The sequence below is a fragment of the Numenius arquata genome, chromosome 10 (assembly GCF_964106895.1).
Source record: "Numenius arquata chromosome 10, bNumArq3.hap1.1, whole genome shotgun sequence".
In the NCBI taxonomy this organism is placed as follows: domain Eukaryota; kingdom Metazoa; phylum Chordata; class Aves; order Charadriiformes; family Scolopacidae; genus Numenius; species Numenius arquata.
The window spans coordinates 32,186,039-32,330,217 of NC_133585.1; positions in this window are offsets into that span (position 1 = coordinate 32,186,039).

A 144,179-nucleotide genomic window follows, 5' to 3' on the forward strand; every position below is an offset into this window, starting at 1 on the left:
TTAACACAAACTAAGTAAATAAAAAACAGTCCAATATCATACAAATGGCAAAAGAGAATCTTGTAGTTCATAACAGAAAATATTTGTAAAAATAGAATAGAGGAGAAGTGAGCTCACATCAGTAACAGTGGATTTGCCAAGTTGTTTTTTTCCAGCCTGACAACAGAATGTTTATTAAATATTTTAGCCAATAAATGATATTTCCTCACAAACAATCCTTGCCTTCTGCCAACACACATGTACAGTGTTGTGACTGTTTGCACACATACTCAACTACCCATAGTTGTAATTTACTTTGATATTTGCCAGTTTAGTTTTTGACTGCAGCTGGTAATTTAGAGTATTAGTTGTTTTTATTTAACTTCATGAACAGTCACTCTACTAAATCAGGTCTGTCTACTTTATTCACAAGTCATTTTAGTGACTATTCAATAAATATGCTACTGCTCAAAAACCAACAAACAACAGAGAATCAAGAGTGGATCACAATAGGAAGAAATAAGTGTGCCAGACACATTTTGAAGGACAGGTTGTCTCACTGTCTTCCACTTTTGATGTTCAACCAACCCTATTCTTCCCAATTATGCAGTGCCAACTGTCAACCGTTGCTAACCTGCGCAGCAAATGACTCCGTGCGTAATTAATGGAAGTTGCCTGCTTAACTGCAGTGAAGATTTGATTTGAAATACTTGCAGGGAATGTTGAAAGTTAAGATGTTCTGGAAGGATTTCTTGTTTAGGCACACTCATTTAATGACATCATCAAGCTACTTTCACAGAACAAAGGTCCCAGGTGAGAGCAGCCAGTTCCCTAAACAAGGTGGGATCAAGTGAGATGATACAGGTGTTAGGTTGCCACACACACACACACACACACACACTTCAACCCACTTTCCTTCAAAGAGGAGTAGGAGCTCAGGTTTACAGATAGCACAAATCCATGTAGCAACACTGATTCTAATTGATTATCTCACCTGAATTTCTCTGAAAGATCATTCTTTCCACACCATTACTAATATAAAATTATAATTTTATATATATATTATAAATATAAAATTTTCTGCTGTTGACAAAGGACAACTTCAGAAATACAATAAAGGATATTTTAGCTGATGTGATTTCATTACTGAGAAATATGGCAAATATGAAAAGTTGAAGTAGTAGCTGAAATGTAAGATCTGCAGGTATTTCCTCTGTCTCTTCCTTGACTAAAAATAAAATCATATTAGAAAATTGTATTCTGGGTACTATTCCTCTCCTGAGTACCCGCTTAAGGTGGCAGAAAAATCCAGGCCAGCAGGTTATGCCCGGTGTGAACCAGATTAGTTTAGCTGTTGTTCTACATTACCTGCAGTTCTTTTAAGCCTTGCAAGTTTGGTACAGACCATGTTTCTTCCTGAGAGAATAGCTTAGAAAGCTAGTTAAAGGGTACACTATTAAAAGAGGATAGATGAATTCCTACAGCATTTTGTGTGAGTGTTGGCATGTTTAGTTTGTGTTTGATGATCAGTTACACATACATGGGAACAATTTTGCTGTTAATTTATCCAAAGCAGTAGTCTGTGTACAAGTACACACTAAATTTGCATGCCATGCCTCAGTGTTTCAAATATGGATCTCATTCGCTAATACAGAGATCATGTTCATTAGAATGTAATTACAGGATGAAAACCTTCTACTCAGAGGAACACCACGAACTCTTGTTCCTTGCCTTCATTTTACTATAGCAGAGGAAAAAAAAAAAAAAAAAGAGAGACATTGAGGTCTCAAATACATCAATTACATTTGTCTCATTAGGTCTGGGAAAACTATCTGCTGTGCCTGCAAAAGTTGGGAAGGAAGATGCCAGAACTAGTATGAGCAATGTGCAAAGAAGAAAGGTAACATAACTGACAAGCACATGGGTAGAAGCCTTTAATGGACTGAGTCAACATCAAGCTGCTGTACATAGCTTGGCATTTCTCTGGACTACTCTGCTTGTAGCCCAAAGGACAGAAAAACGCCCATGCACTGTTCTGGTTGGAGGGTTGTGCAATATGTCAATGCTAATGTTGGTGGAGAAAGAGCAAGAAAGAGAGGACCAGGCCCATATACAGAAATAACACGAGAGAGAGGAATGGTAAAGTTTTGTTCACGCTCCTATCAGTCAGGCCTCAGAGTAGGAGGCATGTGGGACGAAATGCTGTAGATTGAGGCAACAGAAACACTATTACTAGAAATTGGTACAACTCGTATAGGAGTTCAAAAGAGGTTTTCGGCAGAGTAATGAAATAGAAGACCAGGTAGAGGCTCAGTTATTCCTTTTACAAGCTATTGTTAAATTTCTTCCTCTATCACTAAAGCAATTATCACATCTAAGACATCACAAGTAGAAAGAAATAAGAAATACCCAGTTAGAAGAAGTAATCATGTTTAGGAGTAGGTAAGCTCCTCCCACGTTACTGTGTTTTATACCATCATTATATCATTTTTTTCATTTCTTCTCTTTCCCATCAATCATTTCAAACCTGTCATTTAAAAGTGTGTAAATCTTTTTACAGAAACAATCAGTCTTTCTCACATCCTGGTTAAGTTGCTCATTTGCATAGCACACTGATTTATTAGTTAAATACATGCTTTAATGACTTGCCTTGTTTCTAAATTTATAAGCCTGGGTTGATGGAGGTCTTTCTGTGTTAATGTTTTCTGGAACTTATTGCCACAGAACAGTGGGCATTAATCAATACAGTTTGCTTAGTTACACAGACTCCCAGTTGTCCCAGTGCCAGGGCAGGCAGGGACTTTTTAGCATCAGCCTTAACTGCCTGCTGCAGAGCAGCACCCGGGACGAGCCGGGACCCCCCCATCTCCACACATTCAAAGTGAACAATATGTTAATAAAGCAGCACAATACAGACAGACACGCAAGCCTGAAAGGAACAGAAGCGGGTAAGAGTCACAGCCTGTTTCTCCACACGCCAGGCGGGTGGCTCTCACTCTGTAATTCTAATTTAAACCATGACTTTTTATCTTCAAACCAGGGTTGTGGAGGCAGAGGGTAAAGCCCCCCCCCCCCCCATCTCATACTCTGGGACGATCTTAGTGCTAAACCTGCTTCCACAGCACTGTATGAGCAGCTCTCTGAACCGTATCAGCATTTTGCATGCATTGTAAACTTGGGAAAAAGAAAAATAACTTAATTTAAAATGTGCTGCAGTTTGTGCCACTGTTGCTAATGTCACCCTGAAAATAATTCCTACCCTCAACACATACTTCAAATGTTTACAGTTTATCTGTGAGACTCAAGATTTTCATTACTCAAAAAGCGTTGTTTCTTTACAAATGCATGGAAATTCAAACTTTCCCAGTTATTTTGTTACTGCAATAGATTTGAAAACCAAGGAGGACCGGTATGAAGTTAAATTTAAGATTAGTTTGCTATCTTGTGCAGAGAGATAGAACCAGGTGAGCAATGCTGAATACAACAATAAAAAAATTAATTTTGCTTTACAATTTGCAATTCAATCATTTTCCACTTCATCAAAGAAAAATTGCAGAGTTTCATTGCGGTACTACTATTATAGTGATTACTGATCAGGCACTGACACAGGATCTATTCTGAAACCTGCAGTACACCATAGAAGCCTTTCTAGAAAGGGATGAGCTGCAGTTCAGGCATATAATCCATGTTACGGAAAACATCAGCAGTGAAATATAAACAAACAAGCCCCTCCAAAACATACGGTCACCAAGCATAAGACTGCCCAGGGGACTGGGATAAATAGAAGCCACCTCAAAGAGCTTCAAGTTTTCCTAGCAGTTATTACACCACCAGACACTAATCTGTCAGCAAGGGACTATCAGAGCTCCATCAACCTTCCTCTTCCTCCTTTCCCCACTCATATACACCAAACAAATCCTCCAGTAGGTTTTGCTTCTCAGAATTCCCCATTCTTTAAAAAAAAAATAAACAGAAAACTGCAGTAGCAACAGTGCCATTAAATTCACAAGAAAGTACTAATTTCTATTATTTAAGGGAATGGGGTCTATAGCTGTTTACTCTAAAACTTGTCAGTAAACTATGAATGATTCTACAGTCATGTTTCCTAAAACTTACAGTTTATTTTTTGATGTCTCTCCTAGAAAAATATAATAATACTGAATATACCTGTTATGTTTTCCTGCTGAGTCTCAAAACAGAAAGACATCCAGAAAAAAAAAAAATAAAAATCAAGTGATTGACTTGGAAGAGAAACATTTTGAACTCCAAAATGGACTAACAGTTACCGCTAACATTTATAGTCTTCTAACAATCAACAGAAAGGGATTCACTGCTGGAACCATGAAAAACTATGGTATTTTAATCACTACAGAGTAATAAATGCATGTAAGTATATAACCAAACTTTGCTCATTTGCAAATTGGAGAGTAGCAGAGAAAGATGAATGGTGGGTTTGCTTCTGCTTCTTATTAGAATCTTTTTTTGTGCCAGTGCGTCAAAGGCAAAGTAACTAAAATCCAGTAGATATGGATCTCCAGGGAGCACAACAAGTCAGGGATTTTCTGATGAAAGTTTTTTCCATAAAAATTGGATTGCCTGAAGGAATGTATGAACCAGTTTAGATGAGAAGACCATTTCTGGCTCAAAGAGGGAAAGGGGGAGAAAAAGCCCATTTTCTCTTACCTCCAAATAAGTAAGATCTTTAAAAATTAGAGCACTTAACTGGAACACAGAACGCCTCATCCAACTTTTTCCCAGAAACTCATCCTAGCCACTGAGCTACAAAGTAAGCTTGACAGTTTTGAGGGGAAAATAAAATTAAAACAAAGAGCAGAAAAGAAAGTAGAGTAATACAAGAAAACCAACCAGCTGGTGGTCATTGTGCTCACCTTAGATGTGAAAAATGAAGTCTACAGTCTGCCTAATCAAGCCAGAGTCAGTCCTTTAAAGTTCAAGCATATACTTTGCTAGCTCAGCTAATTGATATCCTATAAAAATAAGAACTGGTCTCTTGCTTTTCATTAAAAGTTTGAGACTTCCTCTGTGCATAACAACAACATATTGAGAAGTGTCAGCAGACAGCAGTACCTAAAGATCCACTTTACTGATATGAGGTGCGAGACCAGTCATACTAGTGATGGCACTAGCCCTGCAAAATGTATTTACAATTCATATTAGAGTGGCAATGTGGCTACAACAGACTTTAAGGTTGATTTTGTGCAAGTCAAAGCCACTGTTGCTGTAATTTTGCTTCGTGAGAGGATGGAGAGGAAGGGACTGATGTGCCAGGGTAAACAGCCACACTGCTCAGAGCACCCCACCAGTTTCCCCTGCTGAATCCCAGGTCAATGTTAGGAAAAAAAACCCACCTGATTTCCCTACTCCCAGGTGCTTGCTTGCTCTTCTCTCACTAAGCACAAAGCATCTCTATGTGATGGTCTTCTAAAACACTGCAGCTTTCATTTAATTTTTCGCACCAAGCTATGGCCACCTCCGTGTTGGCGTAACTGGAGAACAACATTAGCGCAGCAAGCGGAGATGCTTGGAATTTAAATAGGCTCAGCCAAAATCAGAGTATCATCCTATTTCCTTAACTGGTCTAATTAGAGTATAGAATTCAATTTGGAGAGTACATTTTTAATAAACGCACCCTAAGGAACATTACATTCTTCTGGAAAGTGTTCTGGATGTACAACTACACTTTCGAGATCTGTGAAACAGGAACATATATGCCTTATTTCTTAAATGGTGTTACATAAAGCTTCTTTCCTCTCCTTTTTACCTCTAGATTAAAAACATTTCTGAGATGAACCAGGATGTGTATAAAGCTGTCACTTCTATAGCCAATATCACATTAAACCTCACCTAGTGAAATAATTAGCTAGGGCGGGGGGGACAGGACAGGGACTTTGGGGTGTACTTGTTGCTTTGGTTGAGGTTTTTTGTTGTTTTTGTTTGGTTGGTTTTTTTTTTTTGTTTTGGTGGGGGTTTTTTGTTTGGTTGGTTTTTTTTTTTGTTTTGGTGGGGGTTTTTTGTTTGTTTTTGTTTTTTTTGTTTGGTTGGTTGGTTTTTTTTTTTTTAAAGCATGTTGACCTGGATCAGCTTATTTGAAAGAGAATATAAGTCACCAATGATACTAGAGTAGCCTCTCTGAATCCTACTGAATAAAGAGCTAGGCCTCAAATAGCTCGCAATGGTTAAGAGGTGTCAGTGTCTGTGAAAAGACAGAATGACTGATGATGACAATTCAGAATTAATTGAAATTTGGGGACAGATACACACGACATGCCCCATACAGCACTAATGTCAGCAGAGTGTCCCCTTTCCCTTGTTGTGCCCTATAAACAAGATTTACAGTTGTGCATACACTTTCCAAAATCTTCAGAACAAACATCCAGCTGAGCAGATTTTAATTGAAAAGACGAATAAAGTATTTTGTATAAATTTTCTTCTCTTTTCACTCTACCCCCAACAGCTCAACCAACCAAAAGACTAAAGCACCACCCTTTATTAGGGCACTTGCTGACATGAAGTAAATTGTCATGCTTAATGACAAAATCCATCGGGAACCAAAATCACTACATGGGATAAATCCCTGTACAAAGAAGCTTTAGCTGAAGGCCAAAGAAGCTCGCATTACTCTCCTTATTAAACTACTAATGTTAAAATCTTTAAAATGTGTCAGCACAGTGGTATATTATACACTTTTCCTTGCAAGAACTTCATCAAGCTGAGTTTCTCCAACACTGGAGTAGTACTTTGGTACTGCTTATCTTTTTAAATGAAGTATACACTGACAAAATGTAGCATTTCAACATCCAGACTCTTTAATTTTAAGTAGATGTTTATGTTTCATCAGATTGAAGTCGAAGCTGAAATGCACACATTTACTTTAAGTCATCTCATTTTAGTAAGAATATCTAAAAATTCTTAGGATTGTTGGGTGTGGGGACTATTAGTTTGGAAAAAAATAAAAGCTTAGGTATTTTCCATTTCAGTTTCTCCTTCATTTTCCTCAGGAGTGGATGTATACAGTACATTCAACAACAGGCTCTGTATCAAGAGTATGAGGGAAGATGCAGTAACATTCGCATAAATGGGGTCAGAATTTCACCTTTAATCGTTAGTCATTTTAAAAAAAACAAAACATGCCCAAAAACCAAGACATTTTTTCCTCCCCTCTTTTGCTGTCTTACTATGAAATGATCCAATTCATTAATATTTCTGACTCTAGGTAAAATCCTTGTCAAACACCGAAGGGAGTCATGAAATTACTCCTTGTAAAATGTCCTTTTCACCTGCTTTAAATTCTTTTGGCATTTACGAGTGTATAAATGTTCTTCATTATCCACCATACAATAGTATGAAGCTACTGAAATGATATTTTTGATAAAAGGTACCAGGTTTAAACCGAAGAGGAGCATTTTGAAAGAGAAGTTTGGTTTTGCAGTTCTACTGGTAAAGCAGATGCACAAGTAGCAGGACTAAGGGAAGACTTTGATCTCACCTACCTTTCATGTATAATTGACAGTTGTAATTTGGACTCAGGGATGATAGAAAGGCAGCTGAGAAATTCTTTGAGATGCCTGTGTACAGAGAAGCAACATATGCTTGATGCAAGCTGAAAGGAAAATACAAAGCCCGAAGAATCAGCATTGCCGAGCGCTACACAGCGCAGCAGCCATACATGAAAGGGCAGCCCACGCAGACCTCGCCAGTGCGACCGTCCTTTGGTCAGGCTCTTGGTTAGTGTGTTCACCCACGCTAGGTAAAGATAACCTGAGTTTTAGGCTGAGAAACACCCAGATGTGGAGGAATGGTGACAAGTTTCTTTGCAGAAGGCAGGGACAGAGCAGAGAGGGTACAGAAGGAGAAGGCTATATCCAAGGTAATATCAACTGAATAACCCTAACATGCATTCCTGGTTGTGAGTTTTTCTACAAGGTAAGGAGAAAAGAGAGAAATTTTAATCTAGCAGACCTTATTTTCCAACTCAGGGCATTTTCCCCAAAGCAGCAGTTCTGCTTCAGTTCACTCTTGACTTTGTTACCACAAGCGGCGAGAGGCCTGGTCAGCTGGCCAAGCAAAGGGCTGGAGCACGGGGCATGACAAGATGGCGGCCCAGAAGGATCTTCTGCCTTTGGCCCATCCCCATTGGCTTCCTCAGCCCTCCCTGGGCACACCAGCCTGCTCCTGCCAACCCACCCCTCCAGAACACCACAGGGGCAGCAATGGCAGATCCGCTCGGCAGGCCTCTGATCTATCAGGGAACTTTGAAAGTTTTTTTGACACTTTGAAGTTTTGGTGAAAGGGGCTAAAACCCAACCATAATACTTCAATGTAGAACTGGAGAAAAGAGTTAAAAATTCATTTACGTGAAGACAAGTTAACACTGTAATTAAGTTTTAGAGTGAGCACAGACACAACATTTCCACAATAGGATCGCTTCAGTACATCAAAGATAGCATGAATCAGGACTTCACAACACAGATGGGTCCAATTTGCTGCTTCTCAATTTGCATAGTGTTTTTTTGTCTCACAATAAAAATCTTCAATGCAAGAGTTATTCCTATCATTACTAATTTCTGTTAAACCACACTGCTGATCTGTACTGTTTTTCAAGTACCATCTTAGGTAAATAGATGTTATTATTACAGGCTGTCAAAAATAGAATTTTCATCTCCCGTTAAGTACTGGCAAAGAACACTCGGGAACAAAAGAGTGTCTAAATCCTGAAATTACTTGCAAAGGAACAGCCAAACCCTTTAAGGTGGAGAAAGGTTGCCCTTCAAACCAGGGTCCTGTGCCTACTCCTGAGGGAGCAGGAAAGGCAACGAGAAAGTACCCATTTGCTTCACCTTTCCTTGCACTTTAAGGAAGATGTTACAAAAAGCTCAAGCACGTTTAACATGATTTAAGAAAAGGCACGTCTTTGGAAAAAAAAAAAAATTAAAGTGAGAACTAAGTTGAAAGAAGATCAGTAAAAAAAACTTTTAAAGCTAAACAAAGAGAAGAATATGCATTAAAAATGTCAGACTCCATAACAGCTGAAGACCGTCTACTGCATCTATACTGCTAAAATAGACACACCGGAATGACATTTTGAATGTTACCACGTTGCTGGCTCAGTTTACAATGTCCATTAATGCGACATCAGCCCACGCAGTATCTTCTGAAGTGCTGTAAGCAGATTCATGAAACTTTTCTTATCCTCAGGAAAGTCAGGTGTTGAGATATACACAGCAGAGGAATTTGCTCTAGTTCCAAAGCAGTTTTAAATTGCAAAATCCACAACATATACCATAAATCTGTAAAACAGATGGCCATAAATCCCTAATGAAACACTGCCAATGTAAATATTGTAAAAAGGATAAATAGCACTTAATTACCGCATTGGCAGGGAAGTTGGTTTTTTTCCTCATCTTCATTCTGCTTTTCACCAGTCTCCCAGGCTCTCTCAAGCACACAGTATGCACAGCACAGATCAGTGGTGGCTCCGTACTCTTCCACTGCATGGCTTGTACTTTCCTATGCCTTTACTTCCCACATTTGGTGGTATTTTTGGTGGGTTTTTTTGGTTTGTTTTTTTTTTTTTTTAGGTAAAAATCCAAAGGCACACACACAAAACACGCCATTGTTGCTCTGAGCGTTTGTAGAGGGCATAGCTATACATATAGAAGTAGACAGACAAGATGAAAAACTAATAGGTACAAGGTTAAAAAAAACCAAAACACATAAACAAGCAAAAGCAAGTAGTGATGTCTATCCCAGGTCTTTTTGCAAGTGGGCAGGGATGACTGCAAGAATAGATTTATTTATTCTTAAAGCCTTTTGGCTTCTGCATTGGGAAACTGAAGGAAAAGAACTACTAGCTAAAAACACGACTAGAATGACCCTCTTGAAAAGCTTTCAGCTCTTTTCCAGGCTGTTCACATGCTCTGCTGCTGAAGACAGTTACGTGTTGCCTTTGACGTCAGCTAGGCTGTCGTGTTTGGTTCTGGCCCAGAGTTATGGTGCTTTAACACAGACCCCCACACCCCTTCTCACTATTCCTTAATGGCTGGCTAACCAAATAAGAAACACAACTGATCACCTCTTCTCAGGCGAGGGGAACACTAAAAAAAAAAAATAAATCCATAACAGATTAATTTCTCAAATAAGAAACCCTACATTAATATCTTTGATCATTGGGTTTTCCATTTATCTCTCGCTCTTGCACAGACAGGATAAATCTTTAGCTATGAACTAGGAATTCTCCCTTGTAATCTCAAGAAGCCAGAGATGCTACCTTGCCCAATATGCAGGCAATTTCCAAATTCTCAGTCAAGTGATGAGTCCACAACTTCAATCCAGTAAATTGGCCGTCAGCAAACACCTGGCAGTGTATTCACATTGCAACATTTTGTTGTAATGAACTTCTTTCCTCATGCCATATACTATGAAACCAGTTTATTTTAACATCTGTGATTTATTTTAATACACACGCCTACCATACAAAGCTTCCCTTATTTCTACTGATGCTTTTAAAAAGTCACTTTTTTTTTAAAAAGAATAAACTTCTCAATACCATAGTAACAGAATGGATGATTTTTCTGCATTTAATCTGTATTTTAAGCCACCTACAGCTATTTTAAAGTACTGTAAAACACAAGACACCTTGTGAATGCAGTATTAAGCAGCTTGCTCGTGTATAGTGGACATATCACTTAGTATTTTTCACATACCATTATGTATTGCCTTCAGTGATTTCACATAAATGTGAATATTGCTTTAGTTATGGTTGCCATGTGTGAATGAGCAACATTGGCGTTCCTACACCTTTGAGTGAAAATTTCAATTCACTTAATTAAACTGAGAGAGAATTGTGTTTTGAGGACTAAGCATGGCTGTAAGGTCTCAATTCGCAGCAGATTCAAACAAATGTAGATAGCCCTTGTGCTTTCTAACTTTCCCTCTGAAGCTTCCAGAATGCTTGACCTGGCAACATGGGCAAAAAAACCCCCTGAAAATAATTTTAAAAGTGGAAGGTTGGTGATCTTGCTGAGCCCACAGTTGTTTGCTCAGACTTTCACTTGGCTGAAGCTTGTATCTAAAACACCAGGGAACCAACAGATTCACTTAGCCAACAGACAGATTTCCATCATTGCTAAGTGAGAATGTGAGTGACGAAGCTGACTCTCAGAGCATTAAAGTCACAGAATTCAAGGGTCAAAGTACAAAAAAACATATACGTAATTGTAGAATTGCACTCTATGCTTTCATGAGAAAACACAGAGAACAAGGGGTGGTTAACAGCACAAGTAACAGGGAGAGGGTTTTTCCTTCAGGGGATGGTTATATTCCAAACTTGGCAGTCATAAAAATATGTCACAAATAAAGCAGACAAGGCCTCCTGGTACCACTAATACCATTCACTTTGCATTGGTACCACTGCGTACAAGTGCAGCTACTGAATCCCCATGCTCACAGTGCCCTTTAACATCTCAAGTCTAAGCTCTGCTTCCCTACTCTATAGAACAGCTTAGATCAAAGACACAAAGAGCACTGAAAAACATTAAAATCAATTAACTCAAACTTCAAAGCCACCTGATTTGTTGGTAAATTATTTGGTCAATGATTGATTTGATGTACTTTGCTGTAAAGTGTGGCAGAATGAAAGAACACAGACATTAAGCCACAATTACTAGAATTAAGTAAAAAAAATCCTAGAATACAGTGTTAAAAGATTAAAGGGTAAAGAAACATGATTTCTCTGTTGTGAAGAGAATATGACTGAAATGGAAGCAAGCAGAAAAGAGTGAGAGAGACACAGTGAAATTCAGAAAATTAGTCTCACAGAGAGGTGATTTACTTCTCATTGCTATAATGATACCAAATTCTTTTTCAGACACATTAAATATACAAGGCTGTTAGTGTTACTCATCAAGAGTGAAACGAGTAACATTACTACTTATTAATCTTAATGTTCTTGATAGGTTTCAAGCTCTGGAAGTGGTGATTAAGCTTTTTCACTGAGGACGGTAGAAGACCACTGAAAACTTTGTCCCAGGAATACTTTCAGGCCAGCAAGTTCTGCACTTTTTTTTTTTAACCAACAGAAGAAAGCAGGGAGAAACTTTATCTGCCATTTTAAGTAATAAAATGTCTCCCAGCAGAGCAATGCTTTCATCATCTGGCACTCATGTCCTTAATGAACACACAGTCAATATTGCCACAGTTCTCCAGTGCACACCTTTATGGTTTGTTAGATCTGGTAGCTATTAGTACCGCTGTCCTCTAGCTATATTTCTCTCTGATCTCCCAAGTTAAGCATGTGTAGGTTGGGTGCGAGTTTTAAAGAAAGTGTTCCTAATTGCCTCCAGTTGCTTCTGGGCTTGGCCTTACTGATTCAAACTCTTTTTAAAGAGTTGTCTTCAGTAGAAGATAAATTCGCCATTTTCACCTCGGGATAACAAAGATGTAAGATAAATCAAGGAAAGGTAGAAAGAGTACATTGTGAAGGAAAGAGAGCCACCTAACAAAAAAAGCCTTCAATCTTACCTTAAGGTAAATTAGATGAGGTCAGCTTTATACCTTGCTCTCCCACTGGGAGGGATTTTTGTTTCCTGATTTTTCTAGATGTAAAACTAAAGTCTCTTATCTTCTTTGTACACTTACTTTGCCTTAGGAAAGATAACATATCCTGCTCATGTTAAAATTAAGGAAAAAGTTACTGGGCAGATTTTTTTAAGGAGTAAGGACTCTGAGCTAATAGCGAAGCAATACTTTACTGAAATACAAAGGACATTTGATGTTGAAGACACCCTTAATCTTGATCCTTTGAATAAGGACACCCTAAAACTTGACAAAATGATACCACAGCAATTCTCCCAAATATCCACAATCCTAAATCCTGAACTGAGAATGAATCCCCTACAAAAAACTTACTAGGAATAAAAATTGATAGAAATCCTATCTAAACCTTCATAACGTTAGCTAACATAGCTTGCCTCTAGTAAATTAGTGGCCAATTCGGGTACCCTTCCCTCCCCTCAAGAACTTTTAAGAATGATGGGGCACTTCTAACAGCCTCGGCAGCCCACACATATTTTGCCAGTGGGTAGAGATACAGAAGGGGAAGGACGCTGGAACAGAGCCCAAACTTCCACTCCCACCAACTTCTCTGAGGAGGAGTTCCTGCCCTGCACTGCTGCTGTGACCTGTTAAATACCTTCCTTTTATCCTGAATGTAACTACATTCAGGTGCTAGTACTTACACTTACATGAATTGACATTAAATAAGGATGCTTGCAGAAAATTTGCTCTATTGCTTAAAGTATAAAGTTGGATAAAACTGGGGAGCAAGATAACACACCTGCACGTTTAAAAAAAAAACAAAAAACAAAACACACCACCAAAAGACAACCAACCAAAACCCAACACAAAACCCACCCTTCCTTCACCTTCTCCATTAAAAGCTTATATTATTACACATCAGCATTGTGAATCTGAATTTGGTAGGAAAAAAACCCTAACACCTACGTTGTATTTCTTTCCATTTTGCCCTGTTATGCCTTGCATATCAGAATTTGTAATACCTGTAAAAATACAAAACGCATGAGGTTGTTTTTAATTAAAAACAACACTGCTGACAGAAATAGTCATTTCCTAATTAAGGTGTGTTTTAGGAAGTGACTGAGCTATAAACTGTCTTTTCACGTGTTAAATGGACATCCTAACTCTAATCACTTGCAATTAACTCAATCAATCAGGAAGAAGGTATTTTTGGAAACTACCGTCATGGATACAATCAATCTAATGGCTCCATTTCAGTAAGAAGTTGCAGTGATCCCACAGACACAGATGAGCAAGAACAATACAAGAATTAAACAATGCATTTGTGCAATATTAAGCTAATTTCAAGCAGCCGCCAAAAAGTAGTCGAGAGAACAATACAACCTTTCATTACACTGTTTTCAAAACCACGTAGAGTTTGGTCAGCCTATGAAACATGGCAAGAATCGTATCACAGGGGAGTACACTGCTGGAAATTCCCAAAACATCTTTGGCTCATCTCCTCCAATCAGCAAGATCGGCGGAACGGAGAGTGAACCACAGGGAGAGTCACTGCTCTCCTTCCGGCAGGAGGCAGATTGCACAAGGAACAGAGATTCTCACCTAAATTTTTTGCACAACTTTGGGATTATTCTTTTTTAATGGAGTATATTTATTGTCCCTTCTACCAGCCACATGCAGCAGTGTCAGAAACAAGAAAAAAATGCTGGTCTAGTTTTACATTAGATGCAAGCCATATCAACATTATTCAGTTTTAACTGTTTGGCTTGGTGGGGTTTTTTGGTGTTGTTTTTTTTGTTTGGTTGTGGGTTTGGTTTTGGGGGTTTTGTTTGTTTGTTTGTTTTTTGGTTTTGTTTGTTTGTGGGTTTGTTTTTTTTTTTACATTAGGGAATTCCCAAGATCTGTCCCATTTCTGTAATGAAAAGAGATACTTAACTAATTGTACCTTGCTGTTTGTACAAATAAACTCGCCTTTTATGACCACAACATATATTCAAGTATTCAAGGAAGAGAAACGCAGATTGAATTGATACTGGTGCTAACATCAAAGTTGTTTCCGTGGTTTCTTAGGACTCACGGGCAACCTTCATGCATGCCAAAAATAACCATGACATGTAGCTAAACTGTAGCCAGCCCTCAAACAATCGCCAAGTTCATTTTTCTCCAGCGTAATTTAACACAAGCTTATAAAACAAAGACATAGCCCGTTGTTCCACGACTTGTATTTGACCACATCAATAACTGAAAGAATCAAAGTGCTTACTCTCCAAAACGAATACTATCTTGGTATTTAAACATCACCACTGGGCTACAGAGTAAAAAAACACTAAGATAAAAAAAATTTACAAGTATTTCACATGACAATTGTTCCAGACTTTCCACAGGCTCATACAGGAACTAGGTCGCATTTTGCTGATATTATAAGGGCTCCGATAATGAAACAAATGACAATATACTTCAAGAACTTCCTCAATGCATACTTTTGAAAAAAAGGATATATTGTCTGCTGCAACTGTCTGACCTTTTCTGTATCAATGATGAATCCATCTGGCTGAAGTAAGACTTCTATACATAACAGGAAAGTCGCATTCAGGGCGCATTATGGTAATACTATGCAGCATGCAACAAGATGCAGGAAGGCATAAGCAGAGGAAAAATGGAGGTAATACTTTTCTTCCTTCTGCAAATTTCATGTTTAAGTTCTTCAGCAAGAAAATAACCATCAGAAGCAATAAAAGCTTACCTAACTAAACCAAAAGCTTTATGCAGTGTTTAAGAAAAAACAGTTTGTTGGAAACCTAGTCGGGACAAATATATTTTATGGATAAAGAGTAAGATTCAGTATTCTTAGCATACAAGCGAAAAGAGAAGATGGTGTAAGATGAAGCTGCTTTCAGGCACTGGGCCATGCCTTCAGTGCAGTTTAACCATTTCTACAAACGATGGTTAAAAGGTGCCTTCATCTTATGCTTTCACAGGGACACTCAGGAACAAGTCCTCATGGCCACACTTTTCACCAGGGAAGGCAGCACAGGGCTGGGGCAGAGGCTACCATGGGGTGGAAGGTGGGGGGGGAGATAGAAGACGCTGCGTGTGGCAAGTCCATCCTGTCTCAGTTCAGGCTTTCCACCCTGAGCTTGACCTAGAACACCACCAAGCATGGCACACAGCAAATGAGAGACAAAGACAGGAGAGACCTCCACTGATGCCAAAGTTTAGGTCATTTACAGTTTGGTTTATTCACAAATCTGGGAAACCAAGCAGAATCTGTTTCTTGAGAAATTTGTCATTTTATGAGGGGATTGGGTTTTGGGTGTATAAAACATAACCATAAACTGCAAGTAAAAGAAATACGGGGTTTTTCCATTTATGTTACACAGTACTTAACGCACAGCGGATCACTGAATATTGACTGTTCATGAAATAAGGATGTATTCAAAACTGAAACAAAGAAATTGGGAAGGGTAATAAGCTTTAACAGTTTTAAGTGAAAAAAGCTAAGTGAAACCACCGCACATATATTAGAGATTCCCATCAAAGAATTACTGAGTCTATGGAGAATGGGAAACTTCGAAATGCTTCAGAGTATTAGAGAAGACACAGATAACTTGGAACCAAATGGCAGCTGTTGGTTACCAAGACAAATTCGATTGCATCCCATCTAGTGTATTTGCTGAATACAAAATTAGCCTGTTCTCCAGTAAACAAAGCAGAATTTGCCTTCCACCTGCTTCACACACAAAAAAGGGAAACAAGAACTACCTTCAGTGTTGAGCTGTACACTGCAGAAACCCTTAGTCTGCTTAAGATTCCAAATTAGATACCCAGCGACTATATAAAAATAATTGCATTTATAGGTTTCTTACTCAGTGTAGTCCAACACATTAGTAATTTAGCAACCTGTAAAAGTGAAAAATGCATTAAAAGCATTTTAAAGTAGTTCTAAATAGATGGTTTGTGGAACTCGTAATCCAAATGTATAAGACGTTTTATTTAAATATGTATCTAGAAACAGGGTTTATTTTTCTGAAAAGTGACAGAAGTATTTGCTTTAGAAATTGAAGGGGAGGGGGTACAAGGAGGTGGGGGACAAACTGGGCACCTGGATAAGCAAATGTCTCATTTAACCCAGTTAAGTACAAAGTAATTTAGTTAATTGTGGGAATTCAGCACAGACTGTGTAGGTTTTTTTAAAAGACTAGAAACTAACACAATTCAGTATTTCTACGTATTCCAAATAAAAGGTCAGCAACTACCAGAGTCAGACACTGGTCCATAGGTGATGTGCTGATTACTATTCACTTTCTTACACGTTATATACCTTTATTGTTCTTGAGATACTTAAAGTACATTTTATGGCTGCATTTTATGTTGCAGGTAATGCTATATAATGGTACTTAATGTAGTCATAAACCACAGGATATTCAATTTATACTTTCTAGATTATTAAAAACGTTTACACAAAATTTTGTATTTTCCATTTTTATTGGGTTCCTATGGAACATTAGGAAAAAAATACTCAGTGCTACGACTATCTTTCATAGACCCAACGCACAGATTTATTTCTCCCTGAGGTCCAACTACCAGAGCCAAAACAGAACATCCACATCCTCACTGCTTGCACTACCCTTTACCAATGCTCCAGCAAAACCATGTTTCTCCAATCCTCACCCACCCAAATTCAGAGACAGGTGCCCTAATCCAGTTGAGTTTACTCAAATGCCTCGAAAACATCCTCATCGACAAACTGATGAAGTACCGACTAGATAAATGGACAGGGAGGGCAAATGAATATTGGCTGAACTGTCCTCTGCTCAGCAGTGGGAAGGCACATCTGGAGTGCTGGCACCAGTGCTGGGCATCCCAGTTCAAAAGAGAGATGGATACAACTGAGAGGGACCAACAAGACAGGCCAGCAAGACAATTAAAGGCTTGGAGCATCTGACGTATGAGAAGAGGCTGAGAGACCTGGGACTGGCTGCCCAGGGAAAAGCAGGTTTGGAGAAGATATTATCACAGTGCATAAACACATAATGGGGATGAGCAAAGACAACAGAGGAAGACTCTTCTCAGCAGGGCACAGTGACAGGGTAGGAGGTAAAAATTTAATTATAGCAAGTCCTACTTAAACATTGTAATAAAAATTATGAATATAAAAAGTGATTGGGTTTGTTTGGTTGTTGTTTTGTTTGAGTTTGACCACCCCAACAGTTAAAAAAAAATCCAACAAATGCTGAAGAAGGTTTCCCAGAGAGGCTGTAGAGTCTCTATCTGTGAGGAGCTCCAAAATTTGGAGTAGATGATGTCCAGAGATACCTTTAGACCTCAACCACTCTCTGGAAGGTGCCATTAAGTGCGCTGTGTAAGTAGATGTGATCTAGTACACTGGTACAGATAACAAGGCTCATACCCCAAAACACATTGGTACAGGGAAAGAAGGAAAAACACTACTACTTTGTATGTAGGCACTCATCTTCCAGGGCACTGGCTCCAGAATATGCTTGAAACTGCTACTCAGAGCAGCTGCCTGGAGTCAGAAGTGGACTTGAACACTTAGCTATCCATTTATGATGGATATTTTACTTGATTAAAAAAACAAACAAAAAAACCACCTACACTGTGCATTTGCCTTCTCCAGCTCATGGACCCATGGGTATGTGCGTATTGCTTCAAACGGAGGGTGAGGATCAAGGGAAAGATCCTGCTATTCAGCAGATGGTGGGAAGCACGAGCAGGTGGGAGATGAGCTGCAGCACACAGGGTGATTTTGGCAGGTGGCGGGCAAGCTGAGCAAGCAGAGCTCCCTCACACCACTCAGGAGAAATCTAGAGAGCGCCTAGATAAAACAGCATGCAATATTTTAAGTGGGGGAGTTAACCAAGGAAAAGGTGGGGAGAGGGACCACGCACGTTGACTAGAACCACCTCATGATGGGATGGATGCGTCTGTGTTACCTTGAGAAGGGATGAGCTTCTCTAGGGTGCATTAGTCCAGAGAACACGAAGTTGAGGAACAGTGCTGGGAGACTGCTGTTAAGCCAATTTAATCAAAGATTTAATCAAAGTATAAGATGCTGCAGATCCAAAACCCAGACAGACAAGAAGGACCTGCAAACTGGTTCTTCCTCCATTTAATCCTCTGGAGGAGAAAATGATCACTCCATCACTACTAGATCATGGCCATTATTAAGGTATCCGACCAGGTTTCCTAGAATCCGAAGCACCTTTGTAGCACAGCCTCCTCTGTCTTTTTCCTGACACTGCAAGTCCACCTTGAATGAAAGGGATATTTCCAAATTCTCTAGAAGAAAAGCACAGCCACTATCAGCCAACTCCCTTGTAGGAATATACAGAGATCGAGTATCCATTATTATCTTCATCCTCATTATAGACCTACACCAGGAACATTACACACGTCCATGAAGTCCCAAATCAATAGCAATGTAACAGCGTGAGGCATCCTTTTACACTTTCCTAGTAACCATCCCACCTCTCCTTGCCAGATCCAGCTGGGATGGCTAAGGACAGACTTAGCAAATATCTTCTGTGCTCTCCCTTGCAGAGCTTTGGCTGTCCAGTGATGCTATCACCTTTTTACAGAGCATCAAATGTACCTAAAAGGGTTTGAAGAGTCATCATTAGTCTAAGGCTAGCAAGTTCACTAGTACAACGCCAATAGCATAAGACAAAGAAATGCAAGATACTGGAATAATATGGAGAGCTATTTGCTAAGAAATCATTCATTCCTTTCATTTTAACTATCTGATGTTTATTAAAATATGCAATTGTTCTATATTACTTCCCAAGTTATCTATTGTTAATAGTATTAAAACAGAGGGTGCTTTATGTCTGTATTAATGGCTTTAGGTTTCATATTCTTAAGAACTGCTCGTAGTAAGTGTTTGATTGGACCACATTTCCTTCTTATTCCTTGCTTGCATTCAAAATAAATAGCTGGGTTTTTGCTTAAGCATCCCAAGAGCCACTAAACAGTAGGTACTCGTAAGATGTTAGTACTGTTTCCAGTTCCTCTCAGCCAAGATCATAACCCAGTTATCTGTAGTCATCACTCACAACTGAAGCCAACTTGGCAGTTCTTCAGTGTTTCTATTTAAAAAGGACTCTAAAATAAATGAAATTGAATGCTGGGAAAAAAAAACCCCAACACCCTGCAATTTTAAAGAGAGATAAAAACAACTTATTTACTTTTCACTGTTGAAGCGCAGCTGTAACTTTATCTTAGCAGCAGTTAAAGTTATCTTATTTTTAGAGAGGTAAAGAAAGAGGTAGACTTCTCATTATTTTGTTACTCCATATATTGTACAAATCTGAAATTCACTCAGTCTCTGGAAAGACCAAAATAGGAATTACTTTGCAGAAGGAAGATCACAAGAAGGGACAAACTCTGGATTCTTTTCAAGAGATTATTTCTGCAGGAGTATTCAAAATTTTCAAACTCTTTCAGCTTTCGATTTATCAAGAGAGGTAGAATTTGCCTTTATTATGGCAATAGCTTTTAATACTGGGAATAATCAAAAGGTGACTATCATATTAACAAGACCTGCCTGATGAATCAGGGCATGCCTTTGGTATCCAAACATCTCATAGCAATTGCCAGAAGCTGAGCTGGGGCAAAAACTGATGTCTGACTTTTAGACCTTGGTTTAGCATCAGCACTGTTTGACCAGGAAGAGAAAGAGTTTTGCTTAAGTGTTACAGGCTTCGTGAAACATACTGCGATTTCACTTGTGCTCAAAGTCATGCTGACCTTGCGAAAGCACGTAATTCATGGCAGCACACTATTTGTAACAATACGCTCCCTTTTCTTTTTCGTTTGGACTGTGTGCTGTTATACCTGTTTAACCCCAGTGGCTGCTAATTGACAGCAGCAACAGGCAGAAATTAAATTCTAGCAGGTTATTTTCTTCTGAAGACATTACAAATCATGTTTTACAGTGCAGCAGTGGGGCACATTCTGAATCGTCTCAAGTGCACCATGTCATCACTTCTTCCGTTTCCTCTCACTTTGGTTTCCTATCACTAACCCATTACACAACTCTTGACTTCCAAAACTTGCGTTCTAATTAATTTCTTTCACCCATTTCTCCATTGATTCTCTAGTCAAACACTCCTAGAAACTGCCCAGAACTGCTGATGGAAAGGAAAAAAACAAACAAATGTAACAATACAAAAATAACCACACCGGAAGAAAACACACCCCCAAACCAACAAACACCCTGAAAGCAGACATCCAGAACCCTCCATTTCAGGGCTGTATGCTCCACCACTGGCTAGCGGTCTTAAGGTTTCAGCAACCATAGCTCTAAGGCATTTGAGCAAATGTGAATCACCCAATTTTAAAAAATAAACAAACGAATAACAACTCATATAGAAGCTCGCAGAAGAACAAAACACCTGAGCCGATCCCTCACAGCCCCCCTCGCCAGCACCAAGTCTCCCTACAAACCAGAATAACGCAAGAGCCCCGCAGAGTTTCCAGCCACATGAAAGCATACTTATCCTAGCTTCGTTTTTAGCAAGATGTTCTGCCTGTTATTTAGAAAGAAAGGGTAAAAAGGGTAGGGGAAATCCTATCTGGCACAGCAGCTTGAACCGAAACAGTTGCTGTTTGGTTGCAAAATAGCAACTGCAATACCCTTGTGTTGAAAAGCATTAGGCAGTTCCAACACTGAACGCTACTGTCATTTATATCCGGGCTGTTTATTTCAAGGGCTGATGGCCAGAGCAGCCCATTTAGTGGGGTGATAACTGACCTAGAAGAAGTCTTAAAAGGAAATCCTTAAGTACATCGACTGATCAGCTCTACTTAAAAAAAAAAAATATATACTATGAGGAAAGGACAAGAGTAAAGAAGTGTACCCTAGAACAGGAGCTAGCACGCCTCAGGCTCATGCCTCCCTACTTTATAAGATCTCTTGATGGAGGTTTCTCTGAAGTAAGGGAAGAGGATTTTGCCAGAGCAGCAGCTTTGCAGGGTTTGAGAGTCCTCCCCTCCTTACAGCAAACAAGGTTCGCATCTCCCTGAAGATCTCTGGAAGGGAAAACCGAGTGGCACCACATCTCAGCAGCTACATTATCAGCAGTTCACTTGGAGACCTCCTCAGAGAAAATCAACCATACTGAAAGATTGCATCTTTTCTGGAACCCAAGTATATAATCCATAAGATTGCTTCCATAAATCAGATACATCTAGCCATTTTGCTCTGTATGTCCATGCTCTGAAGGAACCAATTTATAGAAGTTCACTGGTTCTAAATGCTGTAAATTAATTAAAAAGCTTACATATAAAATGCTACCATGCTTTCTGTTGGTTGCATTAATTACATAAGAAAGATTATGTGACTTGAAAGCTAAAATGTAGAAAATACATTTTTCAAGTTTCGCCATATAACAACAGTGATGAATTATTTTGGTCACAGAGCTCATTCTAAATTAGAACTTAAGATTTTAGTATCAAAAAATAAAACATAGTTCACTGAAAAGCTTATTTTCTACTGTTACTGGCAGTTCAAGTTAAAATTAAGCTACTCACTTGAGCATTCTCACTCAAAAAATCATTTCTGTACTGAATAAACTCATATGACCCGAATATGCTGCATCTGCCAGTAGGCAGTAAGTGCTAAAAGGCAATAGCCTGGAATTACTGAAGAAGCTGCAGAAAACAGTTATAAATGAGAAAATATCTTGAATGACATTTGAGACAAGTCTAATATGTAAAACATGCAGGAAATACCTATCAACGAAGAACAGGAAAAAATGAAAATGAATGTTATGTCCATTTATATTCAAGATACAGCCCTCGGGACTAGCTTGGAATCTCTTGAAAAAAGGACTTTTTTTTTTTTACTTCTCCTCTCAAGAAAAAAAAACATAACTTCTCTCCCTCACTTGAAATCATAGATCAAGATGAATTTGCAATGTTGTTTTTCATGATTGGGACATTTTTATCAGGAAAGAAAAAGGCTTCTTTAATTAACTTTAAGTGTATATATGCATTTATGTATTATAAATGAGTTTTTTTCCACCATTTCAGGACGACAGTTCTTGCTTTCTAATTCCTCACCAGTTTAAAGACACCTCTTTCCAAGTGTCATCTTGCCAAAAATAACCCATTAGGGCTGGAACTCGTGATGCTCTGAAGAAGTGAAAAGCTGATCTTTCCACAGCTTCTAAAAGCTTTGAAGTTGAGGCTAAAATTGAGAGTCTTTGTGCCATAAGAATTGCCTATCTAAACTTCCTTAGTCTTTAATTTTCCTTTTATGTTTACCCCAAACTAAGCTTGGTTTTGAAACCAACGTACCAAAACCAGGCACAGATAAACAGACAAGAGTACACCCTTGCTCTTCTGCCACAACCCGCTCAGAGCTGTTACTCATCTGCCTTTCGTGCAATAAGGGACACCCATTTTGGAAGGAAGCTGAGAGTGTGTTGTTGGCTCAGCTAAAAATTAATGCAACACCCAGTGTGGGGACCATTAACTCTCAAAAAGAAGGGGTGAAATCCATTCAGTTTGAAGGAGATTCAGGGCTTTAGCAAAAGTGGGAACCCAGAGAAGGAAGGAAAAAAAGGGGTATTGCTCCCAAAGGGCTCACAGTATCTGCTGTAGGTTGAGACTTGGAACTTGTTACCCAAAGATGAGATGGGAAGGATAAGTTTTTGCAGGATGTGGCGTGCACCCTCAGCAAGTTTGATGATGACACCAAGCTGTGTAGCATTGTTGACATACTGGAGGGAAGTGATGCCATCCAGAGGGACCTGGACAGGCTCGAGAGGTGGGCCTGTGTGAACCTCAGGAAATTCAACCAGACCAAGTTCAAGGTCCTGCATGTGGGTCAGGGAAATCCCCAGTACAAATACAGGCTGGGTGGAGAATGGATTGAGAACAGCCCTGAGAAGAACTTGGGGTTGTTGGTGGATGAGAAGCTCAACATGAACTGGCAATGTGTGCTAGCAGCCCAGAAAGCCAACCACATCAAAAGAAGTGTGGCCAGCAGGTCCAGGGAGGTGATTCTGCCCCTCTATTCCACTGTGGCGAGACCCCACCTGTAGTACTGCGTCCAGCTCTCAGGCCCCCAGCATTAGAAGGACATGGACCTGCTGGAGTGAGTCCAGAGGAGGGCCACAAAGATGATCAGAGGGCTGGAGCACCTCTCCTATGAAGACTGTCTAAGAGAGTTGGGGGTGTTCAGCCTGGAAAAGGCTCCAGGGAGACCTTATAGCCCCTTCCAGTACTTAAAGGGAAGTAGGAAATAGGAAAGATGGGGAGGTAATCTTTATCAGGTACTGGAGCGATAGGACAAAGGGGAATAGTTTTAAACTGAAAGAGGGCAGATTTAGATTAGATATGAGGAATAAATTCTTTACTGTGAGGGTGGTGAGGCACTGGAACCTCCCTGCTCTAGTGGGAGGTGTCCCTGCCCATGGCAGGGGAGTTGGAACTCGATGACCTTTAAGGTCCCTTCCAATCCAAGCCACTCTATGATGTACCAAACCAGAGCCCAGCAATAAAGTTACTGAGCCAGAATGTAGTTGCTCAATGAAGGCCTATAGCCTATTAGCAACCAAATCTGTGAAAGACCATGTCTTATCATATCCACATGTATGATTAGGAATTACTATCTGTTTCTTATTACAGTGATTTTAAAACTTCAACAGGACCCACAAAACTGTTAAGAGCACATTTCCCTCCTTTCACCACAACAGGAACATTAATGAGATCATCATCATTTAGAGCATAGTGTACTGCATCACTTGGCATGTTAAAAAAAACAACACACCCAAATTTCTATTATCACAATGCTTATTAGTGGGATCATATACAGTATGCCTGGGAAATAGCTACTTCCACATTATTGATCTAAGTGCTTCTTAGGAGAAGAGCAGAGAGATTTAGAAAGAGACAAAGATATCTTAGTTTGTAGGGAAGTTGCAGAGTTGGGGTTAAGTTGCCTTTTTCTGTGTCTTTTTTTTTTTTAAGGTTATTATTAAAAATAAGTAGTTTGTAATTCAACAGTAGGCTGCAGCCAGAGAAAGATAAGGAAGGAAAAAGGCGGACGTAGGAAAATTTAATCCAGGTTCCTGAGAGAGGAAGGAGGTAGCTTGGGGACTAGAGACAAGATAAACTATTTGGCACAGTCATGCAAAAAGCTGATAGATGCTAATGGAAGTAAAGCTGTTCTTCATCAGTCCAGCTAATCAGCAGAGAGCAGAAACCACAGAGCCAGCACCAAGGGCTGACATCCCAGGTGAGGGAACCAAGTGCAGCTATGCAAATGCCCCTCCGTGATTTGATCTCCACTTAAGGAAGGTGAAAACAAAGAGCTCTCCGTTTAGAAAGCATCTCCTTGCTTAGCTTAGCAACACTTAAACACCAACCAACGGACGAGCTGCCATTAAACAGGATGGGCTGAGTAGGGGACACTTCTGATGAGAAGTACAGTTAGCTTATTCTAAACCAGCAGCTTCCCCCTGAAAGTGGCAATTCACTGCAAGCAGGCTTGGCAGTGAGCTGGACCGTAACAATTTGGACTGCAGATCAGCAGTACACGTTACGAAGAAGTCCTGTGATTTGTCTTTTCAGAGGCAGGAGACAGGGAAAGAGTAACTCACTGAAACTTGCACTGTTTTAATTTGCGGGGCTGGGAAGGGGGGAGGAGGCACACAAGTTACTTCCATATAAGAGCAACACCCGATGTAAAGCCGAGTATGTCACAACAAATCTCAGTTATAATTTTTATTAGTGTTTCCACTAGGACACTTTATTTACTCTGAGACACTCGAGAAATAGATGACATCTTACAGGCCTTCTCTGAAGTGGATTTTGACCTTCAGGTGGTCCAGTCAGCAATTACTTCACACCTCTCCCCTTTTTGCTCCATTCTCAATGTAAACAGATACCCATTTAGTTTTGATACTTCCTAAATCTCTTTTGGCATACAGGATATCATTCTAAGTTTACACCTTTTAAGAAGCACACTCTAAGTATTACATATTAAGCATCATTTTCATCAGCAGTATAACCCTCTTCCTTTTCCTTACTCAAGTAATATTAGCTAATGTTTACCACATCTTGGAAAAATCAAATCAACAAAAAAATCATGTAGAAAACACACAGACCGTCACAATACATAGATGTATGGACACATGGCTGGGAAATTCCATTTCTTATGGAGGTCCATCTATAAAAAAGAAGGTTTTTTAAACACTTGCGACAGGTTCTCAAGGCAAGAAATAAACCACCCAACCTCCCTGTAGGGTAAATAATCCTGTTCTGTCTCAGTAATGTAAATATCAATAGATAAGTTCTATGCCCATACTGAGCCAAGTTCAGAGGTACATCCATTTGTGGGAAGGTGACATCTAATAGTTTTACTAAAAACACACGTGAAGATACACCTCAGGTAGCAAGGATGAATACAAACATAGAAATGGAATTCAAGTTTTGTTTTAAAAAAGGTTATCTTAGGTTTTCTTCAACCTGTAACAATGCACCCATGTACACTTGCATACTACAGTCAGCTTGACTATCTTTAGGTTACTTACAGCAAACACAGCATGTTAACCTCTGCATTACAACAGAAAACTTCAGTGACCCCAGAGATGACTTGCTTTGCTGACGTGCTCCCTCTCAGACTCTGTTCGCAACACGTTCAAACCTCAAGGCTAACAAAACACTTGAAGGAAGGACCATGGAGCACATGGGTATCCACAAAGCAGCCTCAGGAGCTCACCAGCTGCATGACTCTGTGCTCTTCTTCCACAGGAGAAAGCAATTTGAACAGGTCAGTTACCTGGAGAAAGGTGGGCAAGGTACCACCCACAGCTCTAGTATATAGATTGTAACATGGTCAGCTTTCCAAGCTCTCTTTTTATAGTTTCACAGAGCCAGAAATACACTTCATCTCTAGAGATTCAAGTCAGAATTTATTTCTAGACAAATACAGAAAGCTATTACTACTATTGACACCTAAATGAAAGAGCAGGAGTAACCTGTACTGCCTGGCATACAACTAAGCTCCATTATGTTCAGAGATGCTGTAATTTCAGTTGAAGCAACGTCCTGGAATTTCTCTTTTCATTTCTGGGTTCAGTAGTGATTGACCATGTATTTTTAATCCCAGGCTCATTTTTTGATTTCTGACTAGGGATTTTTCACAGTGAGATAATATTGACTTAGAGGCATTTTTTACATGTTTACTTTCAGTGAAATATATTTTACTAGAAATGCACAACTGTCCTTCTGGGGTTTTTTTAGTCTTATTGGATTTAGCCTTAAGTGACAGAGCTCAAAACACATCTACTGCTTTCCCCAGGGATGAGAGGATTCCATAGAAAACTGAGTTTAAAAACATGAGCAGGTTTGGCTTTGTCTGTTTGTTTTTGTAACTGAAACTTGCTTGTCTGTATCCGAGATGTCCATTCATAGCTGCCCTCTTCCAAAACCTGAATCAAGTCTGATGCCTGAAAAGAACGATTTTTAAGAGGAAACGTCTGCTGCTTTTCAGAAATCTGACGTTTACTCCCAATTTCTAAATCTCAACCCTTAATGAGTGATAATGAGTGTTGGAGAAGGCACAAGGAGAATTTTTGATGCAAGATCAGAGGCAACTCAGAAACTCAAGGACACTTGATAAGTCAGAATTTACCTAATAAACGAGCTGCATTTTTGATGTATGTTGATTATGTTATACTTTGCTTTAGTTTGGACTTTCATGACAGTTGAAAGCAAAGTTATCTTTATCACAGAAACATTTAAAATGAAATTGGTTTGAAAAACAACTATGTATGATATTAAATTGTAAATCATTCTAAAGTTTCCCAAGAACAAAAGGTCAGATGCATAGCTTATGTAAATCAGTGTTGCCTTTTTGATGTTAATAGAGTTGTACTAGTTTCAAGTGAGGATTTGGTCTGCAGTGCCCTAAACTTCACGTTTAAAAACACTTTCTTGTAAGATTTGCCTTTCTCTAAACCAGATCTGTCACATAAATTTAGTGGGGAAACCACAGACATCAACAGAAGAGCGAAGAAAGCAGAGCTGTGTGAAACCTAAGTCCAAAAAATTTCTCCTTTAAATCTGTTTCTGCATCCTCCCTCATGTGCTTTTTCTTAATGCTCACCATTTCTAGCAATCCCATTTCTCCATACATTCTCCAAACATGAATGTAAGACTCAACTGTCAACTTTGCACTGTTTCTCCATCACAGTTTACAGGAATTTTTTTTTTTTTTTTTAAAGAAAGTTACACCTGGAATCCAGCCACACTGTGACTTGTGCTAAAGATGTCTGAAAACTTGACATAAGATGGGATATAGACATTAAGTAATTTATTAGATATGAAGCGCCACAGATGTACAGACCACTTGCTTTAAAAGAATTTCTGTGATCAAGAGAGTTGCTGAATGAAGAGCAGCTATAGACAGGTTATGATTTGTTTCGTATATGATCAGTACAGGACATCTGGGGGATAAAGCTGTTGAAAGACTTGCTGAGAAGTTGCATATCTAGAAGGTGTACATACACGCAGAGTTTGACGTAGCACACTTAAACAAGCTTGCACGTTTTGGTGACTGTATAAAGCATGCAAGCATCTCAACAGTAGCCACTTTCCAGTGGTGATGTCTCTGAGACATTCAATGACAATAGCTAAATGAAGACTCAAAATTGTATGTCATTAAATTATAGGAAAGAGAGACAAAGGGAACAGAAGCTCATAACGGAGGAAAAACACCCAAAACTAAGAACTACCCAAATCTAAGCCAATGTCTGGGTTTGCTTAAAGATTTTGAACAAATGTGGTCAATGATCTTTCAAAGCAGCGCTCTGCTATACATTTTATAACAGACTTCGGAAGCCTAGCTCATACGCACTACCCCTACTCCCAGCACAAAGGTCTTCAAAAGGAGAAGAGAGTATTTCTGATGACTTTGCATCATCTGAGTCTTGCTTTTTCTAGACTCCGCAGACCCGTAGACTTTGCATACTAGTAGGTATACAGGAAGAGAGGAAAAGGAGAAAGGAAGAAAAAGCAAACAGTTAAGTGGTTTAAACAGACAGAATTAAGCTCAAGTGTGCTGCCCATCCCCGAACATACTGTTCTGTAAAAGGGCTTGCCAGTGCTGAACAGACAAGAAGGATGACTTGAGAGACGGATGGCATCTTGTTCACTGTTTCCAGTCAGAGGTTTACATTTTACAAAGACATTTATCAAGACAACTGTTACACTCGGCCTGTGGCCCACTGTTCTTTCCTGCAGATCTTCTACCTCACTACTTATTCATTCTCGCATTTGTGCAGTAGAAACTCAGCTGGAACTACCTTATACTTAAACTGTTGTCAGTTCACATAATATTCCTTTTGGGACACTTCTGCACTTCAGCTATTCCCACCCACACCTGCCGTTCTTCCTGCAACAGCAGTATCTAGTAATTTAGTAAGCTTAGTGATTTTTCTATTCTAGAAGTTATCAACTAAAGATACCGAACAGAACTGAACCTAGGAAAGACCCATGAAAATCACACCCCATGTATCTTTGGTTTTGACAGATAAATACTCTCAGATTGCTTTTCCTAATTAGTTTGAACTCGCCTAGACATAGTTTCCCTAATTTGCTGATGAGAGTATCACGCAAGTGCCCTAAACTTTACAGCTTCTCTTTGGTCTGCAGGGCTCATTACCCAAGCACAGAAGGAAATTAGATTGATTCGGCATAATTTAATCTCAGCAACTCCACATTCACTTTTTAGTGCTTAAACACTTCCAATATTTTTCCAGAAATTGAAGGTGACTGGACTGCAGTCACCTCTCCTCAAACACACAAAGTACTCACTTTAAAGAAAAAAACCCCAGAAAGCACACAAGCCAGCATGAAAAACTTTACTACTTCTTTCCCTTCTACTCTACTTGCTAAAAATGTGGGAGGTTTGGGGCGGGGGGGTGGTGGTGGTGTAGCTATTCATGGTGGGGTTATTTCATTGCCACAGAAGGATCCTCATTGTAACTATTTACATGAAAAACACACCCACACAAACACTCAACGCTACTGTTTCACGACTGTTGATCAAGCCCTTCAACAACTCTTTAGAGATCCTAAAAATGGACCAACCCACAACCCCACAGGACCACTACACAATTGGATCACATTCTTTATCAAGATTACAATACCGCTGCAAATAACATCTTGTACTGTCTGAAAAAGTCATTATTTCCTCCCTCAAGGCAAAAAACATTGCTACTGCCTTAGTCCAAAGAGGATTAGACCTAAAAAAAAAACCCTAGCATCATGATATTTTCTAAGGTACAATGCACTGGATGTTAAATGCCAGTCTTCAGGACGAAAACTCATGGTTCTGGCACAAGCTGGCATGTATTAGTTCCCCACTTCCACCAAGTCTCTAATGTGAGTTTACTGAAATTTGCTTAAAAATACTTTCAATTTAGTGATCTATATATTTGTGCTGTACACACAACATGCAGGGTTCCAGCTAAAATAGAACACTGTGTGACATTTCTCCTCCTTTAAAATTTTGCATAAATAAAGCTTTAAGATCTTAAAAATAACACAACATACAAACTGGCTCCAAGTGAATAATTTAAGGCAAAGGGTAAATTAAAGTTTGAATAGCAGAAATAGGCTAGAAAGGGGAGGGTGGAGGAGAAGAAACAAACATTTCAGTGTCTTCATGCCTGGATAAGCAATTTGGCCATGAAACTGAAGTCATCCATCATCTGTATTACCAACACCACCAGTGCTCAGGGCAGCTGTTCTTCAGGTCAATCGTTTGAGAATCTCTAAAAAAGAGGCAGTTTGGGTGAAGAAGTGACCCAAATAATTTTGATGTTAACAGATACTCTGCTTCTAGAAGACATCAGGATTGTAGGAGTCTGATCTTTTCCTCCCCACTAGTACCAGTTTTAGTGCTGGGAGGAGCAAAGTGGGCAGTGCACCTGATAATCCACTTCATACAACACTGGTCTTAAGGAACTGCCACTGGTGATACACTGCCATATTCTCTTCTGAAAACTAAACAGTAAGGATTGTCCCAGTTCCTACATCATTATCATATCGCTGTTCGCTTACAAGTGACAGAGCATGTCTGTGTATTAAAAGGTATCATTATCACCTATGAATGTAATAACCTTTAATAACGTCAGAGATCTTGGCTTTGAGACTACTAAGTAGCTTGTGAATTTACAGGAAAGTAAAAGGTCAGCCATTTGTTATTGCAAGCATGAAATCTATTTGTTTAAAATAACTGACAATTATTAAATACAAGAGATCTGTACATATGGAACTCCTATTGACAGGTTCCTCTATAAAGGAAGAGAAACCCCAATTATTGTGCTGAGACTCAAACTACTATTCAATTCAGACTTTTTTTTCCACATGCTACAAACCATCAAAGGTAATACAAATACATTTTTTATATGTAGGGAATTTAAAAAGACTGAGCAAACAATACATTTATATGACTGTTTATTAAATAGAGACAAATGAGCATTTACTGTTCAGGAAATTCCTCAACAACTATGCAGATGTTTCAGACACATGGACAGCTAAAATTTCAGTTATCTAATTCAAGATAGAAAAAACCTACTGTTTCTTTCTTCACTTGTTTTGTACCTCCTAACTAATAACTAAATACATTCACTTTTTTCATTATGTTCTTTGAAGATTAAAGACATGCCTGACTTTCTACTGGATCTGCCTGGACAGTTGACAGCCCATTAAACTAAAGTAGTACAAGCCATACATTTTAAGGTCCTGAATTCCAAAGCATACCAAAATGACTTACTATATATGTACAAGAGTACTCCTGAGACACTTCGAAATCACACGTTTGAATTTCTTGGAGAACTAGATGGGCTTCTGCTTTTGTCGCAAACTGGTTAAGCGGCAATTAAAATATCCTTATGGTCAGGAACCTTACATAGGAACTGTGAGGTGTGTCCATCATTAACACTGACTATTATTGTAAAAATTAGTATTAAAGGTTTTCAGCTATAGTGTTCCCTTCTTTTAATCCAAGAACACTCAGAAGCATATCCCTAGTATGAGCTAGATACTGCTGATAAACTGATTTCTGGTTTAAAGTGATAATTAAAAAAAAACATTAACTTGATGTACACTGCATCCTGGCTTTCCCTCTTACCATTGTAGCCACACTGAAGGAGGAAATATAAATACTGTTCTTTTACAGCAATTCTGAAGTTTGCTTAAAGTGATATTCTTTTTTTATGAGCTTCCTGTAGCAATACATACAAAATGGTGAGCTCTACACCCTTGGATTCATTTGCAGTGTGTTCCTGCTTAATTTTTTTTCCTCTCCAATTCAAGTCGAAGAACAAAAAGGAAGGCTTTACACTTCAAAGAGATCTTTCATAAATACATTTCTGGCAACTTTTTTCTGGAAACACAGCTGAAGCTTTGAGGTGGATGTTGGAAGGTCCCTCAAGTTGAAGGCACAGATGCAATGTAAAGAACTACAACAGCATGTAATGTACTTTTGGTTGTGGACCTGACAAAACTGGTTTACATAAAAGAATAGATTTTTGAATCACAAAAGTAATCAGTTAAGCAGCTAAGAGAATGCATAGCAGTTATCTCATCCCATTTGTAATAGGGCAAGGACACAGGTCAGTCAAGTTCCCTGCAAACACTGTCATTAACACAGATCATTCTCAGCTGGACTTCACTTTAGGCTGCAGCTCAACTCCCCATTTCCCTTAGCTTTCAAGGGAAAGCACGGGATCACATTCACACCTTCATGATGATCCCTGTCAACAGGATCAGAAGTTGCAAGAATGACAATACACAATTATCTTACATAAGGGAAGGCTGAGGGAAAGCAAATGGAGCATCCAGCATCTGTATTTGTGCTTTACCTGCTCTCAAGCAGATAACAAAACGACCCATACACAGGTTTTTTTGACACTAAAACACCTCCCTTGAGTGTCACAAAATGTTTGCTTCTTGAGTGCACAGAAAAAGTCATACTTTAAAGAGTAGATTTAAACTGAGAAAGCTATTCAAATATGTTGAAGCAATGTCTGAGATTTCTCAGTAAGGTGTTCTACTCTGAACATTCATCCCTCTCCTCAAGGGAGGTGAACGAGAAGGAATAAGAGTGCTTTTCAGCATAAACAACAGCATCTAGAAATCATGCTGTGGACTAATGAACATAAGATAAAATGAAGTGCCAGTTATAGTCCAAACTGTAATGGTTGCTCTCCACTGGTACAGGTAGATTGCTAGACTTTCTGGCTATAAACACTGAGAACATGCTGCCTAGGTTATGAAACTCAATACAGTTCCATTTTGTATTCAATTTATAATAACTCAGTTCTTTGTACAGCCAGAGACATTTACGTGGAGTTAGCTTCTCTACCCCCCCTAAATAAAATTATTGTTTCATTTCTGAAACAGTACTGTCTAATCCATGTATTTCTGCGGGAAAATATTATCTATATCTGGCAAGACTATAATAGCAAAAATTCACTGAATCTACGTTGCCTCTTTTCAGGTAAGTAATACTCCTCAGGAGGGCGTATATTCCCATTAGGTTAAAACCGAATTCTGGGCTACATCCTCCTATGTGTCCACATTAAGCTGGCAACAACTCCAGTTGTAACCTGGAATTCAGAGGTCTGAATACCAAGTTGGCTAAGCTGAGTGCAAGCGAGTCTACTTTTTCTAAACTAACTTAATAACTACAGAAAGTTATTAGACATGGAACAAGTTTCTGTATTATCTGCTATTCTTCATAATTAGCATAATAGTGCTACTTGATAAATAAACATGCCCTAGATCTAGTCTCATATACTACAGGGATAGATATACACCAAACACTGTATTCATATTAGATGCATATATATACTCTCTTAATTTATAAGTGCTTTACAAAGGAAAAAAAAAAAAACACCACACACAAAAGTACATATAGTTTTAGAGGATACAAAAAAAAAAAATCTCAACCCAACCAACCTGAAAAAACTGGTAGCAGACAGCAAAATAAGTAGTATCAATTAATTATCAATTTACACATCAATTGTCATTTGATTATACTAAACATTGTTGATGCTGTTACATTTATATTCTAGGTCACAAAGTATCCTTGCAATTCCAGTTTGAGTTCTTCCTTATCTTCCACTGTCTTTAGCTTTTAATCAGCACAACAACTTACGGGCCTGTTGGAACAGGTCCAGCAGAGGGCCATGAAGGTGATCAGAGGGATGAAGCACCTCTCCTATGAGGACAGTCTAAGGGAGTTGGGGGTATTCAGCCTGAAGAGAAGGCTCCAAGCAAGACATTACAGCAGCCTTCCAGTATCTAAAGAGGGCCTACAGGAGAGATGGGGAGGGACTCTTTATCAGGGAGTGGAGCGACAGGACAAGGGGGAACAGTTTTAAACTGAAAGAGGGGAGATTTAGATTAGATACTAGGAAGAAATTCTTTCCCCTTAGGGTGGTGAGACACTGGAACAGGTTGCCCAGAGAAGCTGTGGATGCCCCATCCCTGGAGGTGTTCAAGGCCAGGCTGGACGGGACTTCGAGCAACCTGCTCTAGTGGGAGGTGTCCCTGGCCATGGCAGGGGGGTTGGAACTCAATGAACTTTAAAGGTCCCTTCCAACCCAAACCATTCTATAAACTGACATCCTGTTTTTCTGTTGGGTTCTCACACCGTGATTTCCATACAAAGTCCATGCTTTTACTCCTGCTCCATTTCCCTGGTTTTCAGTAATTAAATACAAACACTGACTTAGTGCATCACATCAGGTACTCAAAAGTTATACTGTTTTTTCTGGGACTTCCATCAAGATCTTCTCTAATGCACCTTTAATTTAGGCTAGGCAACTCCATCCCATAAACATACTCTGCTTTCTCTATTCCTACACATCCAGATTAACATTTGGCAGCATTTACATAGATTCTCAAATAAGCCCATTTAAGAGATCCCATCTAATTCATTTAGATTATAACTGCATTACGTCACCTCAGCTTTCTTTGCAAGTGCTCACAGCAATTATTTCACTCCACGAAAATACTGAATAACATCAGGTCAGGAACAGGCCACCACTAAAATACACTGAAAATACCCACAGTCATAAAAGAACAGTTCCTCGTTGTAACTTCTTTCACTAGAAGCCGCACTTGATAAAATTCACTGAGCTGCTACAGCAGGCCCCACCTCAGCCACACTAAGGATCTCCTTTCCTCCTCTTAGGAGCAGGACAAGCCATCTCACATAACTCAAGCAAAATATTATTTCAAAGCCGAGTCAAAACTCGCGTCCAAACTTACCTGAAGTCTTCTGCTCAGTCACATCCCCACATGTGGCAACAAAAGCTGCTTTCTCACCAATGCCATCAGCCCCTTGCGTCAGTCCCCTTTTAACAATCCTATCGCCCTGGAATCTCCAGAGGATTCCAAATCAGAATAAAACATCTCAGGGACTCCATCAGAGCAGCTACATTTAATTTTCCATTTTCTTCTGCTTCACTTTAGGTAGAGCCTGCTAAAAAAGACCAAACAACCCCACAACCAAAATATCCCTCATTACCTCCTTCCTCTTTAGCAACGTTCTTTCTGCCCCTCTTTCCTCTGGCAGAAAACCCCTCCCAAACTCCCAGGTGCTCCTTATCATTATTCAGTGAGCCACAACTGAAAACCCCCATCTCCTGCAAACAGGTGTAGGTAAATAGAAATCTAAATTGCAGCTGAAAGTGTTTTATCATAATTAAAATGACTATGCATAGGATTGGTGGGTTTGTTTGTTTTCCTAAGTAAGATGTTTTGAATAAATTCATATACCACATTACATTAGTCAATGCAGTTATTTTCAATAAAATTGTGATTTAAAAAAAACCACAGAAACAACAAAACTTCTTTGGCACCACCGATTTCCCATAAAATTAGCTGGATGGACATGAGTTCCACTACCTAATTTTATGCTTTCATACCTTGTATGCCATCAGTAGCAACTGGATAAGCACCAGTGCCAACTCTCAAAGTCATCCCGGTAATCCTTTTCAGAAACTTTCACAGCATTACAGATTTATAGCACCCTTCGGTGAAACCTCCCCTTACATCCCTAGTCCATACCTCCATCATTTGGCCCTGAGGAAGGGTGACCATCCAGGTGGGCAATCGCCCTGCAGTCAGGCAGCTCACCTGCATCCCTCCATCACAGCTCCACAAAATGATTCCTCAGCAATCAGGAAGAAACCAATCTCATTAATTTTGCTGTTCATCAGTAATCTCCTTCATTTATGTTCCATCTTCTGGTTTGTACAACTTGTTATTACCACATTCTGGAATTTGTTTAATTAAACAAGATTTACTTTCTAGAATGCAAGTATGCATGGCTTGGGGATACCTGATAAAATATTATTATGCATTCAATATACATAGAGTATTCTTACACAATCATTAAATATTCTTACATGTGACAATACATTATTTACTTTCAGTCTCAGCTTTTTGTTCAGTGTTGCATTCAGCTCTTTAAAATTAACACTTCTACAACACTTAATTCACTAGGTATTACTTGTGATTTGATTAAATATATGTGTAGGTTCATATGCAATAAAAGAACAGGAAAATTTTCATCAAACAGGCATTGCTCAAATTCATCATAAATATTTTGGTTTCCGTAACACTACCATGGGAAAACGTGTATTTTATTTCTTATTCCTCCTCTGGTTTATTTATTGGAAGAGTCAAGGAGGGTCAATAAAATGAAAAAAACATGCTTCCATAAACATTTTGCTAGAAAGGGATGCTCTCGTGTTACATCGCATTTGGGGAAGAAGTTGGGAAGGAGACGAGGGAGGCAACAAGAGAGCCCTTCAGTGGCTCGTTTAGTTTTCCATTGACTCTAGTTTCTTTCTGCGCATGCTTGAAGGTTTCCCACTTTGAGTGGAACTGCCACCCTTTGCTTAGCTCTGTTCACTAAAGGAAGAAAACGGTAATGAAACTCAAATAATTTGAAACAGCATTTTTAAAACAGGGTCACGCAGCTCTATGATGTGCCTGTTAAATAGTACACGATTACATCGCTATTCTTTTATGAACAAACACAAAATGCAACTGAACAAGTTGCAAATGGACATCAGAAAATAAAATCAGGAGTAAAAATGTGTCTTTTCATCTTATTTAATCTGAACTCACTCTTTGCTCCTCTTTGCAAGGAGCCTTTATCAGCATTAGAAAATTCAAGGTAGCTAGGCTATTGATAAAGGAATAAAATAAACATAATTTCTTAGATAAAAGAGTGCAATTACGTAGGTTATACCACACAACATGAGTAGCCTATTTCATTACAAAACGCATGTTTTTATAGTATTTTTTTAATTCACTAATTTGGAATGAAGTATTTAAGCTTCAACAGCTGCTGAAGTATTCTTTAGGTAATATTGGACCATACCTTTTTCAGATATGAGGTTCCTCTTCACTGCCATCTTTAAACACTTCCCGTAAGCAGGCCCAGTGATAAGCAGTAGGACAATGATAAAATTCGTATCACTTTGGCAAATAAGCAGAGAAGGTATGTTTGGCTGGGGAATTCCTGAATCCCATCTATTGCTCTTCTATTCTGATGCTAAACTGGGGTCATGAAATTCTCTAGTTACTTAATGTCCAGTTCTATACTTTAAATATGTTATTTCTTATCAGACTGAATCCTCATGTTCAAGTTTGCTCTGAAGAAGCAGAAACTGCATTTAGAAAACAGGATTTCCTTTTTTTTCCATTCTTCACTATCTTCATTCAACGTGTAACATCATTTTGACACAATGCAGTAGGTAATACTGTAAAATCGAATGCAATAAAAGCGACCCAGCATACACATATATGAGGAAAAAGTCTCTCGTTACAAAAATACTGTTCATTTTTCAATGGCTGCAGTTCAAATTCAAACTATTTGCCCAACTTGAGTAATTCCTCCCAGATCCCAGCTCCAGAAGTGGCTCCTTACTTCTGAGCATCACACAGGCACATCATCTTCTTGCTTAGCGTGTTCAAATAGCATTTTAGCAAGAAATCTACTACTTTGGCTGAAAAGGAAGGTTTCTATTTTACCAGTAAGAATCTCTCTGTCAATGCAGTATACTAGGAAGGCTTCCATGGACAAAATGCCCAGCCAGAGCATGGCACGTCTTCTGATGTGGCCACATTGCTTTACAGAAGGCATCCAGGAAACATTCTTTGGAGAAATGGTTTGTTACTTTAAAAAGTTATATAATCACGAAGGAAAACAGGCAGAAAAGTGTAGGATACTCTCCTATGCCCCAATCCCTCAGAGCCATAAATACCTTTTTGTTTTTATTATTTTATTTTTTAATTTGGACTTCAATGAATTGGTGATGTCTGGATACATTTTCTTTTTATATAGAAATACCTGAAAAGAGATGATTTATAGGGTCACTTCTACAATGTCAGCTCTGTCCTTTTATATGATTTACCAGAAGCTAACAGTCACTGTATTACTACAATTATTTTAGAAAACCATTGTCATAACATGCAAAAACTCCTTCCCTATGCTAATGTCCATTTATTTATCGCATTAAGGTCAGTGTCTAAAGGTATAAAAAAGAGAGTATCACTTCAGGCAGAAATAATTTATTTTTTTTTTTCCTTTTGTCTGAATTTTGGCAGTTTTGCATTCTGGGGGGACAGAACAGGCATATGCACGGAGGGGTTTACATAATTTCTAAAAATTCAGAAATTGTATCAGCTGGCTATAATTGTCAAGGAACTGTTGGAGTTGGAAGGGACCTCTAGAGAACATCTAGTCAAACTCCCCTGCTAAAGCAGGATTGCCCAGAGCACGTTACTCAGGACTGCATCAAGGCGGGTCTTCATCCTTTGATGAACAAAGCAGCAAAGTGTAATTCAGCTAAAGAGGTGGGATAAGATGTTTTTACTAGTGCAAGGAAAGGGACTGGAAGAGGAGCACAGGAGTGAAACCATAGCGTAGTTTCAGGAACAAACAATTAGGAGGTGACAATTTGCAAAGAAAAAGAATCACAGCTTTGTGTGTTGGAAAACCCTGTAATTAAATCAAATAATGTCTCTGATGTTATTTTTGTACTGCAGAAAGAAGTTTCCGGTGACCAGCCAGAAGAGTAGCAACAAATTTATCGTGTAATGAATTTTGTTATGTGGTGAGGCATAGAGGAAAATGAACAGTGATTGAGCACCAACCTAATGCAGTATATTTGTCACTCTGCGTGAATTAAAAAGCTAGAGGGACACTGTATAGTGTTTGCTGTCTGTGTTTTGATTCATGGTGTTGTTGGCCGTCTTAGAACTATTAATGATAATGTCTGGTGAACTTTTGAATTTGGAAGAGGTATTTTCAACTGGGAGCATCTTTAAAGCAAATTTTTGGAAGGTTCAGTATGTTCAGCATAACCTTGGGCCACTAAGACTGAATACTTCGATCAGCATCACGTAACAGCACAATCTTAACATTATTTATGTATACAGCTAGACTTTTATTTTCATAGCTAAAGTCAGTGCCTGCAATGTCACCGGTGATAATGTATTACCATTTTTTATCTATGGAAATGGGAGGAAAATCACAGAGACTTAATAGGAAATATTATGGTAATCCCCATATATCAGTTAAGATAACTGTATTTCAGCAGGGCATAAATTGCCACGGGCTCCTTCTGCATTCAGACAACTCTGAGACTTAAAAGCAAATGCAGATATGTGTTTCCCTCTTCCTGGAGTTCATCAACACAGCATAATTGTTGATTCAACCAGTGAAGGGGAAGGAGACATATGTGGGTCGCAGGGAGTTCAGAATGACTGAAAGACACCACTGCCAAGTATCATAAGTAATATTGCCCAAATTGTGTGACAATGGTTGCTGTTAGGTATTGCTCCATTGGTCATGCAGAAAAATCGCAGGGGAAAAAGCTAATTGAGGATTATAATCTCACATGGACAAAGACTTGGTGAGGATGGTTGTCTTTGCTATTCACCTAATTAAAATAAAAAGCGAAAAATCTATCTACACACCCTGAGGCATGATTTCATATCAATAATAAAGTATCTGCTTCTTATACCACCTCAGCAATATCCATACATATGAAATATATTATGATATGTATATTCACTGCTTCAACCTTGATGACAATAGGGTTGAAAATACTTTATTTTAATGAGCAAGAGTGGCAGAAGAGGAAGGCTGTAACGCAAAGTTCCCGAAGATCGCTGTCCTGTACAGAAGAGGGGGAGCCCGACATTGCCAGGCTGCAGCACTGGGGCCCTCCAGCCCCAACTGCGGGTTAAGGCCATCTCGGGCTGCACACTGTGCAAATTTCTGAACAAAAAAAACCCCACTTGCTGCCCCAACACATTTATCCACTAAACAGAAGTTGAAGGAAACCACATCAGCCCAAAAAAAGATGGCAAAAGCCCAAAGTAGCAACGGATGACGTGTAGCCTAAAATGCCCAGCAGCTGCTTTGGAGCCAATGCAGAGGAAGCCGGGGCGGGAGAGTGGCAGTGGCTGGAGGGTGCCCGTTCCACAGGTGCCCGGGTCCCAGCACTGTATTTGAGATCGCTGGGTTCGAGGGCAGCCGTGCAGCCTTCTCAGGCCACCCCAGTTTTCTTCCTTCTAATTTTATGCCTCTCATGTGTTCTCCCCACCTTCGTGACAAATCCTCTTATTTTGTACGCACCCATCTGAAGGAAGGAGCTGATCATCCCTGTGCTGGGACTCAGCTGAGCAGAGCGCATGTGGGATGGGGCAGGAGATGGGCGTTGCCATGGAAACCCATCACTCTGCTTCTAGTCTCTGTCTAAGCTTTGATACCAGATTGAGGCAGCCTGGTCTAACTTTTCTCAACTGGCAACAACTGCGAGTGTTCACCCATGGTATTCTCACTCTTTACCCTTTTGAATATTTACTTTGCTTTTCTAAAACCTGTAAAAACTTTCACTCATAATGGAAAAACAAAGTAATATAAAAAAATCCGATTTTAAGTCTAAAGCTCTGTAAGACCTGAGCCTGTTATGAAAGCAAATTGTAGGATTTTTTGTTGTTGTTTTGGGTTTGGGGCTTTTTTGCGAAGTAGCAAGCTAATATGCAAGAGAGTTAAAAAGACTTCAGGGTATTTTCTTTATCAACCATTGCTTGCTTCATTTGATAACACAGCTTAACCAGTGTAACACATAAAGAAAGAATCGGAGGTCTCTGACTTGTTCCACACTAATCTCCTTTTTGTTAATGTGTCAGGATCAGCTTTAGGTCATATGAGGCCCCTGTTGAAAGCCAGCTTAGATTGCTCACAGGAGAAAAATTGATAGAGGAGAAGAGAGGAAGAGGGGTCAAAGTCCTTTGTGAAAGCCATCACCAAATATGCACTTTTCTTTTGCTAAATATCATAACATTGAGATAAAGAATATATCCTTGAAATATGAATAACATTACATCTGTACATATTAATATATGTAACCATTTTAGATTAAATATGACATATTATATATAAATAAACCTAGAAAAATTGTAAACTTATTAAAAAGACAAAATGTTTTGATTACCTGTTTGAAGGTAATCTACAACCAACTAACTTCCTTGAAGTACAGGCGTTTTTGCAATTGTTTCTGTGAGTTTACTGCCGAGTATCTTTTGCTCTCCTCTCACTGCCTGGCTTTTGTTCTTTCACCTTGTCTTCTTTCTGGGCTTGAAAAGAGCCATTTGTTTAGTGTGGTTCATATTTCAAGTACTGTCAAGCATGAGTGAATAATACTTTGCTGATTTCACAGGTTTCAGTTTTACAGCTGTAATGTTTAAGTCATTTGTTGACTCCATATTTTTGTGCCCAAATAGCAATCTGAGATGTCTTACACACAGCAGACAACAGATGCTGGACTGCGCAGAAAAGAGATGATGGCAGTAGTAGCAACTGAATTACATAGAGAGAAGAAACAATAGTTTATTTCAAAATTTTTGCCTTAAGAATTAAGTCAGACATACATCCTCAACAAGTTATACGTGGTGTTGAATTAACTTGTTTCTTCTTCCAGGCAGTCACTGTAATACCTGAGACAGTAATGCAGAAAAAAGGAGAACTGGTCTGACTGCCTTCTTTACAAAGCAAACTCAATAGAGTTGATTTGCAGGCCCCTGTTTGTGCTGAAGTTTATGCATTATCAAAGAGGCGACAATGAGATTCAGGTAAGAATGTACAATACATTTTAACATCACTCACAAAAGTTAAAATAAGAAAAAAATTCTTTTATATACCAGTTTTAATGTACAGGGTCTGTGTGAAGCCACCGATAACACATGCTTTAAGACAGCTCTGCGTATTTTTACATTTCACATCCATTATATCCATTCTCAAGAAGAATACCACTCTGATGCAGAGCAGTATACCGTCTTTTCTGGAAACGCTGCTAAGTCAGCAAGTCACCTCTCCAGTTTGGATTGCTCCACATACAACATAGACTGTCAGCTCTGGCCCGATAACAGTAATTCAAGAGTATTCTGCAAAGGCCATAGTGACTCTCCACGCATGGGAAACGGTGCCACTGCTGACGCTTCGCTGCTGGCGGTCCCCACACCCTATTCCACGAGCTGCTGGTAGTCGGCAAAGCACTTGCAGCTGGTAGGAGAAGAGCTGGTGGCACAAGTGGCACCTGCTCTTTGCCTGATTTCCAGCTGAGAGAAGCAGAACAGATGGCTGGGAAGGGAGGCAGGGTGAAGAGCAAACATCCATGGAGTAATGAACAATCTCCTTGGACTAAATGTGCACATTTATCCAGCAGATCGGGATCCCAGCTTCATATCGCTCTTCTAGATACAACTGCAATAATAAACAGAATTTAAAAATAGATGAAACACCATTCACAACAAATCAGAAAAAAATAAAATCAACTATTTCCTTTCTATTTCCATGTAAGTGACGGTTTTAATTACAAGAGGATTATTCTGTGATTGAAAATGGGTGGGAGAATGCAAGAGACAACAGTTCACATGACTATGAACAGGAGGAGAAGTGCCGCCCTCCTGCAAAGTTCACCACCCCACGACTTCTACTGTGCAAGTAATACACAACAGATGACTAGAGTACCACTCCACAGGTCTTCCTTTCAAAGGGATATTCCCCTTTGTGAGCTGACCCCCAACTAAATTAGCCTAATTTAGCTGCAGCTGTGACTTTATTCGGCATAGCGTGTTTCTCTAAGCTTTAAGTTGGAATCTGTGATTTTCCACATTTGTATCCCAAGCCCCAGCTCCCCACTACCTCCACTCAGAAGGTTTGCTCATCGGTGGTAAGGTTTCCAAAATTTTCCATCAGGTACAGAGTCCACAAAATATTTACTTTCTCTATTCCTTTTGTCATAACAAGCTTTTTTCTGTGAAGAAAAGAAGTCGCACTGACCTGCACAAGTAGACCGTGGCAGTCTCTCAGTCCAGCCGCAGGGCTGCACAGGTCATCCTTTCGGCTGTGTGGGAGCTGAAGAGCGTGGGTGTCACAGTGTGCAGATAGTACTTTGGCTTGAAAAGAGGTACAGCTGCACTTAGACAGCACTGCACCTATGCTAAGCTATCTTTCACAAAGTAGAAGCACAGTATTCTTGCAGGAACTTCAATCCACCACATGCTGTCAGGTCTCGAGTGTATTTGTTGAAGTTGGCATCGCTGTTACCACTGACTCTTCTTGGGGTCTGCTGAATGTATATAGTCTTTAATGACTATGTAGGGTAAGGAGTGTCTGTCAGTGAGCCTGTATAAATGTGATCTCAGGGTTCTTTGGATATTTATTATTAGCAGGTCAAAAAGGCGTATCAATATACAGAAGGCAGAGAAAGTAACACCTTAGTCTTACATTCTGAGTTGGAAAACTCACCCGTGCAATACTCAGCATCATTTCCTAGAGAATTTTGCAGAACGTAGGTAAGTTCTGCGGATGGGGAATCAAAAGAGAGAGAATGGAAACAATTTGGTCTTCTCTGTGGGAAACATCACCCCAGCAATGGTTGCAGCCCTTGGGGTTGGCACTGGGGTCATTCTGGGGTCTTTACCAGCATTCACTTGTGAACAGTCACCCCTCTTTTTAACACCTGCACGTATTGGATGAGGGAAAGATGCAGAAGGGTAAAGGTAAAACACAGATTTGACCTGGCATGCTTGTTTCTGAGAGTTTTCTTTTTGTAAAAAGAATTTGCAGCAGCAGCAGCAGCGCATTTGGGACTGGGTAGCTGCAAGTGGTAGAGGAGCTTAAGCATTGTCCATGCTTTCTAGATTCCATTATATCCATATACATCTTCAGCCTTTTATCTAATGTTAGGATAAACATGACTTTTCAAGCTTATTAGATACATCGAACTGCACCCAAATCTAAAAAGTTTCATATTTTCCTTTTTTTTCCCTTCCTTAGGGTAAGCTGAAAAAAAAAGCAGCACACAAACCTGAGATTTTAATCTCCAAGTGGTTATCCTGATAACTAATAAATCTAACCTTTCCAAGCAGACGTGTGAAGTTAAGGGGACTAATTGATCATGTTGGCACAAAGGTGTTGTTCATTCTGCAAAGGCCAAGTTAATCCACATTGATGTGATTCAAATTAACCTTAATCAGCTACTAGGCTGACTGTGATTTCATTACTGGATATGCTACAATTAGACATCTCCTGTCTTTAAATGCCCCTCAGCTTTATTGCAGTGATTATTTTTTTTTTTAATAATAAACACCCATTTACACATCAGATGCTATTAGCGTAATTGGCTTTAAGATTGACTTTTTTTGTGTAGTCACTTTTTGGTTCTGTTTATTCTGAAAAGGTCAAGTAATACAGATTGATGTGATCTAAATTAACCTCAAACAGTTACTTCTCTTCTCAGAATGATATGCTGTCATGGTGGGGAAGGATCAGACAGTTGCCTTCTCTTTCGTTTTTGTTTTCCCCCTCCAGATGCATAAATCATACGTAGTTCATTCCTGGAGGCAGGTGCAAAACACACCCCTATAAATTATCTCCATAATAGAATTCAAAACCAGTTGACTATTCATCGGAAAACTTTATATTTTCCCCACTGAAGCAACGCAGGTTATGCCATGCACTGTACTAAAGGTACCCTTTTCAAAAACGAGTTTTACTTTGCAACTAAACCCTGATGAAAAGACCACTTTTGCAAAGTTTTCTTCCCTTGGATTTCATACCTCAAGTAGACAGTGTGAACACAATTTTCAACTGCAAATTCATGGGCAGTGTGCTTGACTGTGGCACTGAACAAGTGAAACACGTTCCCTCATTTTATTAGGTTTCTTGAGGAAAACAAGTGTGATTTCCTTACCTCTCTTCTCCTTCAATTATCTCAAGCTAAGAGTAATGCCTCTTAACACCGCCCTGATGAAAGGGAAAGGTAGGATGAGAGAAACACTCGAGGAGGGCTGTAAGAAACACGAGACTAAAATTACAATTTTTCTTCTGAGGGAGAGAATTAGATGGGGACAGTGAGGGCAGCAATAACAACTTAAAACCAGCTTGTTCCCCTGTCCACCACGTACACTCTCTAAAGAAATCTAGCTTCCCCAAAGGCAGAGGCAATGAGGAGACACCTCAAAACCCCCTGTTCGTGCCGTGGGAAGGATGCTCTCCCCTTACAGATGTGCAACTCTGGGAACCCCAGGCCTGCCTGCTCCCACGGGCTCCCTCCAAGCCCAGTGGTCGGAAACTGCCCCGGGAAGGGCTCAGGGTGAAGCCCTGATGAAGGCAAGCAGGGACAGCCAGCCAGGCAAACTGTCCTCCTGTCCCAGGTACCAGCGTGTCTCCCCACTGCTCTGCACTCAGGCAACGTAATCTGGACACAGATATATAGAGATACAACTTGGCATAGGGAATAGGCACAACTGTCACATCATTTATTGATCGGAATAAATGTTTAATTTTGCATGTAGTTGAAGGCTGCACTGTAATCAATAATTTGCCAGTTGTGGTTATTTTACATGTCCAGTCACCTTTCTACATGCAAAATAACCAGAACAAGCATATTATTTACTGATTCAATCCTGAACCTGGAGAAAGGAGCGTAGTGTGCTAACTTTGGCAGTGTTTGTATGACGTCAGAGCTATTTTCACCTCTGACGATGTCTCCTCACGTATCAGACCTCCCTCTTGTTTTATTCTGTTCTGTTGAAATCTTCAAATTTGAAACGCGGCTCGGAAGAGTAGGCAAGGAGAGCGCTCGGTGCCAGAGACAAATGAAAGGAGTATTTTTTCATCCTGACGAATCTTCTAAAACACACCAGAATGACGGCAAAGAGAAACAGCTACACAGACAGAAGAGCAAGTGATTCTGATTGTAAAGACACCTTCTTAAAAAGTAAAAAATGCTTATTGGATCTCCACCGCTGTGGAAGATCTCGCTCTCTGAATAATGCAACAGCTTAAATAAAGAATTGAAAGGAGCTGCAGTTACTCTGGGAGATTTCCCTAAATCTTCCAGCTTTGGAGGCTGGAACAGGAAAGCAGAGGCAGCTGTATTTTTGTAATGTTCACACAGCGCTAGGGTTGCTCCCTTAATAAACCCTGAGGGAAAAAAATACGGCAAAGCCCCTAATAATTCTTTGGAAGATTTCAGGGTAACTAGTGCTGAACATTATTTAGGATGCTTTCAATCCTTAAATTTTGGTACACGGTGAGGGTCTCCCTTTTCTGCCTCCTATTTGTGACTGTATTTCTTCAAGTGTGTAAAATCTGTAGGGTTATATTGATTTTTTTTCTCCCTGTTGCTCCGTATGAAATAGAAAGGGGGTGAGACAGGTAATTGGTGAACCCATCCACTCCACAGCTAGGGACAAACCTATTTTTCTTGGGACATCAGTTATTTTGAGGCTCACCATATAAGCAATATTAGAGACATAATAAAGCTGCCTACTCACAAAGAAGTTGATTGCTTTAGCAACCAAATACATATGATAAACTTTACTTAAAATTGACATAATACTTGTAACATAAACACTGAGACTAATTACGAAAACAATCATAGTCAAAGCCAATTATACTGTGGTTTAGTAAGTACAATCACAACTGCTATTTATGGTGACAGAAATAATATCATGGTATATAGGGAAGACTATATACAGATGGTGAAAAGGATTATGCTTGGCATAACTCAGAGAGACAAATTAAAATGAATGGATATAAACAAACCAGAGGAAGTAATATTACATTACTAAAAATGAGACTGACCTGCTCTTTCACTTAAGGCCAAATTACATCGGACATGACTAGGAAAAAACGGAAGTAGCTTTACTTGTATATGTGTAAGTGGATGTGGATGTCTGGATGTAACTGTAATACAACTGCCACTTTTTCCAGTTTGGATGAAAATAGTATAAATACTGTTGGGCTTTTGGCATATATGCCTTTGGGTCTTCTGGAAAAGATGAAATATTAGCACTCATACAGAATAAATTGCTGCAAAGTGGTTTTAATAAAGTTTAGTATGTGTTTGGCAAAAACGGAACCTTCTTCTTTGCTACACGCAAATGACCAGAAATATGCAGACTCACACCAAATAGATATATGGCTTCATATTCATTAGGGTATTATCAACTCTGATTTTTGCATTTAGGCATTTTATTATGCCTACTTATGTTCTTGTCCCCCGTTATGAACTGAGATTAATTTAACACCATCCATTTATAAGCAACAAGATGTGTAGAGTCAGTTATCATGGTAATGCTCACTTCTTCTGTCTGTCATCCTAGATTGTCATTTACAGACATTTCCTTTTACAAGAGCATAAAATGATCCCAAAGTAGTTTGTTACTGCAAAGCGATACAATATACCGTGGCTCTCATTACTCTGGTTCCCTAAATAAGTCACAGTAAAACTTAAATGAGCATGTTAACGATTGCTGTCAGTGTTTTGCAGTTGTTATTTTTTGTTTTATGACCGTGTATCTCCATTTATCAAAATCGGCCCTAAAGACTCTACAGTATATTTGTAGCTGTCCTCTGACAGCTTTTTCACCCTACCATCTTGCCCAGCAGCATTTCAGAAAAGCCCAGCACAAGGAAGGTTTTAGTTTCGCTTTACAATATCCAATTTAGTGTGCTAAGTCAAAGAAAACCTTGAAGGCAGCCAAGCTACCTTGAGAACACAACAGCTATGTTGGAGATGAAACCTGGTGCTTCTCTTTGAAGACAAGCTACCTGCTAAGCGCTCTTGACCACGGGTGTTCAAAACTCAGCAGAAAGCATGGTTTATCTCCTTTCCTGGTCGTTTTGTACTCAACAAGCTCCTGGGATGCTTTTGAATAATGTTTCGTATTTAAACCTAAATTAGAGACAGGGATCAGCCTTTCTAAAGACTCTGAACTAGATTTTCAAAACAACAAATTGACAAAAATTCATCTTCTGTTCAAGCATCAAAATCACCAGCAGATTTCACAAGAACATCTTCTAAAAACCTGTCCTATGAGACTTAGCCCATTATTCTGAGGTGCACAGGAGAAAAGGAAGGTGATTTACCCTTACTTTTGACTAAAAGAAATCTATTTCTCCTCTGGCTTCCTGCCATCCCTCTTTGGGGATGGAAGGGGTTCAGGGTGGAAGGGGTTTTAGATTTTTGTACTGTCACAAGCATTTGAGTCAAATGACTGCTTCTTGTGTCCTCCTGTAACTAAAGGGACACCAGAATATTTTCAACTAGTTGCTATTAAATGACCATAAGTGTCATCAACAAGGAGGAAGGCTGTGACTGGTTAGGAAACTATGAAATTCTTTATTAATAGGTTTAGAAGTGCATATGACATTTGGTAGAACACTTCTCATCATGTGAACTACTCTAACACAGCTATTTTTCACTATTCCTGGACCAATGCAGAAAGAACATTTTCAGGACTACCCTGAAAAAAAATTAATAAAGCATTCATTAAAGATTTGTTTTAAGAAAAAAATTCTTCATGCACAAATATTACCTGTTATGTAACTAAGAAGCCAGAACTACTTAAGTTCTAACGCTGGAAAAATTGGATCCACAAATATGGCAAGTGAATGATGTTGTACAAATGGCATACACTCAGCATAATAAAAATGCTGCTATCTGCTGTAAGAGAGGATAAGAGTCACTATCATAAAAAGTAAGCATTTTTGAACCAACGGTGACAGAGGAAGAGATAAGCAAATGTCGTGAAGAAAATGGCAAAAGACTTATTTGATTTCCTCATCTTAATACCTAACAGTCCTCCAAAAACTGGGGACATGCCAGAGGTTGAGAGAGTTACCAACCTTTGAGTATTTTAAAAGAATTGGAAAAATGACTGGGAATGACAGACTGGTCAGTCTAATCTTTGTTCACAGGTAAAAATCATTATGGATTAGAGATTACAAGTATAAGTACTGCCCATCAGCTTGGGTTCAAAGCAGGTAGATAGTGTCGTTCTTTTGTCTTTAGTGGGATTATGGATCTGAGCAGTAAACTGGTACAGTATACTGGGATTTTTCCAAGGCATTTGATTTAGTGTTTACAAAGTGGTTCGCAGGAAAGGTTAGCCCCATATGAAATTAATAATAATCAAGGATTGAACTGGAAATTCATAGAGTAGATTAAAAGGATCGACCAATATCATTACCAACACAGCTACAAATACCTGAGGTCATCTTTACTGAAGTCACTACTGAATGAACTTATCAGACAACATTTTTTTTTCTGTCATGATATTTAGGATATAAAATTCTTCCTATTAAAGCCTGAGAAAAATCTTGACAGGGTATGAGCCTTGCAGAAGGATGGCTTAAGAGAACCAGTGGTTCCTTATGACCCTAACTTTTATGAAGTTTAGAAACAGCTACTTTATTCAAATAAGGGCTCTGAATTTGACATTTGGAAATAAATTTTTTCCCTCAAAAACATTAGACATCTGCCACTGCTTCCCTGGTATTAGAAAGGTCATTATACCATAGGCAGCAGGAACTGATAGAGAACTCCAGAAATCTTTGGCACTCACTAATTGGAATCTGAAAAAATATCTAAGGACTTGCCAAACACAGTCTTTTTAGAATAACAGGCTGGAAATATCAGAAAACCATAGCCTCAAAAGGGGATCATCTGAAATAGGCAGGTTTGTTTATTGGTCTTTTAGCAAAGAAATTCCAAACTTCCATAACCCACGATCATAGCTTCATGAAGGCGCTGACTGGTCTTGTTCAGTAAATCGTCAGTCATTAGTAATGGCATGAAGGTTTATTATCCATTTTGTTCACCCCTAAGACAAGCTAAATCCAACAATGTCACTTTTAACCTTAGGAAAGGAAATGAAACGGCTTAAAGCCTCACACCTTATAAGTCATACCAGCTATAAACTCTCAGAAGGGTCTTGATGGCATTTGTCTTCCCTATCTCATGTCCTTGGGCACAATGTCCAGTTGTAAATATAAGCCTATTGCAAAAGAAGCTTTCAAGATTTTTTTAAATATATAAAATAAATATATACTTATATTTTAATATAACATATATAAAATAAATATATGTTATGCATTTTATATCTGTGTATATATATTTGCATATATGTATACATAAAGCAAAACACATGAGAGTCCTAATAGAAAGACCACAGCCAACTTGTCCCCACTGTGGCCACTCCTGATTTCCTCTAGTTAAAGTATCGTTTTATAGCCAGATTCAGCTTTTTAAGTAGAATGAGGAAGTAAAGAAAATACAAAGTATTTGATAATAAATTTGATTAAATTTATGTGCAAATTCTCAGTTTTGAACAATTTCCAGAAGAGATCTCTACATGTCTAGAAATGGCTGTTAAAATGTTATTTTAACCTTTCAGTAAAAAACACCTAAAGATGCAGCTCAAACTGCAAGTCTGACCGCTATTAACTCATCCATTTACTTAATAAGAAACCCTCATATACTTACAAGACCAGTGTCACTAGGTGCAGATGAGATGTATATCAAATATACAGTAATCCTCTGGCTAAATCTCAACAAATCTTCCTTTCTAATGGAGGGCTCCCTTTCTCCCTTCTTCTTTCACTTCCTCACAATTTTGGATGCACATGCTTAAATTCCATCTACTCCCATCTAAATTTATTTAAGTAGCCAAAGCCTTTATTAACTCTGGTCCTTAATCCTTACCAATTTCAGAACATATTGTCTCTTCTCTGGCTATCGCAACTATTTTATGTGCCAAAGAGATTGAAATTAAATATACATTCTGCCAAGACATAAATACTCCTCTTTACTTATAGATAAATCAATATGTTAAATAATTCATAAATATTTTAACCAATATTTTGATCTAATTAAATGAGCACTGTTTATATTTTATTAATTGATACTAAGTTTGACTAGGCATTGTCTTATTTTAACTACCCCTTGTAGAGATGATTCATTAAATTTGTCGTTGTATTATTATTTCTATAAGTCTGCAATGTTTTTATTAACAGTAAAAAAGCCCAGTAGGATAGGGACTGGGGAAAGAGGAATAAGTGGGAGTGGGCAAAGTATTTATTTTCTTAAAATTTTCTATATATTCTTACTTTTTTTCTTAAAACATTACTTAAAAAAAAAAAACAAAAACAAAAAACAAACGCAAAACTTTAGGCTTAATTTTTTTTAGTCTTACAATGAAGTTAAGTGTTTTGACTTCTTTCAATAGAAGTTTATGTTGAATACTTGACACAAATAAAAGCCATATAACATGGCCTTAAATGATTTAGCGATGAATGTGATTATGAGTAGAGATGAAGTAAGTATGAGTTACAGCGATTCTGCAGAAAAGACAGTATTTCTGCTTATTCCCTTTTATTTTAGGTGATCGTCCAAAAAAGCTAACAGGTTCCCCATGTATCAACACTCTTTTAGGGATTCTTCCTCTCCCATTTTCTACCGACTGTTACATGCTTCTTTGCAATAATACACGTAGGTGTCTCACTAATGAGAAACCTTCATCTGATGGGAAAAAGCATCCTCTGACAGATGCCAGTTCTTTCTGGCCTCTTTCTGCATCAAATAATGGCCTCTCTATAATTGTTTGGCAGCTTTATAAAGGGGGCTGAAAACTGTACTAAAGAATCATCCTGTTTTCACCTCCTGTAATTCAGCTCCTGGATGCTGTTAGAGCCTGTGTACGGGGTTAGATGGCTCCCTGGGCCCGCTCAGGACTGTAGGTTTGTTTTCGTGGTCTTAGTGCTTTGGTGCAGAATAGAAGCCTGAACAAATGCAAGTCGCAGATAGCCCTGTGTAAAAATCCTCTCTTTTGCTCAAAATGAGAGCATAAGCCCAAAAGACAAGTGAGCCCCGACCACAGAATCTCTTCACGAGGCAAATTCCCAAACAAGAATGAAAATTAATCAAAGTTCTGCTGGCACCTAATAACACTGCAGTCATTGAGAATGATTTTTATTGTCCCTAATGAGCGTTTTATAGATACTCATATTTGAGCAGTGCCTGAATCTTTTGAAATAAGAACCAGTGTCTTCCCTGGAGAAGAAGCATGTTGCTGAATGCAATCTGTCAGCATGTCGGGGCTTCTCAGACTCCTACACTGGAGTAACAGATGATCAAATCCTCTTCCATGTTTCATGAATTGAAGGTGTAAATCAGTTTAGCCATTAAATAAGTCAACATTCCTCTTATCTATCAGTTACTTTGATTTTATAGATAAAGGTGTAACTTCTATTGCACGTAATTAAAAAGGAATAATTTATTTCACAATGTAGTTTCTATCACAGTCTGCTTCAAGCCTAAAATGAGGGCAACGACTAACTGTAATTTTTGCTTTCCTAACCTATTCTCTCAAAAGAGGATTGTGATTTCACTTTGATTTTTCATTTCCATAACAAGCATTGTGAAGTATTTCATATCTTTAAATATAGCTAGTCTTGAAAAAATAACAGTCTAGGAACCTGGCCCTCTCCCTCTACCATGGAAATACTAAATTGCAGATAGCCTTCTCCCTTGACTGTTTTAATGCTGAAGAATCAAAAGATGCTCACTTGGAGTTCCTTCAAAATAGTATTCGTTTTATTAAAAAGGACAGTTCCGCTGGATGACAAAGATTAAAAAGAGAATTGCATGCACTTCATCCTAGCAACACTAATACTAATCTCCTAATCTTCATCTTTTTCTCACTTCAAATCTATTTTCCTTTCTATAAACCATTTATTGTCTGATCATTGTTCTTGTCTTTGAGCAGCATTTTAAATTACATAAATATAGCATGCTATTTATCCATAACATTTCTGTGAATTTCTTTTGCTAGTCAATCATCAAACAGGAGTTTAGACTAGAGCTTTGTTTTCACTGGTACACTCTCGCTCAACGTTCCCAGGCGATTTTAGATAAGAATCATACAGACTTATGCTTTAAGATACTCAGATGTGAGCATGTGTTTCATTTATGCCCTGTAATAATTCTTGCTGCCTTTAAAAAAGTTTAACGGGGAGAAAATACTATACACCTGTATGATGAAACAGCATTGTATCTGTGGAAGCTAGCATATTTTAAAGCACCTGGTTTTGTACCTGCGTTTATTGTATCTTCTGTTTATGATTCTGGGCAGACACTGCAGAGAGGGATGCTGTGGAATTAAGCTACTGAGCTTTGTACTACTCTTTGGCTGGCCTAAGCACCGTTTTACCCATCCTGTAGCACATCACCATTTTACCCTCTTTAAAAATGTCCCGACAAACACGTTGACACCTAATTTACTACATGTTATTATTTGAACTGAGGAAGTGTATAGGAAAGACAGTTCATCCCGTAAGTGTTAAGCCAGTTGTCAGGACACTGGAAGGATGTGTGAGCACCCGCCGAGCCGAGCCAGCGTGGAGGGAGGAACAGCAGCTTCCAGCAGAGTCCAGTGCTGTGTACGGGCAGCTTCCACATAATCAATTAGATACCCACCGAGAGAAAGAGTTCAATTGATAAACCAGCAGCTTTTTCCTCTTTACATTTTTAATCTCCGCCACGCAAGATCGATTTCTTAAAAACAGTGTGTGACGGGGGGGGGGGTTATCCATATACGTCACACAAGCAAGGCTTGCAACGCTGCAGTTCTCAGTCAAAAGAATACAAACCAATGGACACAAAAAAGGAAGACCCCCGGTACTTGACAGTATACTTTTGAGCGAAAACACCCTTTTGCATTTTTAGAAGCCTCAAGGTAAAAATATAACTAGCCTCCACTTGAAAGTGTAAATGTGGAAAAGCAGGTTAGAACTTTCTCAGATCTCACGGCGTGCATCCCTCCTGATAAAGGAGGATATTCTAGGATTTGGGAACTCTTTATAGTGTGGAGAGCTAGCCTTTCTAAACATTGGGGTATCTTCATTTTGTGAGGGAAGTGTTCCAGAAAAAAATATTAGATCTTGAAACCAGATGATTAATACATGCTTTTCCTCCTGCCAGAAAATTTGGAATAAAACACACATTGAGGAACAGTCTCTCTTAATGCAAGCATTATTGTGGGCCTCCAGCTTCCTGGTTAAATCCTGAAGATTCTTCTGTGTTCTCTGCAGAAGGGATTTGTTCCCAGAAGAGAAACACCTGTGTCACACACCTAAAAATTATACACAATTTTTCACCTCACTGGGCCTGCACTTTCCAATGCTCGCTAATTGGTACTTAGGAGAATGCTATTGTGCTTTTTGCCTGCCTTCTATGCACAGGCAGTTGGAGTTTAAAATAAATCCTGTTAAGTTCCAGGAGTGGATGATTACTTTCTCATTTTTGGTTCTAAATATGCTGGTTGTCGCTCAATTTATTCTGTCCTTTATCCTTTCTGTTTTTGATGTCTTTCCACTTATTTTCCTCCCACCTCCTAGTGGGAATTTCCACTCGCTGGCTGGAATTCAGCAGAAATAATAAACCCGAGTAAACATCTCCAGCAAAAGATCTTTGCCTAAGTGCATGACTGCGGATGCTGGAGCCGTGCCCAGACGAAACCCTGCCCGTGTGGATCTGTCCCTCCCCGTTAGAAGGGAGCGATTAGTCATGTCGGCGGCAGCGTTTGGCCCCCCCAGACACTTCCCCAGAGGGATTCTGCAGCTCCCAAGAAAAGCCAAGGGTCAAGAGTGGGGCCAGAGAGTGGCGACTCATCCTTTCCTCTTCCCAGTAGTAATTCCATGGCAGAACAGCGATGACAAAGGTCTGCCCCCCGTGCTGCGTTTGCCTGTTTCAGTTCAAATTGCCAGAGTCAGGCATCAGCCAAGGCAGGGTGTGTGGGGAAGGGTTAAAGATTCTGTAGCCGTTCTGTTCAGGTGCTGATGCACAGAAATGTGTCTGGAGACAAACATGATTTATTGGCCTGTGCTAATATGATGCACTATCCATCTGATGCCATAAACATAAACAAATCTTCTGTTGTCCTTAGGCATGAGAGGGGACGGTCAGCTCCTAACGACGCTGCTCTCAATCTATGAGAGTTCCAAAAATGGTGTTTTCTCTAGGCCTGCCTAAATTCTTACGTGGGCCTATACACAACACGGGACCTTTGAAACGTGCGCTTTAACCTTTAAGACTTACTCTGACAGTAGCTATGTCTGTTTCACCCAAGATTATATCTGATAGAACCGGTGGAATGACCTCTTTTAGATGATAAAACTAAAGTTCAAATGTTTTCACAAGGAGCATGATAGGGCTCCCTGAGGGATGTGGTGGATGCAGATCTCTGGAATGCAGGTGAGAGGCAATCAGAAGGTAGAAAAGAGGCACAGCACAGCATAAACCACCCACTGAATGCAATGCGGATCCTTGAGGGAGGGAAGACAAGATTCAGAACAATGCAGAATGCAACTGAGTAACGCACCATAACTCATCCTGATTCCTTGTACCTTCCTAAAAGTAGCAGACTTGAAGAAGTCTCTTTTAACCTGCAAAGACTCACTTATATATAAGAGACCAAGAATAAATCAACTGGATTAAATGCACTTTAAATGCACTACAACTATAGGTGGTGTAAATTAAAACTGCCTCTGCTAAGGGCAACAGTAGTTTACAGGTGTAGAACTTGAAAACCATGCATCACAGACCTTATACCAATGTAGCTGGGAGGCTGCTTTCTGGAAAAATGCTCGTATCATTCTATATTTCTTCTTCCCAAGCACCTCATCTCTGGTGTTATCCGGCCAAAGTAGCCTGTACAGGGAAGGAAGCACAACAAATGCAGCTATGAGTGTTCACTGTCCAGGGAAGGCAAAAAGAATAAGGCTTCTTCTCCTCTCTATCTCAGCTACCATTGGCATGTACAAGCCTGAGTGTCTGGGCATTCTTTGGGAATATGAGGAACCAAAATTCATAGAATATCTGAGATTAATTTCAATCACAGGGTTAGGTTTGCAGATGTTCTAGTTTGAGGTGGGTTATTTTAGCTCCAGCAAAATAGGCTTGCGCTTAGTACTATCTTTCTTTCATATTACAAAGGCCACCATTTGAAGGGCAGAGGGAAAGGAGAGCCGTTAGAAGTTATTTACATACTGAAAAAGAGAGCAGATACAACCTAAGAAGGAATGTGCACCACACTAAGCCCCCAAAATGTATTCTTTGAAATTCCAGCTCTGTGCGGTTATATCATCTTGGCAGCTGAAGTAATACTCTGTGCAATTATCCATATTAGGAAAACTGTAAAAATTAGAAATGGCTCTGTTTATAGCTTCATTTTTCTACGCTGAGTGGTCTACAGCCACAGCTCGGTTGGCTGCTGTATTTCAAGGATCACTCCAGATGTTCTGATCATGAAGATTCCAAAAAGCTTTATCAGCACTCAGCTGTTGGGAGTTGCCATGTTTAAATCCAAACGTGATTATCAGCTCTCTGGACAGCCTTTTATGGGTATTAAGACTGTGTTTTTAAAAAAACCTCGGTCGCAGGTTTTTTTTACCACGTTACGATTTCATAGACTGGAGAGCGGATATGAAGGGAATGAGCTGCTGTTAGTATCAGTAAAATATCTTTTAAGGGAAATAATTTTGTTTGAACACTGTATTTAAAATTTTAAGTTGTATGTAAATCTTCCTACCTTGAAATATATTGTATCTTTTTCATGCCTTCTAGTTCTGTTAAGTAATAGGAGAAAAAGTAGAACGAAACTCTTCACACAGTGAATATATTCACTGTTATGCATCCGATGTGATTGATATAAGCACAGATTTATACATGTTTATGTTGTTTGATCACTAGGTTAGATGCATCAGGTAATTGTGGTGCAAGAAGCAGGAGGTGGAAGAAATGAGGATAAGCAGCACTACCAATGTGTTTCGCTCATTGAAAACACAGAGTAACATAAAGCAGCTCTAGCATATCATTACGTAGAGCAAGGTAGGAAGGTAACATGTCTGTAACAGGAGCCGAAGGCAAAATTGTGACAAAGATTTGAAGTCATCTTTATGAGTATGGCTACTCTTTAGGTAATTCACTGATCTTCCCTCTGAAGAGTAGCTTTGAGAGCCAGTAAGCGACATCCATCTTTCCATCCCACATCCATCCATCCCAAACCCTGAGTTTAGGGCTTAAATAAGTGATAACAATGATTACTCTTTATGTATGTTCTACTGACACATCATCTACACAGATAAACATAGACCATGATCAGTCTGCTACCTACTGCAAGTTAAGGGAGAACACATTCCTCAAAAGTCCCTTCCTCTTGCATGGTGTCCTTCTTAAGAGCTCTTCTACCAGTCAGGGGGTGGGAAGTATGTGTTCAAAAGTTATTATCTGTTGGTGGAGGTTTTTTACCCCTGAGGATATAGTGAGAAATCATCACCCATCCTAGGATTTGTAGAAATGCATATCCCCCATTATTGCAGCATGGAACTGATGCAATCCCCAGAAAAAAACAGCCGCAAACTGGACCACTTTGTTTCGGTAGAGGCAGTCAGAGGATACGAAATCTTTTGGATGGTTTTAAAAATCCTCCTGAAGTCTTTCTCTAGACTCTTTCCATGCATATGAACATACGGTAATCACAAAGCAAAACTCAGAAATGTAGACACGCCTTAGAAGACGACTTGAGCCTGTATTTCATACAATACAATTATTTAAAATTCCCTGCTTCTTAAGGGAGACTGATAACCTACCATAAACTTGCTGGATGAAGAAGAGTAGCTAAATTCACCCCCAAACCAATCCACTAGTCAGTTCCAAATGAATTCACTGTTTCAACGAAACATTGAAGTTTCCTCAAAGGGGGTTTATTTACCTTGATGCTGTTTCTCTGTGTCTGCATTGTTTAGGGACCTTTCAGAGCCAGAATGCCCGGCAGGAATCTGCTTCATTATCTTAAGTCACAAGCTTTGCAGTCCACAGTAGCTTCAACTGGCTCAGGCCAGAGGTTCTTAAAGATACAATTTGCCCCAGTTTCACTCCCCTCTAAGCCCCACAACAAGAAATAATTAACATTAACTTGACAGTTAATTTAAAAACCTTATACCCGGCTTCTTATCTACCGTAAGTACAAAAGATGTGTTATTCTCTGAGGTGGCGTGCACAGTTTGCGTGGCTGCAAATTTCCCCTCCAAGATCACTGTTGTAAAGGAACTGTCTTGGTTTGTCCCCTCATTGCTCCATGTTCCATAAAGATTCAACAAAAGCAAGTGTTGATATTCTCTGTCATAGCTGCCTTCTGAGTAATCTGGAAGAAGTGTTTTCCATTTCTCCAGAGAAAATGCCTCAGTGTCTCAAAAACTATTCATTTTGTCTTCTGCTTCCTTCAGAAGCAAATAAAAATCTGTGAGATAAAATGATTTGCAAATGTAATTGTAACAAATACATCAAAATAAATAAATAGCAGAGTTTTTCCATTTATGTTTTAAAAGAAACAACTTTACTAGAGCTCCATGACCTAGTAAAAGCATGTAAAAAAAATAAAGCCTGCAGCAGTCTATTTAAAAAAAAAAAAAAAGCATTTGGTAGCATCTGAAAAAAGAACAGTTTACTCAGATCAGCCTCAACCGGCAAAAAATGCTGTTGCCTTTTTTATTGCTTCTAGAGCATTTTAAGACCCCTATTTACAGTGAATCCCGTAAAAGCCCATTTCCTTTATACTTTTGTAAAGGAAAAGGAGGGGGCTGAAAGCACAATTTTAAAGAACATATGGTTAGGCAATACTGTTGTCAAATATCAAGGGAAAAGAATAGTTTCTGAGAGGCCATAAAATCACTAGAATGACAGTGAGATTTTACGTGGCACACGGTAAGAGTACAGAAGTCATCCTGATGGGCAACAGTCCGGATGCTTCTGGATACCATTCCAGTGGGAGGAAAAATGTAAAATAAAAACCTGCCACACACAAAAAAGACAACCTAAAGTCATTATTTAGAAGAAAAGTTTCAGAGTAGGCCTCACAAAGGTGACACTGAAAAGCTTCAGTGTGTAAATGCTTTCCTCTCACTGTTTGAAAAGTCGGTGGTTTCCACAGCATGATTATTTGTGTAATTGCTTCGTGTTCCTAGTACTAATTTACCTTCATAGCATATTGACCTTGTATCACTTTAAACTTTGCACAGCTATTAACAGATTATGCCACCGCTTTGTAAACTGGTTTTCTGCTACATTTTTCGCTTGCAAGCAGGCTTTTATTTTTCAATATTTGCCCCTCAAGGTATTTCTCTCTATTCATCCCTCTGTTCAAATACACTAAGGGCCTGTCAGTCTGGCTTTTGTTTTTACTGCCTAAAAACAGGTGTAGAAGGATAGTAAATCCAACCCAACAGCAACATTCATGACCAATTTTCATTCAAAGCAGAATGTATTTTCCAATTGCTGAACATCAGTTTGAAGGCTGCAGAAGTATGTTAAAATCTGAACACTCCGGAGACAAATGTCAGTGCCAGAACTTCTCTCCTCAGCAAAAGTAAACCTGCACTTTTCAAATCTTCTCCAAAGTTTTGACTTCTCACTTTTTCTTATTTTCTCACACTGCTTTTCCTCTCCAGGAAAAAAAGCCTTCAGAATTAAATGCATTATTTTGTTATTACTCTAGCAACATCTTGCATTTATTTTAGGGTGCGGTATGAAAAAAAAAGAAAGAATAAATCAGCAGCAGTTGTGGTTTAAACAGCCTTTCTTCTTGCCTCACCTCCTTACTGATCTTCCCAGCTCCCACACTGCCACACTAACGCAACCATCTGCAGGTCCTAGCAACAGTGAAGAAAGCCCTTTTTTCAGCCGGGTTTTAACCTGGATCAGTTCTTCACTCCATTTTTTTTTTTTTTAGTTAGATCCATAAACATTATGGAACTGAAGAGGAAATGTGGGAGTTGAAAAACACGGCTGGTGAAGAAAGACTCTTTCCTCTGCCCATGTTCCCACTAAAAGAAATGTTCATTAAAACACAGATTCTGCTTTTTTTTTTTTTTTAATCTAATCTAATATATAAAAAACCTGCTATTATATACAATTATATGTTTGATTGACATGACATTTTTGGGTTGGGTGCTTCAGAGAATACAGATCAGAAAAGCAGTAAAATAATCTCAGTGCAAGTTGATTAAAGGTGAGTATATGCTTTTTAAGTTCACATTGATCAACTTTATCGTTTGCTACTTATTACCATACCACCTCAAAAGGAAGTAAAAGTCAAATATTATAAAACTGTACTATTAAGAAATGTTTTTAAGATACCTTTTTTTCTCATATCCCAAAAGAATGAAGAAACACTGGGATGTTTGTGAAAGAACTGTTTCATGTTGCAATAGCAGAATGTTAGAAACAGGATACGATTTAGATAATTTAACAGTTGTCAAATAAGATGATTAAAAATACATTCAGCTGAAGACAGTTCTAGTTCAAGTTTCTAAATGTATTTATCCTTGCTTTTAGCCTCTCACATATGACATCTCTTTGGGCCAAGATGAGGGGATTTCAGTGAAAATGAGAGTTCGTCCTAAATGGTGTGAAATATGAGATGGAGATATCTTGTAATAGTAGGTAATGCTCACTGTAAAAATATGAGCTGTAAAATTTAATCTTAAATTACTTTATACTGCTAATGTTTAAGCCAATTCATTACAGCTGCACAGTTCTGGCACAGAGCACCTTGTTACACAGAGCCATTAACTCCTCACTATCTTTGTCATACACCCACAAGTGATATGGATCAACCAGCCTCGGAAAGGAGAGGTGGCTAAAAAAAGTGCAGAGCTCCATTTGTTCTCATCAAAGGGAACACTTTTACTAAGTCCTCCTTAATCGAATTGGAGAAGAAACTCTGTGACTTGTATCTCTGCGAGGATTATTCACTTTCTGTATAATCTGCAAGAGAAGGACTACGCATTTTATTGAAGTGAAAGATGTTGCTAATGGTATAATTACGTTAATACCTGGTGCTAGAGATTAAGTGGATAAACTCGTTCAAAAAAATACAGCTATTCTTCTGTCAGTGATGGTCTTGTGATCAAGGCATGGGATTTGCAACTAGGAGACCTACTCCCTTCTCCTGCTGCTGCTGAGATCTTTGTAAGAAATCAACTGTTCAAAAGGAAAAGGAGATCCCACCCACTCCCCATGTCCTACACTCACATCTTTCTTCTGCAGAGAAAAAGAGAGGGTGGAATTTCACCCATTTTATGTAAAAATGACATGGAAAAAAAGCCCAAACCTCTCAATAAGGATTCATGGCAAAGTCAGATTTCTTTTTTCCTTTGTTTACAGCGTAGGAAATCTTGGATTACTGTTTTGAAGGCAAGAATAACTAAAGACATGGAAACACAGGATAGCTTGTAATGCACTGTCCAGTACAAGAGATCAGCAACTTTTTTAAACAAACGGAATGTCACAAGGTAAACTATTTAATTTCAGTAAAATGTTTAATATAACATGTTCTATAAATTGGAAAAGATGGGGATTAGTAGAGGAAATATCAAATGCCAAAGGACCTCACCAGAGAACGTATGATGACAGGTCATCCTGAACAAACAGCTGTACTGGAATGAGATCAATAGCTGAGATCTCCAATTTTTCTTTTAGGATCATTTTTATTTAATAATTTTGCAGCTACCCTTGGCACACAAAAATGTTGGATACTAATTGCATATCTTCATAACGCAATGTTGAACTGAATCAGTAACAGTGAGGCATATATATCATGGAGTGGAAAAGGGACGGCATTGAGGATGGAGCACTGGTATAAGATAAAATTACATATTACAGGCTACGAACAATAATTATTTTCTATTCTTTTTTCTAATGACACAGAAAAATACAAAGTAATAGCCCATCACACATAGGGAAAAATTCAGATACCTTGCATAACACTAATTTTTAGATACTGTCTAATATGGCCAGGCAGAAGACCAATGTAATTCAAGGATCTATCACACAAGGTATTTCCAGCAGAAATGGCAATGCAGCTATTTAACTCACTGATAAGACCTCAACTTTTAATTTTGCTCCATCTTTACAATAAATAAAATTATGTTGGATCATTTCTGTTGGGTCTAATGAAGGGAGGGACTACTGGAATGTTCAAAGGAATATAGAGCACATCTTAAAATAAGAATCTTTCTGGCCATGGCAAAATGGCAAAGAGGGGGGTAAACTGACTTCCAAATATCCCAAGAGAAAAACACTAGAAGGAAGGAGCATTTATTTGTACTAAAGGAAAATAACAGGGTGTAAATAGATGAGTACAAATTCGCTATGACCAAATTTAATATGGAAATTAGAAGACACTTTTCAGTTTTTAAGAACGGGAGCAATGATGGTTCAATGGCTGCACCTCTCAAACCCCAGTTCTGTGTGATGAGTGGGGGGACCTGGCTGACATCTGTTCTCCTTCCATAGAAAGAGAATTTGGAATTAGTTGCACAGATTTTATTACTTTTTTTAAATAAAAGGACACGGTAAAAATCCTAAAAACTGCAATGACACAAAGGAGTTGATCAAATATTCAGACCAGGGCTACTATTCAGTGGTGTAAATGTCGTAACAAGGTAATACTAGCAGTGATACTGTCCAGATTAAATATCAATAAATCTCAGTCAGCATGTGATGGTGACCTATCACACAGAAGAATGAGGACCAACTCTGGCACTTTCTTCTAACACCTCAAAACCCATATTTTAATAATAAACTGTTTTAGCTGGAGCATGTTCTGATGTTGCTGTTTGTGATTATCTCCTGCTTCTACAAAACAAAACCCTTTTTTTTTATGCTGAACAAATTTCATATCTCTTAGAAGTTCCTTTCTTACTCTCATTTCTCTCCTCCTCATGCTATGTATGAGCAGTAAAAATACTCTGAAGAGTTGGCTCCCTGTCATCATTTAATTTGCAGCAAATATAGTCACACACAGCCAGAAAGGCTGCACCGCTCTCAGTAAACGACAATGGAAGAATAAATGGAGCCCATCCATTTACACTGGTTTCAGTTCATGATTTCAGAGTGAGATAGATCGGAATGTCACAAATACAGATGAGCATTCTGCTCCTCAGTTTTGACCTTAACCTACGAGCTCTGAAGAACTGGGTTTGATTCACAGATAAACTCTCTAGTGAAAAACTGGCTACAGGTCAAACAAATAGAAAAGTAACTAGCTTTAATTTAGAGCACATATAAAATGTGTTAGTAATTGTCAGTTGGCAGAGGAAGCAGATAAATATAAACATGGAAGGAATATATACCAGGAAATGTATTTTAGTATCTTACAACGTTTAGTAGATTATTACAGTCATTCCAAGGATACCTTAGTTCTTCGTCTTTAGATCCTTCTAAGGAGTCACGGATTGTCTACAGGTTTCTAATGGTCCTACCTATTGTCTAATAATGACCACCCTACTGAAATGTTAAAAAACCCAGTCTGAATCTTTCAATAGCCTTTGTAACTCATCCCCATCAGCTACAGTATCCTTGATCGTGTGCCTATTATTCTGCCCTTTCATTATAGTATTACCAGTCATTGAAGCTTTTTTTTTAATGAACTGAAGGAGTCGTCTGCAGGAGCACTGTGCTATGGTTCATAATTGAGATGCTCTCCCATACTTTATATTTTGATCATGCTTAGCTACACAAGGGCAATAGTCAAGTTAGCTTAATAATAGCCAGAAAAAATGCCTCTAATCCAATTGGTCACAGGGCACATATCACCAAAACCAATTTCTTTATAATTAAAAGGTGCTCGCAGGCACAGTGAAAGCTTGGAAGTTGCCCAGGGATTTTGGGGGTAGTGTGGGGATTTTTTTCCCATAGACAGCAACCACACTGAAGCAATTTCTGAAACACACTGATAAGCTTTGCCTTTGAATTTACATTAAAGAGCTCAATAGTTGCTACCTGTGAGAACAGCTCATGCCTCTAAACTGACTTGTGTCCTGTAGAGATTAAGGACACAAGGTCTCCAGGAGATTAGCACGTCGCTTGGTTTAAGTGACATCCAATCCATTTTATTGACATGGCCCCTATCCTGCAAAACAAGCACTTTTTAAGTGAAACATAATGAAAATTTTGTGTGGCTTTATGGGCCAGTGTATAGTAGCTTTTCATAGGCAATTGCTAGCCGCTATTGGCAGGTCTGTAAACAAAACCAACAGCACTGGCTAGAGATGCCTTGTCACTACATGTCACCGCATACTAATACAGCAGAGCATGCCCGAAGGAACCTTACGTTGTTTTTTAATTTAACTGGAGCATTGCCACAGACTAAGGACTTTAAACCTCATTCAGTGCATCAGGCAGATTATTACACTGAATTGTTACACTTTTTATTTCAGAGTGGGACTGAATCACAAGACCACACAGGTCCTCATTTCCCAATTGTTTGTTTTCAGCAACACAAACTTGAGTCTTTACTGCAAGAAAGAAAATTGGTGTGTAGGTGAAGAGTTCTCTCACCTTTTTTAATGCCATTCTAATCACGGGGTGCAGTTTGGATGCGCCACTTGCTGCTGAGTAGCTCCATAGTGGGAATGAGAATAATTAGTGAATTGAAACCGTGCACCAGCTCGGGAGATCTGACGTTTGGAAAACCTGCCTGCCAGCTACCTGGACTCCATTATTCTGGGGAAATGAGCTTTTCACTAACACTTTGGAAAAGAAATTTTCCATTCTTTTCCCTTCCTTTTGATCTGTAGCATAAAGAGACCACATGTACTGAGGTTGATACAATGCATGAAACTATGCTATGCTGATGAGAAAAGAAAACAGCATTAAAGCACACACGTACACACGCAGACATATTATCATTAGGGAGTTTCACAGCAAAACCACAAACTACAGCTAACTAAAATGCAGTGACATGTGTTAATCCAAAATGAAAGGAAGGAATGCAACACATTTTTATGCTGATTCATTTTAGCAGAAGTACAGAATTATTAAATACAAAGACAGAAACTGAATATAGGTAGCCCCCTTCAAAATGCCTGTCTTAAATCAGGTTCTTTATTTCTTGCTATTAAGGAAAATGGAACTCTTCATTTTGGCTTCCTAACTCATGACCAAGTATTAAAATTAGTGGATCTCCAAGTGGATTTCTCCCAGTTCTGGCAATAACCTCAGCACCAGAGTGCACCAGGCAGACCCTTACAGAGCCACTGCCTGTGCTCTATCGGTGTCGGAGCCGTGGCCACCAGAATCTGCCTGGAAGCAGGTGGTCAGGAGGAGTGCGTGGAGAATTTGCATCTGGACAAAATAGAAATTAATCCAACTACTCCCTTAGAAGCAAAAGAAACCTAGTAAGAGATGAAATTGTTTTAACTAATATCCATTTGATTTTAGAGCTCCTCTGATTTCCTGCATTACTGCATTTCGCAGTAGTATTGGAAGCATGCACAGTACTTCCACCTGGGATCAAAAAGAGTTTATTTTTTATGAATTCTCTGGAAGACTCCCAGTCTGGTTTTACTAATCAAAATCTCTGTAAGTAACCAAGAATGAGAAAAACTCCTAGTTGGCCTTTCTCCTGATTTTGTGAAACAACAATTTCAACAGAGCACCAAACCTGAGAAGGCCTTTTCACAAGTACTGTGTGAAAACTAAGGCAATGTAACTTCAAGCTGATGTTTCTAGCATTTGCCTTGGTTTTTCTTAGTCCTTCTTGAAACTGCAACTCCTTTGTCTATGACTGTGTAAGATATTGCCAATGCTTCCAGAACGGATTTTAAAAAATAAGATATGCTGCAAAAAGCTGAGTTTGTAACTGACCTGCAGACAGCACTCTTCCAAGGCCATACTGCTTCCAAATTTCTAATGCTGTCCAGAAATTCTGAACACAGCTGATGAAAATATTTACCATGAATGTAAAGTTCTGAGAGTCCCTGGATGGTTTGCTGGGGTTTTTTGACAAATTGTCTGTTTTTGAGACATTGAAATAGCTGCAAAGCCAGGAAATTCAGTAAAATATTTGCATAACATATATTGAAAAATACCTCCAAGAGTTTTTCTACACAAAAGAAGAACTTATAATTCATGCTGCATGGTTGGAAAAAGGAGGAAGCGGAAGCAGAGGAGGAGCATGAGGAAACTAGTCATTCCAAGTCAATCCAAAAGCCTAAAAGTGACCAAAGAATACAGATTATGCTGACTTTTTGTATTCTTTCTTTTCTTGGTTTCTGAGGAAGAATTATCCAACTCCTTTTCATTTTTAAAATTATACAGGAAACGAACTCGTTCAAAGAGTGACAAGCTTGCATAATGAGCTGCGTTAAGATAATACCTTATTTAATTGGGAATTTGAATATCCAGATCACAGAATTCATTCTGCTTTTGGGAGCGACTCTGCCAGGCTTCCTGACGACTGATTAATGACAACCCCAGCTTTCTCAAAGGGTGCGAAAGGCATGAGTAGTGCGGCCATGGGGGTTAGTCGGAGCCTATCGCACCTCTAAGGTGCTTGGTACTCCAGTGCTGCAGATCAAGGCAAAACGTCTTTCCCTGGCGGGGCCAGCTGGCTGTCTCCACATTTGTAGCAGTTGCATTCATGTTTGCTTCATTGCTCCTGTTCTCATTTGAAAGAGTAGAACATATCTCTTCAGGGACTGAACAATGAAAAACTTGCATTATAGAGAGGTCAGAGATAAAAATTTAAGTAAATATGAACCAACAGGAAAATATGTTCTTTTTCTTATCTCATTCCTTTTCTATTTAATTTCCTTACCACACTGCATGCTTTGTGGTATTTATGATTCTTTGTCATAGTTATTAAATAACAGAATTCTTGTCTTTCTTGGTCAGCTAGTATGAACATTTTTATCTATAAAACCATTGTTACAGCATTTGTCCCATATAAAAATATCTATTACCTGAGCACTAGTGCCTCTGACTTAGAATGAACTCCTGTTTGAATAGCACATCAGAGCATCCTTCTCATGCATTACTCAAAAGATAGCATCACAGAATCATTTACAGGCTGCGGATTTAAAAAAAAAAAAAAATTCAGTTTCAATGTCAAGACACAATATGTTTAAGGCAGTAATACTTTCGAGCACAGAGCTGAGAGAATCCTGTATGCTTTTGGAAGATTGCACATTCAAAGGAAAGCCTCCCTGATGATGTTTGACATTTTCCAAAGGAGAGAAGGAAAAAGGAAAAGAAGGAAGGAAGGAAAAAGGAAAAAAGAAAAGGGGGAAATGAAGAAAGGGAACAAGAGAGGAAGGGAGGATGGGAGGAAGAAGAAGTAGAGATCTGGAATGGGAGTCTCCCCAGGGACAATATTGGAAAGATTCTCAATGAAGCACAGCAAAGCAGCGAGGCAAATCTCTGTTTGGAGTTTGTCTCTTCCGGACCCACGACTTCCCAAGATCAGGCACTTGCCTTAAAAGGGTGACTAAATCCTACACGTATCTACAGGCTCATGACAGCAGTTTTTCTGAGGGGCATCTGAACAATTTTATACCATTTCAGAAAGGGCGCATGGGATGCCTGCCTTATCTGCTGAACGTAGCAAACTTGTGTAGTGAACTTGAGTATGGCTACTTGAGATCACCAGGCTTCTCTGATGACCAGTGAAGTAAGAGTAACAGGTAGCTAGCACTCCCTTGTGAGTTTTGCTTTCTTCCACTGCCCTGCTTTCATTCTGTCACAGCTACGCACAAAAACACACCTGCACAGACACACACATATATAAATATATATATATTTGTCCAGTGGGAACGTAGACGTTATTGTCCTTGCTGTCTGAATGGAGTAAAGTCACACTCTCCTGCATCATACTGACTATACTTTTCAGAAATACATAACCTATATTATCCTTAGATAAATCAAAAAGCCAATGGAGACCAGCTGTAAGTTACAGAAGAGTAAGCATCAAAACACATCTTAAATTCAAATATTGATATTTAATGTTTCTAAAATATCTTCAAAATTATAAAGAACTTTACAAAATATTTTAGATTTGCAGAAGATTTTATATAGAGAGTCAGAAAGTAATTACAATAATTCCATGTCTGCCCTTGCTGTATCCCATTCTGACAAGACTGATAGATTAGAAGACTATCTCTTTTCTCATCACGCTTCCTAGAGTGCACAGACTGCGCTGGTCAAGAGGAAATACAGATATAATACACTTTGCAAACCACAGAAATAAATAAGCACGAAATGCAATGAAATAAGAATCATTCATAATTCTGAGAAAGAGCAGAAGTTTTGTACTGGTGACATGACACAAATATTGCAAGTTCAACTTATTAAAATATGTCTCACAAGTTCAATCCAGAACTGCCATGTTATCTAGTAACGTTGCAGAAACGTACTCAATAGAATAGTGAATATTGTATTTTTGAGAGGGTATGCAACATGTTTCTTCATAAAAAATGTGTTCATTCTGTTGTGAAACTGCAAGGAATGATAGGGGATATTTATTTAAATCTCTCAATGACATTCTATGTTCTTTTGGTACGTACATGAAACTTTGTAGTGTTTTACCTGTATTTTCAGAACTAGTTTCCAAGGATTCCTGATGGCCTGGGACAAGTGTAACAATTTTGCCTTGTGAGTGCTTGTACTGACTGAAATTAAAAAACACGCATACATACATGAACACAAATAAATAAAGAAATAACAAAATAAAGGACAAACCCTAGCTTTTTATTGGCTCCCAAATAAAGAGATTTGGTAAAAGAAATATTACCTTAATATCTTCATTTACCATAGTTATTCCAAATACACGCACTGCGTCTATAAATAAGAAGCTTAAGAGCAATGAATATTATAAAGCAATAATAAACTTTGAAAGCTAATGCTGGGGAAATTTACATGACAATCTGAAATCTGTCTCCATAGTTATTATGTCATCTTGTAATATTCAAAAAGCAGGATTTGAGTAAAAATTTTTGAACCCTTCATGTTAAGATTGAAGCAATAACGGCCAAGGAAGGCTCAGAAAATCTCAGCTTTCAAAGCATTAATAGAGGGGCAGAAACCTGCCTGTGTTATGCTGCATTCTTTTCCACTGTAATTATTAGAAGCTTTGTTCCCGCAGTCCCTCTCTCCCCCCCTCAAAGACCAAATACGCACTTTGCATTACGTGGGAATTACAGAGAGGTGGACGTTATTTATGAAACTATTACACAGATGTATTTGGCAACTATCTATTTATTTAATCAATACCATAAATGTAAACGTTTCTCTGAAATAACCTCCTTAGGAAAGGAGAGCTTTTTTATAAGACCACATTACAAGACCTCATCAGCAAAAAATCATAACTATCTAGTGTTACCTACACTGTAAATTACTCTTTTTCTAAATCATTGCCGGGTGAACCTCAGAAGAGCTTATGAATTAATTGCAGAGCATTTTGGTTCTCTAGCTCCCCAACCTTTGCTATAAAATAGCAAATCATTCTTCCATGTGACAACGACGAAACTGTTCTATTAAGGGTTCAATTTCTGCACACCAAAATCCTCCTTGACTTCACAGAAGGAATACAAAACACAGCGGATGGTGTCAAAGAGGGTGATATAATCCATTTGGGAACTGGTGTCTCTGGGAGCCACTTTCACCTTTTGGCAATACAGGTCTGTGGAAGGCACTGCACTAGGTCACTACTTCACTCGGGGGCAGCTTTTTCAGATGTCTGGGCTGGGACAGCTGGAAGGAAGGTAACGAGGTGGAGGGAAGGACGGAGAAAAGCAGAGCAAAGTCAATGGTCATCAAGGTGATGAATAAATAGGAGTTAGGTTTTGTTTACAAAATCAGTTCCTACAGCTATGATCCACAAGCAAACCTAATTCAACACCTTAACGATGGGAACAACAGGAATTCATCTCAGGAGTAAAAGGGGCTGACTAACAGACATTCCTGCAGTTACCTGGAATACCTGGAAATTTACCCTGCTTGGACTGAAACTGTCTTTTGAAATTGTTGTGCTCACATTTTGAAATTAAGCAAGGCTCTTATCCTCATTAAATTCATGCTTGGGAATAAGCTAGATATTTCTTTAAAAATCTATTATAGAAAAAAAGGAACAGAAGGATTCGCCAGTAAATTAGGCTAGCACAAGCACAGATATTCAGAAATATTGTAATTTTTCCTCTTTCTTAATTTGTTGTTCTTCAATGGAGTGAACAGAGCAGGTTACAAGGAAGAGAAACAGGAGCAATGCTTTTACTTCAGTTCTTTTTTTCAACAATGATGTACCAACAGCTTAGTGATTATTTGCAGTTAAATGGCAAACATCCTCATCCTACACAAGGCTACGCATCAGATTTCTCACAAGAAATGGAATCTACATCTCCAGTAACCACAATTCCTTAAAAAGTGAGCAAGAAGGAAACAAATGAGATAAGGTATATGCCATGGAACTGAAAACACTGCAAATAGTTTTATCATGACAAGCATAATAAACAAAAGCTAGTAATTGGTCTGTGTAACTATTTTTTTTAAATGTTAGTCTTTGTTACATGCTCAAAATAGTTTGAGTCTCCTTTCTGAGCAAGCTACTCCCCAAGAGCCAGGAGTTCCAAAAGCAAGAATATTCTTGCAATATTTGCAGTGTGATAAAAACAGTGAGAATCTAATATGCAGCTCACTACAGCCATACAGCCCAGAAGACTCTCATAAAGGGGTAAAACCAAGCCAGTCCAGCATCACAGCAGCAGACGGCACAAGGAGTATGGTAGGAGTGTTGCCACAAGACAAATTATTTTCAGGAGAATTCTTACACTTCAGTTATCCATAGCTGAGGAATTCAGTAAGAGAAAAATTGTATTTGCCGTGCACTTATGCCAAGGTGATAGCTAGACAAAAGTGCTAAGAAGGACATTGAGTGAGAAAGCTAAGAAGGCAGCTTTTTCTTCTACTTCTTTCACAAAAAAAGGTCTACAAAAATTATTGATTTCTAGCGAGCTCTTCAGAACTTTCTCATGCAATTTGTCAAGAAATAAGAAGATGAGAATTTAGCTTCATTGGGATTTCCAGACAATATTCAACATGATTCAAAAGAATGTTTGGACCTATTTTAATTCAATTCAATATCCATGTGATATGTGAGAACTTGTCACTAGCAGAGTGAGGAAATGGATGTATTAGAACAGAAAGGAAAAACAGAGAGAAAGGAGATGAAACAGGAGAAGAAAGTGCTGATTTAGATATTCTAACGTAACTTGAATCATCTATAGTGAGAAGTTTCGGGTAACTTAAACTGGAGTGAATTAAAGAAGCTATCTCACTTTCACTTCTTGGTGTCAGTCAACTCAGACTACACCCTGAACTGTAAGAAAACAATCCAACAATGGAGATTCCTGTTGCAAATTATAATAGACATGAATGCAAGAAAGAATTAAAAGCCAGGAATTTCATATACATCTATAATGATTCTACAATATGCTTAAAAGTAATTATTTTATATAATTTGAGTTTTTGTATACTGCACTCTGTGACTGTATTAAAAAGCATAAAGTTACCAGTTTCTAGTAAATTCTTTAGAACATTCTCATAAGGTTTATTAGAAAACCCTAGAGTAACAGCCAAAGCACAGTTATTCACAAAACTTCAAGTTGATTTTTACTTCAGAATTTTATAAGGGAAGTCTATTTTTAACTGGAATTGTGCCCAACTCAAACTCATAAAATACTGGGCTCTTAAAATAAAGCAGATCATATTCCAACTCCTTTTATGTTACCAGATACTGTGAAGAGAGAATGAGTTCAGGATCCCGTGCTGCGAGAGAACATATTACTTAGATTATTGTTATCACGACTCGGTGTATTTACAAACAAATCGTTGGAGCACTTTTTAAGGCAGACGCAAAGCAAGGAGAGGTAGCAGAAAATGACTGAAAGCTGAGAAGGAAAAACCAAGATGTAAGCGATGGCTCACAAAACCAGCTTCACTTTCTGACTACAGGTGAGGTCTGCTGAATTAGGTCACTTTTTCAGAGACAGAGCTGTACCCCGGTGGTGGCAACGCTGTCACTTGTAGGAGGTAATCGCACACGCTACCAAGGTGGAGGTTGGGAAGTTGTGAGGGGAAATAATAATGAGATTCAGTATGGGCAAAACACTGGCATGATTAAAACTTGAGATCAGATCCTGCATGTTTTCACTTCCATACAATTACATTGTATCAAAATTTAGAGGCAAACAGGAAATAAAAAACTTACTAATCAGAGCATTCATCAAAAGCCGTATTTCTTACGGCTAATCAGGGAGATGCTAGTGAAGCCCATGAGCTCCTGTCAATTCCCTGCCTTCCCTTGCATTGCTCTTTGCTATTACAGAGGGGGAGAGAGACACAGAATTTACTCCATCCCTAAAAAAACACTCGCGCCAGTAAATTCGGCTCATGTGAAACAGCGCAGGCTCTGCCAGTTTTGAGGTTTTCTGTGGAAATTGCTGTGTGATTAAAGATTAATCTCATTAGGTACACTTTTGATTTGGAGTTTTAAGAAAAAGGAAAATAAAACCAAGTAATATAGATACTGTAACCTCACATATATATACTTTCAGTTGTCACACTTCAATTCCTCAAAGTAGTTTGTGATCGTTATAATGGGCTACGATATTTGCAAAGAAATGCAAAACCGAGACCTGCCCCTCAGGAATTTCTAAAATCTCAAGCTCAAACGCTCCCTCTCTCTTTGCGGCAGCAATAAACATGCAGCAGACTACTCTGCAACCAGGACAAAAAAGGCTTTTTGCCACATTTCTCTTCTAATTGATTCAAAATTTTGCAATTGGTTCAAGATTTTGCTGAGGTCCAAGTCTCCAGTCCAAACTCTCAAGAGAGTAACAGTTTTCACTTATGCTCCTGACATTTGCTGCTGCTAAATCTTACTTAGCATGAAGGTACAAGAAGGAGAAAAAAAAGACTGTGTTGGATTGTATCACCTGGAAATTCATTTATTCAAGAAGAATCCTCAGTTGAATCTTCAGGGCAATTTTCTTCCTGATTCATAAACATTTCAGAATGACCAGAAAAGAGGATTATGTGTGAGAATTGTCACAAAACCAGCAACTAAGGTGACAAACAAGTGCACGAATGTATGCTTTATTTTTTCATTATAGATGCTGGGAAAGTGTAAATGAAGTTCAATGCTGAATAAAGGAAATTCCGTCTCTAATTTGACTATAAAATCGAATGCTAACATAATTACAGGCTCATTATACAAATGGACAGTTTATAAGCTTCCCTTTCATTTCTGATTTTGATAAACAAAGGTCTTAGCCAACTCCAGTTAAAAAAAAGGGAGAAAACAAATGCATCAAGAGAACTTGGTTGAGAACCTCAATGACTTCTTTCCCTGCAGCACACATGACAAAATTTAATAGCAAAGGTGCAATTGCTAAATGAGGGATTCGTAAGTTTAAACCTGTGCATTAGAAATACATGAGAACAGCTATTAATGTGGGAAAAGTCTTTCTGAAAAGTCAAACTTGCACCATTCAACACGCAGAAAATAACAGGCGTTAGGCAGTAGATAACTGCACAGGGTAACGGGGGAGTAGAAAATTAACCCCCTGCATCATAGCATATTGGGGAGCACCAGACAGTAGCTTCGGTATTTCCAGAGAGAGTGTGGGTTCAGCCAGGCTTATTGGACTGAATGCAGAGCTGGTCTGCTGGAGCTGGCTGCACTGGACCCAATGAGCTCTTGCAGCTGGTTCCCAGCAAACTCTGCCCCGAGAGGGTTTATTAGCTATGAGGAAACGCAGCCCAGATTCATAGAATCATTTTGGGCCAGGGACAGTTAGCTTGTTCAGAGCCCAATGAGTTGAAGCATGCACAGGAGAGTTCTCCAGGTAGCTCTCTGTAAGGATCATCTCATCTCTAACATGGCACATTCGCCCTGACTCATCTCCAGCCATTACAGACTCAGGCTGCTGAAAAGCCTCCTGTCCGTGCTCATTTAGGCAAGAGATTAGGTTAGACATGACATGATCTGGACCAGAGTTGGATACGTAGGCTCGCGTAACACTGCTTCAGTTAATTAGGCCTCCTACAGCCACTATCTGAAGGCAGATACCTTCTTGTTGGAAACAATATGGTCTATGCATATAGTCTTCAATAATAATTTTAGTGGCTCTAAGGGTTGTGAGGTTTTTCTGCCTTGCTGGCATGATTAATTCACAGCTTGGATGACTGAGAGTTTATTCTATTCATCCTTCTAGCATTTCCCAAAGCCCTTCTATTTCTTACCACAACAGACCTCCACGGCTAGGGAATGGAGACAGGTGGTCATTTGGAATAATCTTGGCCACAATGCACTGTCTCCTAGTTCTAACCCAGTTACTGCACACATCCCATCGCATTCTCAACTTCTTCACTCTCCAAACATTTAAATACAAATTTGTGAACAGAGCAAAAGTAAGCCCCTCCTAGCAGTAAGAAAATACCTGAAGTGCATTACTCTGAACAGTCTTCCTCCAAAGCTGCGTATAGTTATGCACACACTGCTAATAAATGACAGATAGTAGTATGACAACTTGAAAAATGGGTATTTCTACAAGTTTTAAAATATCACAGGGAGCTTCAGACACTTAATTTTCTAACATATAGCTAAGCAAAGTTCCTTAAATTATTCGAATGCATATCATACAAAACATGTACGTCATTAAAATGCAGAATATATAGGTGAATACATGAAACACAGAGACATGCCCCATATTTGTTTAAAGATCTTTTTCTCTCTCTCAGAAGATGTCGTGCAGAGACTTTAAAAGGCCTAAAGCTTTACATTCACTTTGTGGGAATATTGCAACATCAATTTTTTAAGCCCACTGTAGCCTCTCACATTCACAATCTGACTCTCAGATTACAGAGGAGTATTAAAAAGCTCTTGAGCCTTGTAAAGTATTTTTATTTCTCAATGGCAGTGATTTTTGTGTATGCATGCATATGTGTCTATGTATATATGTGGTTTTAGTAAGTGTAGTATACAGTAAGAATCATGAATTTAAAGAATTTATTAGACCTGTGTTACGTTTTGCTGCTGGCCATGCCTTATCTTCGAGTGCACAGAATGCTGTTAGCTGAACTGAAGCCCCATTGAGTGAAACAATTGGATTCATCCAAGAAGAGAAGAAAAATGATCCTCTTAGAGGCATTCCTTAGCACAGGAGAAAAGTGCTTACCTTGTGATGGTTATTGGCAGTTTGTACAAATGATAGTGCACAGGGTTTTACGTTAACCTGTTTAGTTTTACATGACCTGAGATATTAAAAATATCCTTACTCTGAAGGGCTGCCAGGCGGTAACTCAGCATCACATCAATTCCAAAGGCCATACCACTGAAACGGCGTACGCTGTTATTGAATTTTTAGTATTCAGTGAATATTGGTCATGATTTATAATAATTTTGAAAAATCAGCATTTGTAATAGGATTCTCTTATCTCTGAAAAGCATATCTGACATGCAGTAGTGCATCACAGATTTGGGTTTTTTTCCTACTACATATGCCAGCTGCATAACAATATACTGCGATTTTGACATGCTGCCAGTCCTTGCTCCTTAAGAAGAGGGAACTGTTTTTAACAATAATGATTGGAAAACTAGCAAATAAACAAACAAACAAACAAAAAAATCAATCTTTTCTGATCAAAGCAATACACTTATACAAAGGAAGCTCAGATACTTCAGCCAAAGACAGTGCAGCTCTAGGTTTTGCATTGTTATTTTTTCATTTGTTCAGAAATCACCTACTTAAATTTCAGTACACTCGTGCCAAGGACCTTTTGACAACACTTCAATATTTACGAGCGCATCCCCGAACACTTTACCTCAAGCCTCTATATGTCCAAAGCTTCCAAACCTTCCTGGGTCATTTTAACATTTTGATTGGTAGGGTGGCCATTTCCTCGGCTGTTTTTTAAGTCCACTAGATCTTCAGTCTGCTGGGAGTTATAGTCGTCCCATGCTACCCTATATCAGATGAAGATCTCGCGAATCTAATCTTACTTTCCTGCGCTCATCCTGAAGAATAAATGGCATAGAAGACTCTCATGGCTCTCTCCTCTTTCCTACGTAATATTCACACGAGCCAAATTGAGAATAAAGTTCTAAGGAGATGAGGAAGTTTGCTGCAGAGTTTTGCATCCACTTTAAAATTCCTTTATAAAGATATATATTACTGTACAAAGTTAATATTGTGATTATGTACATTCTTTTACATAAAGCAAAATGTTACTACTATAGCAAAACTCCAAGGCTTAAGGTTTTACTGGTCACACAGAAGAAGGATTCTTTGAAACTTCCCCATATGCAACCTCCTTTATACTTTGTAATATCCCAAATCTTCCAGTAAAGGGGAATGGCCTTGTAACTTGTGGAACTCTCAAAATGTGTTATTTTAAATGTCTTTTTAACACCTATTAAGAATCAAGAGGAGGTCTTTCTAAATAATTTGTAGGCAGCTTGAATGTGAACAAAGAGAAAAATATAGCTCAATTTAAACATAGCCTTCATTGAACACCATGCTTTGGCAAACTATATACATTGGATATCTTCTTGTATGTTCCTATCTGAGGAAATCACACACGATACTCAGCAACATAGCTAGTTAGGCCTTTATTACTTTCTTTTGGAAAGCTGTCTGCCTCCACAAACAACGGGTAAAATGACAAGTGTTCCAGGAAACAGATTATGTACTGCTAAAGCACAGTATTGAGTCTTTACTACCCTTCTTGTTTTTGGCTTCTCCCACATTAGCTAGAAACACCTGGCATCAGACATCATCTGAACGTAGGTATGGCTGAACTTAGCAGGCAAGACCTTTCTTGTTACTCTGTACTCGTCCACCTTGGTTCAGACTGAAAGCAGCGATAATGTACCGATTTGTGTCACTAGATTGATTTTTGAACTCAGGAATTTTGAATATTTGAAGTAATTGATTTATAGATAGCAAGTAAAGACCACTGGGAAGGTTATGAATAAGTGACAAGGCTCCTTTTTCTTTAATTAACTCTTACACTGGATTTAAACAAAAGTTTTAATTTTTAAGCTGTTTACTTTTTATCTGCTCGTTACACTAAGTAAAATTCGTACTTTGTAGGTACTATTGTTTTGAGTGGGTTTTGTCTGACTCATTCATTATCCATAAGCCAAATTAGCTAAATACAATCAACCAAGCTGCTTTGATTTCTTGTAGGTTATTGCAGTATCTTCATATGAGGGGCTTAGGGGTTGTTTGTATCTATTCTGAGATTATGGTATTAAAGCAAGTCTCTGCTAAGTGTTTTGCTTTTCCACCTGCATTTAAGAATATGAGAACAACTAATTCTTTCTGATGCAGGCACTGTGCTACTTTTCTCTAGATGTAAACTAAAGCAATGCAACACGTTGGATGAAAAGCTCCTTCCTGAGATCACTAGAACCTTAACCTAAGCCATGCAGCAACTCCCCGCTTCCCAAATCCATAGTTGCACTTTAAGAATTTTAAACTGAACTCTGTGTTGCTCTGTAAATACTCTAAGTGTTGAAGTGGAATTTGGGGCATTGGTTTTAATTTTTAAAGTATCCTATAAATTTTGATATCTATTTGCCTGACAAACTTCATATTTCCTTGCACAGAACTCAGGAGAGATCTAAGAGCTGAAACTCTGCTAATTTACATGAAAGGGAAGTGTTAGTAGGATAATTTTTTGTCTCAAAAGGCTTTTTTTTTAAATACTGTCTTCAACCAAAATGTTGTCATTGGCTTCAAATGAGGTCCAGATTTCACACTTAGGATCTAAAACATGCCTTTTTCTTAATTTCACTTCTGAGAACACTCCAGACCATGTAATTCTTCCTAAGAAATGAAATGTAACGTGGATGGAGGGATACAGGGCTAGACAGAAGGTCTGTGATCATCACTCAGGAAGCAATTACCTTAGCAATGAAAAGTCTATTTGATTACTAGGCTGATAGTGCTTTATATCCATTGTATGTATTATGTACTCAAACAAATGAAGAGAGGAAAAAAATGAACTAGGTATATATGAAGAGAGATGGAGGAATTAGAATGCTTTATGCATTACTCTGTAAGACTGAGAGAAATGAACCTGTCTGCACAGATCCCACAGAATCCCTATATAACAAAAATCCGTGCTTTAACATGGGAAAACAGGAGATCAGCCTCTTTGACAGCAAACTATGCCAAATCCCTAGCAACAGACAATGAATATACAGATTGCTGTAAAAGATCAAGGTATTTACTTAATGATTTCTCAAAACCATTGAATAGAAGAGGTAAAAATGGAGCTTTTTAGTGCTGTAACATACTAAACATTCAAAATCATCTTGTGTCTCATTCTAATTTGCCTTTTAATACAATAGTTTCCATTCTTCCACTGGAGAACTGGAATTATTTGTACTGCTTAAAAATGAAACTTTACTAAACCTATTCAGGAAGGAAAGCAAAGCTTTTATGCTCAAACTCTGATTTTCACTATGTGATGCACCACTGTATGTTGCAGTCTACCTATTACAGTACTGGTATATGACTGATAAAGTCCATGTCAATAATAAATTATGTTTCTTGAATTTGGTGTCTTTTCTATATTACTTTGTTGACTGAGAATTAATAAGTTTTCTCTTTTTCTTTTGTATATGGACAAAACCGCATAAAGCCAAAATGTACAGGTGAAAATTTTCTGTGGTATCTTTTTAAACTGCGTCTCTTTTTGCAAGCCTGTTTGAAAATCACCTTTGTGAGAATTCAGGGGACATGGAAAGAAAAAATATTATTCATATACAGTGTTTATTAAATCATTCCTTATTCACACCTTTCATCAGCATTAAATACAAGGCTGTGCAAAATGTCAGGTCTGGAAGTGGCTGAATCTTGCTAGTAAATAAAGTAATTAGTACATGAAAAACACTAAAACTTTATCATCCCATTAATTAAAAGAAGCAGCTAATAATGGTTCATACAAGGATATGTAGTGGAGTACATAGAATAAAACTTTGAAGCTGTTATGAAAGGCAAAGAAGATCCCTCAAAAATCAAAATAAAATCCAATCAGCAGCAAACTCCATACAGAAATTGATTTGCAAAATATACAGGCATCTGTCATTTAGATCAATGGCAAGTCTCCCATCAGCTTCAACCAGAATGTCATCAATCCCACGGGAAACTCAGATTACCAGAGAAACCATACCTCATCTTGGAGTGCATACAGTTTTCAACCTTGATTTATGCCACATCTAAGTGAATAAAGGTGTAAGCATGCTACATCTAAGTGACTAAAGGTGACAGTTCTTTCTTTTTGCAAAGCTGGGTGTTTCATTAGCAGACCTCTCTATTAGTAAATTGCATAAGGAAAACACTTCAATTCTGATAACATAATCAATCCTTTTCTTCTTGAAATTCAGCCTGCCATCAGTTTCTCATAACTGCATGGAATGTCTTTATTTTTCTTTGTACTCAAATCAGTTAAACTATTATGAAGGGTATATCGCTATTTGATCAGCTTAATTTAAAGCTACAAGATGCCCTCAGAGAGTTCATCAAAGAATGTAGGCATTTCAGTACATTAATATTTTTTTTCAGTGACAGCAGCTCTAAAAGGTAGTGAATATTATTTGCTTAAAAAAATGTTTTCCCTTATGGAATGATTGCTGGAAGAATCATCAGTCACAACAAAAGTTCAATGAGTCAGTAAAATATATGTCTTATTTTATAATTTATATGTCTTTTAACAGTGTAGGATCCCTTGGGTCAATTTTATGAGATGCAAAAAGGACACAGAAAACTAAATAACATTCAATATATAATGAACATGTAAATTAACTAGAAAATTGCTTGCTCTTAATTACCAATTTTTACATAATGACCCAATATCTCTTTGGTCTCTCCTAATACAAGAAGAGGTAGCACATTCTGCATGTTTCTTAAGTGCCAATTACAGCTCAGACTTAGTAGACGCAGTTTATTGAAAATACGCCAAGGTAATTTAGAGCATTCTTCAGACTAGGTTACAGTTCTGCACTGACTTTATTTTTCTTAATTTATAAACTCATGTTGTCATTTACAAGCTGAATCATACCACATCTGCCCTACGGAAACTTAAGGAGAAACACTGCTGTGATATCCAGGCATGCCAAGCTCCGGATCTTCTGTCTAAACACAGGGTGAAGAGCTTTTATTGTAAGAGAAATTGAGAGTATTAATTTCCTAAACCACCAATGCAAGAAACATTCAGATTATTATATTCAGCATTAAAAAAATCCTCCAAGCAATCCTGAATTTAAATATTATTTACACTTACGTTATCTTATCACGATGGCTACAATTATCTGAATATGAATCAAAGCACACATTAAAATGGAAAAGGCTGAGTTGCATCAGGATGTGAGCAAGCTGAAAAGCCTGTAACACTATTTGAAAAGAGCTAGCTATTTAACTGAACTTATTAGATACTCTTTTAAAACTAATTTCCTAATTTCATTTTTTCTTTCCTATAATTTGTTTCATTTAATATTCATTGGTCTTATTGTTACCATCTTTCATCTAGTCTACCATTTGAGGTTCACTGACCATGACGTTCCTTTCTATTATTTGATCTATTCATAGGAATACATGATTTTTGTACTTAAGTTTCTGACACGTTGCCAGTTTTTAAATGTTATGTTAAAATTTAATGGAATGTAGTCATAACGAAGTCATGCCTTGTGCTATTTAGACCTTGAGCTACTTAGCTCAAAGATCTTGATCCCTACATTGTGTGGTCCAGATGACATCTGGTTGCTTTGGAATATATCAGATTGATACATCAACCATACCATACCTATATTCTTCTAAAATCTCACCACCTCTGAGTTCAGAAATGGGAAAGTTTTGTTTACATGCCTTCCTAACTTCTCTACAAATATTTATTTGTTCCCTATTACCTTTTGTTGTTTTGTCAGTCACGAGCACATAAATTTTAATACTTTCTTAATAGATTCCCCTCTTAAAGTGTTTTCTTACATACATTTTAGTTATCTGATTAATTTAATCCCACTGTATGTACACATACCTACGTGCACCATATGAAATAGCGAACTTTCTGTTTGTGTCTTTTTCGATTGTTAATGTCACATCTATGGGTCAGTACTCTTGACAGATGTCCTGAACAAGCTTTGGTCACTTGCCATAGCATTGAACTATTATCAGATAAATTAAGCAAAAGACATGAGTTTCATCTGTCTGAGCTCTTTGACTTCATTAATATGACATTATAAAATATCTATTAAAAAACATCGGAGACAACAGTGTATGAGTTGTGGTAGAATTGCTAAGCACAGTTTTATTTTCTCGTCGGTTGCATGATGCTATTTCTAGGGAAGGTGTGGCAAGTATCCAGCATTTTTTCTCTGCTTTAATTTCTTCAAGAGTCCTTTTTTTGAGGCAGAATTATTCCCTCCTAGTCAGATATTTGTGCTGCAATGGTATTTGAGATGAGATTTCTGAAAGATGGAAGTGCATTTGTAATTTAATTACTGCTTAAAGGTATATTAAAAAGCTGTACTAAAGGTATATTCTGGGAGTAAGCTCCTCTTTCTTTTAAAAAATCTTCATTCAAGAAAACCAATACTTTCATGGGAATAGATAATTTCCAGTTTCAGGGAATAAAACTATACAAAAAAGACTTCAAAAACTGAAACAAAGCTTTCTAGTTTTCAGGACTGTTTGATTTAACTGCTTGTTTTTTGCTTTGATTAAAATTTTACATTGTTGAACTGGGACTCTCTTCTCAGATAGGAATCTTCTGTTCCAGTCCAGGATAGAACAAATTTAGCGATGCTTGAACACAACCCTGTGTTCAGGTAGGGATAGCTATACCTGTATATGCAGGTAAGTTCACCAACCATTCCTTTTTACAGGCTTCATGACATCATTCCAAATGCTCTCCTGTAGACATGGAAAGCAGGTGCTAGTATCGCTATTAGGTGGGCTGACAAAGCCTACTATGTATTTAAAACAATACAGGGTAACAAGAACATGTTTGCATGCTTCTAGTAATGCGTACATTTGCCACTTAGAATGAAGCACACAGGAAATCTAAGAGTATCTTTTATTTTGCCCGAGAGAAAGAGAGAGAGGTGGAGCATCCCCTCACCCCCTCCAAGTACAAAGGAATGGGATGTGACTGCTACGAGGCTTCTGCAGGCAGATTTCCTTTTCTGTAGGAAGTCTTTGCAGAAGATTCAAGGTCATGTGTCCCAGGTAATAAAGGCAACCGTTCAACCACTGCTTTGTTCTCTAACTCTTCCTTTGGCAAATTCAAGACTATGATGACTGAAATAAGGCATATTATGAATTGAAAGCACAATGTTCATCTTGAAATAAATATGGGATGGCGACTTGACAAAAAAACTTTCCTAGTTTCTGTTGGCAAACGCCAGTGAGCACAATGGAACTGGTTTAGGTTTTATTTTTTTTTAGCCCACATTGAATGCTTCTTAAGCTTACTTACAAACAAGTTGAGAAATTAATCTAAAACAATGGTGTAATATACATTACCTGTAGGTGTATGTATGTATGCTGTCTGAGACATCAAAAGGTGATATATATCTTTCTAAATATTAAAATCCCAATAAGAATTTAGTAAAGATTATATGCTCAAAAATTAAGAGAGTATTTCTATTTGAACACACTGGGGTTATGTGTTCACTATTTTTAATAAGCAGCTTAAGAAGCAGCCAGTGCTTCACAAAGTAGCCTGCACATTTGTGACCGACCAGTAAAACCCTGCAATGGAAGAAGAATCAGAGGACATGGGCAAGGGCATGAGCCTCTGAAGCTCTGGAAATATGCAGGGTGCGACTGACCACCCCTCTTACAAAGGAAGCTGACTTGATCTCAATACCAAGGGGACCAGAGAGTGGCCTTTTTTTCAGGTATATAGCTATCAAGGGTTGGGTGGGTCAACTGGCAGTGTAAATGTTTCTTGCATTCACTAAGAGTGTGAATGTCTCCCCGAGCTAGTCAGAGATCTGTGTACACATGGCTCAGCCCAGGAGTATAAAAAAACCGAAACAATATAAAAAGAAAAATAAACCACCACAATGTGAGCAATGGGCTTGAGTTGCTTCAGCCCACGTCATCCTTCCCAGTGACTGGAGACACCCAGAGTCATGCCTGTGGGCATATTATAGAGACTGGTAACGGGGATCACTCTGGTATTGCAATACAACAGTGTATTGCAACTGCTGTATTTTGCTAAGTATAACCTACATTTGTATGGCATTTTCAGTATATTTTTTTATCACTCTGCTAAATCAAAATTCTTCAAGTAAGTAAATGTGATATTAAACATTACAGTCTCCACGTGTGGAATATCTAGAAAAACCTGGTCAGAGAGTATTGGACTCACCCAACATTGCTTGCAGAAATGGGCAGTAAACAGGCAACTAGCCCAAGTGAGTACAGAAGCATCTTAACTACTTAGGACTAAAAGTAGTTCTTTCTCACCAAGCTTGTCATAAGCTAAAGAAAGTGACCTTCAGCCATATCTTAACTATATATTACAGGTTTAACGAACAAATTGACAGTCAGTTCGGTCCTGAGTCCCTCCACTAAAGCACATTGTCATCAAATGTAATCAGCTAGATTCCCTCTTCTGCTTCCATTTTTATACACTTGTGTAGTTTCTTACTTGTAGGAGTTGTTGCAAGTCAGGTCAAGTGGAAGGATATGCTTTCTAACTCTTGACAGACCCTGTGATAATTTTACTCTCCTCTTCCACATCTAAAACATTTAATCTACAGTTTCCCTCTTTATTATTGGCTTTAGTCTTCCCTAAAATGAAGATTTTGAAGGGTTTTCTTCCTACTTAAAACATAAAAAGGCAATATTAATGCTGCATAGCCATGCAATAGAAACTGTTTTATACTAGTTAGCACCCGTAACATTTGTATTGATTGTACTAAATGTCATTTTTTTAAAGAAACTGGCATGTAAAACCCTTAATCGGTACTTACGAAAGTGCTTTAATTAGGAGCAAAACCAGGTAAATCCAAATGCAAAAGGATAAATCATACTGTCATGCCTATGTCAAAATGAAAGTGCTTCACCTTTCCCAACTATTGGTTCAGAATGGAGATAAACACTTGAGGACATACATGCAAAAATACCAGCCAGAAAGAAAGAAAAAGCATGTATTTCTACTGTTAGGATGCTAGAAAATCTAAGCTCAAATTTAAACTTCCTCCAAATCAGGTGAAGAGAAGGCTTGAAGTCAACTGTGTCTCCAGGAAGCAATCTATCTAATGAGTCGGCGGCTGTTCTGAAACATGGTACCATCGGCCCGTTCACCTGGATGTTACACTACCTTCAAAATACTGGAATAGTTCCTTCAGCCATACTGTGGGGCCTCTCGAGTAAAATCTCACTCATGAGAGTTGTGGCCCTGACGCCAAGACAGTTGCATTTCCATAGGCAAAGCCTTCCAGATAATTCCTCAAGCTGTCATTTAAGCTGATTACCAGGAATGTCAACAAAAGTAGAAGGTAGAAGACATAGTTGAGCATTTCTGCTCCTCTATTCTGGCCACAATCATCATCATTCTTTCCATTAATATCATTGTAAAGGGAAGGGATGTGACTAAACTCAATAGTCTTTCTAGTTGGGTTCTAAAGGCCACTTATGCCCCATAGACGTCCTGAGGTTTGCTATACGTGTTTCAGAAGCATTGGTCTCAATAGTAAAAGTACACTCTCAGTAGAGAAATCTAAAAATGCAGTTCTATTGCTTGACCTATCATCAATACTAATTTTCACCTTCCTAGTTTGCACTAAAAAAAAAAAAAAGATCAATAGTATACACTTAAGATTAATAACTCATGGGACATCTTTGTATACATACTGTTTATTAGGCTAGTTCTTAAGCACTATGGAAGCATAGCTATACTGTGTACATACAACATGAAGATGATTGATCTGGGCTTCATAGTAAACGTGATTAATTGTAGGAGGCCCCAGTTAGACAGGGTGTAAACACGTAGTAAGAATATGCTTCAATTCAATAATAATTTGCAACGGTCTCACACTTAAGTCTATGGTAGTAATTCTTCCTTTCATTATTTGCAACAGTTGATTCTTAGATTCATTCTAACCCTAACCTTCCTCACTGATGGCACTTGAGATTTTTTTTTTCCTGAAATGATAGCAGGAGTATGCATTATTTAGGATAAGTTTAAAAGCAATTTCTGCATTAAAACATTCACAAGACATTGAGTGAGGGAGACCAGAGGAAATGGCAGTACTTGGTGAACCTCAGAACACGGCAGCTGTCAAATCTGGGAATTTCTAAAATGTTGTTTATCCCCTCTAAGCAGAGACATACATAAACAGAAGTCAGATAGACTCCAGGGTCTAATTTATTTAATTTCTTTTATTAAAATGATTTCTAAAATTAAGCTATGCATCTAACATTGAGATAAGTATTTTCAAATTAGGTATCACCATTTACAACTGTGTTTTATTTTCATATGTATGTATCTAGCATTCCTCTCTTGTGTATATGAACATCGCTGGTTTTGTACTCCCCTCTTTTAACTTCTGGAGCAAACTGTTGGCACTTTGGTTTATGAATCAGTGCAACAGATGTTAGTGCCATCAGACAGGACTTCTGCTACGAGGATTTTTATTTATTTTTAGATACTATCTCAGCCAGAATTCCTGACCTTGTCATCTTTTGTATCTCTGTAAGGAAGAGGGGGAAGGTACAACAATACTTGTGGTCATACTCTTCAAATATATGTATTAGGGGTGAGAAATTGCTTCAGAGAAGCACAGAGGATCCAACGCTCTATTTCCAGTAGGCCTTAACTATTTAAAAAATAACATAACTTTTTGAAAGTGAGTGAGTTAAAAAAAAAAATCACCTTTTAGCCACAAACATTTTAATGGCAGAGTGCAAACTAGGTTCAGCCACAGTTTGAAGTAGTTTCCTTTCTAGATTCATTCTACCACAATTGTGGCCGTGCTTCTGGGCAGGATGTCCATATATTGCTGCACTGTACAATCACAGACCATACCATGAATTTTTGTTTCCTTTTCCTTAAAGTAACAACTCCAGTAGATTAGGCAGGTAGATTAGTATCTGCCTAGCACTCAAAACACAGACAGTGTAAGATGAAACAAGCCAACAGCTGTGTTAATATACAGCTCCAATAACTGCTGGAGATAGCATCTACACTGCACAGATCGCTCTTCTTTCTAATTAAATCAGAACTTGAAAGAGCAAGAAATGCTTTATTAAAGCTATAATTTCTATAAGTCAAGTAGTCTGCAACCATTCTCGTTTCCATGGCAATACGTCTGTCATAAGGGCATTCATTAGATGCGGCCGTTATCATTGGGGGTACACGGACCACATAATGCAAAACATCTGTTGGGAAGTACAGTCTGGTTTGGATCCCAAAGCTATTAATGGGTGTTTCCCCATACCGTGAAATACTGAAGTCCGGCACCCGATATTTGTTGTTTCACCCACAAATGGAGTAATCTGCTGGCTCTCAGCCCAACACATGGGACTTTTACCCTCAGATGTATGCCTTTTGTACCCCTTTTTCAGCATCCTGAAATGGTATCCTTGTACTACAGCTGTTCTACTCCTGTAGCTTGCTTACTTACCAAGCCAGAGGTAAGCGTGGGTTCTGCAGAATTAAGTGTTAGCTCGCAAAATATGCCAAGACAAGAAAACGTACGGCCACCTCACAGTTGTCATTGGCTATGACTTTGGCTATGAAAAATGAGGCGGTGCTTACCTCCTACTTGCAATGTAGAAAACCTCATGTTTGAAATATGGGCATAACAAATACCACCTAGCAAAATCAAATATGTTTTCCTCATCTATACAGATTCATCTAATGGGACTGAGCATTTCACCAATACCTTCAGAACCATGTCTGTCCTATTATCTTTCAGGTATCGCACATCACCACCACTTTGGCAAAAAATCCAAATAAATCACATCAAACATTACCATTAAAACCAATAAGTACCATTCCACAATTCCACTGCTTGGCATGTTACTCCTTGTGTGAGTTACATAAGCCTCCCATTTTAAAATGTTAAGACCATCTCTTGCAGTTTTCCACTATATAGTGTAATATCAGAGATTTCACCAATCTCTTCAGTACAATTTAGACGTGGCTTTCTGTGAGCATCAAAGGACTCTGATATCTCCAAGTAGTGAAATGTGTTCACTATATCCGCCATACTTTCAGATTTATCAATTGTTTAAAATTGCTCCGCATTTCCATAAAATTTCAGGTGATACCCTGTTTTATAACGTCTACCATGACTATCAGTTTTAATTGCTTTATTTAAACCAGATTTATTACACGTTCTGGCTCTTTTGTTTATAGTTATACAGCACAGGATACAATGACCTCTGCAATGAGAGACAAGACAATCCAAGTGAGTACTTTACGATACTGTCTTCTGCAAAGCAGGTGTGCTATATTGCTATGCAAACAGGTTGTAATGGAAACCATCGCTCACTTTCATAAACAGAAACACAAGCTAGTAAATAAATTCAATTATTGTTGGACTGCAACTCCAGTCTTTAATTTACTACACAAGTGACCCGCCAGTGAGCTACAGAAACACTTCCATCAAATCAATCCATGTTAATCAGAAGCAATGGGCTCCTTTGGAGAAGCATCATTTTAAATCCTCTCAAGTTGTATCAAGGAACCCTTCCTGGTATCACATGGACCCATGAAATATAGTCCTCAGGAGACATACTCTATGAAGTTATGCAATTTTAAAACATAGTGGAAGTGTTGAGTTAAATCACAGAATGCCATGATATTACCACACTGCACACCGAGACGCAGAACAGAAATACAGCAACCCCCTTCCCTTTCTGCTGGAAACCAGTTTCACAGGAGATTAGGCAAAAACGGGACTAAGTGTATTACTGAAATACACTAAAATCCTGTTCTGTGAATGGAAATTTAGCCTCATGGCTAAATACCATCTGCAGGAGCGCAACAGAGAGCAGGGTCACTTACATCTCCCTGATCCTTTTCCCCAGCCTTGGCCCTGTTGATGGGCTGTGGTAATTAACCAAAATCCCAGAGCAGCGCTGCGCTAGACAAGGTAAGAGCAGGCTGTGTCCTTCAGCCACTCTTCTGCTTTGGCACAGCACCACCCTCTCTCCTGGCCTGGCCTAGCTGTGTAGGGAACTGGATGTCATTGCTTCTCTTTGGTGTGCTATGAAGCGATAAAGAGAATTTCTCTACAGAAACGGAGAACAAAAATTTTCTCCGAAGTCATCCTCTCAGAAACATGCAATTATGGTAAAAAAAAAAAAAATCCTGAAGAAATTCTGATGCAGAAAGGTAGAAAAGTTCAGAAATCTGTTCGAAAAAGAAATAATTAATACATATGCATTTGTGTTGAAAAACTGAATGCTATTACTGCTCCCTTTCTCTATTTATTACAAAATTGCCTCAGAACAATAACAGTAAACAAAATACTACATCAATAAGCTTTTTACAAAGTAACATGCAAATAAGATTTTAAAATAAAGTTAATGTAATATTTGATTACATTATTTATTCATCATCTACGACCCACCCTTGTGGGGAAACATTACCTCCTTGTTAATCAAAAATGACTTCCTCTTTGAATGCAAACCACATTAGCACTCCAAAGGGACATTTTTTCTTCTGCTTTTCAGTATTTTCCCCTTTAACTTAGTTTTTGTCATGTTTAATTTTTGAAACATTACTGAGCTTTTATTTACTTTTTTAAAGGAGTGAGTGAAGAGTGAGAATTCTGGCACTGTTGACTGAGAGAGAGAAAGGACTATGTATGGAATAAGAGTACACCTTACCTCCTTACAGCTCTTAGGGCATGAAGACCAAGTAACATAAGACCTTCCGAACACGTAGACTTTTTGTTTTATTGATAAGTAACACCTCTTTCCCTAAGCTACCTAATGTGTCTCTCCTACTCCACAAAAGACTCATAGAATAGTTTAGGTTGGAAGGGGCCTATAAAGGAAATCTAGTACAACCCCCCTGCAATGAGTGGGACATCTTCAACTAGATCAGGTTGCTCAGAGCCCCATCACACCTGACGTTGAACGTTTCCAGGGATGGGGCATCTACCACCTCTCTGGGCAACCTGTTTCAGTGTTTCACCACCCTCGTAAAAAATTTACTACTCCTATCCAGTCTGAATCTACCTTCTTTTAGTTTAAAGCCATTACTCCTTGTCCCATTGCAACAGGCCCTGCTAAAAAGTCTGTACTCACCTTTCTTATAAGCCCCCTTTAAGTACTGAAAAGCTGCACAACAAGGTCTCCCTGGAGCCTTCTCTTCTCCAGGCTGAACAACCCCAACTATCTCAGCCCGTCTTCATAGCAGAGGTGCTCCAGCCCTCTGATCATTTTTGTGGCCCTCCTATGGACTCGCTCCAACAGGTCCATGTCTTTCCTGTGCTGAGGTCCCCAGAGCTGGACACAGTACTCTAGGTGGCATCTCACCAGAGTGGAGTGGGGAGGCTGAATCACCTCCCTCAGTCTGCTGGCCATGTTGCTTTTGATGCAGCCTGTGATACAATTGGCTTCCTGGGCTGCGAGCAGACATTATCAGCTCACATCCAGCTTTTCATCCATCAGTACTGCCAAGTCCTTCTCCTCAGGGCTGCTCTCAGTCCCTTTATCCCCCAGACTGTATTGATATGGGGGGGTTGCCCTGACCCAGGTGCAGGACCCTGCCTTGGCCCTGTTGAACCTCATGAGGTTCACACAGGCTTGAGAAGTGGGCCTATCCAGGTCCCTATGGATGGCATCCCTTCCCTCAGACGTATCAACCGCATCCTGCACCTTGGTGTCATCCAAAAACTTGCTGAAGCTGCACTTGACCCCACTGTGTATGTCACTGATGAAACTAAACAATACTGGTCCCAATATGGACTCCTGAGGGACGAAACAAAGGAAGACTAAAAGACAAAATAAACAGAAAAGAAAGCAGGGCACTCTGGCCCTGAATGGCAGCCAATGGCACCCCAATTTCCATGGGTGGCCAAGGAAGAAGATGGTTGCTCTGTCCAGAGAGAGGCAGAAACCGTCGCTTTAGGAAGTGACATAGGGACGACCGAAAACCTGTATTTCCCCTCCCCTGTCCTCCCCACAGCTGCCAGGGAGAGAGGCAGGGAAGGAGGGAGGAAGGAAGAATGGTGTTTGCCCGACTGGCGCTGGCATCCGAGGGTCCCACTTGCACACAGCAACCCCACGGACTGCACGTGTGGGCGAGACGGAGCTCTTTCGCAAGTCAAACTTTAAAGCTTTAAACACAGAGATTTAACAACGTTTAAGGACACATTTCTTTCTCTACGCTCAGCATATAAACATGACAGACGACTTCTACTTCAGTAGATTAATAAAGGCTAGTAAAAAGACTTTACTGCAAGCTTAAGAACAAGTTAATACAGAAACTTATTCTATCCTTGCTGATAAAAGAAAATATATATGGTGAGGTCTTAGGCAAACGGGACAGACTGTTATTATGGCCAGAATTTATAGACAGGGAAGCAATGAAGTATTCACTCTTTCCCTGAGACATCTAAAGTATTTTGGTTGCCTACAGGTCTGAACACCCAATTCTCTACACTGTAGTAAAATCCCACCCAGTACTGCTTTTGTTTTGCTTCTTTAATATTTATTAGTTGTTTTAATTATTAGTAACAACTGGTGAACCCGTGTAGGAGGCAGCTGTGGGTGATGAGATAAAAATCTACTAGGTAAAGCCTTGTTCTTACACAGTTACTTCATTAGCAATGATAGAGCAAATAATAAGAGGGGATGCCAATTAACACCAAACTGTGGTGTTATTTTAGAATAAATGAATATTGTTTTGTAACTCCTTAAAGCCTGAGAGAAGAAAAAAAGACTTGTGAATTACCAAGTAAAACATTTAAGTAGAACACTGAATTCTCCGTGTAATTACTCATCACTAAATATTACGGATCACAGCATAAAGGCAGGTACACTTCCATGCCCTTGACTTACATGCTGTTGGACAACTTTTCAAATTTTTCATACAGCAGTAGGTAGTTAACGGAGTAATAATTTCTTATTTATTTACTCACTATTGAAATTGTGCCCATAATAAGCATTTAAACCCTCGCACAAAATAGTATTTTTTCTTTAGAAACTAGAAAACTACTAATTATTACTGAACTGGATTGAAAGTAAATAGATTTCACATCAAAAGGTAAGTTTTAAAATGTACTAACAGAAGTATACATAAAATGCTTTTGTATCTGAAATATTTTATTTGCACGTTTAGGTAGACACCATACACAGTGTGTTTGGAGTTAGCAGGTTCTCAAATGCAATGCTGTGTGTGAGCCACACCTGTTCCGCCCATCCTTCTATATACTAAATAAATAGAAACACTTTCTGGCTTTCAGTGTTTAGATCACTTTGTACCTAAATGGCAATATTAGATTCACAGTTACACAGCCGGCATTTAACTGTCAGGCACGTTGCCAAGTTGTCTCTCTGTGCCAAGTCATAGACATCCCCTGTACCTAAAGGCAGCTGCAGTGTTTTGGAGCTCTATTTGTTAAAATTTCTCCTCCTTGTTATCACAACAAGTATTTAGTTACCTTCACCTGTTCCTGTACATGCAGTCAAACTGCAAGTACCAAGGGACAGATATCCTCTGGTTTGTTATAATCACTTTCGGAGAAAAAAACCTACAAAAAACCCTACATTTCATCATACATTTTCTAAAATTCCCAATTCCTAATACTTTTACTAATATTTAACATCTATTATTTGAACAACTGACAAAGGAGACACTTGTTACTAGTCCATATAACTAACATACACCAGAGGAATTAGTGGTTGCTGGGCGCAAATAGAGGAGAATGTTTGTGTATTTTTTCAAATTATATGACATTATCTGTGTTTTTTTAACAAAACAAATTTTAAAAGTTGACTTCATTCAAAATAGATTTGAGTCTAGCTCCATACTCTCCTCATACTTTATGTCTCTGTCCATGTAAGTATAAAAGCAGGGCAAAGCATTTTAATGAATGTCTTCAGACAAGAGATCTTTTTAGGTCTCAAAAGCACAACCCAAAACTAAGACATTCTCTGTATGCATATGGGTACTATGGATGCTTTGAATGTTCAACAACTTTCCAACATGTTATCTGGAATAAACTCAAGAGAAAACAATAATAGATTATGGTGGAGGTATAAATGGTTTCACTATCTGTTCTGAATTCTTTCCTGTAGTTCCTAATAAGCAATGCTGAACCCTCTCAGCAAAGTAACTGTATTTTTCTCAACATGTTTCGTGCTTACTTTTCAAACATTTTACTTCTTGCTCTTGAAATGTGTCACTCAAAAAATTTAAGGCATTTCTCCACAAGTTCCCTATTTAAACTACTCTTACCTACTGATACGCTCCAGAACATTTGATCCTGTGATAGAAATTTTAGCCATCAGCTTTAACAATACAGTAGCGATCATAACCAGTAATTTTCTTAACTATAAAATGCCAAATTTCTCAAGAATTATGGTATGCAAGCACCTCTGCAGGGTATTAATCCAAAAATGTGTGTGCACATAAACCTTAAGGAAATTATGTTGTCAAATTTTCAACATGGAATACCTTCCCTATATTCTTATCAACAAACCCACTGGCAAACTACTGCCTCCACTTGATAACTTAGGTAATGTAGACAGATGCCTAAATTATCTGTGATGAAGCAACATGAATTGCACCCTCATCCAGAACATTGCAAGACATTTCCACATATTTTTCTCATTTCCTATTTCCTCTTACTTGCTGCTCATGTCTAATAGACTTCAGTGTTCTTGCATTAGGGCTGAACAGCTGAAACCCCCGAGATTTAGGAATACAGATTGGATTTTTACGATAGGTGATTTCTACATATCTGTTTGTCATTTGCTTATATTTCCAATTCAGAAATATTATGTCAGAAACGTTTAAGAAAATAATTACCTGAACTGGATAAACACACAACTCCAATTGCAGATTATATTCTAGGTCAGCTCCAATATATCACATTTACAGCCTCACGAGGAGCCGGCAAAATAAAGGAAAAGGTAAGTCCTGTTAAATTCCAGAAAGGAAGCCTGAACCATACACATTCCACACTCCCTCCCTCTTTTTTTTTTTCCCAAATAATAATAAAAAAGAAATCTAAACCCCTCTTTCTTTTTTCTAGACAAAGTGTTCTGTTTTTCCCTGTCATCAGTGACTGGCTTGATTAATTTAGAACATGATGGTTTCCTATGCCAGCACATTCAGGGTTTCCTGTGACAAAAGGCTCATAAATCTGTTCACTCACTTTGTCTGCCCAAGCCATTACAGCATGCTACAGTCTTCTGTTGGCGAACATTGAGGTCTTGCATATCCTTTTAAGGGAGGAAAGATGTGGCTGATCTTCATTTTCATAACGTAACCTCTGACACTATGGATACATATTTGCTCCATAAAAACCAGTAACTCCAAACAAGAGAGTGCTGGAGGACACACATGAACTGCTAGCAGTACACCCTGATTCCAAAAACAAGTGAGGGAGATGTTCTCCAAAAAGGAAAAAAAAAAACCAAAAAAACCCAACAAAACACCCACACGTGATTAGGTTGAGGATGGTTTCATTATTTAACAAGGGAGGAGAGAGCACAAAGGAGAAATGGGTAAACCAGTGTTTGTGCTACAAGAATATTAAAGACGTGGGCTGCATGTTAGCATAAAGCTTTAAGGGTCGCAGATTCAAAGTAAACTAGCAACTGGAAGAGATTCCTAGGCTAATATTTGTAGGAGGTACCTCTTCTTTCCATAGAAGATATGACTCTATATTGCACATAGAGAAGTTTGTCACACAGGTTGCATGATACATTATGTATGAGACATTACATTCTTCAGTCTGACAACTGTTTGTTTGTTTTTTTTTTGCATCTTCTGCCTATCAGGCCAGCTGCCTTTCTGGACTACTTTTGTACTTAACATTTCTAAAATGAGGAATATAAAAACCTCATGAACTTTCAAAATTTGTTTAATCAAGAAAATACAAAATCCAAACCTAATAATCATTCAACACCGTTCTAATCAGTAAAGGATAATGTTATTGAAGGATACAGAAGAGAAGCAACAAGCACGCCACATTTATCCTTGCAGAAACCCCATTACAGTCAGTGCAGTACCTAAGCCTTTTGGAGAAGAGAGTTTAAAGCTCTCAGAAAAAAACCTTAAGTTTGAAAGGCTACACGTTTGGGTGCAGTAAGATTTCCCTAGAAAGACACTCTCATCAATAAAAATAATTTGAGCTTGCAAATAAACATTCCGTTACAGGTTTCTCACCCAAACCATGAGGCAAAAGGCAACACTAAAGAGGGTTTCTATGTTGCTGCAGTACGATAGGGCTTCTACTGAGAAAAGGAATTAGGGTATGAATTTACAAAGAAGTTGCTCAGTGCCGCTCAGAGTTACATTAAGTCCCTCATCTCCTTCCTTTCCTGGCTTCAATAAATTATTAACAGAAACCTAATCCAGCGCCAGATCACCAAACCAAGAATACTTACTAGAAAGAAAAACAGCAGAAAGAGAGACAAAGGCTTCTAGAGTAAAATAGATGAACATAGCTGTTATGTACCTACATATATGTATATTAAAAATATACATATGTGCATACACACCCCCCTACATGAAAAAAATAAGAAACCCCCACATATGGGGAAGCACAGATGTGCACTAAAACAGCTTATCCTCTACATAATGCAGTTTCATAGCAGCACAATTATCTATTTTAAATGATACCACACTCACGGGAACATTTTGTAGTTACAGTACATACCAAAGCACAATAAATGTAAGGAAATACCATGCTTCTGGACCAGTACTGCTAACACACCAAGGTTCAGAAAAAAATTTCCCCTGTTGTTTAAACAGATTTGTGCAATGCAAAGACCTGAAGGAGGCTCAGCGAGCACCGGAATGGGCTCTCGGTGAAGGCTGGGGACTCGGTACATTTTTGACATGTGAAATATCAGCTGTTGCAGGCAGCTGCAATGGCTCCAGGCAATGACTGAGGTGGAAGGAAAACCCAAACAACAACAAAAAATAACCTCAATGGTCTGTTTTTTCCCCCTCTTCCAGGTGACAGGAAAAAACTGCAACTAAATAATCTCAAATCAGTATGTGTCCTCGGTCATAAAGAGAAAAAAAATCTCGAAGAGTGTAGCGGTAAGCCAGGTGAAATTGTGTTAGACTATTTAAATGCATTTTGAAAACTTTGTTTTATAATATTTAAATGAAATTTGAAAATAGCTGTAGTACACTTAGATGTCCAAAAGGTACACAAAATGGGAAGCAACAGAAGCATTTAAAAAATAATCCTATTCTGAAAATTCCAATAAGCAACCTAAAATCTGAGTATCACTTAATTATTTTTTTTTTTAGTTTCTTTTGTTATCTTCATCGATTAGCAAAGGTTCTGTGGAAGAGAAATTCACCATATCTACTAATTTGGACAGAACATAATACAAATAAACCACAGTTATGTTTCCATGTGACAGCAAGGAATAACATTGGCTCTATGCGTGTGTGTACGCACACAAAACTTGACACAGGCCATTTTTAACTTGTGAATTAATAAAACTTCAAAATAAAGTACAAATATTTTTGTTCAAACTAAGGTGAATCCTAGCACTCCATGAGAAGTTTATAAATGTAATTATAGAATTTACCTTGGGAAAGAAAACACCAGATTTTCCAAGAGAGTATGTAAAGATTTAGGGTGGCAAATTTGGTAATAAAGATGAAGAAAAGCCAATTACTGTCACTAAATTTTCATTTTCTTCTTTAAAAATTTAAACTTCCACTTGACATGAACCTCATAAATAGGTGGCCTTTGATGCATGGATTATTCCCAGAGGAGATCAATGCATGATGGAACTAAGGACTTCAAACTCCAAAAAGAAATTTGGAATCATCTTGACTTGACTGAAGCCACCCTGAATTTGTCCTTAGTTTTAGCGAAGGTGTGACATTGCTCAGGGTGGGTAGACAGAGGGATTGTTTTACCTCCTCCTCAAAAGAACTGCTTTTCAGAGATGCCTTTCTCTGACAACAGAAAGAGCCAAACAGTAGGTGGGCTAGAGTTGGTCATAAGAGAATTAGTCTCAATTGCACTTGAAGAACTCTCTAGAGATGAACTGCACTTCTTGTGTCCTTGCATTCTTCTGGAGACATTTCTTTTTCAGTAGGAAATGTTCGGCTGTACAGTTTACCCATATTTCTTGCTTCTTTTCAATACATGCTTGTCAAAATTAAAGCAGCAGTACTTTCAGGGAGGCTACTTGCTGGTTGTCCTCAGAGTCCTGGAATCTGACCTGAATTCCTGACAGCAGATCCCACCAGATTACAGTTAAATGAACTTCTGCATGCAAAACCTGTTTTAAAAAGTAAGTTCACAGTTCAGCAATTTTCAGGTTCTGGTCATCAAAAAGTAATGCGAAGGCAGGACAAGGTAAGGAAGGTATCCTCATGACCCTTCTTTAGGGATTTCATCTAAACCCAGGGGATTTGTTTTGAGAACTCAGTCATACGAATCCGGAGGCAGAGAACTATAAGCCTATTTAACAGCCTGTCCGCTCTTCAGAGGGAGGCTTATTTGCAGCTTTGTGCCGAACAATACTGTTGAGCCACCAATTCTTCTTTAAATCTTTTGGTGCTCTCTACAAAATGCCTTTTGTCCTCTTACAGGATGGTTGAGAACTGAAGGACAACTTTTCTGCTTTTTTCAAACTCACACGTCAAAACATTCTTTTTGTATTTAGATGGACCAAGCAAAAGACACTTTTCTGCTATAAACAGGGGTTGAAAAGGTGAGTTGTCAAGAATCTCTAACACTTTTAAGTATTTGGACATTTTCTTCTTTGTTGTGTATATAAACTATATCAGTCATTGGGCCTTCTCTTTGTTTCACTTCATTCTTAATTGGTTTTACATGTATTTCATATTTAATCTTAGAAAAAAACTGAAATAGTAGTTCTTACATTCCTAATTCTGCTGGAGGACATCTTGAAAAGTATTAGATCATATTTATGTTATTCTTAATGAGCCAAGAAATAAAAAGACTGACAGCCTCTAAACACAAATTATTTCATATTAAATATAGCGCACTAATTGGCACCAGCTAAATCTTAAAGGCAAAGGCAAATTAAAAATCAGAAGTCCCAATGGTACATGTCAATCTTTTTACAGTAGGCTGGTGCTTGACAGAAAGTAGGTAAGAGCAGGCTGGAAATTTCTGACTTTTTTTTTGTAGCAAAAATATCAGTATCGAATTGAATATATAGGTAACTTTGTATGTACATGCGCACACACTCTCTCACATATATATATAGGCTGATTTATACCAGTTTTGAGACAGACAGGCAGCTATCCATATTTCTTCTTCTAATATATCTCATGCTAGCCCATCATTCAAGGATTTAGGTGATGGAGAACAGGATTTATGAACAAAGCAGGTAAGACTCCTGGATTTCAGACTCTCTTGTTGTCAGCTATGAAGCTCTTGGAGAGTCTTAGCCTTGACAATCTTTCCTTTCACATAAGCAAGTGTAATACTGAAGATCAACCTCGACCTGTCATGCGCCTGGTGAATGCTCTCACTAATAGGTCAGTCTGAACTCCGACTCTGAACCCAGAGTTCTAAAACCTCCATTTTTGGAAGTATAATAAAAGGGAAAATAATTCCCCAGGAATTATTGTCCTCCCCTATTCTTTGCCAATAAAGGGGTTTTCGTTTTACTCCTGAGATAGGATCAATACCAGACACTTTTAAAAGTTACTTAGGCACTGTAAAGGGCAGATAATGGTAAAGTGGTTTTGGAAACATCACTGGGTAGGTGAATCTCAAATTTTCAGGTGCTTTAACACTTGTAATGAGCTGGTCTTGCACAGCCCAGCAAAAACACTGGGGATTAGAACCTGGACTCTTAAAAATTCAGACCAGAGAAGCAGCATTAAATCAAGCTTTCTACTACTGGGAGTGTGATTAGATACAAACTTGACAGCAGTACCGGCAACAGCTGGAACACTTCTATTTAAAATTATATACTGTGCAGAATGGCATAGTTCTTTGATTGAAGATTCTTTATAATCCCAATGTATGTGTTTGTCATAAGGTAATTATACAGTGTGAACATCTCTTTGCATGATGACATCGTTCTGCTAACTGTGCTCAAGTACTAAATGTATTATCTATGTATTCCTATGTATCTGGATGAATTCATACACCCTCACACATTAACATTAAATTCGCTCTGCCTGATATTAATTACATTAAAAGTAAATTTAAATGGCAGTAAAAATAATTTAAAATTCTGTGCTTTAAAGCATACTCTATGATACTAAGTTGTTTGTTTGCTTCTTTGTTCTCATAGATGTGTGGGAGATACATAATCACTTATTACCCATGTACAGCATTTCTGTCATCTGTTCCCTGTACTTCTCATCAAGGGACTTATCCTAGCCCCCACAAATCTATTCTACTTCTTACATATCAATTAGAAATTACGACATACACCTTAATCAAGGGTATTAAAACACATTTCTAAAGAAAACAATGAAAATAAATCATGTTTTTAATTTCACCATTGTTGGCTTTCTAATCTAACAAGTAATTCGAAACCACTGTATTTTACCCCGACTACCCTTCACACATGTACAGTGGACAATTAAAGTAATGCACTCAGAGATAATAGAAAAAAAATTGCCTTCATCTGCACTGATCAAGGCTACACACCATTTTTATTAACATATTGCCACCACAAAGATAAACATGCTTGATTTTGATAATCTCTAATCAATATACAGCATGCCAGTTAAATATGTTCTATTTATGACTCTCCAGATGCACCATAATCAAGAGACCCCAAATAAAATTACAGTTCCCTCTGGCCAGACCTCCACTATAAAGCAAATATGGTAAGGACAGAGAACAGAAGAACTCAACTAACAGTAGTTTTAAGTTTCCAAGAGCAAAGCCTTGCCAGGGACACCAGAGCTCACCCTTGGACCAGATGCAGTACAGCATAAGATTGGGCTTAGCTAACATTCTACAGGCTGTCTACACTGTTTCCTTGTGCAGCTTTAAATATAGCCAAAATTATTTATCTGCCTGGAGAGCCTCAGGCTCTATTTAGGGTCAGCTCCACATCTTTCATGTTTTCTTAAAGAAAATCAGTTTGCCTTTTTTCCTAGTCATTTTCTTCTTTCTCTGATAGAGTTCTCGACTGGCTTTCTCACTGTATTCCGGTTCTTAACACAGAACTCAGTCAAGATCCATGCCAGGACTGGAAGGCTTGAAAGGGGGCATAACCAGAAAAGGAGAGCCTGAGGAGAAGAGTGCGATTCTCAGAAAAGTCTGTCTGGTCCTGAAAGCGCCTACGGGTTTGCCTGTTAAACTCTGCTGCTTCACGTGGCTACCACTCACCACTCAGCTTTCCACGCCTCCATGGTATCTCAGCTATGGTATCTCAGCTATGAATGCCAAATGGAAAGAGATAACTTAAAGCCTTGCATTGGACTTTACAGTCCCAGAGAGCGGTGGCACTACTGACAGACTTCTTATTTGCAGGTCATCATCTCCTGCTCTAGACTCTCAATTAGGTAAGCAGCATCTGCTCTCTGTAGCAAGGATCTGCCCAAGAACCTGCCCATATCAGCCACCGCTGTCTCGACAGGAGTAAGAAAAATGACCCAACATCTAGGTCTCATGCTGAAATGTAGCAGGAGTTTACTCAGCCTAGGACACTGGAAACGCCTTGTCTAAATCGCCTCCTACTTTCCCAAGTTTGCACCGGGACGCCTAGAAGCTAAGATGGAGCCATTACTTCTTTTTTGGCAGCAATGTACTTCAAAGCTTTTGTTGCACCAAGTAAGCTCATATATATTTAAGAACCCTTTTCCAAATCTCAGGCATAGTTACCTCAGACAACTCAACTCTGGATTGCTCACCTCGCTATCCAATCTAATGTTATTTATAACCCGAGTGCTACAAAATGGTTGTTACGTTCCCAATTCAAGAGCAAATCTGGCTTCAAATCCAGCACAGTTTTAGTCTATGCTCCAGGCAGTAAACACAGGCAGGCGCTGAAACACACTCACAATACCGAAAAATACTTCCCTACCTAGCTTCACTCCAGCTATTTGCTTCCTTTCCTTGCTGTAAAAAAGAAGTTAGGGGGTAGAACTGGGGAGTAAATACTGGAACCGTTATGCTTGGGAACGGCTGCTGGAGAGCTTGGTTTGGAAGCTTTTGTTTGAGATCGTGTACCTACGCCCTGCTTACCTCTAGCCCTGGCAGAACAAATTTACAAAGAGCAATTCACAAGACTCTTGGAAAACTGAAGTCTGCAGGAATTAAACAGTTCTTCCTCCTCGCCATGATATGATTAGCTGTCTCCGAGGAGTGAGTGATGCCGTCCCTCCCACTCAGCAGCTTCCGACTGACATTTCACTAAATACAACTTGAATCTCAAAGGGTTGATCTGTCAAGCGGCTTCGAACCAGAAAAGATCAGGCAGGTTCAGCTTCTCCCCTCAGATGCATCCTCATTTCTAATTTTCACATTTTATGCTTCATGCAAGTGTTAATTATGGAGATGAAAGCCAGCTTGCCTTGATTCATCCATTCTTAGCACGTACACAAAAGGAAAGTAGAAGTACATATAAAATTTGCCAGAAAGGGAAAAGGCTGACTACAGCTTAAGGAAAGTGAAACAGAGCATTGATTGATGTAACACAGATAATGATAATAATCATCATCATCAACATCTTCCTCATCTAATGTAGTAGGATTTTGTTATTCAGATTTTCTCTGACTTTGCCTGACCAGGGCTTACGTAAAATCCGATTTTGAATTCCATTAGGTTTTCTGTTATGACTGGTAAAGTCATTGTGAAAAGCCAATTTACACAATAGTTTATAGTACCATTGAAAGAACTACGACTTTCACACGAACAAGAGACTTGTTTTTTAAATTAGTGTCAAAGACTCAAAGACAATTAATTAAGATGATTTTATATTTCTGTCGGTCTCCATCAAATAGAAAACATTTTAAATACCTATAAAGTGATTGATGCAATCAACAGATAAATATTTGAAAGTGGTGTGTTTCCTGTAAAAAATACATTTATTTATGTAGTCAAGCACATATACACAAAAGGATGAGTATTCACCAAGTAATTCAAATGACTGATGGTCACTGGGAAATGAAACTCACATGCTACTGGAACCAGAGCTGCACATTCCCTAATAAATCCATTATTTGCAAGAAAAACAATGTGTTGGTAATTCAGAAGATATTTACAAAATTCCAACACAAATAATTTTACATAACAGATGATTATGAAGTAGAGAACGATGTGATACCATCACCTTTTAACAAATATGCAGTCCAATGGTCACTGCAATTATCCTAAATTTGAGAGATGCAGGTTTCATTCCTGCTGTCATCTACTGAGAGAATTCAAACCTAGATGTCATATTTCCTGTGATGATTCCCATAAACCCTACTATAATAGGCATTTTGGAGTAAGCCTGTTTGATTATTTTTTTAAAACGCCCACTCTGCTGTTGAAACTGTTCCACATGTTATAAATAATTACACAGTCATTAGAGAACTATAACCTAAACATCAGGCTGGAAGGCTTTTCTTTCATTCTTGGACTTTTTTTCTGCCCCTTTTTTTTGTTGTTGGTTTGTTTTGGTTTTTTTTTAAACACAGTGAAACCACTCCACCACATTCAGTCAGATAAAAAGTTTGTCTGCATGGCAGAGTGATGGGGGAATGAGAACATCTGTCTCAACTTTCCCTTATCATAATCTTGTTAACATAAATAGGACTGGCAACAAAGACACTGCAGCCTTAGCTTTCATATGCACTTACAACCATCATGTAAATTCTCCAAAGACATAAAATAAGTACTCTGATGCGTACTGAGGTTCTATTAAAATGTATCATGCTACATCCTCACTAGCTTTATATTCAGGGTGATATCTAGAAGTGTACGTCTATCACACACCTTCATTGTGGCATATCCAAAAAAAGGCACTTTTTCCTGAGAAGTCGAATACTTGGGTTGTAGGCAGCTCTTCAATATTTTTTCGTAAGTGATGAAAAAAGATTTAAAAAAAATAAAATCTATATATGCATACATTTACCTTAGTGACCACCTAGCCACCTTAGAGTAAATCAAGGCAAGTAGCCTTGCCTAGTTTACCACTAAGGCAACATGGGTTTGGGGCTATTTTTTATCTGAGGAAAGCAAAGGGTTTTAGTAAAAATGTTGTTGCATAAAACACAAATAAACAAAGAAGAAAGGCAAAGAAAGACTTTTTTTTCTCTGTCATTTGTTAATGTGATATACGGCAGCGGCAGTCTGCCCTGTCACAGTTAGGTATGGAAGAGTAGCCCAAACGGAATAAGCAGCATTCCAGAAAGTGCTGTAGTAGCTGGCATACAGTTTGTAAACACCTTAAATTTCTATGAGTCTATTGCCTCCATGGACTTCTCAAAGTAGAAGTGCCAAATGAGGATCTTTTGGGACTGCATAGCTTTATATGAACCTTTACAATTTTTTGTGCCTGAACTGCACTGACTCTCCAAATATGCAATACACTGGACTAATGCTTCTGGGAATACTGGATAAAGCTGACAGTTTTCCACTCCAGAAAAACCTTTTTAAAAAAAAAAAACAAAAAACCTTTTTTAAAGAAGCAGCAGTAATACAAAAATTCTTCCCTTTATTTTGCTACCTTTGCATGTCATTAAACCAGTGCGCTATGATACTTTGGTCTTTGTTTACCTTTTAAAAAATATTGTGCTGCACTTTGGTAATATGCTGTTATCGGTGAAGATAGCAGGATATTAGTGGAGGGTAAAAACTGCAATTTGAAATTTCTTTGTGCTTGTGGATATTACATGCGGCTAACAATGTTTAGCTTTACTAAAAGGAATGTATCAACAGAAGAATCAGTGCTGACTTCCAGGGTGAAAGCTGGGGAACCGCTGGAGCTGTGCATTCATCAATTCTCCTTTTCCCTCAAGAAGCTGATCAACATCTGAAGACAATTCTTTTCAACACGCTGTGTAACGTACATTATGCCCACACAAGATATGAGTCATATAAGATGAATGCAATTTTAAAGCAAATACAGTTACACTATATTAAGCTAAAATTATGTTAATAAAATACAGCATGAAAAATGTTAAGCATTTTTAGAAAGAAGAAACAAACAAACAAATAAAAATTATACCAAACTTTTTGGCCACAATTTGTAATCTATGCAATCTGATCAGAATCAGTAACACCCTCTGAGATTCGGAGAATGCCACAGTTTTACTCCAAGAGCAAGGTCAATGGAAGCAAAGGGAAGGAAAAAAGAGAGAAAGCATTATCCCACTGTATTTCTAAAAATAAAGTGGTGCTTTAAGATTCTGTGATTTGCAGGAAGAAAAAGACCTCTCAAAATTCTAATGCTGCAATTCCTGAACAATCTGTACCTTTACCATAGGATCGTGTAACTTACTGGTTTGGGCAGTAGAGTTTTCCCCAGTTCTCCTGCAAAGGCAAAATGCCTCACCCATCCTCTTTTCCCTGGTCTAACGTGTCACCCACTTATATCTCACGTAGCAACACCAGCGTTCCTTGCAATGCACTCGCTTTTGCCTCAGGCAGAAGAACACCATGGGGACAGGTTCCATGCTAATCCTGGGACACGAAGACTTAAATTGATTTGGGCCACCACAATTACAGAAAAGCCACGCATAAGAACTCAGAATCATTTTTTCTTTCAGTGCAGATTGTACAGGTAGCTTTAATGAAGCAGAAACTTGGAAAAAAACACACAAGTGTGTATATATATGTATAGGAGGACATATATGTCTCTGGCACTCCTAACGTTCATCAAGAAATTGGTGTTTTCAAGGTCATACAGCTTTTTCCATTTCTCCAAAGGTTTCCAAAATAAACATCCCTGAAACGTATCTCATTGTACCCTGAGTTTGCTGTGCTAACACAACTCTAGCCATCAGCTGCTACTTGACTGACATTTTATAAACACAATCAGTGAGATTTTATATCTTGTGTTAATTCTTAACGGTTACATGTATTGAATTCAGATTACAGCCTTCAAAGTTTGAAAAGAGACCTGCAGTGCATGTAGAGGCTATCTTCTCCAGGATATCCATAAGGGATACTCTACAGTAATTGATTTTAACTTTACAAGCCACACTACTTCAACTGGAAAAGCTGCTATCAGAACTAACAGGAGCAAAATAATGTCTAAATAATGGAAAAAAAACCCCTCACAGTCTTGATGAACATCTAAAGTGGCATAAATGTATTTATTTTTACCTGGGAGAACTGCTGCTACTTCATGTAGGAAATTTCTAACTGATTTTGCATAATGAGTAAGTACCATGTGAACAGAGATGCTGTGCAAGGCTTTACAGAGTGCTAAACACTATGACATAAACCTCTGACATTTACAGAAGCCTTTGCAATCCCTTAGCTAGCTAGATGAAAAAGATGAAGAAAAAAAAAACTCAACTGAAAAAAACCCCAGAGTTTAAAATTTTGTTTTATTCTTGGTATATTCCTGCTGTATGGCTTTTACTCGGATTCATTACCAAGGCGTGACAGACTGTGCTATTAAAAATGAAGCTCATCCCCTTATATAAAATGTGCACAAGCTGTACGTTTGCCCGGAAAGCCTCACTGTTCCTTAGCATCCAACTTGCAAAAAATGAAAAGTGCAATTTTTAGTAAATGTTTGAATTACTACTAAGATGGAACAATTCCCAAAACAATATGAAGTGCCACATTTTTGACAAATTTCACTAATGCAAGCCATTAGTAAACGGTGCCCTTGGTTTTTTACCCGTCTGTGATACCTCTCATGAAAGCATTACAAATCAGTGGAGAAGAACATGCCATGGGAGGGAGTTATGAGTTGTTGAATTGAGGAAAAACAATCACCTCCTTTGAAGACATGTCCACCGAGAGTACAGATTGGCATGCTGAAAACCACCCTTGACTATCATATAAAATAGAGAATTTTGAGTAAACTTTTTTGTGTATAGCTCAGAATTAATATTAGGATCAGACAAACAGAGGTCATAGCAGTAACTTAACTGACAACTTACAGGCTTCTTTAGTCAACCCAGACGCGCTTCACTAGACTTCGAGGGCCATGGCCTAGGAACATCAGATTCTCATCTGTAGATTGATTCCTAGCAGGTACCACCTACCATCAGAAACTAATAGCAGATCTGCTTTTTAGGTATGCAAAAAAAGGACGCAGGTTTCATCTGCAAGGTGTATTCTGAAGTTCAATAACCGACAGAAATTAATAAAAACAGAGTGGTAGAAAAAGTTAGTGTTTTCATTCGGCAATGAAATATTTGTTGTGACTTTTGCCCTTCCAACTTAAGTATTTGTATGCAAATGCAGTATAGCTATCTGAAGCGTATTTTCTCTGCAGACATCCAAAACCAGCAGTTACCTCTCATAATGTCTCCTTTCCTCCACTTCGCTATGAAGATTTCCAGAAGAAATCTGTAGCGCTCTTCCTATGGACTGACAGAGACATCCTGGAGGTGACCCGTTCTCTTTACTCAATTAAAAGCATCAAGTGAGCTCATCAGTTGGCTATTTGCCGGAGATTTGTTATAACTGAGGCAGTTTATATGCAAGGCATGTTGGAATTAGATTGAAGGACAGAAGGATATAAAATATGAGAAGGAAAACTGTGTAAAAATAATACAAAAGTTTTGGAGAAAAAGTGCTAGCTTTATATTTTTGACTATATAGAGAATGAAATACAACACAACAGACTATAATAAATGATAATTTCAGCTGGGAAGAATATGGATTTACTTATTTCTCACCTACACTAGTGAAACATAAAAAACCACCCTACTGGCAACTGGAATATGAATTATTATCTATATAAATGATTTAGCTAAGGTGAGATAAATAGGCTGTCAGAAGAAAAAGGGGAAGAATGAGGTTTCTGAGAGGAAAAAACCTCTCCAACTGTGTCACATCCCTTGATAATGAGGGTTTTCATAAAGCTATTGTTTTACACAATAAAAAATGAGGATATCAGGATATCCCATCATGTAGTGCCTTTCAATAAGAAGAAAATTAGTGCGCTGTGGGAGGTGTTAGGGAAACTAGATAGGAATTCAAGGCAGTAGTTTGCACAGAGAGGCTAGAGGGAGCAATGAGCGTGGATGGAGCATTTCACAACAGCTTCCAGGCATGATAGAAGCTCTTCGGGGCTACTGTGCCTGTGTTCAGAGAGAAGGAAATAGATTTTGATTTTTCACCAAAATTTCAAGGCATAAACTTGACAAGAAAAAACAGAATACTGATTTATTGCCTTCGAGTCTACTCCCTGACTGTAACACCAATTCTTCATGATTTTTTTTGGTTCATTTTCCCTCAGAGAGAGCTGCCATTTCTGCAGAAATACCACAGCTCTACTGTGTAAACTAAAAGGCAAGGTACTGAGAGCTTTAGCAAACACGAGGTAGCCGCTGGACACAACAGAGTGTTAACTCCATGAAGACAGCCTTGAACACCTTGTTCAGGTTGGCTGGGGAACAAATCAGCAAGCTGATGGAGAAAGAACAGCGTAAATTTATACTTCATCTCTAAAGTCCACAACAGGGAAGTGGAGCTAGGAGTAGCCAAAGCATTTCTGTAATAGAGTTGTGCTGTTTGAAAGAAAAAACAATCATCTGTTTCTATCTGTCTTACTAATGTTTAGTGCCATTGCTTGATTTGCTGATTGATGAAAGGATTAAGCCCCAAAGGTATGAGAAGTTATAAACCACACATTATTAAAGGGAAAAAACAGTAATTCTAGCATTTACTAGATATTTTCCCACATGGGGAATAAACCCATAGACATCCTACTGAGCTAAGGAGAATTTGTATTACATCTTCTCAAGAGAAATCGCTCTATTTTACCTAATGATAATGAATTAGAAAGCCAGTCTGAGATCTTAATAATTATTTTCATTTTGCAGCTGCAACACGCCTGGAGAATTCATTGTCATAAGGTCATGTTCCACAAGTGGACTTTAAGAAGGCTGGAGAGCTCTGTGATCATAAATAACATATCCTTACAAATTAAAAAATGTTTAAAAGGATCCAATTTCATGCTAAAGCTTTTTTTAAGGTTTCTCTTTAGAATTTTTTTTTCCTTAGACAGATCTTGGTTGGAGAGGTATGGATGTGTTCTTATGGCATCTGTTTGCCCAACAGGTTAAGCAGCAATTATAACACTTGCAATGTCCTTGCCCGGAAATGGAAATTCAAATCACACTATAAATTATTGCTCCTGTTTCTACTGAGTGTTCTGAAAGAGTATCAGTACTATAAGGAACATTGACACAATGCAGAAAAGAAGGGGCCTACATTTCCAAAAACCTACATTTGTCACAGAGAAACACCACAACAGAAAACAAATACTGTCAAATTCAAGAAACTGACCTATGGGTTGACAGACACTGAAGTAGGGATCCTTCCTGCTGGAGCAGTGCACCCCATCTTAAAGAGTCTTTTAAAATTTTTTAAAAGGTGTGATCCGTAGGCCCAGTAGATTTGGTATTCTTTGCTTTTGTCATGCTTCTTTATAAGTTACAGTATTATATAAAGTTCTCTGCAGTAGGTATCTGTGGAGGTGACAGTGTAACACGATGTTTTTCTAAACTGTGGAACAGCTGAAATACAGCTTTCAGAAACCAACCATTAAGTAGATCAGGCACAATCAGCTCAAACATGGTCTGTGCAGACTGACACCACTGAACAACGCAATAAGCTTAGACTATGTTCTTCTTCCTCCCTTTTTCCCCCAGTTCCTTAATTCTCCACTATACCTTTTTTCCAGTGCTTCCGGCAACATTGAGCAGTATTTTATCCTGTGCATGTAATTTCAGTTGCCATGACACAATTTTAATCATTAGTGTGACTACAAAGATGAATATTTGGGAACTGATGTTTGTACATGCCACAGAAAGGTCTATCTGACCGATGAGAACACGTGCTCACCTCCAACAGCGTACACAGCCTCACTGAGCCCCAGCTCACTGAGGCTACACTGACAGGGAATGTGAACACAGAATGTCTGAAGGTCTTTATTGTCTCCACTTTCTATTTTTATACAATTGTTTATCAGATATGTTAAGTATTTGGAGCTGATTTGCATTTCTATTTTCATTTGCCATGCAAAGGCTTCTTTTTTTTCCCCCCTCCAAAATGAAATCAACAGCACTTAATACTCCTTCCTTCTCTCTCACAATACGAGTTGTTTGCCTTTCCTCAGGCACTTGTCACATTCTGGAAAGACAGGCAAGCTACTAAGACACTGCTAGCAAGCTGAAGTTGTGCACTGCTTTGTTGTGTCAAATTATTTGGCTTTTTCTTCTAATCAGGCAGATCCAAGGGCTACAAAGACCACATGTTCTCTAAAGGGGACGAGAAAAAAAACAGCTCTTTCCAGATCTATCAAGTCACACTTCTGTTCTCCCACTGCCATTTCTCTCTCATGGAAATCAAACACGACACCAGACAGGGATGCTCCACGTGTTATTGCAACAGAACAAAATAAGTAACCTAACCTGCTAGCTTCACACCTCTCACAAAATACCCCGAGCTAGCAATAGGTAAGCCGCTAGTTATGTAGTACGGTATCTGCAGCAACTCATTTTAAACAGTGAAGGCAAAGGGAAGGATTTTCTCTGCCTAAACTCTTCACAGGCTGCTGTAATTATATGCATTGTTTAAATCCTCTTTGCTGTTCCCTTTTGTCTGTTTGCATTTCTCTTTGCAGCCATTTGCTAGGAAAGCGAGAACAGGTTCAGATAATGGGGCAAAAAACAGAACAAACAAAGGTTTTAAGGTTCTAGAGTTTCCATAAAGCAGCTGGTTCTTTTTCCGTTTAATATCTGGATTTATGCATTTCCTTCTTTCAGCCAGGTAGGTAGCTGACATACTCTGATTCAAAGTGTTCTTCTCTCACTGTTCCTAAAATCAGGTGTAAATGAACTGTAGCCGGGGGGAATTCTCTCGGGAGGCTGTGCATTCTACTGCTGGGACAAGAACAAGAGAAAAGGAAAAATATAAAACACCTGGAAAAAAAGCAAGGCTAAGACATAGCACCTTATAGGTAGCTTCTCGCTGTTAGAAGTGTGCTTTCTCCTTTGGAAAGTACACTGAGGCAGCGTTAGGAAGGAAGCCAGACATAGTGAAAACCTGGCGTTGCACAGACCCAAAACGCAGCAGGAGGTCACTCAGCAGTACTCACATGCCGAAATAGCAGTCCTGCTCTTCAGGCGGAATATATGGGCGCACTGTTCAAATCACTGAGCCGTCTATTTTTAAAATTGTGCTTGAATTTGAAGTTCATAAGGCTGACCTTTAGACTGATACCCCTTACATGGTCCAACTCCTGAACTTGCTCAAGATATTAATGTTTATCTGAACTAGGCCTGCTAACTTGTCAGAAAATATCTTACCACGAGTACTTTACACTGGCCACAGGCTGGGTATTAAATAGTAACGTTAAACTGTAATACATTTTCAGATGGTTCTCATATTCTCCCCATGAATAGAAACCTTTAATCCTGATCATCTTGAGCCCAAGTGGCGACCAGAAGGCGCAAGCCCTCAACTCTTCCCAAGAATCTTGCTCCTCAGTAGCCAGTAGGACATGGTGCTAAGCCTGACTTCTTCCTCCATCCTGTAGAAGCAGCGAAGGAGATGCATGCAGCGCCATTGTGGGGTATTTCCTCTTGTTTTCCAATCAGTTAGTTTTGAACACCAAAATAAGTACAGGATACAAGGGGTAATTTCCTTTCCTTCGATTCCTAAGTTCTCCTCATTTTAGCTGATGCGCACATCTGATCAAGTGATTCAACATGCTAATCAGTACCAGAGAGATTCTGCTCTGGCAAGTCCCAAAATTTCAAAACCTAAAATAGTAGATGAGCACCCTCATTTCCATAACACTGGTAACTGACAGTGTTTGGAAGATCACTTATGCCCTTAGTGCTTCTTATCTCAAGCTAACAACTTCCTACACTAACTAGCAACCTTGCTGTTGCCACTACTGAATTCTCGCCCTCCTAGGAAAAGATATTGCTTTCTCTCTCTCTTTCCCCGCTACCAGCCCTTGCACTGGAGAAACGGTTGTGGGATTCTGAAATATAGCTGACCCAGGTCATGTCTTATCCTCAATTTGACACTTTTATAGCTACAGTATGGAAAAAGAAAAGGGCCTTTGAGAATATCATCAACATGCACCAGAACTGTATTTCAGCAGGACTTGTAAAAAGAATTTGAATTTAAGCCTTGCCAAAAATTGTATTTCCTTCTGTGACAGCTGCCCTTCATTCAGACTTTTCCACTTTGAAGATTAGCTGAAGGACCTGAACAAGGACACAAAGAGCTGCTCTTCTCCAATCACACCCTGTGTCACATCAGACATGAGAGGCTAGCTGATACAATTTGGTCAAGTATATTAATTCCAGGCAAAAAATTGTTTCTAAGTAGAATTAAATATTTTTCTTGCGACTTCGGGGCAAGAATTAACCTGTGATTTTATGAGAAAGGGCAGAGACATGTTTTGAGTTCTGTTTGTACACGTCCTTAACACCAGAATCCAATTAACAACGTCCAGAAGAGAAAAGGGCAAATATTTGGCAAGGTGATGCTTCATATTTGGTTATATACCTTGCCCAAACAAGTTTGCAATTACCTCAGGGTAGAAAAATCTCTTTCTTACGCTACTACACAACCAGACAAAAAAGAAACCCTAAAGTGTGATGGTCCTTACTATCACACAGAGATATCATCAAAGCTTACTTGAGAAATGGGGTTCTCTACTGGAGATGAACCTCAGCACATCATTGCTTATGACCTGGTTATTTTTATATCAATTTCCTCCTTCCCGGGAACTGTGTGAAACTTACTGAGTCACCCCAAACTACGTGTGTCCTCTACCGAAGTAAAATTAAGCATCAGCCGCATCCTTTGGAAACTAAAAGCTAATTAAAAGATTCTTTCTTCAACAAAAGTTACTTCAGGAAAGAAAAAAAAAAAGCCTCTAACAAAAAAACCCGCAAGAGGTGTTGGCTGACAGAAGCAATGAGGTTATTAGCAACAGAATCAGAAACGCTCATGGTAAAAAAGAAAGAAGATAAATTAAACATTCATATTTTATCTCAATTTCTGAAATATATGTTCTTAAGCCTACTTTGAAGTACGTGATTAAATTCTCCAAAACCTTTTTATCTTTCCTTGATTGCTAAAGTTTGCTATCAGTGCAGAGCGTGTAGCTGATATTGTATATCATCAAACTTGTTTCTTTATCTTCAAAAGTAACATCTAAACTTGTTATGAATAAACATAAACAGGGTGCCTGTTCCTCGTTTATTAAATATAAGCTGTAATAGAGAGAGAGCGCGCGCGCACTCTGCAGCGTAGCAGCAATGGAAAATGTGGTGTTCTCAGCTCAGGAAGAAACGTAGGCTAATGAATTTGGGGCATGTAGAGGAATAAATGACCTGAGATGAAGAACAAGCAGGGTTTTGAAAAGGAAAGATAAGCACAGGTCTCCGGGGAAGTCTTATGACAACAAAACAACACCTGATTTTTGCCTGCATGTTTGGTGGCCTTCAGGATGTAAAGAAGAGCAGATGGTGATGGTGCTGGGGAAAGTTGACTCCCTCTGGCCCGGTGACTCTACAGGAAGTTCTGGTTCTGAGGGCGGGGGTAAGTACAAAAAGCAAGAGAAAGGCAGCCATAAAAATAAGCAAAGAAGAAAGCCTCCTGAGACCCATAGCAAAATATTCCAATATAACGCAACATAAATGTATCAATAAAGTATAATGAACAATTCTACATTGCTGGCATAGCTATGTAATTTACAGAGTTGCCATAAGATAATAGTTTTGAAGAGCCTGCCAAAAGCCTGGTAATTTGCATATAATTGTCAATAATGCTTTCCCATTTACTAGATGGAGGTTTTGTATTTCACAGGATAGAGTTATTGGAATTCAATTTGCAGTCTCTGTTTTTATGACTTTTCTATACAGTACTGTATTATTTAGGAATAAATGGGGAATTTTAGATGCAGTTTTCTATCTCCTGCCCCAAGGCATAAAATACAGATTACCTTTTCACTATAAATTAATAAATAAAAATATAAAGAAAATTATGAAAAAAGGGAAAAATACAACACTTCTTTGGGTTTCAGTTCATCTTACTTGTAAACATTTCTCAAATTATTTAACCACAGTTTCAATGAAATAAACATCCTGATTCATTTTGCAGCAAAATCAGGATTCAACTTTTGAGTCACTAAACCCACGGGGTTGAATTTAGCATGGATTCGAGTTCCCCAAGAATGGTTACTTTAACAATAGCAGATTTCGAGGCCAACTAGAGGGTGTAAAAACATACTTATATTTAACATCACATTTAATATGGGAGAGTGATTTACAGTATCATGAATAATATTCTTTCTTTGCAGGAATGTGACTGAGGATTAAATCCTCATCCTGCTGAAGCCATGGCAATCCTCCCAGTGACTATAATACAGCCAGGACTTCAATATAGGAGGTTTGTTTGTATTTACTGGAGAGAGGTTGTATATTTAATGTGATAATATTTGCATGTATAAAATACATAGAAAGTATTCAATTGCCACTTGAAAGTAGAAGAAATATTTTTAACTCATTAATCACTATTTTGTCAGTTGTCACTAGGAATCTGCAAAATAAGAAATTTTTGTCCTTTTTCACATAATATGGCAAAATAAACAATCACAATAAATCAAAATAAATATTTATCAATTGTATACATATACACACAGTTACTCTCTATGCTCTTTTCCTTCTGCACTAATAAATCTTGATTTTGTGCATTGGTATTCACTTGGGTAGTCTCTGCAATTAAGTATGTAAATTTGAAAACTTCATCTATAAATGACTGAATAGGTATTTCCGCAACACTTTGCGTACATACACCTTCCTGACAGTTTGTGACTAAACGAAACATGAATGCAAACAAAGTTCCCATGTCTCTGTTTAAACACAGGCTTCCAAAGCATCCAAAGCTTGGGCAAAACATGCTACCACCTAGGACAGTAGTTCTGTTTGGAGTCTTCCAGACATCCAATACAGTCTGTTTACTGGGCTCCTCTTAACCAGCTAATCTGCTTTAGCTTTAAAATATGTTTTCGGATCCATATCTCCTCCTCCAAAAGGAAAAGAGGCAAAGTAGTCAGTGCTTCCTTGAATAAGGCTCTACTTTAGTGTGTATACTCTAAATAATTTCTCCAAGGCACGACTCATTTGACATTCACGGACAGCAATATCAGTGAGATTATACTTCTGACTCCATAGATGTAATCGTGCTGAAAGTGACCTTTTGGACAAACACAGGCTTGAGTGTAGTGAGGTGTCAGTACTTTTGGGTGCTCATCCCGACACAGTCCGACCGTGCAGTACCTTTGCAGTTACCAGCAAAATGCAGTGGCAACACACAGCCTCTCAAATAAATCTTGGACCACAGTATAGGATGATCCCCTACTATCTTGCTGGACACGAGCTGCGAAAGAGGTCAAGTCTCACTCCGTCTTTTTAAGCTGAGCTGAACACCAGCTCTGAATAGAAAGATTTAACACCAGTACGCACACCTCACCAGATAAAACTCCAGGGAGGATACTGCTTTGGTAATACAATCCTTAGTGCTTTCCTCGAGATTTTTACCTTATTTACTATTGTTTTGCCTTGAAAGAGAGAAGGAAACCAGGCCCTGTTGAAAACTTATGATTGTATATTTCTTTCATAAATAATATCTCTATGCACAGCAGTGCTTTAATATGTCAACTGTAACTTGGATTGTGTCCTTTAATCTATCATGTTCAGCACGCGTGCTACAAAAGAAACAAATAATTCATGAGTAGAGCTCTATGCGATATGTATGATATATGAATCCTCCTCTGAAGTGGAATATATGCCATACATCATGGTACTGAGATTTTTATTTTTTTTATTGCATAAATAATCTATTTAAATTTTATTTATCCTTCGTGACACACTGGGTGCCCACAGGGCATCAAGTATTAAAGCATTAATAACCTAGAGATTTTCTTCCCCAGGAATAGTCCATTATCTGTAGGTACCAGTCAATTTTGTGAAAATATTTGTGAACACTGGACAAATTCAGTAATCACTCGAGCAGTAAAAATGGGACTTCTTTCCACAAAAGTCAAAATACTCTGTTTTGAGACTGTTAAGAAAAATACTTAAGACTTTTCATGCCAAAATAGACTGAGCTACTATTAAAAAGAGAGGGAGAGAGAAGGCAGTGGATAGTAAAGGACTATGTGGCTTAAAAATAAGATAACATGATGGCACCCTTCTCGTTCTCCTCCCACAAGTTTTTTCTTTAATACAGTGACTGAATAAAAGACTCATTGCTCAAAACGCTACTGCCCTTAGCCACCCTGCTTGGATATCAAATCCCTTTCTGCTATTTTTCACTCTTCTTAGTCTCGTCCCTTCAGATGGGCTTGACATTTGTCCTGCCTTAACAGGGCCTTGTAAGAAGTCCATACTCCCATCCCTCGATATTCCTCCTCACCCCAGCCAGCAATAACACATCCCCTGCAGTTAAAGCAATTCTTTTTCTCATCTGTTCCTGTATTCCCAAGGGGGACTCTGCAGCATTTCCCTTCTTTCTCCCCTCCCTCCTGTGACTACGCTCATTATTTTTAATGTGTCCTTTTCTGAATATATGTAATACAAGAAAAGTCCGTGACAGTAGATGAGATCTAGTGCTTGCAGAAGAAAGCAAGGCTAGACAAAGAGGTTTTCAGGAGTGAGATAAAACAGCAGCAAAAAATAATATAGTCGAAAATCCTAAAGCTAGCTAAACCCAAGAGAGATATGAAACGTGCACTTTCGGTAAACTGTACAAGCTTTACAACTTCTGCCTCACTCCCACCATGTCTTAGGAACAGACCTGATCATGTGTTGTTTGCGTATCCGACAGCTGTAACTCCATAAAGATGCCCTGGAGAGCCATTAAGCAGTGAGAAGAATGTCTTTGTGGGTGTATGGGGTGAGAGGGCTCTGAGACTTCAAGGAAGCAGAAAACACAGTAAGAAATGGGCAATGTAGCAACTACAGAGAGTGGCCACTTAAGTGTTTCTTATCCAGCTTGTAAATAGCCAAAATTTCCCCACAAACCTGCAGGGCTCCAAGAGCTGTAGTTTCTAAATAAAAGCATTTTCTCTTTCATGTCTTATCTGCATGTATTTGTTATTAATGAATTTCTGTTATAGACTAACACTTGAGAAAGAGCGAGTCATTGTTATAGTTTTCATGCAACATATTAGATTTTTGGTTGCACTTTTGTTAATTACTTTTCTTGACAATAAGGTATTGTTTAGATAACAAAGGGCGGTGTTAGCTTTAGCCTTTTACACAGCCTATCTGAGAGCGCATCTTTGCAGGTGCCGTAAGCAGCCACTTTGCTGCAATCAGTAACCCTGAGGCTGGACATCCTACTGCCCTACCTGCAGCCTTCCACAGGAGAAGTCATCTGTGGTGCTTATGTGCATGGGGGTCTCCTTTTCTCTTCCAAGTAAGACAGAGACGCACTCCCTGTTTTGGGTCACAACAACCCCCTGCAGTGCTACAGGCTTGGGGCAGAGTGGCTGGAGAGCTGCCTGGCAGAAAAGGACCTGGGGGTGTTGGTCGACTGTGGGCTGAACATGAGCCAGCAGTGTGCCCAGGTGGCCAAGAAGGCCAACAGTATCTTGGCCTGTATCAGGAACAGTGTGGTGAGTAGGACTCAAGAGGTGATCGTCCTCCTGTACTCAGCACTGGTGAGGCCCCACCTCGAGTACTGTGTCCAGTTTTGGGCCCCTTGCCACAAAAAAAAGACATTGAGGTGCTGGAGCGGGTCCAGAGAAGAGCAACGAAGCTGGTGAGGGGTCTGGAGAGTAAGTGTTATGAGGAGAGGCTGAGGGAGCTGGGGTTGTTCAGCCTGGAGAAAAGGAGGCTGAGGGGAGACCTTATTGCTCTCTACAACTACCTGAAAGGCGGTTGTAGAGAGGCGGGGGTCGGCCTCTTCTCCCAAGTCACAGGCGACAGGACAAGAGGAAATGGCCCCAAGTTGCACCAGCGGAGGTTCAGATTGGATATTAGGAAAAACTTTTACACTGAAAGGGTTATTCAGCATTGGAATGGACTGCTCAGAGAAACGGTTGAGGCACCATCCCTGGAGGTATTTAAAAGACAGGTTGACATGGTGCTGGGGAACATGGTTTAGTGACTGCTTTTTATCAGCGATAAGTTGATGGTTGGACTAGATGATCTTAAAGGTCCCTTCCAACCTAGACAATTCTATGATTCTATGATTCCTGCCTACTGATTCCGTACACTCATATTTCATCCTTACACCTACTAATGTCATGATCGACATGAGCACCAAGACTCAAGAGCTGGGAAAGACTCCTGGCTCCGCGTGTTCAGGATGTAATCACTGTAGCTCTTCCAGGTGAGCTCAACAGCACTTAGCTCTCAAAAAATTCAAGCAAGCAGTAGGTGAATTGCGGTGTCAAAGAAATTGCTTCAAACCAAGGCAGTGCACGTTGCTGCAGTTGAGACTTCTGAGGTTTTAAGGGAAGAACAAAGCTTACATGGGTGACCTCGTTTCAGCACAGCAGGGCACCCTCCGTGTCATTGAACTGGCATCCAACAGCTTATTGCAAATTCTTTTCATGAGCTTTGCCCACCATGTTTGTCCATCATACCTGCGCTCAGGTCTTATTCAAATATTCGCAGCTTTTGCTTTACACCAAGGTAGACACATCTAAGCGGGAAATACAGTCTTCATGTCCTGTTCTGAAATAGGAACTCATTTCCTAGATTTTAGTGGTTCACACTACAGAGATGAGTAGTAGGTAAAAGCTACTGGGATTTCCTTACACCAATGCAAACATTCACTGATGACATAATGACTAGTGCTATCACACTTCCCACAGCCAGAGCTCCAATCCTTGTAATAATTTTGAAAAATGCTTCAATGGCCTGGGTTCCTTCAACATTTTAATTCTTCAACAAAATGTCATGCCTGAGAAAGATGTAATGGAGGTACTTGTTAGATAAATCAGAAAACACCCGTGAAAAGTGTTGCAGTTGGGAAATAACATAATTAAAGTAATTAATTCCTTTCTTTACAGAACTCTCCAAAATTGCTGAGTGAGAAATTATCCTCCTCTTCCACTGGCAATATTTTTGTCATAAAATGCAAGGATTGTTCTGTTTTGGTTTGGGGGTCTCTTCATTGTTCGGGTTTTTTTTCAGTCTTTCAGTATCGAAAAATAACATATTCTAAAACCATCATACTAGGAAAAGAGCCAGTATTTCCAATGCAGGAGGTATTACAGCACCAATGGTTGTCAATTCTACAACAAGTAATATCTCTTTAAAACAAAGACAGAAAGCAGCAGCTCATGGTACTTGAGTGAGTACTCCATCACACTACTTGTCCCTTTATGCCTCCTAATATACTCAATATCAACTTCTACTGTAATTTATTACCTATTTCTCCAAGACTTCACTGATTAAAAAATTCAGATTTTGATTAGAATTTCAAACATTTTAAAGGATATTGAAGGTAATTAACTTTATCTGTGTACTCCTTTAGAGGTATCGGTTCATTCCCATAATGTCAGCTTAATGAAACCATCTCAAAAGTCTTATTCACTACCATACGCTTACGAGATGAAGTTTTTGTACCCAATTGTTTTGGGGTTCTCCAAGATATTTTTTATTTTTGCTTGTTTAAAAGATCAACACTAGAAATTCTTATTAATTAGTTAGATATCCAAAGTTTCAGATTTTAATACAGTAGATAACTCCGTAACGATATAAGACAGAGAAATGCTGGAAATATGCACTTACAGGTGAGCTCACCTTTGCCAATGAAGACTGCAGAGTCAAAGCTATTCACAACAGCTACTAATAAGGAAACACCGCTAGCAGGGGAGTTGACAGTGACAAAAAAGTCACAAACACAAGAGAAGGCTTTGCTTTAATAAGACTTGAGCATATTTGCAGTACTATACGATAAAACCAGAATAAATTATCTGATGCAGCTATATGATAAAATAAAAATCTAATAACAGAGCAAGTTGACTGCAGGATGATTTGGTGAAGTAACATAGGGCTAAGGGATTTTTCTTTTTAAGTTTCAAAAGGACAAACTTGAGTAACTAGTTAAAAAGATAACGAGATTAAAGGGTTCAAGTCCTCAACTACAGCAGAAAGCAAGGGTTCTTCAAGGAAAAGATTAAAAACTTACTAGGAATTTCCAGCTTGAGAAACAGGACAAAATATGAAGGGAAAGGCATCAACTGCAGAAGGATAAAAAACTATTTTCAAAAGCAGAATCAAAACAGTCATATATTTTGGAAATCTCAAAGTGTACAGACCAACTGAGAATTATCAGAATTGAAGCTGAGCTAACTCTGGAGGGAGATTTAATAATCAGCAAAAGTTTCTTAAGCCATAAAGGGAAAGATGGAAAATGAAGAAAGAAATCACATTTTCAGTGATGTTCAGACAAAGTCAATTTAGTTGCAGTCCCGAAATTAAATATACTGCTTCTGTGTTCATTAAGGACATTAGTACTTAACAACAGAACAAACTAAGGAGAAAAAAAAGTTGTAAGAATATTATTCACCATGATATTAGGATTAAAAAGTGTAAACAGAAATAGTAACATCTAAAGTGAACCAAAAATACCCAAGCACTTAAAGGCTTCGGGTTGGGAAAATCAAATTGCTGTTACGGGTATGAAATAAAGAAAAATGGCACATGGGAAAAGGACTTCAATGAATCTATCAAAGTGAGTTGGTATTTATGAATGCAAAATAACCAGTGTCTTACTGTATTTAAAATGAGAGCACGTAAAAACCTGTTAGTCTGACTGTAGTAGTATTATCAGCTTCAGAAGAAGTTTTAGAAAAACTGTTTGGATGAGAATCAAGACAAAAGGATGAAGACAAGCCTTGAGACCATGCATTTTGAATGTCTGTTTTCCTCTTGCTAATATTTTTGCATGGTAATGCTTTTATGTTTTTGTTAAGGACACAAAAGAGAAGATGACATGAATATGACACAGAAGGTAACGCACAACATTGCTGGGCTATTACTGTGAAGTAAAACTTCATTTATAGAAGAGTCACCTGTGGCTACTACCAGGATTTTCTGCTGGAGAGCAAGTACACATTATGTGACAAAAAGGTTAATCCTGGGTACACCAGCTGATAAAACAGATGACTATGAGCTACAGCTTTGGAAGAAAGGCCAGTTGGTTGTTCTCCATGCAACCACTCATGGGTTGCACTAACCATAGGTATCTCACAAGCCAGCCTCCAGCACACACCTCCTAAATCAGGAGCTGAAGCTGGCCAGTGCCTCTAGAAAACTCCAAGTGGTTACAGTGAGCTCAGACCGTGCTCCTTGAGCCCATGTTTCCTCCTCCTGTCCCCTGCTACTTTTTTTCAGTCTTCTGCTCCAAATAGACCCACCTAACCCTGTTCCAGTTTTGCCTGTTCATCACTCCATCCAGACCTTCCTGCATAGGGTTCCTTGGCCACCAGCCACAGCCATGAAGGAGCTTCCTCCCTCATAATCCCTGAGGACAGTTCAAAGCAGTTGTCATGCTGTTAGCATCTAATGTTTCGATGACCTTAAATACTGCTAGTAAATTGATGTAAGTGATGTGTTAGAAATTAACATACAGTGGAATTATTATTCTTCAGAAGTCTAAGAAGAAAGCATTTGCATGTTCTTCATATCTTCATGCACGTCTGCCAAAATAACCGTAGGGTGCTGTGCCACGAGTTCCTAGTGTGTCCTCTGGTCACTAAAAACCAATATGCCTCTCCCTGAAATGTCTGGTGGCTACAGAAACCTTGCATTAATCAATACATTTCCTGCCACCGGGTATGTGTAAGTGCACACAACCTCAAGAAGCCCAGTGCTTCATTCAAAGGAATGAAACGGTTCTTGTTCAAAACCCAGCTGTATGGCCTGGATGAGAAGAGAATGAGAGGGGTGGCCACACACAGCAGGCACATAAGGAATCAGAACATCTCCACAGCTTCTCAGCCTCTACAAGAGTGGTTTGGTCTATTATGCAGCTTGTATACAACGGAACTAAATGTATCTTTATCAGACAAACTCCTCATTTGCCAGCTGGTGCTTCCACACTGCTTCTACTCAAGCCTCCTGATGGCACATCCCACCTGACAGCAACCAGCTGTACCACACCCAGTTAGACCTAGACAAGAACATGGATCAAGCCAATGAGTTCTAACAAGTTTACAGGTCTTCACCACTAGAAACCTATGATTTTTTGACTGACAGACTGCAAACAAGGTTACCCTTATGTACCTTCCGTCCATTTACTCATCAGCTGAACTATTTACTTTCTAAGCTGTGACAAAAGCTTAGGTACAAATTAACTTTGTGGCGTACGTGCTGCAACTGTCAATCTGCAGAAGTCCAGTCCCCCATGAATTGCCGGCTGCAGTGGAGTGAATGATATTGCTGCTTACCCCGTGTACCAACAAACCTCTTCCTCCAGGTAGCTCCTTATCTTTGCTTGCTCTCCACACTGGATGCTATCTGTTCCACAGACTGATTTTTGGCCTGAACTGTAAGCGTGCATCTGACTTGCGAATGCACAGAAATTCCCCCAACCTATGCCCAATTTTTAACCATTTTCTTCCTTTCCCTGCTGATTTACATCTCTCCTCCTGAAGCTGGCTCTCCAGCTCAACGCAAGCATCACACTGACGCTGCCTTCACCATAATTCTAGCACCAGATTAGCCACTATTACTGCATGTCTACTTTCCAATTATAAAAACATCAGAGAAGATAGTTCCTTGTAGATAGGAAACTATTAATGCTGTTGTAGTAATTGTGTGTATTTATGGCTATCATGGTGAGAACATTCTGCAAATAAATTAAAAGTGATATTTCATAAGGGCACCCAGAATGGCATCAGTACAAAATTAAAATACCTATTCACATTACTGCCAACAGGGTAAAGCAATAATGACAGCAGTGTTATCAATATGTGACTATGTCTTATTACGTAATTTAAACATTTTTAACATAAAGTGTATATTGAATAAAAAGAACATGTACCGAGCCAAAAATTAAATGATAAATAGCATGTAACAAAAGGGTAGATATTCTGCAAAAAATTAACTGAAGATCAAGTTTAAATCAAAACTAAAAGTACATTAAAAGTTGACAAATGATGCCATTAAAAATCAGCAAAATCTAATATACAATATACCAGAGAGGAAAAATCTGTTCAAAAACGTTTTTTACTATATTTATAGCTCCTACAGTTCAGAAAAGAAAAGAGTAGACACAATTTATAAACAGAATTGATATTCTGGGCAAGTCTACAAAAAGAAGTCAAATCATATAAATGTGATTGCACATGGAAAAAAGGAGGCAGTGGCTTTCATATTTGCTGTAATCTAAAATTTAGGTCACTGGACTGAGAAGTAGTAGTCTTATACTAAAACTCGTGCTCTGCCTGACTTGCAGAGACCAGCAACCGGTTGTTTCAGGGATGGTTTTATTTGCAATATATGCAATAGAAAAATAAAAATACTTGAAAATCTGCATACAGAAAAAGCATACAACCTATGAAAAAAAAAAATCTAGTTTTTATCTGCAAGGTATCGTTTATACAGTAAATTATAATGAACATTTTAAAAACTCTAATACAGTACTGTAGAAGTACAGAAAGAGAAGCGATATTTGAGACGTGAAGTATTTACAAGCAAAAAACCTAAACAACAGGATTAGAAAGAATCCTTTTTGACTTCTTTGTTTGTAATAACAGATTAGCATGTATCCAGTTACGGAGATGATGCAGGCAGAGAAATACAAAGGCAAAATCTGAGAACACCAACAGGAATTATGGATCTGTATGTCATCTGTGTATAAGCGATAACATAAGCCATAGGAACGAAGCAATGCATGACCAGGCTGGTAAAAAGCAGCAGTCCTAAAATGACAACTACAAACATTGAAACAATAAATGTAACATCCAACTGTCCCCTCCCACCCAAGTCAATCACCTGAAACGCAGGTTCAGAAAGATGTGCCACGACAGAAGGGAGTGCGCTGCCCTGGACATCAAATACTGATGGCAGCCAAGGTACTTGGTCCTGTAAGAGGGTTTCCTGTGCCTGCTCCCATGTGTTGAACGCCAGTGACACATCAAATAAAGCCAGGTCACAGGAAACTCGCTGGCATTAGCTACATGAAGGTAATTATAAATTTCTAATAAAGTAAATTCACTTGAGTGCCTTGCTTTGATCCCTGACTGAAATGGGTTGAAACACAGCTAAGAAATGCAAAAGGGTTAGTTTAGGCAGCATGTTCCCAGACTGTCAAGAAAACAAGAGTCACAACCAAACAGGACAGCAAGGAGTACCAGAATTAGATTTCTTTACTAATAGAGTGCTTTATTGGGTAGCGCAAAGGTTAAACACAGAGTTATTCTAACCAAAACAGCCCAGACTGCCATCAAATGAAACTGAGGGAAATAATCAAATATTCCCAAAGGTGTAAAAGATGTTCTGTGTTGTATCATATCTCCCACGGGACATCACATCACAAATACTTTTAATTTAATGAAAAAGAAAAATCATGACGTTCTGGGATGCATGCATGTATTTCAGAATGAAGAATAGTGAAACGTACGTCTTAAGCAATAAGAGAAATACTGAAAAGCTAATCACGTGTTACAATTTCTTCATTCAAGTAAACTTATAGCACTGCATTCAGTTCAAGCAAGTTTCTACATTTGTGTTAAACTGTACAGTCCACGTAGGTGTATTTCATGCCCCCATTATCCCGTGAATCCATATGTGAGAACATTTTCATGAGTCGATATCCCATCTGCAAGCTAAATTTGCTTCCCTGCATCCTGGAGTATGTATTTGACAATTCTACAGCAGAGGCTGCTTCAGCACAGATGAGAAGAAATAGCTCCTACAGGAGAAAACAGCAGCGAGGGACTGTCAAGACACAAGAGATAACCTCATCATGGTCCCTTCCCAGGGCTGTGCTCTCCTGGCAGTGGCAGTGAGCAGAGTACGTAATATTTACATCATCTTTAGAAGATACTACGGTTTCCTTCCCAAAGCTGGATATACTAACTTCTAGTAGGAAGACAACTGACTGACATCCGCATAGCCTCAGAGATCAACCCCTTGCATAGAAATGAGGGGGGAAAAAAAGAAGGAATAGGCAAAACATAGTGACTGTTGAAGAATCAAACCAAAACCCACCATTTAAAGTAACATTCTTTTGAAAAGAAAAGACAAAGTAAGTAAATTTGGTATACACTATGCACAGGTGGTATTATTTTAAACGAGTACTTTCAAACTTTTCCATTTGCTGTCAACATCGCTCTAAGTGCTGTTGAACCATGGAGCCATCAAGTAAATGAAAGCAGGATGTTAGACTGAAGTGGAAAGGAAAGACATAATCTGAAGGTCATGGTGACAGAGGAGACACAAAGTGACCCTTGTTATGAAATAATTCTGAACACTGAATAGTCAACAAACCTATCATTTTAATAAAAGCAAAGAACTGCTGCTACAAAATGAATTATGACTCACAAGAGGCAAATATTAATGCGAAGTTGCCTATCTGGAAGTCTCTTACGTGACACACCTTTGAAAAGTGTTTTATATATAAACCCTTTTTGAAAAGTTTTTATATAAACATGCATAAGTCATTACAGAATAAGATGCTCCAAAAGTATTAATTTCTAGAAAGTCTTCCTTTTACAAGTTATGGGTATTTGGTGCAGCAACAGAGAGAATTTTAGATATCAGGTTAAGGTTTAAATTAAGCCCATGACATTGAAGAGTTACCGGTAGATAGTATTTGTGAATGTTTCAATTCTGTTCTATTTCTTTGGTACACATCTCCTCTTGAGTCTTCCTTGCTGCTTGGGCCCAAGAGAGACAACTGAGAATCATCTCCTGTCTTGTTTCCACAGAAGGGAGGACAGAAGGTAGAGAAAACCCTAATAATCTCCTAATGCTATGTACAATGCATAGAGGAAGATGAAAATGTCTGCCTTAACACATAAGTTATTTTTTCCCATCTTTTCTTTTCCCTCTCCACTTACTTTCCTCCCAATCCACTCATCAGGGCACCCAGACTTGGAAATTCACCCATCTTTCAGGCTCTCCTATAGCATGCTGACAGACTAAGAGAATAACAAGAAAAGAAGTATTTGACAGGAGTTTTCTGAACAAAAGTCCCCCAGCTGGCTAAGCAAAAATTGCTTGTGAATGTGCAGGTGGTAGAGCTGCATAAGGCAGCATCCTCAGGATCTCATTCCCCTCCCTTTCTGTTCATGTTACCACTTATTCCTCAATCCCTGCAGGCAAAGGTAGTTGCAGCTTTCAGGATTGGAGATTTTATTTAGGTTTAACAAGAATGGTGAATTTATTTGTAAAAATCCATGGTATTACGTAGCTGTTATTTCTAGAATAAGCCGAAACACTGTATGATCTACCGCTATGTTTACACGGTGGCCAGCACCCTACCTACACACAAACCTGCGCTCATGGGCTCATAGGTGTGGGGCAGAAGAGACAACAGGTTTTGGAGAGTTTTGTTTGTTGTCCAAAATCAGAAAATAATTTCTGCAAAAAACAGCTCCACAGAAGCAACTCGCAACACTCCACCAGTCTTTTTCTAAATGTTTCTGTTCACTGATCAAATAAGCAAAAGTCTTAGATGCCTCCATGACTAATAAGCATGTTTGGCATTTCATAATGTTGTACCTGACAATTCTCCAAATTATACTGTAAATTTGGTTCCCTCTATTTCTACAGAATCTATTAAGCAGAACTGTTGCACAGAGCAAGTACAATGCTTTTTCATAACAGCTATACTTTGTTACTTTTTTCCCAGAAACAGACCTCTGTGCATATAATATGGAGGAGAAAGATTATTCTGATAGTAAAGCTAGTAAAAACATCTGCCCACTAAAGATACCAAATCATGTTATAGGCAAGCCATACTGTGCTAAAACAGAGCCTCTATCAGGGCTTCTGCACAGATGGTATCGCAGATTTTTAAATTATTATTAGATTATTAGATAATTGTGCTCCTCTCAAACCAAATATAGCCCATCTTAAAACATCTTTTGAGCTGTGCTGCGTTATAAATGGGTTCCTGAAATGATCAGAAATATTACTTTGCTTTTAATATGGATGGTAGTGAACACTGGAGAAAGACATGAAGTATGTTAGCATGTGAAAATAATGGAAATAAAAAGAAATGTAGCATATTACTCTTAAAAAGAAAGGTTTTCTAACAGTGTATGCCTGTGTATATATATGAAATAAAACATACAAATTGTAAATAATAATTTACATATTTTTACTAGTGAATTTCTGAATTACCAAGATACTCAGGAAGGAAAACCCACATGTTTTTCTTTGTATTGTACAGGTAGTAACTTCATTTGAGAACTCTATCCTGTAATTTTTTGCTGTTCAGCATAGTGAACCATTAAAAGTGAAAGAATTTACTGAGCCAAACAAATTTAAAAAAAAAAAACAAACAAAAACCAACACAAAAAGCCCCTTAAGATAGCAAAAAAACATGCCTCAAGCAATAGATTTTATACATCTAACTCCCAAATCTCCCATTATATGTGATTGGTCACAAATGGATCCTTATACATTTGCTCTGGTATCATCCCTCTTCTCCACACTTGTATCTGACACAGTCTTTTACCTTCTTGCTCCTCCAGGTAGTTGTATACCCCTTGGAAGTTAGTGTTAAGCAACGTGTTCACAAGTTCATATCAAGGATTTTGTTGCTTAGAAATTATGTATTTTAAATGTTCTGGAAAGCACTCATTCAATGAAAATTATCCCATGTTAGCAAATTTACTAGCAGGTAAACTTGCCTATGGCAGCTACCTCTATCATCATGAATGCTAGCCCCCAGTCGAGAAGTGGGAGTAAATGACTTAGAAAGTGATAATAGAGGTCATGCCATTCAGTGGGATGCCACTTCTTGTTCTGCTTATCATGATCTAGTTCCTATCCATCCATTCCTCCCACCTCTTCTCTACAGCAGCTTTGGTGGTCTGCTGCATACTGAGCAGCAGATGTTCTTTTCTTGATATTACATGCAAATTTTTCAAGCAGCTGCACAGAGCTGATATTATCATATGAGAAACGTCATGACTTTGACTTTCCTTGCTGTCACTAATTTGCTTTCCTGTTTTTGAATTTACAAGTATATATATAATAATAATAGCTTTTATTTCTATTGTTGTTGCTGCTGTTGTTATTTCAATTTATCTGTTTGACGGTAGAATACATAATAATTTCTTGCCTTTCTTCCTCAAGTACTGATTACTGTATTCTCTTTAGACCTTGTTAAGTTTCTTTATAATTCCTTGACTTACAGGCTTTGCCTCCACTGGGTCAGAACTGAGTGAAGCTCCACTTAAATCAGCTAGCTTGGGAGACAGAATCCTCCTTCGCTGATGAAGCTGCAACACAGAAGATAACATCACCCAATTCCCTTTAATTTTTTTCTGTTTCTATTCCTTTTCTTTTTAGTATAACAATTTGAGCTGTGGGAAATTTTATTTGATTTATAATTGGCTTATTTTTAAAATATTTGCTTTGATTTACGTGGACTTTTCATGAACTCATAAACACAATTTGCTGCAAAAAAATCTTGGTACAAACCAATCCTCAGTCTACTGGGAAATGATGAATTTTGACTGTAGCTTTGAAAACTGGCAGAATCTGCCTATGGGAAGCAGCATACTTGTGCATATTTTCTTACTATAAGTCTGTTTTGAAGCAGTTTACACACTTGCCAATGATGATGTAGGCTTAACTTCAAATGCATACCCATAGTTTTGACCTAACAAAGTATAAATGTTCCTTGTTACAGATGCCAATATTCTGCAGTAAGCATTTTACAGATGAAAACAACCCAGTGGAAATAGAGAACTGCAATACATATGGTCTAGCAATTTTTTTTTATATTTCGCCACCACATGGCTTCTCCTTTAGGTGAAAAGAATAAAGCCTTATCTAATTACTTCAACTACTGTGACTCCCTGCTGTTGAGGGAGATGTATTATATAGAGATGGGACATTTCACAGTGATTGCATTTTATCTCTGCCCAAATCTCCTTTGCATGCTAGTAGAAACAAGACCTTTGTGCTAAGCAAACTGTGCTCTGTGTCCCAAATAACAAGTTCAATATTGTAAAAACAATGCATACGAAGCATAGAAAAAATTCTCCACCAAAAAGGCTTATAATTGGCACTATCCCTATATTAAAATCGCCTCCCCTCTCTGCATACAAAAATGTTCAGCTGAACAAAATGGTATGAGGAAAAGCAAACAATTTTGTTCCAATTCACTTAGTGTATTCACCAAGCACACAAACACTTTGCATTAACAGTTAAAGTTGAGGATTTCTCATTTGCTGCCAGGAGTCAAAAACCAATGTTTGGAACTCCGGAACGGCATTTTTTATTTTTTTTTTTTTTTACAATAATATGCCCATGCTTATATACATTATTGGATAAAACTTTACAGACTCTACCATGCTTGGTAACATTTTTCAGTTCCCTCATTGCTGCTCTGATGATGAGAGTGCCCTGTGTGCATTATTAATCAACCTCACGGCTGGGGCAAGGCAGTTGGGGAAAAGGTAGCAACGTGGACTCTAAGTCAGTCTCCCCAAATGGAGTTTGGATGCAGTGAAGGAAACGATGCAGGTGAAGCTTTCTATCACAAATTTGTCTTTCTTTTGGATGACAAACTTGTACCATTCCAGCTCTGCATCGTCTGTTTGATGGATCATCTAAGCTGCAAAATACTTTCTTACTCTGAGAAAGTGTATGCGTATTTTAGACAAGGGTGGCTGTGGGAATAAGGCCTTATATCTCACAGAAATCCAAGAATAATTAATTAACCAAAGAAGTGAGAATACTGCTTTTTTTCTCTCAGAAAAAAATAAAGTAATTGCATGCAACATTTTTAGCTGATGAAATCTTTCTACTTACATGAAATCATATTTATACTGAAGTGGCTTTTAAATGTTGTTAAACAAGTAACTTTTCAACTAATCCTATCTAATTATCAGGTACTGCAAGACTTTGGTCTTACAGCCATTTATGTTTGAGAGACTTCACTAGCAAAGATTTTACAAAGAAAGTTTAGTTCCTCTTCTGATCTTTCCCTATATTTAGCTAATTTCTTTATTTTTACATTTTGGAGAGGAACACAGCTTACTCTGAATGTCTGATGAAGTAGGAACAAATTGATATTTAATCCTGGATTAAGCTAATAATTATTATTAACAGCATAAGTAATATTGTATTGATGATATTTCAGAGACACATCATGAGTGGTGAAGAGACTTCTTGCTTCCCTGCAGTCAAACATTATTGATGTCAAATTCAGTGTCTGTCTAAAAAAAAATAAAATAATAAATTTATTCCTCCATTCGTCCACATTAGCATGAAGGCTCGTCTAGCAAACCAAATCAAATGATCTCTTTGGAATATCTTCATTCAGGACCAAGCCCCCGAATTTCAAGAGACTCCAAATGGGTCTCACAATATCATCCAAAGACAGAAAGATGATGTTCCAGTCCATTGGTCAGGGGGGAGGCCACCACATGCTTTCTAATCCTTTCCAATTTCTTGTCCTCAGCAGTTTTTTCTCATCATTCTGTTTTAGCTAAGAGCAGCTGAGGAAGACTTACATAACCTGTTTGCATATCAATAAGGGAGTAATTGCCACTTCTCACAACCAAAAATTCTGTAAAATAAATGAGACAAAATAAATGTTTAACTTAATATTGCACTGGTGGATCAAATTTGGAAATCAAATGCTCCTTCCAGGATCATCAACTGATTTCCCAGAGAGGCTGTCTACACCCTCAGAGCTTTCAAGACCTCACTGGTTAAACCCCTGAGCAGCCTGGTCTGATTTCAGAGTTGATTTTGCTCTGAGAAAGGACTAGAGACCTCCTGAGGTCCCTGCCAACCTGAACTATCTATCCCATGATTTTACAAGTTCATCTACCACTCCCACCCTAGTCTTCAACATAATTTGGGGTATTCACGAACAACCCCACCAGCATCTCAGACTTCTGGTTTTGTGCCTGCAAAGCTGGCAATGCTATATCTATCCCATTACACCACACAAAACCACATGGAGCTCTCGGATGCACGTGACTCTGTATGATATAGCCAGCCATGTTCACCCTGCATTGACTTCCTATACTGGGAAACAAGGCTCTTTGGCCTCTCTAACAAGGTCGTTGTTCAAAACCCAGCATGCTCTGATAGGAACTGTATGAATTGTACAAATAAAAAAACTAATCTCCATTAACTTCACTTGCAATGAAGACAAATAAAATTCTATTGTTTCTGAGTGACTAGTTCATATTTTTCCCTCCATAGGACAAAAACTCACAGCAGAGGTAATTTGAATGCATTTTTTCTTTAAATTTACAGATTTAAAATCGTATTTAAGGACACTGCTACCTAAGCATCTCCCCCCTCCACATATAATAATGCAGTTTTCATCTACAGTATTTTTTCTTTTCTTCTGTTTCAGAACAAAGAAACATGCACAGTAAAGTGTGTTCTTTTAGTAGACTGCTTTGGGCTTATTTCTTTGGATATTTTTTTTTTAATACACATACTACTACTTACTGCTTAGTTACGTCACATCAAAGAAATACACCTTCTCTCAGTAACAGCAGATAAAAAAGCTGAACAGACCCAAGTTCCTATGAAAAATTCACTGCGCATACTCAGACTTGCAGAGATGAATACACCCTCAAAGGAAAGTGGTGATTTGGCAATGAAGTTGGGGACCATTCTCTTTAAGCTTTTGATAAACCACTTTTTGATAACCCAGATTACCAAAAGATAAATTGTGGATAAAGATCAAACCCCCATCTTACAACTTAGTATCTTGTGAGAAGGTAGCATGGAAAGCAAAAGACAAATGAGATACTTTCATAATATCTCCATTGATGATAACTACCCTTCAGAGTTTTGTTCTGACTGGAAGCTCCTAATGCCTGAAGGCTCCATGCAAGCCAGAGGCATAAAGGCATTTCTAGAGTCTCAGATGAGATCAGACTACATTAAACTCTTACCAGACTAATACTAGTACAAAAATATCTAATAAAATGTATTCTTAAGAACAGACTGTATTGATCAATTGTAGGTACACGTATCTACAGTCAATGACAAACTGCAGGTGAACAGAGTTCTCCTCTTTCTGTCCTGTCTATAGCACTAGCTCAGAGAGGACATCTAACTGCAACCTCATTCATTTGAGGGGTGAATCTACTTCAGAGGAGTGAAGAGGAAAACTCCATAGAAAGAGTCCACAGCCCTTTCCCCGTCCCCTTCTACTAGGAGAAAGGAACAGTTTACTACCTGTAGATCTACAACCAAACTTGCATCCCTAGAATAGTCCTAAAATAACCAGTGACAGGGACAAATTAAGGGTGGAAGTAGGATTTAAATACAGGCTTGTGACCTGGGCATAACATGCAGAATTAGAGTGCTGCATCTTAACAGCCTCACTCGAACATTCGTGAGATATTATCATGTTAGTCTTAGTCTTAACAATGGGGCAGTAAGATTTCTCCCTTTTTGTTTCCTTGCTCCATCTTTATGTGTTCAGACAGCAAGTGGCCTATGGATTGTAACTGCAATGTCCTCTTAATTCATGATACTCCCTCTACCCTTTTAGCCTTGATTTAAAAGCAGGTGGCATTTTAGCTCTCTTGGTTCACTAATTCATTTTTACTGGGGTATGGGGAGAAACTAAGTTTATGCATCTTATTTTCATCTTGGTGCGTGTAAATGTCACACAGGGAGCTGAAAATCCAACCTGAAATATGGGAAGAAAAATGTTCCAGCATTCAGTAATATTTGCATTTTATTTTACTAATGACTTCATTTTTCACTGTTTTAGATAAGCGTTAGGACAGCCACATCACTGTGATTCATCAAGAGAAGCCTGCTTTATCACACAGTTGTATTAAAAAAACCTTTTGTAACGCTTTATACTTTAGTGGTTTTAAGAGATCAGCATTCATCATTCTGTATCTTGTTGGGTAACACTTCTCCGAGAAAAGCTAAAAATTGAATTGATCTTTCAACTTTATTAAAGAATTGGTAAAGTGGCGAAGTGTAATTGGTCATGCTTGTCTTGCTGTCTGCTTTCAATTGCGGCTCCTATTGTCATGTACACATAAAGTAACTATAAGTGCAAACAAGGTAGTAAGGAAAATGGCACTCACTGGAGAACACGGAATGCTCTATTCAGGACCTTTGTTGGGATTCGCTCTTAAATTATGATTGTATCTTCAGTTACTTTATAAACTTATTTTCTGCCTATTACTGAAACACAGAAAGTGTTTCTCTCCAGGAAGGTAGTTCATAAAAGTGCTTAGGTTTTAGATTACTAGGATTTTCTACGTTATGCAACAAATAGAGAAGAAATTGTACACAACCCCTGCAGTCCTTATCTCCTAGAGAAGGCTGTGTATGCAGTATGTGTATATGAGAAAAGTAACTTCTCTTACATTTTTGCTGAGAGTTTAAATTACAAATTAATATACTAGAACAAGAAACTTTTTAAACGAAGAAATTCAGATCTCCTGAATAAGAAATTAGAGGGTTTAAAAACAATCCCTGCTGATTCTTTCCTTGTAATTGTTCTTACTGAAGCAACTTTTAATGGGTTGCAGCTTTAACTTTGTGGATTGCAACAGTGTCCAAACAACTGCCTCTAGATCCCTGGGAAAAATGTCACTGTGCAACTTGTATAGTCTACCCATGTGGACACAGCTATCTTCACTCCTACGACCTCCTGTGTCTTCCTTCCAGAGACAGCCTCTAAAGTCACATACAAAGAAACAAATAAAAAGTTCCATCCCTCACATCTTGTAAAGCCAAAACAAAAAACACTAAGTTCTTACCCTGCCATTCTATATTTGACATACAAAACTTATTAGGCATTTTGGTGTTGCTGCTGTTTAATTACTGTGATCACAACAATGTACTGGGAGCCTTAGACATCACTTATACTCATGCTCTGCAAAAGCAGGAAATATAAGTGTAACTTGAACAGTAGAGGTTTTGCAATTCAAGTAAAATAAAAGTAACAGGTGGATGCAGATGGAGCATGAGAAATTAACGGGACAATAGGCTGCAAACCCAGGTTTTCAGTTCTTACCTATTGTTGTAAAAGCACATGGAGGAAGATAAAATGGGAAGGCTTTGTAGATGTTTACAAGGAGCTCCTTTACGGTAAAAGTTGGAAAGCACATCATCTAAAAGCCAAGGTTGTGCTTGTAGCTTCACAAGACGTTCAAGGAGCAAAGAAAAGTATCTCAGATGTGATCTGTTTTGAACTATCCTCAGAAAATCTGAGTGGGAATTGGGAGAATCTTTCAAAAGGCACGTTGAAGGAATACCTGAGATATCGGGGGGGCGTGGAAAAGAGAAACATGAAAAGATGGATTCACACTCTGAAGAATACTGCAGACTGTGCTGAAATAAGCTGGTCGGTCAGGGCTGGCACTACGGAGCCAGGTTTAGAGCTTTTGCTAAGAACAGAAGGTTCCCAGGAGCCCAGAGGATTAAAGCGGGACTGGACAGAGTCCAGCAGGGACAGACAAAACTTTAATAACAGATCAGACCGAGAGTCAGACTACCATACTGTCTTGCCCCTGGCAGTTTTAAGATATAGGCAAGTAGGGTGTATATAGCAGTACCATAAAACTCCATGACTGCAAAGACACTAATGATTTCCGGAGCGGGACACTACATTCAAACAGTTGTATTTTACAAGCTATGATGGACATAGAACTGAATTTTTCTGCTCCTCTTCTGGCATCCATACCTGCACCACATCCTGTGACAGTCATTTCCACTGTAACTATATTCTTTGTTTCCTACCTTGTAATCAGCACAATATCTATACCTTGGTCCATCAAAAGTTAAAAAAAATTCTGGGGGACACACTAGATAGGATAAAAATCATTTATAAACATTCAGTAGAAGGATGTGCCAGCTTGAGGCTTCCTCCACAGCTAGTCAAATTATCTAACATGGATAGTGACTATTTCTCTATCCAGAAAGGGCAGAACGAGCTCAGGAATAGGGAAAGAAATATAGAAAAATCTCCATAAACATCAGAGAAATCTGGTGGAGATTTACTGTGACTTGATATTTCATCTGAACTTGAATATGCAATATGTAGAGATAGCAAATCCTCTGCAATCACTAGGGAAGAAGGAGAAAACTAGTTTTCACCCTCCACACATACATACACATGAACTTCTCTGAACGAAGTGTTTTTGAAGTTACTCAGGCTCTTTCCTACACACACACCCCCAGCATGCTCTTTTGGATGTTCCTCCTGTAAAAGCTTAAGAGGAGAAATCTTATATAGGTTACTTTGTGAATATTAATTGCAATTTACATGCAGTCTTAAGTTACCAAAGAACCACCTTTAGAAACCAAACTAAATACTCAAGTGAGAGCATAGTGACAGGAAAACGGTTCTCCTTCTGCAAGTTGATTGGTTAGGAGTGGGGTTCTGATTGCATGAAATTGCAAGAAAGTTTTCACATAATCTGAAAGTGGCAAACACAGGCTCATAGTATATTTTATAGAATGGCGTGGAGGGGGGAATTCTTCTTTTCTTGCATAATCTTTTAATGTTACTATCACAAGTGAAAAAAGGCAGTTTTGTTTAAGAAGGTCAACTTAAGAATAAAGATCAAACTAGTCAATTCAAACCAAATCTGGATATTTTGGCAAAGCCTGGAGTGCTTGGATGCGTGTTTGTATTTAATTTCATATGAGCCAGCCACATCATCTGAATCCAAATTCATATCAGAATTATAATAACCTTGGAGGATATTCAGATGGAACAGTCTGGCTTGAAACTATGGTTAGTTTTCAAATGGTATGAAGTTTGCTGTGAATTAGGACTTTTCCATGCCTGTGAGACAATAAATGCTGCTTTTGGGGATGTTATGTGATTATTTTTTTTTTAAAGCCTCCCTTTCCCAGAAAGCTTTAAATATATATATATACACATATATTTTTATATATACACACACCAGAAGGAAATGTGGAGTGCTTATCACTGGATTGGAATTTGGTTTATAAAGAACACTTACTTGGATCTGCGCCTTCATTTCTGTCACACATCCAGGAATTATGTCAAGGTAGGAAATTTGTCTCTAGGATATCATAAAACATGTTCTGAGTTTCGTGTGCGAAAGATGAGCTCTACAAATAATTACAGACATGTGGCTATGTGTCATTTATTTTACACACTTGATGTGTATTTTGGTTTGTTATTACATTATACTATCAAAGTTCATACTGGAGTAGGTGTACCTATAGCCTTTCCTTCTCCAGCTCTTAGGATCAGGTGCCTGCCCAGCACACACTCTTTCTGTACAGGTGCAGGTCTAGGGCACGTACCATCCCTCCTTCCTGTGGTGCCTACATGCTTGAGGTCCCATGCACTGGGGCTTGGACTGGCGATGCTGGGACAGCCACAGGATGTCCAACACACAGCCGATAATACTAGGACACTTGAGCAAGGAAGAGAGTATTTTTCATGCAGCTGTTGCTAATTAAAATATTCATCACTGAAATACTTTACTGCCATTTTTTTAAAAATGAAAGGTAGTTACAATTAGAAAACTGCACAGATGCCTCATTAGAAAACCCCACAGGTAACTCACCTCTCCTCATGACCAAGCCCTTGCTATGTAGGATTGTTGGTCTCTGCAAGATCAGAGAAGGACACTCAGCCTCTCAGGCCCATAGTGTTGGTGGTAGCCCTTCCAAGACCATAGGTGTAGGAACAAAGATGTGTAGGAACAAAGGCATACACACTACTAACTCATAAAGCTGCCTAGATTTTTTTTTAAACTTTTTTTTTGGTCAGAAAATGTGTATTTGTCAAAACACATTAACATAAAAATGTATGAACTACTGGTCTGTGGCAATTCAGATGTCTTCTAGGATTGCTTTTTTTACTGGAACTTAATTTTATGGTTCTGCAGAACTTTTTGAGATTAGTATATTTTTTGTGTGCTTATATATGTAGAGTATAGAAGAAATTACTATTAAACCTTACTACCTCCACAAGACCATAGGAAGGAAGCGAGCACAGCAGAATTCTCCCTCAGTTACTCTGCGTGTTGCAATTAGCAGCATCCCCCTTTTTGTAGTGCATCAGTGTTGCAAAGCCAGGCTTTAGCTTGGGTTATAACCCTGTGACTACAGATTACACACCCCCACTTGCTCACACACACATGCTTATTCCACATCCTCTAGCAATAAGTCATTTCAGGTGATACCTAGTTGTGGCAATAAACAGTATTAAGCTGAAAAACATCCATTCCCCCCCCAATAACCATCTAAGCCTAGGACTGCTGACTCTACTTTAAATGCAAAATCTAATTCCTCAGTTTAATTGACTGGCTTTTAGATTATGCAGCCAACACTATAATGCACCCACTGCAGTCGTCTTATTTCTCCTTCACCTCTAGGCCTGAGCATCAGCCATGGCTGGGATCTCTTCATAGAGGCTAAGAAGGTATCGGTGGACAAGAAATTCTCAGGCACAACAATTTACTCCAAACACTCCTTTTTCCCTAACTGATGGCCCTGGTTTTAAAGAAACTGCTTACTTCCCCTTATCTCAGAAGCAAGCAGAAGCAAAAAGAAAGAAGTCCTGGTACGGGAGAGAGAAAGCCCAGTAAGGAGGATGTTCCTAAAACGATTCAGCATTGAGAAAGATTAAGTACAAAATGTATATCATATGCTTAAGTTTAAAGATGATTTGACACCCACAATTTGTGTCTTAGCCAAAGAAATGGAAATATGTGAGTTCAATCTTTGAACAAGGACAACCCAGGAGAGTGCCTCAGTCAAGCTTATTTAAAATGAAAAAGGTACAAGTCTATAAGCTGACCAGCTTTTATATGGTTTTCTGTGCTCTGGGTTCTTTAGCAACTCATCCTTATTTAATTTTTTTTTAAAAAAAGCTTTTCAGAGCATGTGTAGCTGAAATCTTTCTATTTATCTGGATCAATTAGTTTTAAAAAGAAATGATGGACTCTTCTTATATAAAAGAGGTTTAGCACTATCACATTGACGATAGACTGATGCGTGGGGTTTCAGCTGCATTATCCGAATGTAGAGCCTGGCTCATGGATTTTCAGAAGCTGTAAGAGATCTCTCTGAAGGACAACAAAGAAATGAGAAAGAAGGGGATTTGCTTCAACTGAAATGAATGCAAATGGCATCTCCATTCATTTCATTCGCAGCAATCTGTCACCTTTTCGTTCCTGTTTCACACAAAAAATAGGAGATAATAAGGAAATAGTAACAGTGTAAGTGGACAGAGTCTGACCATTAAAATGTTTACCATTCCAGCATGATGCCTGCAGATGCAATAAAATTGAAACTGGAAAGGTGTTAGAAATGCTGCCGGTTTCTATTCATTTGAATGGCAGCAACCCAGAACTCTGTTTTATGGTTTCATGTAGAGGGTCAATCCATTATCTTTTTTTCTTCCTAGGATCAAATAGCATTTTTGTGAGGATTAGGTCTCTGTGGCACGTTGAAGTGGAACCAATGTGCAGAGGTTTGAATGTTGAACCCATTTCAAAATTGAACTGCTTTACAAATAGTGAGTTGACTTAGCAGTTGAACTTTAAAATATTAAATGTATTTTTAAAAGTTCAAAACGTGGAGATTCTCCTCGAGAATGATTATGTATAAACCCATCTACCATCCAGAAAAGTCACAGACATAAATATCATGAGCACTGGAACAAACTGAAGTAGCTAAATATTAAGCATGTTTGTCCCCCCATTTTCTGTCTATACAGTGATAAATGTAGAATGTACAGAAAACAAAGGATGATGTGGACTCTTCTTGGGATGGGAGAGAAAGAAGAGAGGCAATGGTAAAAAAAAAAAATTACATTATGTGAGGCAAGTATACACTCTGCTTATCAATGGCAAGGATTCGAAACAAAATACTTAGAAAAGTGTACTATGTATATCCACTAAAAACAGGAAAAGACTGTACTGGATAACTATCTATACTTTTTAATGGAAGGATGCATTTTGTTTATTTAAAGAGAAGAATTTCTTCATCAAGATTATAGCAATTATGAATATAATCAAAGAAACAAAAAGCAGGTAGCAAAGTAGTGTTGATTTATGATTGCTTCAGATTTAGGAAAGAATGCAAATGCTTATTTACTACTCTATAATTCACAATCAAGGAAGAGTCTCAAGAAGAGAAGAGTAAGCAGACTCAGAAGTACTTGTTGAATTTTCATTTCTTCCCTAGATATTCTAATTCCCGCTCTGGAAACACACTCTTGCCCCACAGCAAAGTGGGGATGTGCACGGACATTTCCGCATGGAAATGAAAAATTCGGCATGGAATGCAAGGGTCTACTCACAAGTAAAGCTGCAATGCAAGAACCTTAACATAATCAAGTATCTATTAATAATTAGTTGATTAAATATTGATTGAACATTAGTCAATTAATTGTTCTGAACTCACAGACCAAATGGATCTGCTTCAGCACCTGACCCACAGAACAGGCTTTTTAAGTTAGTGTCTAACACAATCCACAGTTTGAGAAATATTTTCCGAAGCACAGCTAAGCTATAGCCTAAAAGATGCTTTGTAAGAATGGATCTGTTACAATTTTTATATGTTGAGTTATTTTTCTGCAGTAGAAGGGAACACGAAGACCACCAAAGGACATACGAAACAGACTGATCTCAGCGATGATAGTTTGTCAGAAACAGATACACAAAGTGATCTTTATGGTCGGTCAACAGAGAATGCAATGACGGGTCAGAAATAGGTGCATTCTATACAGATGATTATGAATTGCTGTAGAAGCGGTCAGAAACAGAACAAGCCAGCCAGTCTTTTTAAAAAATTCAATGTCAATATTTCTTTAAATTTTAATTCGTAAATGTCTAAATCTTAATTCCTAAAAAAAGGCTTCATGCTCCTTTGTACGCCAGCATCTTTAAATCAGGAAAAAGTATCTCAGTATTTCTAGCACAGAACCTTGGAAGACAACTGTAGCTAGTAACAAGCTCTGATAACCCCTAACTGGGGGAGCATTTCCTCTTCAGGAACTCACCAAGAAGTAAGACAACAGAAAAGTGTTAGAAATTAATTAAGCAGCCAAGACTCCTGGTGAGGCCCAGCTAACGCAATAAAAGAATATGGCACTTTCCTCGAGTGTTTGGCACTTTTAAATATATGCAACTTGAGTATTGGTAATTATGGAATCAACATTTTCCTCCTCCTTGCTGCTGGTGCAGAAGAGACTGGAAGCATTCACCGTATAGATCATTAGCAGGGCCCAAGGAGCTAGCTCCAGAATATGGAAGACTTATGTAAAAACATTGGAAAAGAGTCTGCTTCCAGAGCTGACAAAAATTCGTTTCAACCACATTTGATCAATTCTGGCAAAAAAATTTCAGAATTCTCATCTCATGTAACCAATTTATAGAACAAGTTCAGAACAATATAAATAATCTGCAAAATGTTATGTTCTGCAGTTTGGTAAAGCAATGAAAAAGAAAAGACACAGTACATGTCCCCATACTAGACAACAGTATTTGCCTTGGGACGTTTCCTCTGTCCTTCTAGTGATTGATTCTAACCATCCAAAACCAGTGGTCAGGTATTACAATGAACTCGCTTTAGAAGCTGCCCTTTTACAGTCACAATGAACATAACACTAAATTTTCTAACCAAGAACAAAGACAATTTTTATACTCAATAGTGTACTGACTGTAGTTAAAAGATAAAATGATAGATCTTTGCATTGTTTTCAAATTTGTTCATAAGATGTGACACACTTTTATTAACATGTCACTCCTTTTTATTAATGTGTATAATTTATTAAAGCTGAGTTATAGTTGCACTTGCCCAAAGTTTAATATCCTCAGAAGAAGTAAAATCAGAAAACAAAGAACCTTCCTTTATACACAAAAAGCAACATAATGCAGAGGAATGACCATGAATGTTAGATATCTTCCTCCCTGTATTTAAAGATATATTGAGTACCATATGCACTGCCCATTTCTGCAAAAGAGTATTCTTCAGGAATAAATGAGATATATCGGTATGTGAAGGCTGAGCCGCTTGTTTTGCTGCCAAGACAGACATCTCTATTTATCTAATGAAGTTTGTTTTCTAAGAAGAAAAATACTGAAGTATGTAACTCAGCAGAGCAAGTTCACTACCCTTTTGTGTTCAATAAAGATAAATTTTGAAAATCTGCAGGAACTTTGACCAATTTTGGTCATTAGTATCTAACACGGGAATTAAATTCAAAATTTTCTAATTAGGCACCAACTCAGCAGGCTATCAAGATGTGTCTTATTAACCAGATCAGTAACTAGATCAGAAAACATGACCAAAGAATAAAATTCAACCAGTCATCATTATAGATTTTTTTTTTTTTTTACAGAAATATATTTTTTTGAAGAGATACTTATATTGTTAAGAAATGCTGTTAGTATTGCAGACAGGTTAATCCAACCAAGTATCACACATCTTAACAGCGAACCTGGAGCACACAATCACAAATGCAACCAGTAAAAGACCAGGGACATTCCTTTCACGTACTTGCTTCGCTTAACTGAACTTTGGAAGGGGAAGCTAGAAGGTCTCCAAATTACAACCCCCAGGCAAATTGCTGTTCACCAATGGCAGTATATCATTAGTTTTGATGAACAAAAAGAAGACACAGAATCACAGAATCTTCGTGGTTGGAAGGGACCTTTGAAATCATCAAGTCCAACCACAAAAAAAAAAAACCCACACAGAAAACCACAAAACACCACATACCAACGCCCACCCACAAACAGACACAAAACAACAATCTCAGGTGAACCAAGTCAAATAATAAGGAATCTTTGCCAACTGTTAAGCTTTTCTAAATGCTTAGTTTTCCTAAGTTTTTCTCCCTAAAAGGGGAAAGCATTTAACTGGTATTTAGTATTTTACAAAAATATATTAACTCTGAAATCTTAATATCTTCAATTTTGACTCTACATTTTGGTGCATTTTTTTTAATCTATTCATCATGAAATGTATCAGACAGAGGAACTGCAGTGTAAACTGTACTTTGAACATCTCTTAAAGTAACTTAATTTATTGATGGTGCTCTGCTGCTGCAGGCTTTCGGACACAATTAGGCTTGACTTTGTGCTCTGTAGGTGGGCCAAACTCCTACTGAAATTTGCTTCACTTTAGCTTCCTAGACAGAACTGACTTATTGCTGATAAAAGGCATGAAGACAATGAAGTGTGAGCTTTATTTGTTCAGCTTTCTTAGAAGAAAGAAAAAAATATAACCATTTTACATACTTGTATTAGATGAATGAATACCACAAAAAGAAAGAAAACCTAGATAAGGAGAGAACAGTGTTAGTAAAGAAGAAATTTAACAATACCTGGATCATAGGTTTTAAAATAGATATTATAAAATTATTATTAGCCATCTAATAACTGAGGTTCTGAAAATTACATCTGCTAGGAGTTATGAATACAAGAAACACAACTTGTTTAAAAGCTGGGCATAACATGCTGGTTTGAAAGAATGCAAAATGTGTTTGCGTAGGATAACGGAAGACTGGACTCAAGAGCCGTACTTAAGTGCTTAAAAGCACATTCGAGAAAAAACACGAGGGGACTCTGATCTATCTTTATTGGATTGGTAGATATCCAATGACTAGAAAAGCTTGCACCATGCCTTAGTAAATAAATAAACAAACACATAAGATAAATAAATACAGCTATATAGCTAAATCCCATTCTGCTTTAAGTACCATATCCCCAAAGTTCAGCTGACTAGCATTTATGAAAAGTTTATCTCAGCAAGCTTTACATTTTAAGAGAGAGCAAGACCATAGCAACAAAACCAAATTAATGCAGTGAGAATGAACTGCAAATCTACAGTAAATTCAGAGACAGTTCTGTCAGAGGGCACATCTTGAGCATCCTATCGGGTCCCACATTACAGATTTCCCTATAGGGGAATGTAATTAGGCAAAGGATATAAACAATCCTAAACCTAAACAATCTCTCCCACCACAATACAAACTTGCTAACAAATTTAAATGAAAAAAATCACAATCTGTTCAGGGAATATAAGAAAAAACTTGCAGTAACTAACTGGCTCATTCTTTACACTAGATTCAACATCCTCCATAACACAGGGTCTTCTCCTTTGTGTTGCATAGCCTGTTCTTCAAAAGAAAACCTGAAAGCTTCCCTAGGAAATGAATGAAAATCAAAATTGTTAATTTCATGCATGAGCATGTCTTTGGCACTCCATTGGAGGGTGCCGTTCTCAGGCTGTACTGTAATGCTCTTCAGAACAGTTATCTCAACTACTCCTTATGCCTGCCCCAATCATATATACTCTCTTCTGACAAAGTGCAAAGGAAAGCTACAGAGGGCAAGGTGCTGGTGCTTGTGTGGAACAACCTAAAATGCCATCAAGCCTGACCGTGGTCTGGCAAGTAAGAACCAAAGTTGTTCATCCTGGGTATCTTTCTCTATCTGCCAAGCAGATAGGAAACAGCATCCAATAATCAATTGCAGTAAGTTACTGATAAATGGTATCTGGCTACTCTTAACCCTTTCTGTCCCCTCTGATACTGGGGTTTTCTCCCTCCTCCCTTTCACTTTGTATCAGATGAAGAGTATTAACGGTCTTCCATTGTTTTGCATCTCTCCCACAAAACGGATTGCCTTGTAAAGGGCAAATTTATCTATTTAAAGGGCAGTTACATCGTTACAAAATCTGGTTCTGGATTATACAACACCACAATGGACTTCTGCAATCATGTTTTAAGATAACATTTTTAAAGAGAATATAATCTTATCTCCCATTGAAGAAAAGACACATGAAAGGAAATCATAAAAGCTAGAAGTGAAATGTTATCTTCCATTCTGTGAAGCACAATACCCACTGCTAAACAACAACCATAAGGTGATCAGGAGTTCTGGCCCAAACTATTCTAACAGAAAAGAAATCAAACGAAAAATGGGCAGTCATCGTGCTGATCAAAAGCTTTCCGAGCGAGACTTGGACCAAATGCATTCTCACTACGTCCAAAGCAAGGTACAGAAGAAAGCTCTCCAAATTCCTGAGGAGTTGGGAGCAATTTGGACATGCAGAGAATCTAGAACCCATAGCAAACGTGAAACACTGCCTTTCACTCAACTGTGATTGGTATCACTTAAGCAAGTACAGACCTGTAGACCACGTTATATATTCTTGCTTATCTATCTTTATTTCTTGGTAAGGCTGTGAAATGGCTCTCCAGACATCAGGCTGCACTGTAATTTTTACTTCATAAGAAATTTACAGTTTCATATCTTTCCTAATGGGATTACCTGAATCATTTACATTTCAGGAAATAACTTGAGTATCAATCACTCTGACTCACAAGTAAGAGCACATAGAAAGGATCAAGATGAATCTAAAAGTTGTTTTATTATTAGGAGTTCATTTTTAAAGATCTTGACATTTATTGGCTTGAAATCAGAGGCAGTATAAGAGACTGGTTTGCTGTGCAAAGTTTCATTTTTATTACATGAGACCTAGAAAAACCTCTACTGTTAGAATCATGTCCCTGTACAATTCCTTAGCACTAACTTGAATGAAGTCTTCCATACAGGTGTATGTGTACATTCAAGTGCATACGTGTATCTGATTTTAATTGGACTAGCATTTAGATATCAACTGACTTTTCGTACGTGATACACTGAGATCACCAAAGGAAAAAACTCTTTCATCTATATGCCCCTTACAAGTAGCACTGCAGCCATCACAACCTACCAAGAGATGATCTCTAGAAGGGAATAGCCAGCTTTCATAAGCCATTCAGTTCTTGCTTTTCCTGTTACACTACCAATATTTTGCATTGTTATTATTATTAAGTATTAACAATACTCTGATCAGAAGGGAAACTCCCAAGACTGCCAAAATAGGCACAGTGTGCCATTTGTAGAGTCTGCTAAAGTAACATGGAGTTATTGAGTATATCAAATCTTGATTGGGAAGAAAACTGAGTCAGATCTACCGGTTTATGAATATTTGGATAACCGGCAAAAAAAAAAAAAAAAAAATCTAAAAATTTGCCCACTTCCATTTTTTCAAAGATCTTAAGTGTCTAGTTAGATCTGTGTCCCATGTCTGTAAGTGAACAAGAATATTCCTGTTATTTCTTATGTGAAACTGTTTACAAGAGAAATAGTGATTAACAAAGAGTATTTTCCAATTTCCACTCTAATTTAAGCATAGTTATAAAAACTATACATGTTGTCAACAGTTGCTACTATTACCAAACCCCAAAAGTTACAGTTACTTTCTACTCATAAGGAAAAATTTCTACCAGTCTGCAGAACACTGCTATAGGGCAAGATCATGCAATCACATTCAGTACATTTATTTGAAGTCCAAATATATCACTTGACTAAATGGGTCTAGATAAATGGATTATGACAGCACTTTCAACCCAGATTTTGCAAGTAATTGAAGAGAAGAAAGTAGATAAATTAGGCAGATATGAGCATATACCCATAGTTCTATGTAGAATTTTTCAGCAGTTACTTTTGAAGGAGGTAAATATGACAGAGACTTATAACAGAAAAAGAGACACAGTTCTTTGCATGTGCCATGTTTGAACAAAGTTGGGTAGAAGGATTTATTGCATTTACACTTATATCTTATTTTTCATTTTGTTATTCAGGACTTCCCTTTTTTAGGTACAAAAATGGTATATAACTGGCTAGAAGTTCTAAAGCTCTATTATAGCAATATTTCTACCCAGCTTCCCAATATGTCTTTATGATGGACCACAATTATGTACCAGACAGCAAAGGAAATACATTTCTTCGGTATTTTCTTAAGTTTAATTAGTCTTCATTTACTACATTACTT